The sequence below is a fragment of the Petromyzon marinus genome, unplaced genomic scaffold (genome assembly GCF_048934315.1).
Source record: "Petromyzon marinus isolate PM22_M1 ecotype Great Lakes invasive population unplaced genomic scaffold, UKy_Petmar_22M1.pri1.0 PM_G_Scaffold_4, whole genome shotgun sequence".
Taxonomy (NCBI): domain Eukaryota; kingdom Metazoa; phylum Chordata; class Hyperoartia; order Petromyzontiformes; family Petromyzontidae; genus Petromyzon; species Petromyzon marinus.
In genome coordinates, this window is record NW_027422983.1 from 879969 (window position 1) to 1002844 (window position 122876).

Below are 122876 nucleotides of genomic sequence, written 5' to 3' on the forward strand. Positions count from 1 at the left end.
GCGTTAACCACTGCACCACCACTCCCCACACACACACAGTGCGTTAACCACTGCACCACCACTCCCCACACACAGTGCGCTAACCACTGCACCACCACTCCCCACACACTCACAGTGCGCTAACCACTGCACCACCACTCCCCACTCACACACAGTGCGCTAACCACTGCACCACCACTCCCCACACACTCACACACAGTGCGCTAACCACTGCACCACCACTCCCCACTCACACACACACAGTGCGCTATCCACTGCACCACCACTCCCCACACACTCACACACAGTGCGCTAACCACTGCACCACCACTCCACACTCACACAGTGCGCTAACCACTGTACCACCACTCCCCACTCACACTTACACAGTGCGCTAACCACTGCACCACCACTCTCCACACAATCACAACCTGGCACCCGATTTATCGACCACCTCGGGCTCTGCTCACCTTGGCTGCTGCACGTGACAAGGTGGTGGAGGAGGAGGAGAGGCAGGATGAAGGGGAAGAGTAGGCCAAGTTTGTAGAGTTTCGACATCGCCATTAACTCCACACGCAGCCACGCGCCCGCCTCACCCAAGTCACGTGCTGAGGAAATCGATTCAAGGTTAAATTAAAAACTCGGATCGATTCCTATGGGGATAACAAATGCGAATCGATAGTGGTCAAAAATGTAGCCGATAGCATCGATCCCTATTGGGACTGCATTGGAATTGACGTTGGTCGTGAGTGTAAAATGGAATCGAATACATTTTCGATAACATGGGAATTGATTATGGCGATTTGTTCTAATAACATAGGAATCGATCTAGCTAGTGATTTGAAGCGCATAGAATCGAATCCCATTGGGATACCTACAATGAGAATCGATTGTTAGAAAAGGAGAACGTTTAGAATCGATTCCTATTGAGAATGAATCAGAATCAGAAAGGGTATTCGCTATGAAAGTTCACACCGACACGGAAGTTACTTTGGCAGGATGGTGCATACATTCAACATATAGGAATCTAAAATCTTAAATAAGTTTTAAACAAGTCTTACTATAATAATAAGGATTAAAAGTCTAACTAACACCAAGGGGCTGAAGTATATAAAATTGAATAAATATCGAATATAAAATAGCTTTAAGATATAATTTTAAAAAAATACAAATAGGTTAACATAGTTAATATCGGCAAGGTTTCATTATGTAGATAAAATGTTAACAGGCCAGCAGCAGATGGGAAGAAACTGTCTTTATGGCGTGAGGTTTTGGTCCTGATGGACCGAAGCCTTCTGCCGGAGGGGAGTAGCTGAAACAGAGAGTGTGTCCAGGGTGGGAGGAATCGGCCACAAATCTTCCTCGCTCGCCTCATGGTCCTTGTCGTGTGCAGGTCCTCGAGGGTTGGTAGATTGCAGGCAATCACCTTCTCAGCAGTGTGGATGATACACTGCAGTCTGCTCTCGTCCTTGGCAGTGGCAGCAGCGTACCAGATGGTTATGGAGGAGGTGAGGATGGATTCAATGATCGCTGTATAGAATTGCACCATCATTGTCTTTGGCAGGTTGAATTTCTTCAGCTGCCGTAGAAAGTACATCCTCTGTTGAGCTCTCTTGGTGAGGGAGCTGATGTTCAGTTCCCACTTGAGGTCCCGGGAGAGAATAGTGCCCAGGAAGCGGAAGGACTCTACAATTTTGACTGGGGAGTCTAACAGGGTGATGGGGGTGAGGGGGGCTGTATTCTTCCTGAAGTCCACAACCATCTCAACTGTCTTTAGAGCATTTAGCTCTAAGTTGTTCTGGCTACACCAGGTCACCAGGTTGTCAGCTTCCCACCTATAGTCAGACTCATCCCCACCAGAGATCAGCCCAATGAGGGTGGTGTCGTCCGCAAACTTCAAGAGTTTGACGGACAGATGATTGGAGGTGCAGCTGTTGGTATACAGGGAGAAGAGCAGAGGGGAAAGGACGCAGCCCTGAGGAGTTCCGGTGCTGAAGGACTTGGAGTCGGAGATTTGTGTTCCCAGCTTAACGCACTGCTTCCTGTCAGACAGGAAGTGTGATCCATTTACAGGTGGTGTAGGGCACGTTCAGCTGGAAGAGCTTGTCCTGAAGCAGGGCAGGGATGATGGTGTTAAAGGCAGAGCTGAAGTCCACAAACAGGATCCTGGCGTAGGATGCTGGGGCGTCCAGATGCTGTAGGGTGAAGTGGAGGGCCATGTTAACTGCGTCGTCCACAGACCTGTTGGCTTTGTAGGCAAACTGAAGGGGGTCCAGGAGAGGGTCTGTGATGGCTTTGAGGTGTGCCAGGACCAGGCGCTCAAAAGACTTCATTACCACAGATGTAAGGGCGACCGGTCTGTAATCATTTAGTCCTGTTGGCCTTAGCTTTTTGGGCAAAGGGATGATGGTGGAGGACTTGAGACAGGCTGGTACATGGCATGTCTCCAGGGAGGTGTTAAAGATGTTGGTGAACACCGGAGACAGCTGGTCAGCGCAGTGCCTGAGGGTGGCTGGAGAGACAGAGACCGGCCCGGCTGCTTTGCGTGGATTCTGCCTCTTGAAAAGTCTATTAACTTCTCCCTCCTGAAAGGAGATAGTCGTCTCTGTAGTATTGGTGGGGGATGGGGCCTCTTGGGTTGGAAGGGGTGGTTCAGGACAGTCCAATTGTCTTTCAAATCTACAGTAGAACTCGTTCAGGTCGTTGGCTAGGCGGGAGTCGTTAGTGGTGTGGGGGGCTCTGGGTTTGTAGTTGGTGATCTGCCTGAGCCCTCTCCAGACAGAAGCAGCGTCGTTTGTAGAGAACTGGTGTTTTAGTCTCTCTGAGTACAGTCGTTTAGCCTCTCTCACCGCTTTGCTAAACCTGTTCTTCGACTCCTTGAATCTGTCTCTATCTCCACTCCTAAACGCTTCCTCCTTCTCCAACCTCAACCTTCTGAGCTTTGCTGAGAACCAGGGCTTATTGTTGTTAAAGTTCACCCTGGTACGTGTTGGGATACAGCAGTCCTCACAGAAGCTGATGTAGGACGTCACAGCCGCTGTGAGTTCATCTAGACCAGTGGTTCTTAACCTTGTTGGAGGTACCGAACCCCACCAGTTTCATATGCGCATTCACCGAACCCCTCTTTAGTGAAAAATAAAATGTGATTTTTTTCAAATTCAAGACGTAGATATGTTTTTTACTGGTACACAAAATGAGCCGTGCATGAACATTACCTTGTTCAAAGAATAAAACCAACACAATGCATAAACTCACAACAAATTACATACCTGGAAATCAATGTGACTTCTGCTGTTGCCTTTGAGAGATCAGTTCAGATATGCGTGGCTTCACCTTGGCAAGTGCCACTCTCATGTCATTTTCACAGCAAAGTCTGTTCCTTTTCTTCGTTTTTATGTCCAGCATCCTCGAAAAGGATTGCTCACAAAGATATGTTGTAACAAATGGTATAACAAAAATCCAGGGCTTTCTTAGCAATAACTGGATACTTGTTCATTTGTCGACACCAAAACGTTGAGAGCGTTGTTGTTCTGAAGAGTTGCTGTTGAACCTGGCTCTGCTGAATTTCAATGATTTCGTCGAGGAATTCATCATTGACATCTGCTGTTTCAACAGCAAACGTGAACGGCTGTCTCACCCATGCTGGATATGACTCTCTTGTAGGGAAATATCTGTCGAGAGACTTTGCAAGCTCATCTAAGTGCGTGGCAATTGTTTGCTTCAGTTCCGTGGATACAGAAATATCTCCGATTCCAGACACATCTTCGATCTTACTTGCACAGTCGTCCAGAAGCGGGAAGTTTGCGAAGTTATTGTTCTCTGTTCGTCGTTTCCATAACGGTAGCTTTTTTTGAAAAGCCTCCAGGTGTTCTTCCGCTTCCATGATATTGACTCCACCACCCTGCATCTGCTGATTGAGATGATTGAGAGCTGCGAATATATCAGCCATGTACGCTAAAATGAGAATGAACTCAGGGTTTTTGAAGCAATCTGTATGGCAGTGTTGGTGCTCTTGCAAAAACAGGGCTAATTCCACACGCATGGCAAAAACACGATTCAGCACCTGTCCCCGGGATAACCACCGAATATTAGAATGGAGCAGAAGTACCTCAAATTCAGAGCCCATTACTTTACACAGCTCACTGAAGATGCGGTGCCTCAGAGCACTTTTTCGCACATAGTTCACACATTCCACCACAGTTTTTAATACTTCTGCCATTTTTGGAGGTAAGGTTTTTGTTGCCAACGCATGCCTGTGCAGAATACAATGCGTCACAATGATGTGTGGTGCATCGGCCTTTACTAGCGCACCAAAACCAGACTTTCTTCCCAGCATGACTGGAGCTCCATCCGTACAAACTGCAGAAACCATATCCCATGAAAGATTGTTGTCTCTGAAGAAGTCATCCACAAGCTTCTTCACATCGGCTGCCTTCGTTGTTGTTGTAAGAGGCTTACAAAATAAAAACTCTTCTTTTATCATGTCGTCTTTCACATAGCGTACAAAAACAGCAAGCTGGCTTAGATCAGAAACGTCTGTGGTTTCGTCGAGTTGAAGGCTGAATTTTGCCGGGCTTGAAATCAGATCCGCGACTACTTGAGCCAAGATGTCTTTACTCATGTCTTCTATTCTGTCACTGACGGTGTCATTTGAAAGGGGAATTTGGGATAATTTACCTTCGGCCGCTGTTCCGAGTATCAGATTCGCCATCTTTAATGCAGCTGGTTTCACAAGTGTTTCACCAATGGTGTGTGGCTTGCCCTGCTTTGCGATCAGGTAAGCAACTTCGTACGATGCTGTCAGGATCGGTTTGTTAACAGGTACAAATCCAAGAGCAGGCAGAGTGGCCCTTTCATCGAATCTGGCTCTCTTCACCCTGAATTCAGCAAGTGTTGTGTTCTTGTATTCCCCGTCTCCATGCAGCTTCAAGAAGTGTTCCTTTAGTTTTGCCGGTGCAAGACTAGAGTTGCTCAACTTGGCGTTGCAAATCATGCAGATAGGACGCTCACTCCCATCACGTTCCGTGATACATGAGAATCCATGTTGTACATATTCGTCCGACCACTTTCTTCTTTTGCCCGACATAGTTAGTATGGATAAAATATTAAAGAAATCACACGACGTACGACAACAGTCACACGTTGACTACTGAGTACGCACTAAATTCCCCGCAGCGCTGATTGGCCAAGCAGTGTAGCATGATCATCTGCAGCCAGTGATGGCCAAGCGCGCCGTGTGTGTCATCACAAATTTACACAATAATTCAAGTGTGTCCGGACCTCCGTGGCGGGGGCTCTGCCGAACCCCTGAGATCGACTCACCGAACCCCTGGGGTTCGATCGAACCCAGGTTAAGAACCACTGATCTAGACTATTGGTAGCAGTCGTGAACATATCCCAGTCAGTACAGTCTAAGCACGCCCGCAAATCTTCCACAGCCTCACTGGTCCACTGTTTAGATGTCCTCACAGCAGGTTTACAGAGTTTTAGTTTCTGCCTGTATGCAGGAATCAGGTGGACTATGGCATGGTCAGAGTGTCCTAGTGCTGCTCGGGGGACGGCGTGGTAGGCTCTACTGACTGTAGTGTAGCAGTGATCCAGAGTGTTCCCTTCTTTGGTTGGGCATTTAATGAATTGTATGTATTTGGGGAGTTCGTGGCTGAGATTACCTTTGTTAAAGTCGCCAAGTACGATAACCAACGAATCTGGATTTGCTCGCTCCACACTCAGAATCTGATCGGCGAGCATGCGTTGGGCCTCTTTAACCTGAGGACAAGGCGGCAAATAAACTCCGACCAAAATGAGCGACGCGAACTCGCGAGGCGAGTAAAACGGTTTACAGGTTATAAAAATTGATTCAAGGAGTGGAGAACAATGTTGCAGAATCACTGTGACATCTACACACCAGCCACTATTAATGTAAAAACAAATACCACCGCCTTTCGTCTTGCCGGAGAGTGCTATGTCACGATCCGATCTTACAAGATGGAATCCTGCTAGTTGTAGCGAAGTGTCCGGAATCAAATCACACAGCCATGTTTCCGTGAAGCACAAAGCAGAAGTTGAAAGAAAGTCTTTGTTTTTTACCATCAGTAGCTGAAGTTCATCCATTTTGTTGTACAGTGAACGTACGTTGGAGAGGGAAAAGCTCGGAAGCACTGTTCGGATCCCGCGTCTGCGTAGCCGTACTAGAGCCCCCGACCGTTTACCCCTTGGGCGGCGTTTCGCTGCTTGAGCAAAGCCTAGCGCGGCATTGACTAGAATGCCTACTAATTCTGCCGCTGGAAGCAGAAAAGTAGGAATTAAATCCACAGGAGTTGTTTCCCTGATATTTAAAAGTTCGTCTCTTGTTAAAGAACTCCGAAAATCTTGGCAAAACACTGAATTGACAGACAAAACAAGACAAAACAGGGCGCACCGACCGGCTGAGGCTACTATCATCGGCGCCATCTTCGCACCAGCACGGGTGTGCTGAACAGCAGGACTCTCTCACCAGCACTGGTGTGTTGAACAGTAGGCCCCTCTCACCAGCATGGGAGTGGTGAACAGCAGGCCCCTCTCACCAACACGGGTGTGATGAACAGTAGGCCTCTCTCACCAGCATGGGAGTGAACAGCAGGCCCCTCTCACCAACACGGGTGTGATGAACAGCACGCCCCTCTCACCAGCACGGATGTGATGAATAGTAGGCCTCTCTCACCAGCACGGGTGTATTGAACAGCAGGCCCCTCTCACCAGCACGGGTGTGCTGAACAGTAGGCCCCTCTCACCAGCACGGGTGTGCTGAACAGCAGGCCCCTCTCACCAGCACGGGTGTGTTTAAACAGCAGGCCCCACTCACCAGCACGGGTGTGTTAAACAGCAGGCCCCTCTCACCAGCACGGGTGTGTTGAACAGCAGGCCCGTCTCACCAGCACGGGTGTGCTGAACAGTAGGCCCCTCTCACCAGCACGGGTGTGTTGAACAGCAGGCCCCTCTCACCAGCACGGGTGTACTGAACAGTAGGCCCCTCAACACGGGTGTGCTGAACAGCAGGCCTCTCTCACCAGCACGGGTGTGCTGAACAGCAGGCCCCTCAACAGCAGGCCCCTCTCACCAGCACGGGTGTGCTGAACAGCAGACCCCTCAACACGGGTGTGCTGAACAGCAGGCCTCTCTCACCAGCACGGGTGTGCTGAACAGCAGGCCCCTCTCACCAACACGGATGTGATGAACAGCAGGCCCCTCTCACCAGCACGGGTGTGCTGAACAGCAGGCCCCTCAACAGCAGGCCTCTCTCACCAGCGCAGGTGTGCTGAACAGCAGGCCTCTCAACAGCAGGCCTCTCTCACCAGCAAGGGTGTGCTGAACAGCAGGCCCCTCAACACGGGTGTACTGAACAGCAGGCCTCTCTCACCAGCACGGGTGTGATGAACAGCAGGCCTCTCAACAGCAGGCCTCTCTCACCAGCACGGGTGTGATGAACAGCAGGCCTCTCTCACCAGCACGAGTGTGTTGAACAGCAAGCCCCTCTCAAGACAAAACTGGACAAAACAGGGCGCACCAACCGGCCGAGGCTGCCATCATCGGGGCCATGAACTGTCCTAGTGGTCTTCCCCCCATGTGTACTGTCGCCTGCTGACGTATGTACTGCCGTACACTGTATTTATAACTTTCAGTCGGCAGACGGCGCTATTACGCTACATTTGGAATGTGCTAACCCAGCGGCCCCCACCCTTTTTGGCACCAGGGACCGGTTTCGTGGAAGACAATTTTTTTCACGGACCGGAGGAGGGGGGGGGGTTCATCATTGGGTCTTTCCCCCTTTTCAAAGAAGCTCTCCAGCGACGTTTGTTTATTACACATTGTGGCTACTAGGGGGTTAGAGCTTGTGGGCTTTATACCAACACTGTGACTGAGACAAGTGCGCAGTGCGGGAAAGAGGCGCGGACGGAAGTGGTAAATAATAAAATAATGGGGGCGGGCCACACGCGGACTCACCGCTCACCTCCTGCTGCTGTGCGGCCCGGTTCCTAACAGGGGGTTGGGGACCCCTGTGCTAACCCACCAAGCAGGGTAGGTAAGCATTCTCATTCGTGAGATTCGATATTTCAGAGTCTGTATTTGTGGCGTCCATTGCATTAAGACGGGCAAAGTGCGTGTAATTTGGAGACGGACAAAGGCATCTCGGGGATCACAGATAGCTTGGTGGTGATGGCTATGCTGTATGTAGCCTCTAATCCAGCACCGCAGAGGCAGTGAGGGTGGCTGGACCGCACACGTTTTGCGAAAATCCCTTCCCATGGACGTCGAGGAGGTGCCACTCCCCGGCACGCCGGAAGAAGGCAGTACAGCAAAGTGCAGACTAAATATTGTAGATCCCTTCTGTATGCGTGTATGTTGAACTTCTTTTGCACGGTACGGAGCCAATTGTGCAAATTGGAGGGATCAACACTCATTAACTTAATTTGCAGAGGACTGCAGAGCTTGGCTAATTGTTGGTGTTGGCTCACAGCCTGTATGCCTGAGGTTCCTCAGCGATGGTGAGATGCAATTTGCAATGAATGATGACGCGATATGAAACTAAACATGAGTATTATCAATAGGTGATGTTTTAGTGCGTTAAACGGTGGCTGGATCACACACATTCAGAGGTTCTGATTTGTAATCATCTTGAAAAGCGTGTTACTAAATTTCTGCCAGTAGATGAAGGCGCTATTTTAGTTAGTATTGGCGATGTAATGCGGGTTAAAGCTTGCGCACAAATTGGAGGCTTTGGAAGATAAGCCTATAGAGGTGTTTCACGATAACATGCCATGTCACTTTCATGCAGTAGAGAAGCAGCAGCTCGCCTGCGTTTAAGTGACTCGGTACAATGGTGAGCACAATGCTTGATAAGTAGGGACGTGCTCACCCAGCCATGGATAGAACTAAATAATGAAGCAATTCTGCTGGAGCTTTTCTTTTGTTGGCGGCAGGCTACCTATCTGTAATACCCAATTCTGACGTGGCATTGTGCTTGCCACTCACCCCTTCATGTGCCATGCCGGCCTGTTAAGGCTATATGGGGGATCTTTGTGTTTGTGGAGAGAGTGAAGAGTTTTCCATACCTGGGCAGTGTGCTCATGACCAGCTCCGGTTTGACAACAGAGGTCTCATTCCGAATCAGTCAAGCGGCATTAACTTTCCATCAGTTGCGTAAAGCTACCTGGTCTGTCACTCCCTATGAAGCTTCGGATCTTCTCGGCCAGTCATGCCCTCCCTTCTCTACGCTTGCAAAATGTAAACCCCCCTAAAGGAAAATCTTCCCTGGTTAGAAACATTTAGGCTGGCCTGCCTACGATCCATCCTGGGTTTAACCAGGCTGGATTGTGTGAGGAGCTCACAGATCTTTAAAAGATCTGGACAAAATCCCATCGGTGAGCTCCTCTGGCAGGCAAGGTTGCATTAGTTGGGTCATGTAGCCCACATGCCTAAACAGCTTTTGTTCAGCCAGATAGAGGGGGCTAAACGAGAAGAGATGGAGTGATGTGGTACAAGAGGATGTGGAGCTGAGTGGACTGGTACCAGTGGTGTCTAGATCGGCCTAATTGGAGGAGGCTCGTGAATGCTGCTGCTGGGCAGTTGGGTGGCTGAAGCACAGCAAGTTGGCACAGTACGGGGCACAGGTGGTGCATCGGCCATTCATTTCAGTCAGTGGACCCCTGGCACCTGGGTCTGCCCCATAACCTCCTACCAGTGGGCCTTCGGCACTTCACGTGGCCTCAACATGCACATAGCCTGGCACAAGCGATGTGGTGAGGTCACCGCCACTTAGTGGCGAATGGCGGTTGTTGTGTCGACCTGTATGGGTGGTCTGTGTAATGTAAAGGAAGTGTTTTTGGCGGCCGCAAAGTCCTAAACTTTTTAATGAAAAACAAATGGAACAGGTTCCCTCTTGTGAACAGCAACACAACATTGAGAAACAACGCGCACCACGGTAACTCCCGGGTCGGCCGCAGCGAGATTCTAAACGGCAAACCCCTCTGTGCCGTCACGAGCGCCGCCACCACCGGCCTGTCCCCCCTCCCCCGAACGCCAACGACGACACCTGGTAACCTACCCGCTGGAAAAAATTAACGGTGCTCAAGCGGTAAATGTCATGGGTTTACTCTCCAGCACGCAAATCGGCGGGGTCGAAAGCGGGAGCTCATCGGCCACGGTTTATAGCAGCAGCTGTCAGAGTCGGGATCGAACCCACGACCTCCTGTAGACCGGGCGAGGTAGTTAACATCTCATAGCCACTGTGGTGATGATGATGATGATGAGAGAGTGAGAGAGACGCAAGCTCCAAATATACGGCAGCAGCTGTCAGAATTGGGATCGCACCTACAACCTCCTGTAGGGCTGCACGGATTCCTCCAGTATAGACAAAAGTTTCTGATGGATGTGAAAGTGACGTAACCCTATGAGCCCCACCTGGCACGGCCAATGGGAGACGTTTGTCACGTGAACGGAGTGCGGTCGTTCAGTTACTGCCGCTGGTGGTGATCACCAAGCGGGACGTCAAACTCCACTGTCAACGTTGTGGGTTTGCTCTCCCAGAACACAATTGGTGTGCGTTAAAGTAGTAACGAATTGAAACTATTAAACTCAACAAATTTATTTTTCATTTTACCAGGCCGAGGACCCACCGACCCACGCAGCTATTTTCATAAGCGACCTGGCCATCACAAACGATAGCTCAATGACGCGGCGTTATCGTCGTCGTCGTGCGTGAGAATCTCCAGCGAGCGGCTCTCCGAACACAACTGACGGGGGCGACGAGGCGCGCGCTCGCACGCGTGGACCCCGTGACGCTTGTGCACGACGTGGTTTTTTGTATTTGTTTGTCGCTGTAACGTTTTTACCCCGGGGCCCCCGACCAGAAGTCTGTGGGAAAAGAGCTTCACAGCTTGTCGGATTCCTACCTCCAGCGTAAATAAATATTTCCGATTCGGATTCCGTTTGCGCTCAGAGGAGGCAATCGACTGGCGGTGACGACGAGAGGCTCCTGCCAAGCGCCACAGGGTAGTAGGCAGATGACCTGCGGGCAGCGTTAAGACCACAGGAATCTGATGAGTGGTGAGGCCAGTGGGCAAGGTCCTTTTTGCGTCGTTTTTTTTCCCCACGAGTTTTTTTTTTGGGGAACCCCTTGCGACCGCATTGGAGGGCGAGGAGGCGGGCGCGAAGGGAAGGACTCTCGCGTTGTTACCGGGGGGAGGTCACTTCCTGGCTCCGGTCACCGCGGCTTTGGCGGGGAAGGGGAAGCGGAGGAAGCCGTCGGATTGCGGCGACCTGCCCGGGGGGCTGCCGTCGAAAAACAACGGCCTCGGCGCAAACTCCGTCCCCTCAGGGCGGCAGCACGGAGGCGTCTTCATCATCCAGCTCCACGCGTTTCCCTCCGCGCCTTGCGATGTTCGCGGGGTCGACGTCTCTGCTACAGGGGGGGGGGGGGGGTGGGGGAAAAAATTACATTACGTACAAAACGTCACCGTATGAACCTATCCCCATTTTCCCTGCTTGGTCGGTTCCTAACAAAGTTCAAACATATCATTACCAGAGTTGTTTATTTTCGTTTGCATTTTTGACTGCTTGTGTTGTGGTTATTGCAAACATGATTCCTTGTATAAAGGTGTCAGTTTTTGTTGTGCCAGCCAAAAGGGTAAAAACCTATTCCTATATCTTGTTACTGGCAAAGGAGGTCTCATAATGTAAAGGTTTACCCCGAGCCCTCAATACTCCCTGATGGTGCGCTGTTTTTGAGTTGTACGCCTTTTGGCGTCTTCTGGTCCAACATCAGTGGAGACTAGGCTCTAAGAAAAGCCGTCTCGGGTGTGGACCAATCAAATTCAAGGACAGTGCATATTATTATCAGAGTTGTCTCTTTTGTTTGCATTTTGACTGCTTGTGTTGTGGTTATTGCAAACATGATGCCTTGAATAAAGGTGTCAGTTTTTGTGCCAGCTAAAAGGGTAAAAACCTATTACTAAAGTTCAAACGGCCCTACCGAATCTCACTATGAATGGCGAGGACGCCGCGCCGTTCAGAGCCTCCTCCTCCTCAGCGCGTCTCCCCTCGTCGATAGCGGAGAATCGCAGGCGGAGGCGATCGTAGGAGACCTGCAGTTTCTTCTGCTCCCGGTCCCTCTCCAGCAGTTTCTCGGCAGCCTCGTTGTACCTCTTCTTGAACTTGGCCAGCTCGCTCTTGGCAAGCGAGAACTGCCGCTTCAGAGTGGCGACCTCCGTGACCTTGTTCTGGATCTCCTGCTTGAAGCGGTCCTCAGACTGCACCCTGAGCCTCTTTGATTTCACGGCCAAGTGTTCCTGATACAGTCTCTCCTGGTGCACCTGCGAGATGGAAAATTTGATTAAATGTATTTTTTATCGGTTAAAGAGCCGTACGCGCAAGGGGACTTACGTGTAGAAGAATAACTCGGTTAGCGAAGCCTCTGGGAATGACGAAGCTCCAAAAAAAAATCGAAAGAATGAAAAACAAATATTCATAATTTTCAATTTAAAGCTTTCGTGACTGCAGGGATTCATCTTCTGGGTTCTTTCGGTAAAGTCACCACGTAGAATTGAGATAAAAAAATAAAACAGAATTTATTCTGTAATAAAAATTAAAATAATAATAACATAATAAATTCTGTTATTATTTTTATTATTTTATCTCCATTCTACGTGACTTTACCGAAAGAACCCAGCAGGGGAAAAATATTCATAAATCACGCAAATTAATTCAAGAGTGACATCTTAAACGCTGTACATGTTCTAAGTAGTGCCACCGATAATAGACGGACTAAATATTAACTGCGTCATTCCAATGGTGCTCGCTAAATAAAGAAATGCCTCCAAGTCTTTTTGTCTCCGAGTTAGTCACTACTTATGTTTGGAGTTTGCACGTTCTCCCAGTGGCCGTGTGGATTTTCTCCAGGTCCTCTGATTTTTCCCTCCCAATGTTTAGAAACGACATCTAACGCGTTTTAGAGTATTTGACTGCTGTAAATTTCCACGTGATGATAACAGCCGCTTGGGTTGGGCTATCATTCGTGATGGCCAGGTCGCTTCTGCAAAAAAAAGAGGTTACGTAGCTCAGTGGGACTTTATCCGCTAAAATATAAAACATTTCAGTTTGTTACTTTTTAAAAATAAATTTTATTTTTATTTTTAAAAAGTCACCGATCCGTCGCCGATACCTGAAAGATCCAGAATGAAAGCGCCCGCGAACATATCTCCTGGATGACGTCCGGCCCTAGGCCCGCCAGCACCATGGACTTGTGCTCCTCGGGGGGGTTCAAGCAGACCCGCACCACGTCCAGGCTGCCGCGCGGCAAGGCGCCGCACGCCGGGCAGGCGGCCGCCCCCGTCTTGAACTCGCGTTCGCCGTCCTCGTCGCAAAAGAGATGCGAGCAGGAGGTGACCCAGGCGAAGTCGCCGACAATGCGCCGGCACTTCCTCAAGTTGCACACCAGAATTTGTTCGTGCGCCGACATTTCCTCCCCGCCTGACCACTGGCCCCGGGGGGTCGCCAGTTCTCCTGTTCCCAGTCGCCGCCGTTCTGGTTGAGGGAAACGAATCGCGGGTGAAACACGTTTTCGCATGGAGTGCGCGAAATGCGTTCGCGTTTTTTTTTTGCGAGCTCCTTCCGTTTATTGACTGGCTCAGAGCTCCAGAGAGAGCACCGGGGTGCGGTCTCGTTCGTTAAGGGCGGCGAGAGATCTTGGTCAGCGTAATGACGGAAGCAAGTGAGGTACAGTACGATGGCGAAGCAAACAGAAATCAGTTGGGAGAGCGACGGTTTTAGAGGATAAATTGCTGAGCAGGGGGAGTGTTCTGACCTGCGGTTTGGTGAGTGGGTGGATGAGTTTGTGGGTGAGTGAGCGAACTTGTAAGTGGCTGATGGGCTGGGTGTATGCACGTTGAACTTATTTCACACCGTACAGAGCGAACCTTGCTAATCGGAGGTACGGGTAGAGGACAAGAAACAAAACACAAAGACCAGTGCAAAAGAAATTAGTCTTCAATCTAGATGATTTTAAAATGCACAGTTTCAGTGGATTCCTAATAGCGGAAGGAAAATGGTTCCAGACGGACGCAGAAGCGCATCTGAAAGTGCGCAACGCTTGCCCAAAAACCTCTGCGAGGGTGAGTGTGTTGTGACCTGCAGGGTGGTGGGGTGAGTGGATGGGTTTCTGGGTGAGTGAACTTGTCAGTGGCTGACTGGTTCAGTGAGTGTCTTGTTGTGCCTGCAGTTTGGTGAGTGGGTGGGTGAGTTAGTGGGTGAGTGAGCCTGTGAGTGGCCGACTGGCTTTAGTGTGCTGTCGTGACCTGCAATGTGGTGAGTGGGTAAGTGGATGCGTGCGTGGGTGAGTGAGTGAACTAGTCAGTGGCTGGTTGGCTCAGTGAGTGTCTTGTTGTGCTTGCAGTTTGGTGAGTGGGTGCAAGTGAATTAGTGGGTGAGTGAGCCTGTCAGTGGCTGGCTGGCTTAGCGTGCTGTCGTAACCTTCAATGTGATGAGTGGGTGGTTGGATGAGTGAGTTAGTGGGTGAGGGAGCTTGTCAGTGGCTGACTAGCTGCGCGAATGTGCTGCTGTGACCTGCAGTGTGGTGGGTGAGTGAGTTAATGGGTGAGTGAGCTTGTCAGTGGCTGACTGGCTGTGTTGAGTCCTCACCACTTGAGATTGGGACGAATTGGGGAGGCCTTCGTTCCAGAAGTCGATTGACAATGGCAGAGGATAATGACTGCATGCCACACTCAATGTGCCGTCTGTATTCATCCGTATTGTTAATGTATGAATACGCCTGTTGCTCAGGAAAGCCCCACTGAGTCTCAACTCTTCTTCAGGAGGGGTCCTGCCAAGTTTGCACAAGAGGGGGCGATGTTGCTGTGATCCCTCCCACAGCCATTTCCAGGTAATCTTTTAGCTTTGGGATGTGGTTCTGGCAAGTACCAGTTCCACTGTGTTTGTGGGTTTAGCTATGGGAGGTAAACTCGGAGGAAACCAATGGAGATGACACACATGCCACTCTGTAGTACAGAGAATGATCACACAAACCATTGCCGGACAGCTGGGATCACTCCGTGTAGAGTGCTGTACAGTATCTAAATGTGTAGGGGCCATCCCTTTCGTGCGTACGCAAAAATCTGTCAAAACCTGACCCCGTACGCACGCGGACTTTTTACACACCCCCCCCCCCCCACCTGCCTACGTACGTTGGCCTGACGCATCACCCCCCCCCCCCACCCCCTAGAATCCTGTAGAACGGCCGATATGTAATCCACGCAGAAATGATCAATTATTAATATTAACGTGTTTAAGCAAACAGATAGTCCACCGCCGGCTGCATTATTATCGAGGCTTTAACCCCCCCCCCCCCATTTCCTATGCGTACATTGTGAGTAGACCCCCCCATATGCAAGCGTACGCATTTTGGGTATCCCCCTCCATGACAACGAACTAAATGGATGGCCCCGTATCGGGAAAAATCGGAGGACCCTGAGACAAATCCACGCAATCAACATGGGGAGAGAGACGCAGACTCCAAATATACAGCAGCAGGAGCAAGCGTGGTCAGGGCCTGGGCGCGAACCGACGATCTCCTGTAGGCCAGGCGAGGATGTTAACATCTAGTCACCGTGATGATAACAGGCGAGGTAGTTAACATCTCCTAGTCACCGTGATGATAACAGGCGAGGTAGTTAACATCTCCTAGTCACCTTGATGACAACAGGCGAGGTAGTTAACATCTCCTAGTCACCGTGATGATAACAGGCGAGGTAGTTAACATCTCCTAGTCACCGTGATGATAACAGGCGAGGTAGTTAACATCTCCTAGTCACCTTGATGACAACAGGCGAGGTAGTTAACATCTCCTAGTCACGGTGATGATGACAGGCGAGGTAGTTAACATCTCCTAGTCACCGTGATGATAACAGGCGAGGTAGTTAACATCTCCTAGTCACCGTGATGATAACAGGCGAGGTAGTTAACATCTCCTAGTCACCGTGATGACGACAGGCGAGGTAGTTAACATCTCCTAGTCACCGTGATTATGACAGGCGAGGTAGTTAACATCTCCTAGTCACCGTGATGATAACAGGCGAGGTAGTTAACATCTCCTAGTCACCGTGGTGATAACAGGCGAGGTAGTTAACATCTCCTAGTCACCGTGATGATAACAGGCGAGGTAGTTAACATCTCCTAGTCACCGTGATGATAACAGGCGAGGTAGTTAACATCTCCTAGTCACCGTGATGACGACAGGCGTGGTAGTTAACATCTCCTAGTCACCGTGATGATGACAGGCGAGGTAGTTAACATCTCCTAGTCACCGTGATGATAACAGGCGAGGTAGTTAACATCTCCTAGTCACCGTGGTGATAACAGGCGAGGTAGTTAACATCTCCTAGTCACCGTGATGATAACAGGCGAGGTAGTTAACATCTCCTAGTCACCGTGATGATGACAGGCGAGGTAGTTAACATCTCCTAGTCACCGTGATGATGACAGGCGAGGTAGTTAACATCTCCTAGTCACCGTGATGATGACAGGCGAGGTAGTTAACATCTCCTAGTCACCGTGATGACAGGCGAGGTAGTTAACATCTCCTAGTCACGGTGATGATGACAGGCGAGGTAGTTAACATCTCCTAGTCACCGTGATGATGACAGGCGAGGTAGTTAACATCTCCTAGTCACCGTGATGATGACAGGCGAGGTAGTTAACATCTCCTAGTCACCGTGATAACAGGCGAGGTAGTTAACATCTCCTAGTCACCGTGATGACGACAGGCGAGGTAGTTAACATCTCCTAGTCACCGTGATGATAACAGGCGAGATAGTTAACATCTCCTAGTCACCTTGTAGATGACAGACGAGGTAGTTAACATCTCCTAGTCACCGTGATGACAACAGGCGAGGTAGTTAACACCTCCTAGTCACCGTGATAACAGGCGAGGTAGTTAACATCTCCTAGTCACCGTGATGATAATAGGCGAGGTAGTTAACATCTCCTAGTCACCGTGATGACAACAGGCGAGGTAGTTAACATCTCCTAGTCACCGTGATGATAACAGGGGAGGTAGTTAACATCTCCTAGCACATTCCAAACACTGCACAGCAATCGAATCGCTGGGGATGGGAGGGGGTGGTGTAAAACGTCGTATTTCCAATCAAAGTAAAATGTTGTGGACCCCATGAGGCTGATGAAAGTTTCGCCCTCACGAAAGCGACGCTGGGTCGTGGCTCACGGCGCGATACCAAAATAAAAAATAAAATAAATGAAATAAATCCATCACCTCACAACTTTTTGAGGGTTTCCCGCTCTTTTTTATTGTGTGTATTTAGTGAGACCCTCAGACGTGGTGTCTCATCACTACTATGAGGCGACTTTTAACACCCCCCCCCAGCGTGTAATATTGTTTTTGTTATTTATAAACACTCGGATTCCCGCACTTTTTATTGCTTGTTTCGTGACCTTCAAGGGGTGAGAAAAAAATTAAGGAAAAAAAACGCCTCAGACTCCGAAGTCTTAAAAAAACAGACGTGTAAAATTGTATTTATAAATAAACTACTCGGCAACGTAAAATAACAGCCGCCCCACGTTCTCTACTTGATATAAACCCCGAAGTGTTTAATGTGATTTATAGGAAAATATAGTTTTGTATTGTTTTTACCTCACAGCAATCCACACACACACTGCAGCTGCGCTCGTGACGTCACGGTGGGGGGGGGGTTGAGGCGTGCGTGACGTCACGGTGTGGGGGTGGTTGCAGGCGTTCGTGACGTCACGATGCAGGAGAGTGGTTGCGGGCGACCGTGTGACGTCACGGACCCCCACCCCCCGTCCAAGGACGGGCAAAAAAATATTCAATAGAAAAAATTTTCAGCTCATGATTATTAATCGTGAGGGGGGGGGGTTGCCCCATGTGGAGTGACGTCACCCGCTCATGAATATTCATGAGGGGAGGGGTTCGGTACGTGGAGTGCCGCGACCTTCTTGTGCGTCGGTGTAAATTTCCACGCGTGCGTGAATATTAATGAAGGGGGAGGGGCTCATGTGGAGTGACGTCACGCGGGGGGGTGGGCCTCATGTGGGGTGACGTCACGCACGTGACGGACAGACACTTCTGGGTGATTATAGTAGGTAATTAATGTATTATATTAAGCTCCTAAAGTTGGTTACTGCTGATCAAACTATATATTTTACTAGGTAAAGCCAGAAGCTACCCCGTGGGTAGTTTCTGGCTTTACGTGGGTTGAAAAACTATGTAGAGAAAACCCGGAATTGTAAGAGGCACAACAGTGCAAATTGAACTCGCTGCTGCTGCAGTTCTCAGATGTTTTCAGTAAAGGGAAATTTGACATTGGATGTACTTCCCTGTTGCATTACCACGTTGATAACGGGGGACGCCACCCTTATTCGCCAAAATTCGTATCGTGCGAGTCCAGCTGAGAAGGAGCACGTGAAATGGGCGGTGGACGAGGTGTTAGTCGCGGAGACAGTTTCACCGTCATACAAGTCCTCGGGGTGCTCCTGTCGTGCTTGTGAAACAAACTGGACGGTAGCCCGAGGTTCTGCATCGATTTCGGAAAGTTTTACGAGGTATCAGTGGCTGATGCGTACCCGCTCCCGCGCATGGATGTGATTTGTTCTGTGGTTCTTTCGGTAAAGTCACGTAGAATGAGAATAAAACAATAAAACAAAACAATGAAATTCTCACAACGTTTCGGCGGGTGCTGGTTTTTGTTTTTTACGTAAGAATTAATGTCGGGATTTTGGCAACTGCCCTTGGATGAATTGTCAAAACCAAAAACTGCATTTCGTATGCCTCACGGGTTTTAACAGTTCAATTGTGTCCCGATGGGTTTACAGTATTCAGTGCTTGCCACGTTTCAGAGAGTCATGAAGCTGGTTCTTGCGGGATTATAACATTTTTGACATGCGTTTTTCTGGATTTTTAATTGTTGTTATTCTGTCTCTCACTGTTCAAATAAACCTACCATTAAAATTATAGACTGATTATTTCTTTGTCAGTGGGCAAACGTACAAAATCAGCTGGGGATCAAATACTTTTTCCCCTCACTGTATTCGTCTTCCCAAGAGATGCCTCGGTTTTCTTTCCTTTCGGAGGTGGCGGCCGTGTGCTCAACAAAAAGCTCGGCCCATTGCGTTCAAAGTTCGTAGGCCAAATCAAAAAAGTTTAAGCGGAAAACAAACCTTGGGTGCAGATTCTACAAATGTATCGCCTCTGGACCAAGTCCTAAATCACCCTTGCTTTCCATCAGCTGCGTTGACATGAATCTCGATGGACTCTCACCTGGTCTTTATTAGGGGCAGGATGTTAATCAATATGGTGCCTGCTCTATGACAAGGCAAAGATCTGTTAATGGAAGTTACACACGTCATGACGCAATGTATACACGCACAGTAGAGTACAGTATATTCACGAGCTTCAGCTTGTGCATTTTGTATGGGCAGGATACGTCGCTGCAAGGGATGATAGCTGGAGGTCGCAACTAATACAGGAGTGGCAGCCCAAGGCGTGAACACCGCCCGACATTGTGACCCGCCCCTAGTGGATATCTGTTAAGAAAAAAAAAAGCTTAATCGGGTTACTCGCGAAATCTAAATAAATATCTTTAAATGGAATCAGCTTTGCGGGGCAGGTGGTTCAGACGGATCGTTACGTTACACCGCAGGGCCGTGACGGGGGGGGGGGGGAGGTTCATCCAGCAATGGATTGAATATGGCCCGTTGACGGAAACACGCGCAGACGCGCACGCGCACCAAGGAATCCTCATCTCCGCTCGAGCGCTGACAGCCGACAGAGGTGACGGACGCGGCGGTTCGCGCAGTGCCAGGGCTCCCAGGGCGTCCTGGCTGCAACCGCGCGTTGACGATCTTCGTTCGGAACCGAATGGGCGCGCGTCAAGGAGCTGCTCCCCCCCCCCCTGCCGCTCGCGACACGTAGAGCGAGGCCGTCGGACGCCGTGCCCGGGGGCGACGCGCGGCACCGACCGAAAGCCGCAGCGGAGAGAGCTGCAGTTACGACGCGCTTTTGGAGCGGTGGTGTTAAGTAACAACGCCGATTGTAAAACACAAGAAAAAACGGCGGAGCTGAACGAAGTTGAAATGGTCACGTTAGGAACAACAACAAAACACTGCGTTGGAAACCAGAACACAACGGACTGACGTTTTGGGTAATGGCCCTAATTCAGATCGGGCCCTTCCCCCTCGGCATTTTCACCGGAGACATTGATCGCCACGTGTTAGAACGTCACCGCAAGACCCAAGGAGTTGAGAAGTTAACATGAGAGTTCTAGATTTGAAGCTTTCGTGACTGCAATGATTCATACTCTTTGTTTTTTTTCGGTAAAGTCACGTAGGTAAAAAAATCAATGAAATAAAAATAAAAGAAATAAAAAGAATTTAGTTGTTTTCATATATTTTTATTTTATTGACAGTGTAAACTTCGCGGTCCACGACAGAGGACACAGGACACTCCGCGTCATACGGTGGACCGCATGACCCACAGTGCAGTGCGTCATGTAACCTGCCACCAATGAATGCCCTTTGACACAGGCTGGCTGTTATGTGTTTACGGGTCACAAGGTCGACTGACGAGACCGAGAGAAGTCAAAACCAGTCCAGGGCGTTTTGCTACTGGAAAGCAATGTATCAGAGGGCCTAATAGGCTTAGACATAGAAAGATGATTTTTTGTCTTTGGTATATATATTTTATCTCAAAAATCCCCGCTGATTGTGCAATGAGCTTCATGTCCTGAGATGAAACATACATTTGGATTTTTCGCAGAGCAATCCATTGCCTTGTGTTAGAGAACAGCCCACTGAAGCGGATATCACAGAGCAACCTCCGAGGTCACTTGATATTACCTACACACGTGCCCTACTTAGTAGGGGGCAGCACTATCCCACTCGCCTTGCCACAAAAGGTGTTCTCCACGTGGAAACACAACAAAATTTAAGATCCTGTCTGCTCACCATTGAGAACTCTATGTAACCACAGGCAGCATTTGCCTGGATTCGACCCCAGAATCTCAACGATGCCAGCAGAGCGCTCTGAACGCCGAGCAACCCAATCTCTTTGGGATTCATTTAGTTGTGAAACGGACTTGGCAATTTACCTTTGTGACCCAAAATGCTCCACAACAACCCATAATTAATGAATTAATGGTGTACATTCTCAAGATCGCTTGGTCGTACGAGTGTTGCATCGACATTTGAGAACTGTGGTAATAAAAAAAAAAACAGATAAGCGGAACAAACCTGACTTTATGTTCACGACTCTTGTTAACGTAAAATGTCATGTCACGGTTGTTAATGATAAAGAGATTCTGGCATGTGTGGGAGTACGCCTCACCGATACTAATCACGCCACGGCCCCTGCAACAACTTTAAAATAATCTCGCTCAGGTTCATGAATTGGGCACCTTAGCAAGACTCTGCCCGGATTCCCGCGGCAGCGTTACCGGGCAAATTCCGCTGACGGAGTCGTGCGGACCCACTTTTGCTGCTATAAATTGTCCACGCGATAAGCCACTTTGTTGAGCTATCATTTGCGGCAAGGTTGCGTCTGAAAAAACAGGTCCCTGCAGGGTGGGCTGGTAGGACAAGTCTCTGCGCTGTCTATTGCTGATTTTACACCCAACAGCACGAGATTTCACTTCGTTAAAGTATTGAAAGGGGACGGACGGACGGACGGACACATTAATCTATTGCAGGCTGGTACACTCAGTTTACAACTTCGTTCCTACCAGTATAAGTGAATACCTCAGTTGGACTTTGCCGGTTAAGATGGGTGTGGTTTAGTTTTATTTGCATGTTTATGGGTGATTGTTTGCCTTTTTTGTACTTTGCACCGGTATCGTGTTTTTATTCTTTGGTTCTTTCGGTAAAGTCACCACCACGTAGAATGAGAATAAAATAATAAATTGATCAAATAAAATAACGCAATAATATTCTCACGACGTTTCTCATTCTACGTGGTGACTTTACCGAAAGAACCAAAGAAGATGAATCCTTGCAGTCACGAAAGCTTTAAATCGAAATTTTTATCGTGTTTTTGTTGTACTGTTTGTTGTAACGTTCTTACCCGCTCCCTACTGGACATCTGTAAAAAAGAGCTTTATAGCTCATCGGATTCCTCCAGTATATATATTCTGATTCTCATTCTGAACTGTAAACTGGTTCTGCTGTAACTTTGTTATGGAACATTACGACAAAAAACTAAAGATTGTTTTACTGACGGAATCGGTCGCCGATTCTGGATTTGAATCCAGACCTCAGCCACCCATTGTTTTAGAGTATTTGGCTGCTATAAACGTCCACATTGATAATCCACTTCGTTGAGCTAACATTTGTGGCCAGTTCACTTCTGAAAAGGCGCTACATAGCTCAGTGGGCCTTACCTGGTAAAATATTAAGTTACAAATTTAACCGGGTCCTCAAGTGCATTGAGTTGACGGTCTAAGCACATTCACCAATGACTGCACGAAAAAATAACAATTGAAATATATTTGCTTTTCACAAAATGTGGATGAATTCAGCTCTTGATAGTTAACTTCAGTTTGACGCAAGGGACATTTTTTGTATGGCATTAGCGTGGGGTGAAGTGGCGTATTGAAAGTGTGCTCAGTCAGAGTTGCGTGACACCTTACGGGGGATGTTCTCCGAGACAACTGCAGAGTTCCGAATGGAAATGTATTGATCTTGATGCCTATTGCACTTCATTGGGGACAAAAGCATAACAAACTACCGATGCCGCCTGAAGCAGAGCCACGCGGACACTCACCGATCAACTCTCTTGGTCCCGTGGACTCCTTGTCATAGTCCTCTACTGCTACCACCACGGACGTTGGTGCCATGAACTCACCCCTCGATTCTTCCGCCCATGCCAGGGACTTTCTAAACTCCTACAAACTTGCTCGATTCCATGAAATGTTCTATTTCAAGGGTCATGATTAAATTAAGAATGTCGTTTTTAACGCTCCTGTCCTATTATTAGTGCCCTCCGCTGCTGGTTTTCGGAGCTCCCTCGCATCATCTCTCCCCCCCACCCCCCCCCCCCCCCAGTTACTTCGTGCCAAGCTACTACGTGTCAATTCACTGCTGGATGAAGGCCATTTCCCACGCCATGGCACTCGAGGGGGGTTATGATGACCTCACCTCACTGGGCTGGTTCGCGTGAGATCCTAGAAGCTCGATTCCAGAGACACGCTGGTCCTTATCCGTGAGCGGCCCTTTCGCCTCGAAAGAGTGACCCAGGTTACGCTCGAAAAAGAGACTTGTCTTGGTCTCTTAAAGTACTTTAACCAGTTTCAACAACATCTATTGTAAACTCTGCCACTCACCGTTTGGCACTTGGATATTTGACCTTTGCTCAGACGGCGAGATTTGCTGGTTTATCCAGGATGCTTCTGTTGCGCGTCGTCGCTTTAAGAAATTATTTGTTCATATTATGTTTGTTGCGGTTGCACCCGACTCAAGAGCCGCATGGCTCACAGGGCTACACCTAATAAATGAAACTTGAACTGACGTTTCAGGCAACAGTCCTCAAGGTGAGATGTGCTCCCCGTTGGGGTGCGTACGCACGCGTGCGCGTGTGTGTGTGCGCCCATCAGACGAGACAAACGTGCGTCCATCGATAGATGTCTTTATATGCGAACGGATCTGTTTGGCATATACAAGTGAAAGCGGTAACGGTAACTTCTACATGCACGGTTACGTTGGCGGTATATACACGGCATCTCTCGGTGTGTTAGCACCGCACAGAGAGGACATGACAGAGGCGGAAGTTAAGAAGAAACAAAAAGTAAATTAAAAAATCACCGTTATTTCATTTTTATAACCCAACGGGAATTTGTCATTTTTCCGATTTCGTGTTATTTTTTTGTTACCGAACAGAAAAACCCCCTCGGTGTACGTACAGCACACGATCCGGCCTCCCCCGCTCTAGAATATACATTTTCTTAAATTTTATTACAAGTGCAACACATTAAAAAAAAATATTCTTAAGAGTGACTGAATCTCTATAAATGTACAATTTCTGTTGTCTGTATTACGACTACCATCATCATTATCATCATCATACAGGCGCTCAAGAACAAATCGCCGACTATTTACATTAGAATATATCGTGTCTTTATTTACTTGTTTTAACTCGCCACCACGTAAGGTAGGTCTAACATTTAGACTAGACACGAGCACACACGCACAGCAGCAGCACAGTCAAACATCATCATCATCATCCCCTCCAGAGGAGCAGCTTAGAGCCTCTGGCAGATGCGTCACGGTATTGCAGGGTCACACACACGTGTGCACATACGTGCACACGTGCATGCACACACGCATGTGCACGCGCACACGTACACACACGCACACACACAAAGACACACGCACAAAGACTCACGTGCGCACAGGCACGCGAACCCTGCCAAGCAGACAGAAGCAAACGAATACAAATAACAACCAGAACGAAGACAAAATCAAGACTCTTGGAGAGAGAGAGAGAATCAACATAAACCCACGTATGCGTGTCTGCATGTGTGTGTGTAAATATTTATATCGACACCACTGGGACGATTAGTGATCGCAGCATCGAACGATGGTGGGGGGCGGCGGCGTTGCGCAATGATGGCACTGCCCCCCCCGCAGCTGTCAACGAGAAAGCAACGGCGGCAGCAGCCGACGCCAAACACAGCCGGCGTGCCAGCCGTGCGCGCGTCTCACGCACGTGGCGTCGCATAGTCACCGCGCGCACTCTACGGCGAGGGGAAGCCGGGCCAGAGGAGAAAAGAAACAACACTATATATTCTTAGCTCTTTCGGTAAAGTCACCACGTTGAAGGGAAACAATAAAATAATAAAATATATTTAAAACAATAAAAAATTCTCACGACGTTTCGACCATAACACAAACGGTCGTCATCAGGTGTGTCGGTTTGCATTAATTTATTTATTTTAAAACGGTGTATTTATTTATAAAAAAACGTTAGCACCACGGGCAGCGATTTGGCAGTTTATTTAGAAGGACTAGTCCATCTATGTTCTGAAAAGAGGAGGGGGGAGACGAAAAATTAATGTATGCTGTCTGAAAGCCACTGTAAGCGTGAACAATCAATTAAGACCTGAAATGGTTTATCAAATCAAATCTTTCCAATGATTGCTAAGCCAGAATCCATCTTCTCGGTTGAAATTGTCTCTGTGCTTGTATATGTGGATAGCCTCATGAACGAATCTCTCATGGTAGCCAGATGGCTTACAAAGAATCTCTGTCTTGGAAAAGTCAATGTCATGTGAGCCTACTGAATTATAACAATGATCTGTTTTATATATATTTTATTGTTTCCCTTCAACGTGACTTTACCGAAAGAGCTAAGAATATAAATGTAATTTAAATAAAATATATTTATTAAAAAATTCAATTTAATTTAACGTAGGTATGAAATAAAATAAATTTAAATAAAATTTAGTTTATTACAAATCTAAATTAAATTTAACGTAGGTATAACATAAAATACATTTAATTTAAATTATAAAAAATATTTATCCATAAAAAAATACGTAGGTATAAAATAAGTTTTAATTAAGTTAAAATTTTAAATTAAATTTAACGTAGGTATAAAACAAAATGTAATAAATTAAATAATAAATACATTTTTTTTCTACCTCCGTGACTTCACCGAAAGAAGCAAAGAGTGTGGACCCACGTGACATCAAGGCTGTCCTAATCTAGGCAAGGCCTCAGGGTGTACCGGGCCTTTCACAACAACAACCGCAGCTGCAGCAACAACGGTTCTCTTGAGAAAACGATTCAAAAATAAAGTCAACGTAGCTTACCTTGACACTAGCGAACTTTAAAGATTAAAATAATTAAAACAAAACTAAACACTCACACGCACATGGGCGCGCGGCGTTCAGCATGTAGGGCATTAAAAATGATAGCGTCCTCCCGCGATCTGATTGGTCGCCGCGTGCCAAAGTGGGGAGGGGGGGGAGGGCCAGCGATCCGATTGGTCGAGAGGCAAACCTGGGCGCGTCTCCGGCGATGGTGCGCAGCGATTGGTCAACGGTTGTCCTATGCTAATTTTGGTATGCTAATTTATTTTAATCTGTATGCTAATGTAGTTTATTTATCCATACTCATTAAGTTTAATGTTTATCCTAAATTAGTTCAAAATGTATGCTCGTTTAGTTAACATTCTATGATAGTATCGTTATATTTTTTTATGCTATAACAGCAGTGCAAACTGACTGTGGTGGTACCTGCTATGATTACAGCAGGCATACTGACTGTGGTGGTACCTGCTATGATAACAGCAGGCATACTGACTAGTGGTACCTGCTATAATTACATCAGTGCATACTGTGGTGGTACCTGCTTTCACTACAGCAGTGCATACTGACTGTGGTGGGACCTGCTAAGGTTACAGCAGTGCATACTGCTTATATGCTTTATCACGTGTCATGAATGTGATAGTTTCATCCCAGAAATGGTGTCCTTGACCGGCCCAGAGCAGACATTTCACTTTGCCTTAGAACCTGAGGTGGCACAGCATTAGCAATTCCAAGTTCTTTATGTGACCAATAGCAACAAATTACGTGGCAAGCATTTGAAATGAGTGGGTTATGACGTACTGTACTTCACTCTTATCGACCATTAACATAAGTCTGTGTTACTGGCGTTGTGCTGCCTCGGCTGGTACCAACTTCTTCTTTGACCACGTGGACCACGCGGATGAATGGTCTACGCGAGTCGAGCGACCGATGGAGAAGACCCATGGGGGCACGCGGCGGGAGACTTTCAGGCGAAATCGTGGAAGTCGCGTGACAGAAGCCACGCGTGGAGGATAGATGCATGCTGGCGAGACGTCGTCTTCAGTTTAATTTAAGTTTCATGTGTCAGGTGTAGAGCCCTGTGAGCCGTGCGGCCCTTGACTCGGGTGCAACCGCAACAAACAAAAACGTGAACAAGAAACATCTTAAAGTGACTACGCGCAAACAGAAAAATCCGGGAAAAAAACAGCAGAGTCTTCCAGAAAAAAACAACCGTATTTGAACGCTGCGTGCAGAAATCCCAGTGGGATGCAAGTCAAACAATAACCATAAGACAATTTAAATTAAAGTTATCAGGCTAACTCTTTACTACAACAAACGTTTTCAAAATCACCAAAACAAAGCTACAAAAAACAATGTAACAGTGATCGACATAGGCGAGGCCATAACCGATTCAGACAATCGTCACTGGTCTTTGCCGTGAGCGGGGAATCCAACTGGTTGGCCGACTTCGTGGCGAAGCGTGTTCATCACGACACTACCGCTTCCCACATTTACACACTCACGCAAAGACACAGATCCCACAGCACCTGCCCCGAGCACCTTAACAGACTGTTGGGGCAGGTGCTGTTAGCGAGCACCTGCCCCGAGCACTTTAACAGACTGTTGGGGCAGGTGCTGTTAGCGAGCACCTGCCCCGAGCACCTTAACAGACTGTTGGGGCAGGTGCTGTTAGCGAGCACCTGTGCAGGCCAGCACGACTTGGTGAATGAGCTATTGTGTGTGTGTGAGAGCTTGAGAGGGTGGGTAGGTGGTTTTGTGAGTGATTGATTGGTATAAATATTCTGATGAATTTGCAATTTGCTATCTGAATTCAATATTTGGACGGCAGAACGTGTATTTACATTCGTATTCATGCGTGTCATGTATGAAGTGTATTTGTTGGGGTGTGTGTGTGTGCACCTTCTACCAACAGTCTGTTCATAAGGGTGCGCGAGGCGCGTGCTAGTGGTTCGTGTGCTGGGCTCCTCTCTGATTCGTGCGCCATGGAGCACGTGACGTGCCGTGCCGTCAGCCAAATAGCCGCGTTCTTGCGGCGCTCAAGATTCCCGAAGAATGACCTCGTACGAGAAGATTGCACAGAAAGACATTGACATGGCGAGTGGAGCGAGTGTCGCTGTGTGTGTGTAGATGCCCATGTGGGGAGCCGGCAGGGCTGTTGCATCGCTAGAGGATTAGCGCGAATTTATATTCCAGTTGTTGAGTTTTTAAAAAAAAAGTCATGGGCCTCCTCTACATCCACTCAGACTCAAAACGATTACCGCGACTGATTCAACGTGTTAAAACATTACCAATGTGGAGACCTCCCCTTGAATCAGCGTAGGGGAGACAAAGGTGGCCAGGCGTGGTGTGCCGTGCTGCTCTTCAGCACGGCTCTGGCCCAAGGCTACCAGGGGGGGATCTTCGTCTCTGTAGCTGTACGTGAGGAGCGTGCTTAGTGGCACGCTTCACAATTTTTATTTCCTCCGCCCCCGGTTCCCTCCCTTTTGACTCCGGATTCTGAGAAGCCTGCGAGGTCCTCATCCACAGCCGCTTGGGCCGAAGCGGTCGCGGTCTACGAGGCGAACCAAGGGTAGTGAACATCTGTGAGAACGAGCTTTACAGTTCATCGTATTCCTCCAGTGTGAATATTGAGATTCTGATTCTGACCAAAGGCAAGGACAGAAATCCCCCGCCCCCCCCCCCCCCCCCCCCCGTGTAGCCGTAACAGATTTGGGGCAGGTGCTCATCGCGAGTAACCAATCAACACCCACCACTCACTTGCTTCAGTGGGAAACAACTTTGACGTGCCCGCCCTTGCTCGACACTAAACAATGATTTAATAGCGACGACGAGGACATTCATACGTAGAGTGACGCACCTTGAATGACGACATTCAAGGTGCGTCACTCTTCGGCCTGTGGCCGCACCTCTCAGCAATTTACCTCTTTGGTTTTTCCTCTTAAACACCTGGCGAGTTGCTATCTCTTAAACAAGTAATTTGGCAAGGATAGTCTCAGTAACAATAAGTAAGTAAATCAATGGTAAACGAGCGCTAATTTAACGGCGGCTTTCAGACAGCATGCATTAATTTTTCGTCTCCCACCTCCTCTTTTCCGAACATACATGGACTCGTCCATCTGAACCAGGGGTGTCCAAACTACGGCCAACGGGCCAACTGCGGCCCGCGGTCCAGTTTTTATTGGCCCGCAGCAAATTCTGAAAATATAATAGAATATGGCCCGCACAAAAAGCTTGAGCTCAACTCTGTTGCACTTCTCAGTTTCAACACTAGATGGAGCCAGCCACGGAAAACCGTGCTTCTCCACTAAACAAAATTAAGCAAAGAAAAACTTTTACCGCGAGTCACCAGAAATGGCAGCACCGAAGAAACGCAAAATAGCAAGTGAGTGTAGAAGATTTCAAACACGGTGGGAAAATGAATATTTTTTCAAAGAAATCAACGGAAAGTGTGTCTGTTTGATTTGCAATGAAGATGTTGCTGTGATGAAAGAGTATAATGTCCGTCGGCACTATGAAACCAAACATCAGAGCTACACATCGTACACCGGTGCCGAACGAACACAGCAAGTTAAGCAAATGGTGGCTAGCCTGCAAGCTCAATAACAATTTTTTTCGTGCTAACAAAATACAGGAAAACGCCACTACAGCAAGCTATGAAGTCACTAAACTTATTGCCCAGCACGGCAAACCGTTCTCAGACGGTGATTTCATAAAGCAGTGCCTCATCAAAGTCACAGAAATAATGTGCCCGGAAAAAGTGCAGGATTTCAACAGCGTGAGCTTATCCAGAAATACAGTGGTGCGGAGAATCGAGGACTTGTCAGCTAACTTGAAACTTCAGCTGAGAGACAAAGCTTGTGCTTTTGATTTTTACTCGATAGCATGCGACGAGGGCACAGATGCCACAGACACCGCGCAGCTGTTAATTTTTTTGCGGGGAGTAGATGATAATTTTTGCTGTACGGAGGAACTGCTTGATATGATGAGCCTAAAAGGCACGACGGGTAGAGATATTTTTGAAGCTGTGTCAGAGGCAGTTGAAAAGATGGGGCTTAAATGGGACAAGCTCTGTGGAGTAACAACGGATGGAGCTCCGGCCATGACGGGCGAGCGCAAAGGAATGGCATCGATGGTGTGCGCCAAGGTAAAAGAGAGCGTAGGTGAGGCTGTTAGGATGCACTGTATAATCCACCAAGAAGCACTGTGTGCCAAGACTGTCCAGCTGGGCGATGTGATGAACACCGTTGTAAAAACTGTCAACATAATTCGAGCTAGAGGACTGTACCACAGAGAATTTCAAGCTTTCCTATCTGATGTGGATGCTGAATACGGGGATGTACTCTACCACTCTGATGTGCGCTGGCTCAGCAGCGGCTCTGTGCTGCAGCGGTTTTATTCGCTGAGATCAGAAATCGACCAGTTTTTGAAAGAGAAGGGCCGACCTCTTCATGAACTGAGTGACCCTCTGTGGCTGGCAGACCTGGCATTTTTAGTTGATCTTACTCATGATCTGAATACACTGAACAAGAACCTACAAGGTAAAGAACAGCTGGTGCCACACCTGTATGCGCACATGAAAGCCTTCTGTGCAAAGCTCCGCCTGTTTGAGACACAACTACGAAGCTTTAATGCTGCACACTTCCCTGCGCTGTCTGAAATCAAGTATGCTTTTCCAAAGGCCGACCTTTCTGCTAAACAGGAGAAATATGTGTCTGTGATTGTATCTCTCGTGACAGAATTCAACCAGCGTTTCCAAGATTTTTCTGTCATTGAAAAACAAATCAAGCTGTTCTCGACTCCCTTCCTGGTGGATGCAGAAGTGGAAGAGAGTCTGCAGTTAGAACTGATTGAAATGCAATGTGATGATTCTCTGAAGAGTCAACATCAGCTTCTCTCCCTCCCTGACTTCTATCAGAGTTTGGATAATGCCAAGTTTCCTCTGATGAGACGCCACGCAAAAAGAATGATGAGCCTGTTCGGCTCAACATACATATGTGAACAAACATTTTCTCTGTTAAATCAGAACAAAAGCAGACTGAGAACCAGAATGACTGACAGCCATCTCTGTGAAGTCCTTCGTGTCTCAACCACCAAACTTTCTCGTGACATGTCAGCCATCCTTCAATCCAAAGGACAGCATCACTGCTCCCACTGAGTGCAATGTTCTTCACATTATAGGTGAGTTAGAAATACACACAGTATTCATGTGTTAATGTCACCTCAAGTGTGTGGCCCGGCCTTTTGTTTATTTTTCTGTATTTGGCCCTCACTAAAAAAAACTTTTGACACCCCTGGTGTAGTGTATAGTAGTGTAGTGTATAGTGGAGTGTATAGTGTAGTGTATAGTGTAGTGTATAGTTTAGTATACTAGTTATCACGTGACTAGTGTAGCCAACCAGGTGGTGACCACACTCGTGCGTGCATCTCCACTCGTCCTTGTCTGAAAGTAAGCGCTCGTGTGTGTATGTGCACCCACGTGTTTGTTCGTGTCTGTATGTACGCACACTGTTGCACATGGTTCGCTCGTGTGGGTGTGTAGTGGAACGCACTGCTCATGAAAACGTTGCCTCGTTACGCGGTAAATGCTGCGGCACAACAGGAGGGAAATGCAGGGATGAGGCTCTCCACTCTTGGTGCTGTGAATTAAAACAGCGCCAGGGTGGAGAATCCCGTCCCTACAGCTCGTAGCTGTGACGAAGCGAGAGTGATCAGCGGACAGCCACCATGGTTGCCAGGTAAGGGGAGACTTCACCCGGAACTCTCCTCCACACGTGTTCCCCTTGAACATTGTCGCAATAAACGTACGATCAGGAATCTTTAAAATATCCGACCTTTGTTGTTCCGCAAGAATATTAACACTCAAACTCATATCGAACTCTTCATGAATTCACTTGGTCAAACAGTTCAGGTACTCGGCAAAGCATTTCACCACCCGGTATGCAACAGTTAAACAATCTACTCCAAATCAACACCGAAATGTCAAATTATCATCCACCATTGACTTCCACATCGATGGAAGCCGTTTTCCATGACGTCCAAGCCATTAAACACCGGAACGAGCGTGCCATTCAAGTACATCTTGAAACCCATTATCTGAAGTAGTTGGTATTAAACAATAACTAAATAATAGAAACACATTTACAATATTGAGCGAAGTTATAGTCACGGACTTTTTTCAACTTTAGCTCAACAGGACCACAAAAGCTCAGATATGTGGTTCATAATAAATGAATCAATCTGATTGAAATCATCAACTGGCCAAACACTTTCCGATTTCAACATCATCTTATAAAAGAATAACATTTTAAATATAAGCGCACAACTTTATCTGTGATGAGCACTGCACTTTCCGTTGTTTTCATGCAGGGGGCGCTGCAAACCTACGCACCCCCTGCATGGACGACGGAGGCGCAGGGACAGACGTTCGATTACGTTGGAATCGATCTGCAGACGGCGGTCTTCTCGCACGGCCAGCTCCGTGTCGCCTTATCACGATCCCGCAATTCCAAACAGGTGAAAGTCTGCATTGAACAGAACCCCCGGCAAGGCCATCTACTTAATTACGAGAGAAAATTCACATGAAATGTCCTTTTCAATTAAGTCTTCCACATGTAAATTGATACAAGCTTTTAATGAAGAAATAACATCATCTAATTCAAAACACAAGACAATTCAAAGATGTTTCATTTTAAAACTTCAAAACGGAGCATGGGGTACTTGCGTGAATGCGTCCTTCGTGTGCAAATGTTGTGACTTTCCTGGCCTGAAGGCCGTCAATGTGTTGGACCCTTATTGGTGCACAGCGTCTCAACAACAGCAGTGGGGTTTGCTTCAACCGATAGGTACGAACATCCAGACGTGAATCACCAAGGAGCATTTATAGTCCTAGCTAGACAAAATCTACGTCAACACGTAAGACAAAACTACTATTCGTGTTGTAGAGAATGTACCTCTTCCTATACGTGTAACTTTCAAGTGGTATGCCTTGTAACTGATGATTGATCCGAGTGTGCTACCTATTTCAAAGACAATGCGTTGCTCCAGATGCTTCGTGGAACACAAAAACACCATTTGACCTGTATCACAAGAACAACGGGTCTCACCTGAGTTCTCTGTACAGGTTACTTTCAAACACACACACACACTGTCCTAACATCACTTATTCAATGTTTGAACCTTAAAGATCAAATGTTACAAGTATGCACAAAACCAGGCAAGTATACATTCTAAATTATTGACAGGCATATTAACCATTACTGCAGTGAAATATACTGCATCACGTTACATCGTATTAACAAGAAGCTTTTAAAAAAGTTGCACAGTCTGCTTCAAAGTGTATGTTAAACATACTATTGTGTCATTCAAAACGAGTAGGCCATTGCATGCTGGCGTCTGAGTGAAATTGTAGCAAATTCTAAACATTACCTTCACTTCTTCGCTCATCACTTCTTCACATTTCACCATCACCTCTTCATATTTCACCTCGATACCTTTAAAAGTGTCCAAGCTGGGATTTTCTTCCGGTTCGTGTTTCATGAGGGATGGGCTCATTGCGGCACTTTGACTTTCACAAGCTGATTTCAGACTCCGACTCCGCTCCTTGTGATGCTTTTGTGTTCTCTGGTGTACTTGAAGATTTGATGAATCTGCAAACGACTTCCCGCACAGAGTACACTTGAAGGGCTTCTCTCCTGTGTGTGTTCTCTGGTGTTTTACAAGAGCAGATGAACGTGCAAATGCCTTCACGCACACACTGCACTTGAAGGGTTTCTCTCCCGTGTGTGTTTTCTGGTGTACTTGAAGATGTGGTGACTGTGTAAACACCATCCCGCACACAGTGCACATGAAGGGTTTCTCTCCCGTGTGTGTTCTCTGGTGTGTTACAAGATTACATGACTGTGTAAACGCCATCCCGCACATCGTGCACCTGAAGGGTTTCTCTCCTGTGTGTGTTCTCTGGTGTTTTTTAAGAGTAGATAAATCTGAAAATGCCTTCCCACACACACTGCACCTGAAGGGTTTCTCTCCCGTGTGTGTTCTCTGGTGGGTCTGAAGAACTGATGGCCATGCAAATGCCTTGTTACACACAGTACATTTGAAGGGTTTCTCTCCTGTGTGACTTCTCTGGTGCCGTGTCAAATTTCCAGTCCGGTCCGTGCTGTATGCACGCTGGTCGCATTCTTGACTTGTCGTACCGAGCTGCGCTGAGTGCCTTTGCTCCATCAGACCAATTCTGCAGAGGAAGCGTCAGCTGCAGACAGAAAAAAAGAATATCCACACCATCTACACATCAGGCACAGAGGAATGCACACGTGACTTACACGTCTATACTTATTAATATATTCATGATGTAGTGAAAAAGTTTCCCAAATTCATCAGATTTGATGGAGCCAGGAAGTGACCTCCCCCCGATAACAACGCGAGAGTCCTTCCCTTCGCGCCCGCCTCCCCGCCCTCCAATGCGGTCGCAAGGGGTTCCCCAAAAAAAAAACTCGTGGGGAAAAAAAACGACGCAGAAAGGACCTCGCCCACTGGCCTCACCGCGCATCAGATTCCTGTGGTCTTAACGCTGCCCGCAGGTCATCTGCCTACTCCCTGTGGCGCTTGGCAGGAGCCTCTCGTCGTTACCGCCAGTCGATTGCCTCCTCTGAGCGCAAACGGAATCCGAATCGGAAATATTTATTTACGCTGGAGGTAGGAATCCGACAAGCTGTGAAGCTCTTTTCCACAGACTTGTGGTCGGGGGCACCGGGGTAAAAACGTTACAGCGACAAACAAATGCAAAAAAAACGCGTCGTGCACAAGCGTCACGGGGTCCACGCGTGCGAGCGCGTGGCTCATCGCCCCCATCAGTTGTGTTCGGAGAGCCGCTCGCTGGAGATTTTCACGCACGACGACAACGCCGCGTCATTGAGCCATCGTTTGTGACGGCCGGTTCGCTTGTGAAAATAGCTGCGTAGGTCGGTGGGTCCTCGCCTGGTAAAATGAAAAATAAATTTGTTGAGTTTAATAGTTTCAATTCGTTACTACTTTAGCACACACCAATTGTGTTCTGGGAGAGCAAACCCACAACGTTGACAGTGGAGTTTGACGTCCCGCTTGGTGATCACCACCAGCGGCAGTAACTAAACGACCGCACTCCGTTCAAGTGACAAACGTCTCCCATTGGCCGTGCCGGGTGGGGCTCACAGGGTTACGTCACTTTCACATCCATCAGAAACTTTTGTCTGTACTGGAGGAATCCGTGCAGCCCTACAGGAGGTTGTAGGTGCGATCCCAATTCTGACAGCTGCTGCCGTATATTTGGAGCTTGCGTCTCTCTCACTCTCTCATCATCATCATCACCACAGTGGCTATGAGATGTTAACTACCTCGCCTGGTCTACAGGAGGTCGTGGGTTCGATCCTGACTCTGACAGCTGCTGCTATAAACCGTGGCCGATGAGCGACCGCTTTCGACCCCGCCGCTTTGCGTGCTGGAGAGTAAACCCACGACATTTACCGCTTGAGCACCGTGAATTTTTTTCCGGCGGGTAGGTTGCCGGGTGTCGTCGTTGGCGTTCGGGGGAGGGGGGACAGGCCAGTGGTGGCGGCGCTCGTGATGGCACAGAGGGGTTTGCCGTTTAGAATCTCGCTGCGGCCGACCCGGGAGGTACCGTGGTGCGTGTTTTTTCTCGATGCTGTGTTGGAGTAAGTGCTGTTCACAAGAGGGAACCTGTTCCATTTGTTTTTCATTAAAAAGTTTAGGACTTTGCGGCCGCCAACAACCCTTCCTTTACATTACACAGACCACCCATACAGGTCGACACAATAACCGCCATTCGCCACTAAGTGGCAGTGACCTCACCACGTCGCTTGTGCCAGGCTATGTGCATGTTGAGGCCACGTGAAGTGTCGAAGGCCCGCTGGTAGGAGGTTATGGGGCAGACCCAGGTGCCAGTGGTCCACTGACTGAAATGAATGGCCGATGCACCACCTGTGCCCCGTACTGTGCCAAATTGCTGTGCTTCAGCCACCCAACTGCCCAGCAGCAGCATTCACGAGCCTCCTCCAATTAGGCCGATCTAGACACCACTGGTACCAGTCCACTCAGCTCCACATCCTCTTGTACCACATCACTCCATCTCTTCTCTAGCTCGTGCCGTGCTCGTTTAGCCCCCTCTATCTGGCCGAACAAAAGCTGTTTAGGCATGTGGGCTACATGACCCAACTAATGCAACCTTGCCTGCCAGAGGAGCTCACCGATGGGATTTTGTCCAGATCTTTCAAAGATCTGTGAGCTCCTCACACAATCCAGCCTGGTTAAACCCAGGATGGATCTTAGGCAGGCCAGCCTAAATGTTTCTAACCAGGGAAGATTTACCATTCGGGGGGTTTACATTTTGCAAGCGTAGAGAAGGGAGGGCATGACTGTGGCCGAGAAGACCCGAAGCTTCATGTGGAGTGACAGACCAGGTAGCTTTACGCAACTGATGAAAAGTTAATGCCGCTTGACTGATTCGGAATGAGACCTCTGTTGTCAAACCGGAGCTGGTCATGAGCACACTGCCCAGGTATGGAAAACTCTTCACTCTCTCCACAAACACAAAGATCCCCATATAGCCTTAACAGGCCGGCATGGCACATGAAGGGGTGAGTGGCATACACAATGCCACGTCAGAATTGGGTATTACAGATAGATAGCCTGCCGCCAACAAAAGAATAGCTCCAGCAGAATTGCTTCATTATTTAGTTCTATCCATGGCTGGGTGAGCACGTCCCTACTTATCAAGCATTGTGCTCACCATTGTACCGAGTCACTTAAACGCAGGCGAGCTGCTGCTTCTCTACTGCATGAAAGTAACATGGCATGTTATCTTGAAACACCTCTATAGGCTTATCTTCCAAAGCCTCCAATTGGTGTGGAAGCTTTAACCCGCATCACATCGCCAATACTGACTAAAATAGCGCCTTCATCTACTAGCAGAAATTTAGTAACACGCTTTTCAACATGATTACAAATCAGAACCTCTGAGTGTGTGTGATCCATCCACCGTTTAACGCACTAAAACATCACCTATTGATCATACTCATGTTTAGTTTCATATCGCGTCATCATTCATTGCAAATTGCATCTCACCATCACTGAGGAACCTCAGGCATACAGGCTGTGAGCCAACACCAACAATTAGCCAAGCTCTGCAGTCCTCTGCAAATTAAGTTAATGAGTGTTGATACCTACAATTAGCACAATTGGCTCCGTACCGTGCAAAAGAAGTTCAACATTCACGCATACAGAAGGGACCTACAATATTTAGTCTGCACTTTGCTGTACTGCCTTCTTCCGGCGTGCCGGGGAGTGGCACCTCCTCGACGTCCATGGGAAGGGATTTTCGCAAAACGTGTGCGGGTCCAGCCACCCTCACTGCCTCTGCGGTGCTGGATTAGAGGCTACGTACAGCATAGCCATCACCACCACGCTATCTGTGATCCCCGAGATGCCTTTGTCCGTCTCCGAATTACACGCACTTTGCCCGTCTGTTGTATATATAGGTGTTATGAAAATTGAGGAAAATAATGAAAATTAAATGAAATTTGCATAATTTATCCGAAATTATGTTAATCAGTGTAATTATGCCCATAAATTATGCTGATTCGAGAGATAATCGTATTAATTTATGCGAGTGGGCGTGGTTATGATAATGCAGGTCGTTATGGATTATCAGGTCGAGCCTCGGTGACGAGGATTGTGTTATGAATTGGAATGACGCAATTAATCGTATGCAGTGACGCAGGCGTTGTGAGCGTGAATGAGAGAGAGTCGATTCGACTCTGCTCTTTAATTCCGTATTATCGATAAGGATACGATTACTCTCGATTGAACATTATGAATTATGTGTGTTATGGATTATGTGTGGTGATAGTGTGCTTATGATAGGTCCCCAGGATTCAGATCTCATACGCAGAACAATATTATGCAGAATTTCAGGAAGAATCACACACAAACCTTCTGCTTTGATCAATTTTATTTTCTAGCTAACTTTAATTTTTGGATAATATGAAAACTCAATCTCGGGATGTTGGAATTTCAACACAGCGTTAACATACCATCACGATTGCGTTGTTTCACCCCGATAGCGGCACCTGTGGTTAATCCCCGACGCGTAACGCAATCGATCGGTTGTTGAGAGAGGGATTAAAAACAAGCGAACTATTCTATCAAAACCTTAACCTTATAATATGCAAACTCGTATTCTTGAATGATTACACAACACGGCACTCGGTCTTTGATTCGTATCCAATCCTTAACACATTCTGATATGCGAAATTATTATGCTTGAAATCGTCAGCACAGTACCACGGCGATGTTCGTTCATTGATTCATCAACGATTATGCAATTAAAGCGTTCGACTGAAATAATTCTGATTGCCTCATCAACGTAACTCAATGGGTGGCGATGTTTTCGTTATCAGCTAATAGTTGACGCAGTTATCATGAGTCTTGTATGTTTAATGGGAGGGTTGTTGATTTCTTGCGTTGAGCAAAAGCCTAGGTTGATTTCATTGTCAAAAAAAATGTTTGTTCGTTGTGTAGCGGTGGGGGAGTGAGGAGGGAGTGTGGGGGAGGGGCATACGAACGACTGCCAGTTTCTGTCCACTGCTGGCTGGAAGAGTCAGCACGACGCTCGCCGTCGTCGCGCCGATGGGTGTTGAGTGCGGGGCCGCTTCCCTCTCAGCCCTGGTGACGCGAAGTTGTGCGCTGTAGCACGCTGGTGGCACGCTGTTGGCATGCGCTGGTGCTGGTGGCACGCTGGTGGTGCGCTGTTGGCACGCGCTGGTGCTGATGCTGGTGCTGATGGCACGCTGGTGGCGCGCGCTCCCTCTCCTTGAAGATGCGCGAACGCGCCCGTGCTGGTTCGCTGATAGCAGTTTCTCTCTACTGCTGGCTGAGCTGCTGCACGCTCTTGCTTGGCGTTGCTGGCCACGCTCTTTCTCCTTGAAGATGCGCGAACGCGCCCGTGCTGGTTCGCTGACAGCAGGTTTCCTCCACTGCTGTATGACTCACTTTTGTTGATACATCACGACTCGGCGATCCTCGCTACTCAGCGAGGCTCGGAGCCAGCCGCTCCATGCGACTGCTCGTCCTGTGGACGTCTTGACTCGCTGATCTGTCTTGACTCGCTGCTTCACTTCACTGACTTTTGAAAATGCGGCTGACCGTTATATTCAAAGACAATTCTCTCTGCGCAGTGGAAAAGGGGGGGGGGGCAGGGTCTGTGTGTGTGAGTTCGTGTGTGTACAGATGGCTCCTGCGATAACGATCTGTTTGCCCTGGCGTGAAATTCCTCTCTCGCGCTCTTCGGGAGAGACAAAGGTGGTCGGGAGTACCTATCTCTTTATACTTTCGACTTTATATTTCTCAAATACAATTTGGTCCCATGTTCGCCAAGACTCGTGTTTGTAACTACGTCCTCCCGACACCCCTCTCGGGTTACCGAGGTTCGCATTGATATGATGGAGTTATTAGAAAGAAAAATAATTTTCATCCTGAGTTTAAGAGGTCCGTTTCCAGATTGTTGGAATCCATATCCCTTGGTTCTGTAAGGTTCTATAATGGAATATCGTTTAAGGTTAACACGTTATTATTAATGTTATATTGCAATTTTCTTTAAAACTTTGTTTGCCTGGTTGCCGTGTGTGGGGTGGGATGTGTCTCCTCATCAAACCCGGCTGGCTTTTCCAGATGGCCCCTTGTGATAAGGTGTAATTCCTGCTTCTCCGCGCTGTGAGAGAGACAAAGGTGGTCGGGGTTGCTTGGGATATTGTTTAAACTCTTTCGTAAGTTTGCCTGTTCGCCTCATTCCTTCTCGATAACCTTTGATGTGACTCGGTATTTTGTCTCCAAGCTTTGTTTTAACAGTAAAAGTATTAAAGGTGAAAATCATTTGATAGCGAATTAATTTCGATTTAAAGCTTTCGTGACTGCAATGATTCATCTTCTTTGGTTCTTTCGGTAAAGTCATGTAGAATGAGAATAAAATAATAAATTGATAAAATAAAATAACACAATAATATTCTCACGACGTTTCGGCCACAACACAAGCGGCCTTCATCAGGTGAAGGGACGAGACTGTCTGGTAGGACAGCGCTGGAGTGAAAGAGCCACGTTCAGATCACGGCCTTTAAACTGTGTGAGAGGAACAAAGCGCCTTGACAAAGGAATTAGCATATAATTTAGCATTGAAATGGCTGAATGATTAGCTTGTGACTGGTCACAGAAATAGCTATGTTAAAAGTTAAAGCATACACATCCGCAGAGGCACCCCTTGTTAAAGGAATTAGCATAGAATTTAGCATTGAAATAGCTAAGTTAAAGCATACACATCCGCAGAGGCACCCCTTGACAATGGAATTAGCATAGAATTTAGCATTGAAATATCTGAGTGATTAGCTTGTAACTGCTCACAGAAATAGCTACGTTAAAGTCAGAGCATACACATTCACCGAGGCACTTAGTACAAATCAAACAGGAGAATTTAGCATTGAAATAACTAGGCGAATTTAGCATTGAAATAACTGAGTGATTAGCTAGTGACTGGTCACAGAAATGACTATGTTGAAGTCAAGGCCTACACATCTGAGCTATTCACAGTACTATATAGTGAACCAATAAAAAACTAATATATAAATTACCTTAATGTTATCAATAAACTCTATATTCTCCAATCAGCTAAGCTACCAACAATAAGTCGTTATATATCACAATGCTATATGGCGAAAAAATGGGTGGATTCTTACCCTCAACTTTAGCACCACGGATAGCTACGGGCCCCGTTCAGACGGACGAGTTCGTCCATGGTCGGAACAGAGGAGAGGGAGAGAGACAGCTTAGAGTCGCGGCATCTCTTCAGAAAGGTAAGAGACTCGATTAGTTGAGCCTTCTTATCCCGGAGTCTGTTGAATGATCTTAAGGATGTGTGGAATCCCTCCCCGTAGAGGCGGTTAAATTTCGATTTAAAGCTTTCATGACTTCAATGATTCATCTTCTTTGGTTCTTTCGGTAAAGTCACGTAGAATGAGAATAAAATAATAAATTGATAAAATAAAATAACACAAGCTAATCATTCAGCCATTTCAATGCTAAATTATATGCTAATTCCTTTGTCAAGGCGCTTTGTTCCTCTCACACAGCTTAAAGGCTGTGATCTGAACGTGGCTCTTTCACTCCAGCGCTGTCCTACCAGACAGTCTCGTCCCTTCACCTGATGAAGGCCGCTTGTGTTGTGGCCGAAACGTCGTGAGAATATTATTGTGTTATTTTATTTTATCAATTTATTATTTTATTCTCATTCTACGTGACTTTACCGAAAGAACCAAAGAAAGCGAATTAATTATTGGATAATAATTCACTGATGTATCTGGTGGCCTGGTCTTGATTGGAGTGAGCGCGAGGACCGCTAACTTTAGCTTATTCTTGTTATTGCATTTTAAATTTGAACCGTTGTTTTAATGACAAAGGAAAAAATATATATGGTTTAACCCGTGGGCGTCCTCGTTTCTGGCTTGCGGAGGGCTTCCCTCTGCGTGACCTCCCTTAGGGCACATCAAACTCTTGTTCATCTGGAGATCTTCGCAGATAGCTGCTAACATCCTCGCCTCGAGAGTTTTATTATTTCTTTATTTTTTAATGGTCTGTTTATGATCGACATCTGGTTTTTCGTGTGCCTGGCTTACGAGTTTTATTGATTATTTTTTTTGTTTGTTAAAAAAAATATTATATATAACGCAAATATTATTTTTTGATTTAAAGCTTTCGTGACTGCAGTAATTCATATTCTTAGTTTTTTCGGTAAAGTCACGTTGAAGAGAAACAACAAAATAATAAAATATATAAAACAATAAAAAATTATCACGACGTTTCGACCATAACTCAAACGGTCATCTTCAGGTGTGTTGGTTTGCAACTAAGAATATGCAAATATTATTGTTAATATCAATTTTTGAAAAGGCTCAACACCAGGCAGCGCTCACAAGCAATGCAAAGTTACATTGTTTCCTCATAGGTTCATGTCATAAAGTTTATAATAAAAACAACAATGATAATTATTACATAATGCATTGGATTGATCCTAACTCTTAACAGAGTTAGTCTGTTGGCAGCAGTCAGTGTCCAGTGTAGTCCTGGCATCTGCTGCTCAGTTTCCTTCCCCGGCTGCGGTCCCAGTGGCACCTCCATCACCCCAACTGTGCGGTCGACCGGCCGCAACCAAACAGCATCATGCTGCGGAAGAGCGCGCGGATCGCGTTCGCCACACGAGCCAGGCCCTTTCGTTCCTGCACTACCACCGCCTCCTGCCACTCTGTCTCCTCCTCTGTCTCATCCTCTGTCTCCTTCCCCGTCGCCTCCTCTGTCTCCTCCGTCTTCTCTTTCTCCGTCTTTTCGACCTCCTGCATCACCATCTCTTCCACCAACACCACCACCATCTTCTCCTTTTCCTCCTCCACAGCCATCTTCTCCTCCATCTCCTTGTCGTCCTCTTCGTCCTCCACCGCTATCTCCTCATGTCTTCTCCAACTCCCTCTCCACCTTCTCCATTTCCTCTTTCACCTCCTCCTTCACTTCCTCTTTCATCTTCTTCTCCACAACCTCTCTCTCCTCTTCAACGGCCTGCGAGGATTGCTGCGCTGGCTCCGCTCTGTGAAGAGACGCGCATGACACCGTTCAACCTTCCTGCTACGGCAGACATCGCAGTCGTCTCCTTACAATCTGTAGGTGGACTGTGTGGCGGATTAATTCGAATTTAATAACCACACAAAACATCACAATCAGTGAGTACGCTTGGCATTGCAGCTGTCATTCTCTCAATGCAAGGCTAGCACGAAGAAAGGTGCTGCTGAATCTAACACAGACTGTTGTAGTTTCACAGTAGTGGCTGGCATTGCTGTGTAAATCCAATCGAATAACTTGCAGTGACATTTGTATATGTGTATTATAATTGATCCCTGGCACACAATGGCATACTCATTTCCAATGACATCAGGGGAGATTTTTAACGTCTGCTACGAAGGAGAGGGTGTGCGTGTCTTTGTGGTTTACGCAGCAGCAGTAATACCCAGGGCAGGACACCAGAGCTGAACTGTAAGCAGTGAGTGATGAACCCGCTATCGCTGGCCCGCTTCACGCATGCACGATTGTGGAAAAAATATCTATGGTGATTCGTGGTCGACTAAGTTGCCCCCTTTGACTTTGATGTCATCTCAGAGCGCTTTACACGTGATGAGCCACTCACATCTTGCATTTCTCGTCTCAATGCATTTGAAAGGGGGCACTCCCCTCCTCCCAATGGCAGCTATCCTTGTGCAGTAAAAATACACTTGGTAGTTGGCCAGGAAGCGGGCATTAGTCTGGCAACAATATAGTGGATGTAGGGTTACATGGTGAATGTATGACCGCATTGTTACGTGGTCTCACCCAGAAACCAATTATGGAGAACATTTCTATCGCCGAATGTACATGTGGGGTTTGCATTGTCTGTGTGTTTGTGCGGGTGGCAGAGCTGGAACATCTTTGCCTCGTAACTAGAGGGATCTGGGTTCGATTCCCAACTTGGGCCACTTTCTCTGTGCGGAGTTTGTTCTCTCCCCCTAGTTCTGGGTGGGCTCTGCAGCTTTCTCCCCATAACTGAACCCACATAAGCAATGCAAATCACTCAATTGGGATCGCAAACAACAGTCATTTTTATATTCTTAGTCCTTTCAGTAAAGTCACGTTGAAGGGAAACAACAACAAAATAATAAAATATATATAAAACAATAAAAATTCTCACGACGTTTCGACCATAACACAAACGGTCGTCTTCAGGTGTGTTGGTTTGCATAAATGTATTTTTAAACGGTGCATTTATTTATTTATAAAAAAAACGTTAGCGCCACGCGCAGCAATTTGGCAGTTTATTTAGGACTAGTCCATCTATGTTCTGAAAAGAGGAGGGGGGAGACGATTTTTTTATTGTTTTATATATATTTTATTATTTTTTGTTGTTTCCCTTCAACGTGACTTTACCGAAAGAACTAAGAATATGAATTACTGCAGTCACGAAAGCTTTAAATCAAAACAGTCATTTTGTTCCCGATTACTAACAAAACTTGGCAGGACCCTGCTGAAAAAAGGTCTTGAGACTCAGTGATGCTTATCCTGCGTAAACAATAATAATAAAAATAAATACACACAGGACACACGCAGCTGGTGGTGGTGCTGGTGGTGGTGCTGGCGGTGGTGCTGGCGGTGGTGCTGGTGGTGGTGCTGGCGGTGGTGCTGGCGGTGGTGCTGGTGGTGGTGCTGGCGGTGGTGCTGGCGGTGGTGCTGGTGGCGGTGCTGGTGGTGGTGCTGGTGGCGGTGCTGGTGGTGGTGCTGGTGGTGGTGCTGGTGGCCGTGGTCCAGAGGCAGTGGTGCTTCAATTTGGTGATGCGCTTCTCCTCCTCGAGACGTTTCACTTCCATGAAATGCTTTAACTGATCGAGGCGCTTCTCCATGAGGTGGTTCACATCTTTGAGGCGCTTTTCCACTAAGCGCTTCACTTCCTCGAGCCGCTCCTCTGCAAGCCGCTTCTCCTCTGCAAGGTGCTTCTCCTCTGCAAGGTGCTTCTCCTCTGCAAGGTGCTTCTCCTCTGCAAGGTGCTTCTCCTCTGCAAGGTGCTTCTCCTCTGCAAGGTGCTTCTCCTCTGCAAGGTGCTTCTCCTCTGCAAGGTGCTTCTCCTCTGCAAGGTGCTTCTCCTCTGCAAGGTGCTTCTCTTCCTCGAGACGCTTCACCTCGCCGAGGTTATTCACCTCCCGAATGCTCCTCTGGTTCTTGGGGCGCCTACACTTGAGCTGCTTCTATTCGTACATATGCGCAACGATAAGCACAGGAACATTCAGACATGCACACACATGCACAAAATCATACTCACACGCACGCAAACATGCATTTCCACCCATACACAAATGCATACTCACACACCTATGCATGGACGCAAACATGCATATTGACTCATGCAAATATGCTGAGCACACACATACATATACACAATCACCCGATGTTAAAACAAACCTTTACCAATCAGTACTTTTGAACACAGAATTAATGTAGCCCTAACCCCTAATTCACCTAAACCCTACAAACTAATGATACATGTTACACCCTCATATATTCCCACAGACACCTATCGACCCCACAGACCTCATGAACCCCATTGAGGCCTTGATCAACTGCGATAATTTAATGGCGATTGTTATCAACATTCATCACGGGCAATAGGTGCCAGAGAATGTTCCATTGTAAGGATCTAGCTGCCCATAAGCTAGAAAAATCTAAAAGCAGCGCTCATAGTGGGCAACTGGAATAGCACCTTCCAATGAGCTCACAGACTGAGGTCACGTCACTGCCTGAAAAAAAGGCCAATTTATGTGCATGCACAAGTGGAATATGGCATGACATGGTGGCAAGATGGGGTGATGTCAGGAGATGATGTGGTGGTATTTAGATGTGATGTGTTGGAATGTTATGGAGAGATGGTGTCATGTGATGGTGAAGATACATGGTGAGGTTCTATGATGGGTTATTGACTAGATGTTGGGGTGGTATGATGGGAAAGGTGGTGTGGAGAAATGGCTTGATGTGATGTGTAGTCATGTTGTAGTTTGATCGTGTGGTGGCATGGTGTGCTATCATGTAGAGACGGTGTCTTTGACCCTCACCGATCACATACACACCTTTTGGTCGCCATTGTTGTCACCTTGGTTTGGGAAAGGGTCAACTCTGTCCATAATGTCCCCCCACGTAGTCGTTTGGAGCTGCGACTTCCGGGCTACGGAGCACAGACATTTCATTCAAAGGATGAGTAATGGATTAGAGAACGAAGCACATGGAGATTTCACAGAACTCATTCTGAGATCCCTCTAGTTACCTCTTATCACACTACAGGCCCTGCTATTGAGAAATATTCATCACATGGCATTAACACTTTACATGTCATATTGTTGTGAGCATGTTGAGATCATTCATTCCATAAACTTGAGACCCTAGTATAATTATAGGTTGCTGAAACCCAGAGCTTAATCAACATTCTCTGCCATGCTGGATCAGTGTCTAATCCCTTACCCACCAAGCCAGTTCTACTGAATGTCATTATTAGGGAGTTCTCCTCTGCATTTCGTAGTAATTTGTGAAAAGTAAGTTTATAGCTCATCAGAATCCTCCAGAATATATAAATATTCTGATTCTAACTATTTTATGTAGGTATATGTAACTTACTCTCATAGTGCTCCAAGATATCAGCCCACTTAAGTTGTCTGTCCATGGTGTCGGTGTTGTGTCTGTTTGATGGTGGTGGGCTGGAGGGGTTGGAACAAGGATCAAATTTATCAACTCAACGAATCACTCATCCTCTCAATGATTACCATTTCCCACTCACAGTACCAGTTCACTCGCTCTTGTGCATGTTGATTTACAAGCCCCTTCATTTACTTGCTTACTGCCAACTCACTCACTTGTGCACCCGCTCACTCACTCATTCACTGACCCACTCACACATGTTTATTCCAATCCACTATTCCATTGAACATAATCGTCAGACTTAACCATGTTCATGTAGAACCCATTTGTATTAATCCACTGGCTGATAAAGGCCTCTCAATGCCTCATGGATGATGAGGGTTATGTAACCATACTTTAAAACGCTGGTCAGTGTGGGTTGGTGAAGGTCGGGGAGACTGCAAAAGAAAATATATTTCTACACTGCCCTCCAATGCTCACAATGGCTATTACACCATTTATAGCACGTGGTGGCCACCCAATGCTAGGACATCCAATCACTCCCCAAGCTAGACCCTGCTTAGCTTCTGAGACCTGATGAAATCAGGAGCATAACGGGTACTCTATTCATAGGTCAACCAATCATAGTTCATAGTTTATAGTTCATTTATTTGGTATAGCCCTGTGAGCCATTCGGCTCTTGAATCGGGTGCAACCGCAACAAACAAAAAACATGAACAAGAAAACATCTTAAAGTGATTATGTGACTGTGCAAACAGAAAATACAGGAAAAAATATCAAAATATTCCTGAAATAGCACCGTACACCAACGCTGTGTGCAATCGAATAACCTGAGCAATATCCCTCGCCCAAACATCAAAATACTATTACTCAAGCATAACCCGAACACCTGATAGGCAACCCTAACCCGTCATACCGAACACTAACCCTTAATACACAAACCCTAATACACAACCGTAACTCTAACTCCTAAACCGTAACTGTATCACACTTGCCCGTATGGCAAACTCCAACCTCTAATTATAACTGTGAACTCTAACCCTTCACTCTATAAAGAAGACCTGTACCACCGCCGTCGCCTTGCTCTGCAGATGCACATGGACACAACGCACACACACATACATGGGGAAAGGTGATGCAAAAGTATACTGCACTGCAAGCAAGAACTAAAATTATTCGTATATTTGGTATTTTTTACCATTTGTTAGAAAGTAATGCTATCACCAAGGTGCACAAGACACGTGAAGGGATGGCAGCCAATGGTCAAGGATTGGAAAGCATCCTAGAGATGTTCAGAGATGGAGTGATTAAATCAGCTCGCGTACAGGTGCTCGGTGGATTTGTACGTTACGGGACCACGAGCGAGTTACGGGACCATGAGCGATTGCAATAGTTTGGCGAGGCCCTCAGCAGTGTGTTTGTATTAAATCTTTGCATATCCACAATTAGTCACAATGCAGCAATAAATTGGCCAAACAAAATCGTTTGGATGATTGTCTCAATTCTTGGCAACCGGAAACAGCAAACATTGTATAAAGGTGCCAGGTTTTTTGTGCCAGCTAAAAGGGTAAAAACCTATTATTATGTCATGTTACTGGCAAAGGAGGTCTCATGATGTAAAGGCTTACCCCGAGCTCTCAATACTCTGATGGTGCGCTGTTTTTGAGTTGTACGCCTTATGGTGTCATCTGGTCCAACACCAGTAGAGACTAGGCTCTAAGAAAAGCCGTCTCGGCTGTGGACCAATCAAATTCAAGGACAGTGCCAATATTATTATCAGAGTTGTCTATTTTTTGTTTGCATTTTGACTGCTTGTGTTGTGGTCATTGCAAACATGATGCCTTGAATAAAGGTGTCACTTTTTGTGCCAGCCATAAGGGTAAAAACCTATTACTATATCTTGTTACTGGCAAAGGTCTCATGATGTAAAGGCTTACCCCGAGTTCTCAATACTCCCTGATGGTGCGCTGTTTTTGAGTTGTACGCCTTATGGTGTCATCTGGTCCAACACCAGTGGAGACTAGGCTATAAGAAAAGCCGTCTCGGCTGTGGACCAATCAAATTCAAGGACAGTGCCAATATCATTATCAGAGTTGTTTCTTTTTGTTTGCATTTTTGACTGCTTGTGTTGTGGTTATTGCAAACATGATCCCTTGTATAAAGGTGTCAGATTTTTTGTGCCAGCTAAAAGGGTAAAAACCTATTACTATTGGTAAGTTAACTTATTATCGGACAAAAAGCAATATTTGACAATAAGTGAATGGGGGTTCAAAGCAAGTTGCTCAATGGTGAAAGTGTATGCAACTAAGAGAGGCCGCTCTCTCTACTTAGTGTTCACTCAAGTGGTACTCGTGTGATTGTTTCATTGATCCCAGGGGGATGACAAACTAAGTCTAGCGTCAACTGGAAAATTAAGTCACGACTTTTCATTTTGAATTGAGTGACCTATCACACAGTACCCTCCTCCCTGGCTGGATGCTCCATTATTAGGTATCGTTATTACTGAACACCCATGCCTGTTCTTATTTGGAAAAGGTCAATTGCAGCTCTAATGCTAAATTATAAACATGATGATAGCAGCAAGGCTTTGATATGCCAAGTAGGAAGGATTGCCGCCTGGTACTGTTGTTCATCTTGGATTGAACCTGTTCATGTTTTAATTTAAAACTGCTACAGTTTAAAATCATTGTAATTCCAATTTAAAGCCCCTGATAATCCTCATGCCTTTCTTACATGTAAGGGTCTCCAAGACAAAATAAATATCAATTGGACGTTCTAACTTCTGATGCTATTTCATTGAAAAGTTACGTTAACTTATAATACGTTTTAAATATAAAAAGTTACCACTATTGAAATACAGCAATGTATGCCAAAATCCAACATGGTGGATAATTCAATCATCATCATATGTGAGACACCCAGCTGAACTTAAAACCCAGTGTACACCCAGTATTTTGTTTACTTTTATGTATGGGTATTTAAGTGTTACCTGCTGGTATAGGCAAAGTTTATCCCTGTACTCAGATTTCTTCTCACAAACAAACCTACAAGATGAGGAAATGGCCAAACATAAAATGTCTTCTTGAGATCTTGAGACTCGGTGAGACTTGTTTAGATAAATGAAGTGTTATACTGGTAGGAACGAAGTTGTAAACTGAGTGTACCAGCCTGCAATAGATTAATGTGTCCGTCCGTCCCCTTTCAATACTTTAACGAAGTGAAATCTCGTGCTGTTGGGTGTAAAAAAAATTCCAATGTTCCTACCAGCCCACCCTGCAAGGACCTGTTTGTTATAACTTGAATAATATACTTTTGAGTGTATTAGGGTACATGTATTATCATTGTCGTTACTATATAATGCACCTAAACTGACTTAACAATGTATTTGCATGAGATTTTGCAAAGGAGCAAAACATTTCTACACCATATATTTATTTTATTACAGGCGTAGTAACATCACGGATGTCACTGTGTGGTGCCGGCCCTAGCGAGGCACGGCGTGCGATGCATCGTCATCGCGAACACCCCGTAGGTGGGTGTAGTACCAGCCCTAGGGGGGCACGGCGTGCGATGCATCGTCATCGCGAACACCCCGTAGGTGGGTGTAGTACCAGCCCTAGGGGGGCTAGGTGAGCGCTGGAATAGCGCAGTAGCACCACACGTGGCGCGCAGTGCTGACTCCTACAGGAGGGAGTGTGGGAGTGTCAGCCATGGGATGAGGTTACCCTCGGCCATGGCACTCTGGTTGACCCCGGAAGGCACGTGGCGGGTAAGATCTACACAGGGGCCTCAGGAGGGGGCTTGGGGGTGGTCACGTGTCAGGGTAAGCTCCTAGGGAAGGGCCGAGAAACAACAAGAGGTTTCTCGAAGGTGGTCTTGGCCAGCCGCGACCCAGCAGCATATAAACTGGGTCCGCACAGGGACCGAGGTTCAGCGTTGCTACCGTCATCTGAAGATCTACGTCCAAGAAGAAGTCACCAACACGTGGACGAGGACCCCAGCTAGGGAGGGTCCTGTCCGTTGTAGCTACTCCCGGTAACTAGCGTAGTTAGCCTGGTGGTCCACCACCATAGGTTATCTGGTAAAGGGACAGTAACCCCTTGTGTTATGTGTTGGTGTTAATAAATATGTTGCCTCCACGAAGAATATCTGCGACTCAGTTGAATCCACTACACAGGTATTACAAACTGAAAAGGCTCGGTAATAACTAAAAAACGCAATACATTGTATACACTCGAATGTAGCTGTATAATGCTCAGGGAAAGGCTGGTAGAATGGTGCTCGAGAAATTATGTAAAATTAAAGCCGTACAAACAATTGCTATTAGGTTAACTGTCTAGAGTATCGGTCATTTTGTAATGACATTAATGTTTTTTTTGTTACAGGCAGCGTAGAGAATTATGAAAATCTGGTTGCATGCAGGAGTCCTTGATGTGAATGACAATAACTTAGAGAGAAAGTATCACAATAGTCAACCCCCCTCACATGTTGTTATAGGCTGCAGTAACGACGACAGGGTGGGCAGCAGTTAGCAGTTTTGGCAAAAACCCAATGTTGTAATGTCTATGCTCTTCCATCTTTGCTCCATGCTTCCACCAGCCGACACTGAGCAGCAAGGTGCAAGGTTAAACAAAAACTCGGTGACCCGCAGTGTCAGAAGGCCCTCGTCCAGCAGTGTATTAAATTAGGGCTGTACACGTTTATCCTATCATTACATAACAGCCTTTACCTGTCCCACCGTATTTTCATCTTGACATTTAATCGTAAGAATGCGACTTGCTTACATTATCACAATACTATAGAAAAAAATATATATGTATTGCTGTGTTTAAAAGTTCATCCAGTTCCTTCTGACACATGCATTATATGGTGCCTCTAGGCGAGTTTAATTTCAAGCATAAAGTGTTATTTTAGTTACTGTTCAGGCATACGGCTCATCTGATCAACAACAAATGAGTCAACACCGATATAAACAAACCTGTTCACTGTATATTGGAATAAAGATTATGTGGCTGGTATTTTACAACAACTTTGTAGCGTGGTTATTTGCATGCAAAGCAACTATGCCTCACATTTAAATATTGACAGTCTCAAGCTAAGCAAAGTTACATCAGGAATTAAAAAAAAACTACATAGTATCTTTGACAACAAGCATGACAATGTTGCAGTACCAAAAACAGACTTATCACAGAGAAAATGTATAGTTAGACCAGTGGTTCTTAACCTTGTTGGAGGTACCGAACCCCACCAGTTTCATATGCGCATTCACCGAACCCCTCTTTAGTGAAAAATAAAATGTGATTTTTTTCAAATTCAAGACGTAGATATGTTTTTTACTGGTACACAAAATGAGCCGTGCATGAACATTACCTTGTTCAAAGAATAAAACCAACACAATGCATAAACTCACAACAAATTACATACCTGGAAATCAATGTGACTTCTGCTGTTGCCTTTGAGAGATCAGTTCAGATATGCGTGGCTTCACCTTGGCAAGTGCCACTCTCATGTCATTTTCACAGCAAAGTCTGTTCCTTTTCTTCGTTTTTATGTCCAGCATCCTCGAAAAGGATTGCTCACAAAGATATGTTGTAACAAATGGTATAACAAAAATCCAGGGCTTTCTTAGCAATAACTGGATACTTGTTCATTTGTCGACACCAAAACGTTGAGAGCGTTGTTGTTCTGAAGAGTTGCTGTTGAACCTGGCTCTGCTGAATTTCAATGATTTCGTCGAGGAATTCATCATTGACATCTGCTGTTTCAACAGCAAACGTGAACGGCTGTCTCACCCATGCTGGATATGACTCTCTTGTAGGGAAATATCTGTCGAGAGACTTTGCAAGCTCATCTAAGTGCGTGGCAATTGTTTGCTTCAGTTCCGTGGATACAGAAATATCTCCGATTCCAGACACATCTTCGATCTTACTTGCACAGTCGTCCAGAAGCGGGAAGTTTGCGAAGTTATTGTTCTCTGTTCGTCGTTTCCATAACGGTAGCTTTTTTTGAAAAGCCTCCAGGTGTTCTTCCGCTTCCATGATATTGACTCCACCACCCTGCATCTGCTGATTGAGATGATTGAGAGCTGCGAATATATCAGCCATGTACGCTAAAATGAGAATGAACTCAGGGTTTTTGAAGCAATCTGTATGGCAGTGTTGGTGCTCTTGCAAAAACAGGGCTAATTCCACACGCATGGCAAAAACACGATTCAGCACCTGTCCCCGGGATAACCACCGAATATTAGAATGGAGCAGAAGTACCTCAAATTCAGAGCCCATTACTTTACACAGCTCACTGAAGATGCGGTGCCTCAGAGCACTTTTTCGCACATAGTTCACACATTCCACCACAGTTTTTAATACTTCTGCCATTTTTGGAGGTAAGGTTTTTGTTGCCAACGCATGCCTGTGCAGAATACAATGCGTCACAATGATGTGTGGTGCATCGGCCTTTACTAGCGCACCAAAACCAGACTTTCTTCCCAGCATGACTGGAGCTCCATCCGTACAAACTGCAGAAACCATATCCCATGAAAGATTGTTGTCTCTGAAGAAGTCATCCACAAGCTTCTTCACATCGGCTGCCTTCGTTGTTGTTGTAAGAGGCTTACAAAATAAAAACTCTTCTTTTATCATGTCGTCTTTCACATAGCGTACAAAAACAGCAAGCTGGCTTAGATCAGAAACGTCTGTGGTTTCGTCGAGTTGAAGGCTGAATTTTGCCGGGCTTGAAATCAGATCCGCGACTACTTGAGCCAAGATGTCTTTACTCATGTCTTCTATTCTGTCACTGACGGTGTCATTTGAAAGGGGAATTTGGGATAATTTACCTTCGGCCGCTGTTCCGAGTATCAGATTCGCCATCTTTAATGCAGCTGGTTTCACAAGTGTTTCACCAATGGTGTGTGGCTTGCCCTGCTTTGCGATCAGGTAAGCAACTTCGTACGATGCTGTCAGGATCGGTTTGTTAACAGGTACAAATCCAAGAGCAGGCAGAGTGGCCCTTTCATCGAATCTGGCTCTCTTCACCCTGAATTCAGCAAGTGTTGTGTTCTTGTATTCCCCGTCTCCATGCAGCTTCAAGAAGTGTTCCTTTAGTTTTGCCGGTGCAAGACTAGAGTTGCTCAACTTGGCGTTGCAAATCATGCAGATAGGACGCTCACTCCCATCACGTTCCGTGATACATGAGAATCCATGTTGTACATATTCGTCCGACCACTTTCTTCTTTTGCCCGACATAGTTAGTATGGATAAAATATTAAAGAAATCACACGACGTACGACAACAGTCACACGTTGACTACTGAGTACGCACTAAATTCCCCGCAGCGCTGATTGGCCAAGCAGTGTAGCATGATCATCTGCAGCCAGTGATGGCCAAGCGCGCCGTGTGTGTCATCACAAATTTACACAATAATTCAAGTGTGTCCGGACCTCCGTGGCGGGGGCTCTGCCGAACCCCTGAGATCGACTCACCGAACCCCTGGGGTTCGATCGAACCCAGGTTAAGAACCACTGAGTTAGACAATTAGTATTCACATTTGATATATACTTAGCAAAGAGAACCAGTGGACGTTTTTAATGACACACAACCAACGCTGAATGTAAAGAATAACAATTACTAAATACACAAGCCCCCTTTCAGTTAAAATCGTTCAAATCAAACCACGCTACATCAAAGCACGGACCGGCGCTGCCCCCGGCCGGGGCTCGTCCCAGGGCGGCCGGCCGGCAGGGGCTAGGAAAGAGGGGTAAAGCCTCCGGCCTAATCACCAACTCACCGGACACCTGCGGCCCAGCACGTTGAAGATGATCTCATTCTCGCGCGGGGTGAGCACGGCCGGAGCCGGCACACGGCTGCTGCCGCTTTTGCTGCCTTCCCGGCTGCGTAGGCATCGTCGTCAAGAGCGTGGGCCCGCGTCGGCCGTGCGGGCACGCGGCCTCTCGGCGGAGTCTGAAGCCGCCTCGGGAGCCGCGTCCCAGCGCCGTCACCGCCGGGCAAAACTTCAATGACGTCACACACCCAGGGGGAGGAGGGGGGGAGGGGTCAGACACTTGTGTGACGATTTGAATTCGAAAGGGCAATATTTAACAATTTTAAATTAAACAGCGTGGTGTTTACACCATTGGAAACCTCATTTGCCAGTAACAAAATATGATAGTTGTTTTTTTTTACCCTTTAATCTGGCAACAAAACATTGATATATCGGTGTGGTGTTTCTCTGTCGTGTTGCATTTCTCTCAATTAGTTCATTTAGAATTGTGACAATGTTGATTTCTGTATACTACACTGCTTTGAGTAGAGCTGTGGCTACGACTCCAGAGGACATGAGCTCGATTCCCAGCGACGGCTTAACGTCAGTGGCGAGTGACATCTGAACCGATACAGGCTCCTCTCTATCAACCCGCAATGTGCCTGTGTGTACCAGTGTAACTTCCAATTAAATGCTCCTATAAAATGACAAATTCCCCAGTACAAACAGAAAATCACAAGAAACAAGTTGTTGACAGTAGAACTCTGAAGCCCATACAAATGAAAAGAAAAAAATAATTGCCAAAAAAAATAAACCGAAAAAGTTATCTATGTTGTGTTAAATAATTGGCAGAGTAAGAAGGCACTACGTTATATTGTCTGTACAAGATCTGTCTGTCCTACGGGCAGACTTGTTCACACAATGTGAATGTTGAATTTCCATCACGAGCTCAGGGCTGGTGACAGAGATGGGCACTGATCAACATTTTTTTGAGAAGTGAGGCCAATTGAAATGTATGTTAACAATGCGGCTATAAATTTTGATTTAAAGCTTTCGTGACTGCAGTAATTCATATTCTTAGTTTTTTCGGTAAAGTCACGTTGAAGAGAAACAACAAAATAACAAAATATATATAAAACAATAAAAAATTCTCACGACGTTTCGACCATAACTCAAACGGTCATCATCAGGTGTGTCGGTTTGCATAAATTTATTTTGAAAACGGCATGTTTATTTATTTATATATATAAAAATAACGTTTGCGTCACGCGCAACGATTGGCTGTTTGCCAGGACTAGTCCATCTATTTTTTGATCAGAGGAGGGGGGAGACGAAATTTGTTTTTATGTATGCTGTCTGAAAGGCACTGTAAGCGTGAACAATCAATCAAGAACTGAAATGATTTATCAAATCTTTCCAATGATTGCTAAGATAGAATCCATCTTCTCGGTTGAAATTGTCTCTGTGTTTGTATATGTGGATAGCCTCATGAACGAATCTCTCATGGAAGCCAGATTACCCTACATTGCTGGGATCACAAAAAAGATCTCCAAAATCTTGAATAAACACAAGATCCAGGTCCGTTTCAACACATTACATAAAATCCGTGATCTGGTTCCGTCTGTAAAAGATGTGATTCCGGACATACAATACCCTGGTGTCTACAAACTAAGTTGCCTCTGTGGTAGTAGTTACATTGGAGAAACCAAACGCCATATCTCGGACCGCATTCGTGAACATAAAGCAGACCTTAAACACGGTAGGACCAACACCTCGGCCGTAGCAGATCATTGTTCTAATTCAGTAGGCTCACATGCCATTGACTTTTCCAAGACGGAGGTTCTTTGTAAGCCATCTGGCTTCCATGAGAGATTCGTTCATGAGGCTATCCACATATACAAACACAGAGACAATTTCAACCGAGAAGATGGATTCTATCTTAGCAATCATTGGAAAGATTTGATAAATCATTTCAGTTCTTGATTGATTGTTCACGCTTACAGTGCCTTTCAGACAGCATACATAAAAACAAATTTCGTCTCCCCCCTCCTCTTTTCAAAAAATAGATGGACTAGTCCTGGCAAACAGCCAATCGTTGCGCGTGACGCAAACGTTATTTATATATATAAATAAATAAACATGCCGTTTTCAAAATAAATTTATGCAAACCGACACACCTGATGATGACCGTTTGAGTTATGGTCGAAACGTCGTGAGAATTTTTTATTGTTTTATATATATTTTGTTATTTTGTTGTTTCTCTTCAACGTGACTTTACCGAAAAAACTAAGAATATGAATGCGGCTATAGCTAAGGGCATTTTCTCCAACATCCCTATAAGGCTGTACAGGGGGGGGATCTTTATTTTGACGAGTGTGACTTGCATCCCACTGGGATTTTTGCACACAGCGTTGGTGTACGGTGTTTTTTCAAGGAAAATTTTGATGTTTTTTTTTCCTGGATTTTCTGTTTGCACAGTCACACAAAGTCACTTTAAGATGTTTTTCTCGTTCGTGTTTTTGTTTTTTTAGTTTGTTGCGGTTGCACCCGATTCAAGAGCCGAATGGCTCACAGGGGGCTATACACCAAATTAATGGAACTGAAACTGAACGAGGGAATCCCGACGCAGGGCTACGTGGCTGCCGCCTCGTGGACGGCCTGAGTATCGCGCGTGAATTCCCTCGCACCGGCAGTCCCCGGCGGCAGCTTCCCCAACAGCCACGAGCCGCGTGCTGAGGTCACTCTGAGCAGAGCAGCGCTCAAGCTGCATTCTGGGCGATGTTGTCGGAGCCCTCAACGCAGCCGGGCAATTTACCTGCAGAACAGAACAGTCCGTTGCAATTATATACACAGAATGTAAACCTTTGACTAGAAACTTTTGTGACCGCAGAAACATTCACATTCTTTTGTTTCTTTCGGTAAAGTCACGTAGATAGAAACTATTAAAGTTTTTTTTTCTTCACTTTATTTTTTTTTCTATCTACGTGACTTTACCGAAAGAACCAAATAATAAGAATGTAAATTTTGATTTAAAGCTTTCGTGACTGCAGTAATTCATATTCTTAGTTTTTTCGGTAAAGTCACGTTGAAGAGAAACAACAAAATAACAAAATATATATAAAACAATAAAAAATTCTCACGACGTTTCGACCATAACTCAAACGGTCATCATCAGGTGTGATGATGACACCTGATGATGACCGTTTGAGTTATGGTCGAAACGTCGTGAGAATTTTTTATTGTTTTATATATATTTTGTTATTTTGTTGTTTCTCTTCAACGTGACTTTACCGAAAAAACTAAGAATAATAAGAATGTAGTTGAATTAACGCTTAGGAGGCTTTCACGACCAATATCATCCACAACAGAGGTGTTTTTGGGGGTTAGAACGCGTAAATATACAAATGTGTCGTTAAACCCGCCACCACCCGACACAGCCAACCAGTAAGGGTGGTCACGTAAACAGAACGTGGCCAATTCGTGTATAGTACAGCACTAGTGTGTAGTAGTGTATAGTGTAGTGTATAGTGTAGTGTATATTGTAGTGTATAGTAGTGTATAGTGTAGTGTATAGTAGTGTATAGTGTAGTGTATAGTGTAGTGTATAGTAGTGTATAGAATAGTGTAGTGTATAGTGTAGTGTATAGTGTAGTGTATAGTAGTGTATAGTGTAGTGTATAGTGTAGTGTCTAGTGTAGTGTATAGTGTATTGCATAGTAGTGTATAATGTAATGCATAGTAGTATAGTGCATAGTGTAGTGTATAGTAGTGTATAATGTAGTGTATAGTGTAGTGTATAGTGCAGTGTATAGTGTAGTGTATAGTGTAGTATACTAGTACAGCACACCGGTGTGTTGGAGAGCCAAGCCACAACATTTACAGTCTGAGTACCGTGACGTTTCGCCAGTAATTACAATTAGCTTCATCAGGCGACATCCAGATTTGGTGAAATATGCCAATTTTATTTTTGAGTCCACACACCAAGGCTATTTATTCAGTCAACAGAGGAGCTGCGCAGTGAGCTGCTGCCAAAAGCATTCAGGTTCATCAGACCATTGCCTTGACACCAGTGTTGACTTGGTCGCTGTCAATAAGTATGATGGCAAGTCTTAATATGACTGCTGCTTGCACTGAAAAAAGTTTAACTTCTTAGTTTTCAAAACATAGGCGATGTGTGCGTCTTTTTTTGTCACCGTAAATCTAATATTGCATCTGTTCTCCCACAACAGAATTGTCTGGGCAAACGATTAGCAGCATGTGCCATTACCGGCAAATTGGACAGAGATTGATTCATCTGTCATCGCCTTTCCGAAAATGTCCATCGAGCAACGTGCAACGCAGCTATGGTCAGCACTCCACGCTATTTGTGGTTCCCCACCACTTATGTCATCCACCCGTGGTGCACTGTGTCTACCACGGGGTCAAACCGAGTGCTGGTCAGTCATCATTCGCCTCCTGCGGTCACGATGTTCACACGAATCCTCATCAGAGCACATCGTAAGGTCCAGCAGCTGCTGTAGTTAAAGTAGCTCTGACCATCGTGCTCATCTCTGACCTCTTGTGCAGTTCATTACGAATGTATCAACTAAGGTAATACCGATCGCATTTAGACTCGCATCTGCCGCTGTCACTTCTCGTAAGCTAGCCTATCGCTAATATCAGAGAGGATAAGACTGCTCCGTTTTGAACTTGATAATTTAGACAAATGTCTCTTACAATCACACTTAGCATTAACAGATAAAATGTCCACATCTGATTGGGACCTTGTAGATAACATGACTGTTTTTTTTTCTGCCGCGACAATGTCAACCAAATGTAAAGTTAACCTGATTGCTAAAGACAATGCACTATCAAAATAATGAGTGCATTGTCTTTGAGCTGTACGCCTTTTGGCATCATCTGGTCGAGCACCAATTGGGTCCAGGCTCAAAAGAAAGCCGTCCCTTGGTGTGGACCAATCAGTTTCAAGGACAATGCATATATTATCATAGTAGGTTTTTTGTTTGCATTTTGACTGCAGGTATTGCGGTTAATGCAGACATGAATCCTCGTAAAAAGGTTTCAGTTTTGTTGCCAGAAAAAAGGGGAAAAACCCTATCATTACATTTTGGTACTGGCAAAGGAGGTCTAATGATGAATAATAGCTTTCAAACACTGCACAAAATTAATGCAGAACTCCAGGTTATCCACTGTTGGCATAGCCAACACCTTAAACGCCTTTTGTTTTGTCAATATAAATCGGAGCAGGCTATCACGGGCAAAATAACGACGTGCCCGCTAAACTCGGGCCCTCTTGTCCACTGATGAGTGAGGAAGTTTAACAAAAAATGACAACAGAAACTCACGCAAATTAAGAAGTAAGCTAAAGTAACAAAAATATTTGGGTTTCTTTAATCAAAACACACCTCCATATTGATTACAAACCCTCACGCAAACATTCCCCCCAACTCGTGCGTTTATACGTTGGCCGAATGCGAAAGCCACGATGTCACACAAAACGCGTTCTAAGGAGATTTGAACTCTAAATGCTCTGGGTTACAAACCCAGCGCCGTATCACCCGAGCCACGAGGCTGGGTGCTGGCGTGCCCCCCGTGCCGTCGCGAGCGCGTTAGCGGGGTGCCCGCGCTCTGCCGCTCGAATCTTAAAAGCGCAAACGGTCGCCTCCGATTGAATCTTGACGGAAGAATGTCAAGAAAACCTCCAAAGTCGAGACGATCAAAACGGCGGCGGGGCATTGGGGGGCCGAGTAAATGGAACGTGGGATGGCAAAAAGCGATTTGAGCGATAACCTACGCCCGAGAGTAAAACTATCCCGCTAAATCAAGACGTGCAGGTCGTGGGGCGCGTCCACGCCGTGGGAGGCGCCGCCAGCGGCCTGCTCGGGGGGCTCCTGGTGGGCCCTCGGCGTCGCCCCCAGCTCCGTCTGAAGCTCCTTCACCTCGTCACGGAGCTGCCACAATTCCGATGGTGACGTCGCTCTGGGACCCGCCGTGGACTCCGGCTCGACAGCATCTGCCACCCTAGAAACGAGTCGAATTTCAATAAGAGTATTTTCATTAACAAAAAATATATATACACTCTCCATGATAGAGGGTTTTTTGGTTATATCGCATGTATAGTGCAGTGTATAGTGTAGTATAAAGTGCAGTGTATAGTGTAATGTATAGTAGTATAAAGTGCAGTGTATAGTGTAGTGTATAGTAGTGTATAGTGTAGTGTATAGTGTAGTGTATAGCGTAGTGTATAGTAGTGTATAGTGCAGTGTATAGTGTATAGTGTAGTGTGTAGTGCAGTGTATAGTGTAGTGTATAGTGTAGTGTATAGTGCAGTGCATAATGTAGTGTATAATGCAGTGTATAGTGTAGTGTATAGCGTAGTGTATAGTAGTGTATAGTGCAGTGTATAGTGTATAGTGTAGTGTATAGTGCAGTGTATAGTGTAGTGTATAGTGTAGTGTATAGTGCAGTGCATAATGTAGTGTATAGTGCAGTGGATAGTAGTGTATAGTGTAGTGTATAGTGTACTGTAGTGTGTAGTGTAGTGTATAGTGTAGTGTATAGTGTAGTGTATACTGTAGTGTCTGGTGCAGTGCATAGTGTAGTGTATAGTGCAGTGGATAGTAGTGTATAGTGTAGTTTATAGTGTACTGTAGTGTGTAGTGTATAGTGTAGTGTATAGTGTAGTGTATAGCGCAGTGTATAGTGCAGTGTATAGTGTATAGTGTAGTGAATAGTGCAGTGTATAGTGTAGTGTATAGTGCAGTGTATAGTGTAGTGTATAGTGCAGTGCATAGTGCAGTGGATAGTGCAGTGTATAGTGCAGTGTATTGTAGTGTATAGTGTAGTGTATAGTGCAGTGTATAGTGCAGTGTATAGTGTAGTGTATAGTGCAGTGTATAGTGCAGTGTATAGTGCACACAACATCTATATACATATTCTTAGCTCTTTCGGTAAAGTCACGTTGAAGGGAAACAATAAAATAATAATATATATAAAACAATAAAACCGGATTCCCACCACCATCCATCACAGAAGAATTCTCTCATCAAGACTCTGTACCATAGAGCCCAATGCATATCCGACCAGGAACACATAGTCAGTGAACTCAAGCACGTACACCAAGTTCTTAAGGCTAATGGTTACTCCGACTATACAATCCGCAAAGCTATCACTGAAACCATGAAGGACCCTCTTGAGGAGCCTTTCAAAACCATCACTTTACCCTACATTGCGGCGATCACAAAAAAGATCTCTAAAATCTTGAATAAACACAAGATCCAGGTCCGTTTCAACACATTACATAAAATCCGTGATCTGGTTCCGTCTGTAAAAGAAGTGATTCCGGACATACAGTACCCTGGTGTCTACAAACTAAGTTGCCTCTGTGGTAGTAGTTACATTGGAGAAACCAAACGCCACGTCTCGGACCGCATCCGTGAACACAAAGCAGACCTTAAACACCGTAGGACCAACACCTCGGCCGTGGCAGATCATTGTTATAATTCAGTAGGCTCACATGACATTGACTTTTCCAAGACAGAGGTTCTTTGTAAGCCATCTGGCTACCATGAGAGATTCGTTCATGAGGCTATCCACATATACAAGCACAGAGACAATTCCAACCGAGAAGATGGATTCTGGCTTAGCAATCATTGGAAAGATTTGATTAACCATTTCAGGTCTTAATTGATTGTTCACGCTTACAGTGGCTTTCAGACAGCATACATTAATTTTTCGTCTCCCCCCTCCTCTTTTCAGAACATAGATGGACTCGTCCTTCTAAATAAACTGCCAAATTGCTGCGTGTGGCGCTGACGTTTTTCTTAAAATAAATAAAGACACTGTAAAAAAATAAAAAAATTTATGCAAACCGACACACCTGATGACGACCGTTTGTGTTATGGTCGAAACGTCGTGAGAATTTTTATTGTTATATATATTTTATTATTTTATTGTTTTCCTTCAACGTGACTTTACCGAAAGAGCTAAGAATATGAATTACTGCAGTCACAAAAGCTTTAAATCAAAATCTATATACATAGCTATCAACACATACACTACACTATACACTACACACACAACATCGATATACATTGCTATCAACACATATACTACACTATAAAATATACACAACATATATATATAGCTATCAACACGTACACTACACTATACACTACAAACACAACATCTATATCCATAGCTATCAACACATAAACTACATTGTACACTACACTATAAACTACACACAACATCTATATACATAGCTATCAACACATACACTACACTATACAGTATACACTACACACACAACAGCTATATACATAGCTATCAACACATACACTACACTACACACACATCTATATACATAGCTATCAACACATACACTACACTACACACAACATCTATATATATAGCTATCAACACATACACTACATTATACACTACACTATAAACTATACACAACATCTATATACATAGCTATCAACACATACACTACACTATACACTACACACAACATCTATACATAGCTATCAACACATACACTACACTATACACTACACTATAAACTACAAACATCTATATACATAGCTATCAACACATACACTACACTATAAACTACACACATCTATATACATCGCTATCAACACATACACTGCACTATACATTACAAACACAACATCTATATCCATAGCTATCAACACATACACTACATTGTACACTACACTATAAACTACACACAACATCTATATACATAGCTATCAACACATACACTACACTATACAGTATACACTACACACACAACAGCTATATACATAGCTATCAACACATACACTACACTACACACACATCTATATACATAGCTATCAACACATACACTACACTATACACTACACACAACATCTATATATATATAGCTATCAACACATACACTACATTATACACTACACTATAAACTATACACAACATCTATATACATAGCTATCAACACATACACTACACTATACACTACACACAACATCTATACATAGCTATCAACACATACACTACACTATACACTACACTATAAACTACAAACATCTATATACATAGCTATCAACACATACACTACACTATAAACTACACACATCTATATACATCGCTATCAACACATACACTACACTATACACTACAAACACAACATCTATATACATAGCTATAAACACATACACTACATTGTAGTATACACTACACACACAACATCTATATACATAGCTATCAACACATACACTATACACTACACACAGCATATATATAGCTATCAACACATACACTACATTATACACTACACTATAAACTACACACACAACATCTATATACATAGCTATCAACACATACACTACATTATACACTACACTATAAACTATACACAACATCTATATACATAGATATCAACACATACACTACATTATACACTACACTATAAACTATACACAACATCTATATATAGCGGTTGGGAAGCTGACGGAACCGTTATTATTTCCCTTCCACGTGACTTTACCGAAAGAACCAAGAATAAGAGACAGCTTTGTTTAGAGCCTAGTCTCAAACAGTGTTAGATGAGAGGACAATGCCACTACGAAGACATTGACAGCTCGGGGTGAGACACACGAGGCTCTAAAGAAAGCTGTCTCTGGTGTGGAACAATCAGTTTCAAAGACAATGCATCATCATCATCTCGTAGACTACCAGAGCATGTTTTTTTTCTGTTTGCATGTTCATTACAAGTACCGTGTGCGTGGCCAATGCAGTGAGATGATTCCTTGCAAGAGGTTTACGTTTGGTGTTATCATGTTCACACAGCTGTTTTATTACTAGAAAGGGTAAAACCAATTCTTATATTTTGTTACTGGCAAGGGAGGTCCCATGATGTTTTTTTGCTGTTGTCATCATCGGCGAAACGTCACGGAAACTCGAATTGTCGGCGTAGTTGGGGGTCGCTCTCTGACACACAGCCGGCGAGTGTCGAGCCGGTAGCGGCCCGGCACGTTTAGTTTACGTGACGCAATGCCAACCGCGCCGGCGAGGCCCCCCACCTGCTCCGTGGCCGGTGCCTCCCGCTCAGCGAGTCGTGGATGGTGCCCAGCCCCAGGTAGGCAATCTCGGACAGTTCGAGCAGGAGGCTGAGACCGGCGACTGCGTACATGACCAGAAGGAAGACGGTCTTCTCTGTGGGGCGCGACACAAAGCAGTCGACGCTATTCGGGCAGGGGTCACGGACGCACTTGAAGCGCGGGGCCACCTCCACGCCGTACATCAGGTACTGCCCCACCAGGAAGCCAACCTCGGCCAGCGTGCGGGCCAGCAGCTGGAGGGTGTAGGCCACCATCAGGCCGTCCGTCTTGATCCTCCACCGCTCGTTGTGCTGCTTCCCCTCGCCGTCTTCTTCACCCTCCACCTCCTCTTCCACCTCCACCTCCTCCTCTTTCTCCGTGCATTCAATCACGCGGTCGGGGCCGCCGGTTCGCTTGGCTCGCTTGGTTTGTTCGTCTCGCTTGTACTCGATCCTACCACGACAGAGAGCGGCGGCGGCGTCGAAGTTTCACCCCTCGCTACGAGCGAGCCACCGTCGGGACTCGAGGTAAGTGAAAATATTTACCTTCCTTTAAAATTTGACGCTTTATTTACTACTAAGCGGGAAGCACCCGGCGTTGCCCGGGGGAAAACATATATTGAAACACTTCTCAAAACTTAAAAACATAACATATACAAGTGGAAAAAAAAACTTTGATCATTGCCTCATTCGTAAAAACTAAAATGAAACCCAACACGCGGCGTAAAAAAACGTACGCTCGCGCGCCAAGATTCGACTCTTTAGATCGCGCAAAGGAATCGAAGGTTGTAGATTTCTTTAGAATCGGCCTATTCCCGTTTAATCGATACCACAAAGCTCACCAGATATCGATTCTCGCCACACTTCATCGTCATTTCCCCACCCCCCCCCCAAAAAAAATAAGTGTATTTTTATGTTTGCATGGTGTACAGTATGGAAAGTACCCACATGGCAAATTTCAAGTTTGTTGCATGTCGGGAAGTACGCTAAACATTTTGAACAGACACATACTCACAACTTTGCCTTTTATACATGTGCAATTATAATATCGCATGCAAATGTATTATATTTCTTATTGTTGAAGAGTTTAACAATGCTTCCTTTTTGCTGTTGAATCGCAGAATATTTTACGACGCTGACCGTGTGCGTGTTTAAACACAGCGCACATTCGCCCTTCCCGAACTGAACTAGCCGTTCGGACGTACCGACGGGGGGGCTCGGGAACGGAACTCCATTCCTAAGTCAAGAGGAAACCTTGCCGGCCCTTTCACCGTTCAAACTCGTGACCAAAACGACGGCGCAACCTAATTAAAAAACAAATTAAAACATTTCCAACTGCGGGCAGCCATTCAAATTTCCACCGTAGCCTCCCCCCCCCCCACCCCCCACTGTCAAAACTCCCTCCGAGAACCTCGGTACCTGGTGATGCGATGCACTGCGAAGCCGAGGTACAGGATGGTGGGCGTGGCGACCGCGATGATCTGGAACACCCAGAAGCGGACGTGGGAGAGCGGGGCGAAGCTGTCGTAGCAGACGTTCTCGCAACCGGGCTGCGCCGTGTTGCACGAGAAGCGGCCCTGCTCGTCGTAGTAGATGGACTCGCCGGCGACCGTCGTGAGAATGACGCGAAAGATGACGAAGGTGGTGATCCACAGCTTGCTCAGGAAGGTGGAGTGCCGATGAACCTCCTCCAGCAGATGCGTGAGGTAGCCCCAGCTCATCGTGGCCGCCGGTCTAATTCAGCGACGCCGCTGCGGGGAAACGTTCACCCGTGTTTGTACAGGCACTACTCTACTTACAAACATTCAACTTCAGGACTTTTAGAGATAATAAAAAAAACCTATCCCGTTTGTCCAGTTGCCCGTTTGGAATGAGAGTCGTAAGTTCAACCTCCACGCACAATAAATGGCAGTGGTGGCATCTACATTGGCAGAATGTGAAGAACCAGTGGCATCTACATCTGCAGAACATGAAGAACCGGTGGCATCTACATCTGCAGAACGTGAAGAACCAGTGGCATCTACATCTGCAGAATGTGAAGAACCAGTGGCATCTACATCTGTAGAACGTGAAGAACCAGTGGCATCTACATCTGCAGAACGTGAAGAACCAGTGGCATCTACATCTACAGAACGTGAAGAACCAGTGGCATCTACATCTGCAGAACGTGAAGAACCAGTGGCATCTACATCGACAGAACATGAAGAACCAGTGGCATCTACATCTGCAGAACGTGAAGAACCAGTGGCATCTACATCGACAGAACGTGAAGAACCAATGGCATCTACATCTGCAGAACGTGAAGAACCAGTGGCATCTACATCTACAGAAAGTGAAGAACCAGTGGCATCTACATCGACAGAACGTGAAGAACCAGTGGCATCTACATCTACAGAACGTGAAGAACGAGTGGCATCTACGTCTACAGAACGTGAAGAACCAATGGCATCTACATCTCCAGAACGTGAAGAACCAGTGGCATCTACATCTACAGAAAGTGAAGAACCTGTGGCATCTACATCGACAGAACGTGAAGAACCAGTGGCATCTACATCTACAGAACGTGAAGAACCAGTGGCATCTACGTCTACAGAACGTGAAGAACCAATGGCATCTGCAGAACGTGAAGAACCAGTGGCATCTACATCTACAGCGCTGGTAGCGGCCATCGGCAAGTCCAATCAAGTTTCAAGTTTCATTTATTAGGTGTATAGCCCTGTGAGTCATGCGGCTCTTGAGTTCGGGTGCAACCGCAACAAACAAAATATGAACAGAGAAACATCTTAAAGCGACGACGGAAACATCCTGTGATAAAACAGCAAATCTTCCAGAAAAGAAAAAAACTTATTACAACTCTGTGTGCAAAAATCTCACAAACCCCTTCTTGAATAAGAGCCTTGAGACTCGGCGAGGAATTCCCCCCCCGGGTGAACTGAATCACATCGTTATTATCACTACTGCCCTCTGTTCGAACAGCGTTCATCTATTTTCGTTGTAAAATGTCAATCGGTCACTTGTTCGGAGGTCATGTCCATGAGGACGCATTTCCTAAGAAGGCCACGGCAGTTGCGTTGGTTCCTCGCGCGCTGCCGAGAGACGAGTTCTCGGTGGCACTCGAGAAAAAACAAACGCGCATCCGTCCCGTGCCCTCCTGGATAGCATCATCAATTGCGGTGTATAAGGGAGCAAAGATGCCGCCCGAGAAGACGATTCGTAATTTGTTTTTTTTGGGGTCAAGATCTCTTGTGGACGCGCGCGTGTGTGTGCGTTCGGGCCCTCCTCCACCCGACACAGCCAATCAATAAAATGTTGACTCCCTCGCCTGGTATACAGGAGGTCGTGGATTCGATCCCGAACCTGACGCCTGCTGTGTACTCCATCTCTTCTCTAGCTGTTTAGGCATCCGCTTGCACACAACAACAACCACCATTCGCCACTAAGTGGCGGTGATGTCACCACGACGCTTGTACCAGGCTATGTGCACCCTGAGGCCACGTGAAGTGTCGAACGCCCGCTAGCAGGAGGTCACGGGGCAGACCCAGGTGCCACGGGTCGACTGACTGAGATGACTGGCTGATGCACCACCTGTGCCCCCTACTGTGCCAACCTGCTGTGCTTTAGCCACCCGGCGCTCCGCTCGTTGTTGTGAGCGTCGCTCCTCCGCCCTCCGTTGTTGTTGGAGGGCGACTGCCTCCAACTGCCCAGTAGCGTCCTTCACGAGCCTCCTCCACAGAGGCCGATCTTGACACCGCTGGTACCAGTCATCGGCAAGTCCACTCAGCTCCACGTCCTCCTGTACCACATCACTCCATCTCCTCTCTAGCCCGTGCCGTGCCCGTTTAGCCCCCTCGATCCGGCCGAACAAAAGCTGTTTCGGCATGCGGTGGCTGGGCATGCGGGCTACATGACCCAGCCAACGCAGCCTTGCCTGCCGGAGGAGCTCACCGATGGGACCTTGCCCAGATCTTTCAAGGATTTGTGAGCTCCTCACACAATCCAGCCTGGTTAAACCCAGGATGGATCGTAGGCAGGCCAGTCTAAATGTTTCTAACCGGTGAAGATGTTCCATTAGGGGGGTCCATGTTTCGCAAGCGTAGAGAAGTGAGGGAATGACTGTGGTCGAGAAGACCTGAAGCTTAGTGCGGAGCCACAGACCAGGTAGCTTCCACACAGCGTTACGCAACCGATGAAAAGATATTGCCGCTCGACTGATTCGGAGTGAGACCTCTGCTGTTAAACTGGAGCTGGTCAAAAGCACACTGCCCAGGCATGGGAAACTCTCCACTCGCTCCACAACTGCCCCATCACCGATTGGGAGTTGTGGGGGTGTAGTGTCCGATGGTACAAAATACCCAGACAGGTGCTTAGTTTTGGTGGGGCTGATGGTAAGGCCCCACCTCTTAGTGGCACGCTCCAGTCTCAGCAGCAGCGTCGACAACTCCTCCTCTGAATGAGCAGCTATTACCAAATCATCAGCATACATAACGTGGTTGAGCAATAGGGAGCCATCCCTTGACCGCACCCGGGCATCGATCAGCCTCCCATTATATCTGTACCATATGGAGATTCCCCCGGTACAGCTATTGAAGGCTTCACGAACTACGTGGTCAAAATAGATGTTAAATAATGTGGGAGCCAGAGGACATCCCTGTCGCACCCCAAGGTGTACAGGGAATGGCTCTGACTCCCGACCACATAGTTTTACCTGGGCCCGCTCACCATCATGAAGGTCCTTAATGATCGTGAGCAGAGGGTCAGGTACTCCAAAAGCACGAAGAACAACCCAGAGCCCTGGCCTATTGATGGTATCATATGCCTTGACCAGGTCAATAAAGCAGAGATGTAGGTCTTGTTGGAATTCCCTACACCTCTGCTGTAGCAGACGGACAGAAAATATGGCATCTGTGCAGGACCGCCCTTTCCTGAAACCGCATTGGGGCTCCGCAAGCCTCTCCTCAGCGTGCCTGGCAATCCTTGCCAGGACCTTTCCCGGCACACTGAGGAGTGAGATGCCCCTGTAGTTGTTACAGTCTGTGCGGTCCCCCTTCATAAAAAGGGGGACCACCAGGGCATCCTTCCAATCCTGCGGAACCCGTCCAGTGGTCCAGACTGTTGTTATGATGTCATATAGGGCAGTCTGTGCACAAACGCCACCCTCCCTCAGCATTTCGCTTGGGAGATCATCTCTGCCCGCTGCCTTTCCTGGTCTCAAACTCCGGATCACCTTCAGTACTTCCTCAACAGATGGCACCTCAGCCAGCCACTCACAGGGGGTGACTTCTTCCAATATTTGAGGCACCGCAGCCTCAGCAGGGTCATCCTCACTTTGTGCCACGATGTTTTCCTGGCTGAGGGATTTTCCCTCCCCCAGGACCTCACAGAAATGCTCAGCAAATCTGCAAACCTGTTCCTGGGGGTCGGAGATTGGATCACCGTTTTTTCCCCTAATGATTGTAATAGGTGTGGCGCTGCAGGTTACTTTTTGATGGAGTTAAATAGAGATTTGTGATCACGGGCCACTGAGGCAGCATCTATCTCCTCAGCAACCCGCGACCACCACCCATCCTTGCAGCGCCTCACGGCCCTCCGAACCTCCGAGCGAAGGCTGCGGTAAGCCTCCTCATTCTCTGACGTGGGATTCTGTAGCCGATGACAGTGGGCCTGTCGCTTTTTCTCAACCATCCTGAACACCTCCTCTGTCAGCCAGGGTCTCTGGGGAGGTCTGGACCGCATACCCAAAGCAGCCATTGCAGCTGCATGAGTCACAGTCCTAAACCTCGCCCATTTACCCTCAACATCAGGAGGAGTCGGGGACGATGCCAATCCCAGCCGCAAGCGATGATGAAATTCTCGCTTGCAACTTTCATCAGATAACTGAGACCAGGAAACTTTAGGTTGGAATGGGGTCCTGGGTGTACACCCACCACCGGAGTGGAAGAATGGCAGGCGCATCTTACAGATGACAAGTCGCTGGTCAGAGGGCAGATCAGCTCCACGGTAGGTCCTGGTGTCAAGGACATGGGCTCGCATCCGCTGGTCTGTCACTATGTAGTCCAGCAGATGTTCTTGCGTGGACCCGGCATGCATCCATGATGTTGTGTGGATGTGCCGATGCCAGAACAGCGTGTTGGTAATTACAAGCCCATGGGCTGCACAAAATCTAGCAGCCTCCTACCGTTGTTATTGAGCTGATCTGGCCCATGCCCTCCAATCACTCCAGACCAGGTGCCAGCATCATGACCAACTCGGGCATTGAAGTCACCCAACATGATGACTCTTTTCCGAGGGGCCAATTTAGCCAGCACCTGTGACAGGAGGTCATAGAAGGCATCTGACTCATCGGCTTTGCCTGCATCCCTCCATGGATGTTCATCTTCGGTGGGGGCATAAGTAACCACGACCACCATTCCTCGCCTCCGGTTGATGGGAAGGCGAGCCCAAAGTAGCCTGGGGCTTACAGCTTCCCACACCTCACCGCCACGCTCCCACGCCCCCTTCATTCTTTTGTTCAAAAGAAGAGCCACACCCTGTTGTTTGGCAGTCTGCTGCCCCGAGTAGAGGACTGTCCACCCCTCATGGTGGCAGGAGCCAGAACCCGTCCACCGGACACACACACAGACACACACACAGACACACACACAGACACACACAGACACACACACACAGACACACACAGACACACACAGAGACAGACACACACACACAGACACACACAGACACACACACAGACACACACACTGACACAAACACACACACAGACACACACAGACACAAACACACAGACACACACACACACAGACAACAACAACCGCCATTCGCCACTAAGTGGCGGTGACGTCACCACGACGCTTGTGCCAGGCTATGTGCACCGTGAGGCCACGTGAAGTGTCGAACGCCCGCTGGCAGGAGGTCACTGGGCAGACCCAGGTGCCACGGGTCGACTGACTGAGATGACTGGCTGATGCACCACCTGTGCCCCCTACTGTGCCAACCTGCTGTGCTTTAGCCACCCGGCGTTCCGCTCGTTGTTGTGAGCGTCGCTCCTCCGCCCTCCGTTGTTGTTGGAGGGCGACTGCCTCCAACTGCCCAGTAGCATCCTTCACGAGCCTCCTCCACAGAGGCCGATCTTGACATCGCTGGTACCAGTCATCGGCAAGTCCACTCAGCTCCACGTCCTCCTGTACCACATCACTCCATCTCTTCTCTAGCCTGTGCCGCGCCCGCTTAGCCCCCTAAATCCGGCCAAACAAAAGCTGTTTCGGCATGCGGTGGCTGGGCATGCGGGCTACATGACCCAGCCATCGCAGCGTTGCCTGCCGGAGGAGCTCACCGATGGGACCCTGCCCAGATCTTTCAAGGATTTGTGAGCTCCTCACACAATCCAGTCTGGTTAAACCCAGGATGGATCGTAGGCAGGCCAGCCTAAATGTTTCTAACCGGCGAAGATGTTTCACCAGGGGGGTCCACGTTTCGCAAGCGTAGAGAAGGGAGGGAATGACCGTGGCCGAGAAGACATGAAGCTTAGTGCGGAGCGACAGACCAGGTAGCTTCCACACAGCGTTACGCAACCGATGAAAAGATATTGCCGCTCGACTGATTCGGAGTGAGACCTCTGCTGTTAAACTGGAGCCAGTCATAAGCACACTGCCCAGGTATGGGAAACTCTCCACTCTCTCCACAACTGCCCCATCACCGATTGGGAGTTGTGGGGGTGGAGTGTCCGATGGTACAAAATACCCAGGCAGGTGCTTAGTTTTGGTGGGGCTGATGGTAAGGCCCCACCTCTTAGTGGCACGCTCCAGTCTCAGCAGCAGCGTCTCCAACTCCTCCTCTGACTGAGCAGCTATTACCAAATCATCAGCATACATAACGTGGTTGAGCAATAGGGAGCCATCCCTTGACCGCACCCGGGCATCGATTAGCCTCCCATTATATCTGTACCATATGGAGATTCCCCCGGTACAGCTATTGAAGGCTTCACGAACTACGTGGTCAAAATAGATGTTAAATAATGTGGGAGCCAGAGGACATCCCTGTCGCACCCCAAGGTGTACAGGGAATGGCTCTGACTCCCGGCCACGTAGTTTTACCCGGGCCCGCTCACCATCATGAAGGTCCTTAATGATCGTGAGCAGAGGGTCAGGTACTCCAAAAGCACGAAGAACGACCCATAGCCCAGGCCTACTGATGGTATCATAGGCCTTGACCAGGTCAATAAAGCAGAGATGTAGGTCTTGTTGGAATTCCCTACACCTCTGCTGTAGCAGACGGACAGAAAATATGGCATCTGTGCAGGACCGCCCTTTCCTGAAACCGCATTGGGGCTCCGCAAGCCTCTCCTCAGCGTGCCTGGCAAGGCGATGCTGAATAATCCTTGCCAGGACCTTTCTCGGCACACTGAGGAGTGAGATGCCCCTGTAGTTGTTACAGTCTGTGCGGTCCCCCTTCTTAAAAAGGGGGACCACCAGGGCATCCTTCCAATCCTGCGGAACCCGTCCAGTGGTCCAGACTGTTGTTATGATGTCATATAGGGCAGTCTGTGCACAAACGCCACCCTCCCTCAGCATTTCGCTTGGGAGATCATCTCTGCCCGCTGCCTTTTCTGGTCTCAGACTCCTGATCGCCTTCAATACTTCCTCAGCAGATGGTACCTCAGCCAGCCACTCACAGGGGGTGACTTCTTCCAATATTTGAGGCACCGCAGCCTCAGCAGGGTCATCCTCATTTTGTGCCACGATGTTTTCCTGGCTGAGGGATTTTCCCTCCCCCAGGACCTCACAGAAATGCTCAGCAAATCTGCAAACCTGTTCCTGGGGGTCGGAGATTGGATCACCGTTTTTTCCCCTAATGATTGTAATAGGTGTGGCGCTGCAGGTTACTTTTTGATGGAGTTAAATAGAGATTTGTGATCATGGGCCACTGAGGCAGCATCTATCTCCTCAGCAACCCGCGACCACCACCCATCCTTGCAGCGCCTCACGGCCCTCCGAACCTCCGAGCGAAGGCTGCGGTAAGCCTCCTCATTCTCTGACGTGGGATTCTGTAGCCGATGACAGTGGGCCTGTCGCTTTTTCTCAACCATCCTGAACACCTCCTCTGTCAGCCAGGGTCTCTGGGGAGGTCTGGACCGCATACCCAAAGCAGCCATTGCAGCTGCATGAGTCACAGTCCTAAACCTCGCCCATTTACCCTCGACATCAGGAGTCGGGGACGATGCCAATCCCAGCCGCAAGCGATGATGAAATTCTCGCTTGCAACTTTCATCAGATAACTGAGACCAGGAAACTTTAGGTTGGAATGGGGTCCTGGGTGTACACCCACCACCGGACCTCCTGAATGCCGCATAGATCCAGCCGGTACCGGTCCAGCTCCCGACAGAGGAGTGGCAGCCTCTCCTCTGCAGTGAGCGTTCGAACATTCCACGTGGCCACCCGTAGTGGCTTTTCGTTGCTTCTGGAGTAGCCCCGACGGTAGGTATTCAATCTCCTGGCTCCGCCAAATGGGGTTTGGCCAGGAGACGTCATAGACGCCTGGCCCCCCGGGGCCTCCGGCACAAGCTTATTAGTTACATATTTCAGTTTAATTCGTGGTTTCGTGGTAATTAATTGAAGATGGAGGGGTTACCAGCCCCTCGCACCCGTCCAGAGCCCCCGTTTAGCCCCTGTGGTGGACACATATGCCATGAGGGGAGGAGCCAATCAAAATTGGATCTCCCCCCACAGCACTGTCCACGACAGAGTTGCCCGTCCGGCCCCGCGAGGAGGTAGGGGGTTGTTTTGACAGACACACACACACAGACACACACACACACAGACACACACAGACACACAAACACACACACACAGACACACACACAGACACACACACAGACACACACACAGACACACATACAGACACACACACACACACAGACACACACACAGACACACACACACACACAGACACACACACTGACAAACACAGACACACACACAGACACACACACACACACACAGACACACACATACACACAGACCCACACACAGACACACACACACAGAGACAGACACACACACACACAGACACACACACACAGACACACACAGACACACACACAGACACACACACACAGACACAGACAGACACAGACACACACACTGACACAAACACACACACAGACACAAACACACAGACACACACAGACACACACAGACACACACACAGACACGCACACACTGACACAAACACACACACAGACACACACACAGACACAAACACACAGACACACACACAGACACACACACTGACACAAACACACACAGACACACACACAGACACACACAGACAGACACACACAGACACACACACACAGACACACACACACAGACACACACACAGACACACACACTGACACAAACACACAGACACACACAGACAGACACACACAGACACACACACAGACACACACAGACACACAGACACACACACTGACACAAACACAGACACACACACAGACACACACACAGACACAGATACACACACAGACACACACACAGACACACACAGACAGACACACACAGACACACACACAGACACACACAGACACACAGACACACACACTGACACAAACACAGACACACACACAGACACACACACACAGACACACACACACAGATACACACACAGACACACACACACACAGACACACACAGACACACACACAGACACATACAGACACACAGACACACACACTGACACAAACACAGACACACACACAGACACACACACAGACACACACACACAGATACACACACAGACACACACACACAGACACACACAGACAGACACACAGACACACACACAGACACACAGACACACACACTGACACAAACACAGACACACACACAGACAAAAACAAAGATCCCCCATATAGCCTTAACAGACTGTAGGGGCAAGTGCTGTTAGCGAGCACCTATGAAGGCCGGAACGGTACACGAGGGGGTGGGTGGCCAGCACCACGCCCGACCGCCTTTGTCTCCCTAGTGGCAATGTTTACACACCGCACCAGGTACTCATTTGAGGCTGAGTCGACCTAGGGGAGGCCCGGGATCGGTTCAGATAATCGTCACTGGTGTTGGCCGTGAGCGGGAATCGAACCCGGGTCGCCAGGTTCATAGCGCAGCGCGCTAACCGCTACACACACACACAGACACACACACAGACAGACACAGACACACACACAAACACAGACACACACACAGACACACACTGACACAGATCTCGGGGCCGTGGCCACAGCAGCAAGGGGAGACAAAGACGGCAGCGGCTGCGTGGGAGACAGCGCAGAGAGAGAGGGAAGGAGGAGGAGGAGGGTGGTGGAGTGGTGGAGTCAGACCTCTGTTGGAGCGCCCGGGAGCCCAGGAGACGTCCCGAGCAGCTGGGAGATGACGCAGAGAGATGAGAGACAGGGACAGCACCTAGCTAGGACGCCACCTTCCAGCCCCTCCCCCTCACTTCCAGCCCTTCCCCCTCACTTCACCCCCTCCACATCCGCCCCTCCCCCACATCCGGCCCCCCTCCACATCCGCCCATCCCCCACATCCGGCCCCCCTCCACATCCGGCCCCTCTTTCGTCCTCTCTTTGGACCCTCCCCCCGGGCCCTCCCCTCACTTATGCCCCTCCCCCCTCGCTTCCGCCCTTCCCACCCTCCCCCCCTCGCTTCCGGCCCTCCTCTCCCCCGTCACCTCCCTCACCTCCGCCCCCCCCTCGCCCCTCACTTCAGACCCCGCCCCCCCTCACTTCCGGCTCCTCCCTTCTCATTCCCCTCCCTTCCCCCCCTGTTGTGGGCGAGGGGTTCGCACCATGAGCTGGAGAACCAAACAACCCGCAGACTGCCTGCTGCTGGATCTCCTCTCTGTTTCAAAGAACACATTTGAACAAATTTTGACCTCGGGTCTTTGCTCATCTACCGGCTTCACATTCCCTATTGCCCGTACAAAAACCCGGAGGAAGGGCCTTTGCTATTGATGCCCCCAGGGTCTGGAATGCTATTGCCAATAAACTGCAACTTGAATCGCTACCTATGAGATATTGACTCAAAACTGCTCTAGAGGAGTTGTACACCCCTAGCTTGCCACTGCAATTCAGTGGCCTAAAATAAAATAAAATGTTTCGCTCCGGATGACCGCTGCAAAGTATTATCTGTTTTGTGATTTAGCGTGCTGATCTTAAAGGTGCATTGAAAAATTTGATACTCCGACCGATGCTCCTGTTGTTTGTGGAGTAACTCATGCAGCCAGCTGTGGCTCTAGGGTTTGGTGTTACATGGTTGTTTATGTAGTTTATTGTTAAAAATTCGGTCACAGTTCCTATGATCACTGTTACATTGCATTTATGGCTTTATTTTGGTGATTTCTAAAAGTTTTTTGGTTTGACCATGTTTTTGTTTATTGTAGTACGGAGTTAGACTGATGGCCTTAATCTTAGTTTTCTTGTTGTTTGACTTGCATCCCAATGGGATTTTTGCACACAGCGTTGGTGTACGGTGCTATTTCAGGAATATTTTGATGCTTTTTTCCTGGATTTTCTGTTTGCACATGCACAAAGTCACTTTAAGATGTTTTCTTGTTCATGTTTTTTTGTTTGTTTGCGTTGCACCCGATTCAAGAGCCGAATGGCTCACAGGGCTATACCAAATAAATGAAACTATGAAACTATGAGAAGGGATGGACTGATGCGGCACAGGAGTATTTGGAGCTGAGTGGACTTGCCGACCAGCGGTGCCAAGCTTGGGCTCTGTGGAGGAGTTTCCTGAAGAACGCTACTGGGCAGTAGAGGCAGTCGCCCTCCCAACAACAGCAGTGGTTGGAGAAGCGACGCTCACAACAACGAGCGTTGCACTGGGCGGATAAAATACAGCGAGTTGGCACAATGGGGAGCACAGGTGGTGAAACAGCCAGTCATCTCGGTTAGTCTGTCCCGTGACCGGCTCGCAGAGAGCCTTCGATACTTCACGTGGCCTCAAAGTGTGCACTTTAAGTGCACCTAACCTGGCACAAGCGCTGTGGTCACGTCACCGCCACTTTATGGCAGTTCTGCATGGGTGCTAAAGAATCAACTAATGTCACCTGCTGGGTCTGTCCCGTGACCTCCTGCACCTAGTCTGGCACAGTGGTGCATCTGCCAGTCATCTCGGTGAGTCAACTAATGTCACCTGCTGGGTCTATCCCGTGACCTCCTGCACCTAGCCTGGCACAGTGGTGCATCTGCCAGTCATCTCGGTCAGTCAACTTATGCCACCTGCTGGGCCTGTCCCGTGACCTCCTGCACCTAGCCTGGCACAGTGGTGCATCTGCCAGTCATCTTGGTGAGTCAACTAATGTGACTTGCTGGCCCTGTCCCGTGACCTCCTGCACCTAGCCTGGCACAGTGGTGCATCTGCCAGTCATCTCGGTGAGTCAACTAATGTCACCTGCTGGGTCTGTCCCGTGACCTCCTGCACCTAGCCTGGCACAGGTTCCAACGCGTTCTACCCTCCCGTCAATCCCCGCAGCTGCTACCGCTGCTGCTGCTGTACAACAGCGATCTCTCTCAGATCTGCGTCACAGTCTCCCACCATGTGGCCTCGTCTCCTCTTCCCCTAGGTCGCTGGAGAAACTCTCCATCCCATACAGGAGCTGTGTCCACAGTCCCCCCTCCCCGCCGCCTCCGCTATCACAGAAGGATTTTCTTTGTCCTTCCGCTGGCTAAAAACCTTTCAGAGGCGTCGTTCGGCGCTCAAAAGTATTTTGAAACTTTGACTTTATTTTCACAACTGTGGAACATTACATCTCTTGACCATTTACTGAAACTGGTAATACGATCAGAGGATTAGATATGCAACACCAACCGTGAAATGTTTTTATTAGATAAACTACATTATAAAAAAAAACATTAACTTATACAAGTTGTGTTGCAGGCAAGGAAATTGCTGTTATGATGAAGACCATCCGTAAAGAATATAAGTGACGCAATTTTGCTAGAACACCTCGGTCAGACGTTTCAAAATCAATTTACCAACTCAGAAAATCCCTCTAAATATTTTCCGAAAGTTCTTCATAGCATCCTCAGCGTCCTCCGTTTGTTGTTACGCTAAAATGTCGAACAACAACGACCAGCATTACAATTAGTGCGTCAATTTTAAAAAAACCCTCACAGTAGGCCATATTATTCACCATATAGACTATAGTCACTATACTTATTAACCCAGGAAAACATCGGTCAAAAAATACATCACTCCAATAGGGGGCGCCAATTGCTATGAATACAGTAGAAAGGTTTTTGTTTGGGTTAGATCGCATAAATGCGTCGTTATCCCACCACCACCCAACACAGCCAATTAGTAAGGTTTGTCACGTAAACAAGACGTGCCAATTAGTTCATACTTAAGCCCACCGGTGTGTTGCAGAGTAAATGCACAGATCTGGCCGTCCGCCTGATGATGCTGGTTGTAATCACTGGCGAAACGTCGTGCTCAGATTAAAAATGTTGTGGATTTGCTCTCCGTTACATCAACGTGCTGTACTAGTAAGGTTTTTTTGGAGGGGGGGTTATATCGCGCAAATATAAATGTGTGGTTAAACCCGCCACCACCCGACATAGCTGTGGCTCTAGGGTTTGGTGTTACATGTTATTTATGTAGTTTATTGTTAAAAATTCGGTCACAGTTCCTATGATCACTGTTACATTGCATTTATGGCTTTATTTTGGTGATTTCTAAAAGTTTTTGGGTTTGGTAATGTTTTTGTTTATTGTAGTACGGAGTTAGACTGATGCCCTAATCTAAGTTTTCTTGTTTTTGTTTGACTTGCATCCCACTGAGATTTTTGCACACAGCGTTGGTGTGCAGTGCTATTTCAGGAATATTTTGATGTTTTTTCCTGGATTTTCTGTTTGCACATGCACAAAATCACTTCAAGATGTTTTCTTGTTCATGTTTTTTGTTTGTTGCGGTTGCACCTGATTCAAGAGCCGAATGGCTCACAGGGCTATACCAAATAATGAAATTATGAAACTATGAAAACTATGACATCTGAACAGAACATGCCAACTCGTTACCTGCACAGCACACCGGGTGTGTCGTGGAGTAAACCCACAACATTTACAAACTGAGTACGACGTTTCGCCAGTAATTACAACCAGCATCATCAGGCGATAGCCAGATTTGTGGAGACAGGAGGACAGAACAAATCTGGCTGTCGCCTGATGATGCTGGTCGCGAACACTGGCGAAACGTCGTACTCAGATTGTTAATGTTGTGAATTTGCTCTGCAACACACCGGCGTGCTGTACTAGTAACGAATTGGCACGTTCTGTTTACGTGACAAACCTTACTAGTTGGCTGTGTCGGGTGGTGGCGGGTTTAACGACACATTTACATTTTTGCGATCTAACCTAAGAAACCCACACCATTGATAAATGCACAACATTTACAAATTGCGTACTGTGATGCTTCGCTGGTAATTACACCCAGCTTCATGACTGGACTTGTGAGGGTTGCTCATGTTTAATATGGGAGGGTGGGTTGTTCTGATTCATTTTCTCTCACGTGCAATTCCCTCAATATTTTTTTTATAGGGCACCAACGCGGACGGATTCTTTAAACATGCTTCACGACGACAGACAGAAGGACGGTAACCCAATCTAGAATACAATAAATCCTAACATTTGGAATGTATAAACAATGCCTTGATTCCCTTCCTCACTATTGACACATTGCACAAGGTCACGAACCGACTGTGGCGGATGGCAATTTCTTGACAACCGAGTACAATCACTGTCTGAAGATTCAATGAACTCCCTGTTACACACTCGTAACAACAGCACCGTCACTAAGCGTTTCACTTCTTACCCCCACGAGAAATTCAACCTTTCAATATACGGCGTACAATAGTGCAGGACTGTCATTTGCAAATTTGACTCCGGCACGCAATGGCCAACTCATCTTAAAACAATGCTACGGGCTCTTTTTTGCATCCTCTTCGAAGCAGACGGCGTGTCGTACTTAGCAGTTCATTGCCTGGCAGTAATATCCAGGACAGTCTGCTAGATTCTAACCCCGGGACCTTTACAACAAGCGGGGGAAAAAACCCACTACCGCTGGGGCAGGCACTGTATAAGAACGTTAAATACGATAATACTGCACCGGTGTTTGGGCCCGTTGTTTAAAGCACTGGTTTGTCTCACCTAGTGGAGCTTGGAGAAAAAAACATGCGACTTTTGGAATCACCGTAGGATTTCTCACCGCATGCCACCTGAGATGTCAAAAAAGAGTAAGCACTTAAACATCGCCCTCCAATCACAATCGTGTCAAAACACAAGATGTCATTGTGGCGACAGCCGTTGATACCACCAGACTTCTCCAAGCGAAGGAAGAAGAAAGAAGCAAAGAGGGAGTTGTTGTGGTTAGCGCATGCAGAGCGTGGATGAGATGAAACAGTCCGGTAAACCGAGTGCTCAACATGTGTGTAGAGCATCTACATTCTTAGACCTCCTTTGCCAGTACCAAAATGTAATAATAGGGTTTTCCCCTTTTTTTCTGGCAACAAAACTGAAACCCTTTTACAAGGATTCATGTCTGCATTAACCACAACACCTGCAGTCAAAATGCAAACAAAAAACATACTATGATAATATATGCATTGTCCTTGAAACTGATTGGTCCACACCAAGGGACGGCTTTCTTTTGAGCCTTTTGATGTCATCTGGTCGAGCACCAATTGGGTCGAGGCTCAAAAGAAAGCCGTCCCTTGGTGTGGACCAATCAGTTTCAAGGACAATGCATCATATTATCATAGTATGTGTTTTGTTTGCATTTTGACTGCAAGTATTGTGGTTAATGCAGACATGAATCCTTGTAAAAAGGTTTCAGTTTTGTTGACAGAAAAAAGGGGGGAAACCCTATTATTATATGTGTAGAGTTCAATGGGTGAGGTTCAAGCGAAGAGTAGTCACAGTAGATAAAGAACAGTGATAAGGAGGTAACTGTTGTTAAATTCTATGAATAATCATAATTGCAATGCTTTCTTTGGAACTAAACCTTAAACCGCGCGTGCGATCGTGGTTTATCATATTCTTACCAAACGTGCATATTAAATGTAGTATTTACATTTTCATGTTCTGTCTGTGATGCAATTTTACCTGCTCAGGATGTGTTGGCAAAGGTTGATTGGCTTGTGTGACACACGGGGGAACAGCTTGATCACGCTGCTCCTGGCGACTCCACTGCCCATCCAGTCCTGAGCATCTGTCATAAGGTCTCTTCCTATGGTTGCCATGCCTCTTGTCGACTCTGCACAACCAGAATGTGGCCTATTTAGTAGTATTGGCAATCTACCTTTGTACTATTAACTATCACCAATTAATTTGTTTATATAACACGAATGATGTTATATTAATATCCAAATGGCCCTTGGCAGAAAAAAGGTTCCCCACCCCTGCCGTAGACCATGATACCAGCTGGCCAATAATGCCATTGAAATGTACTCCATAGGCATCGGCATCTCTGTGATCGTCAAGGAGGCTAAAATTCAACATTTCATTTGCGATTCCACCAGGCCGGCCACACCCAATGGGCCCTCCCATCTTGCCTGAATTCCACACTGTAATCAGGATGAAGTCAGGCTAATTCTGTGAACTGTTTAAATAGGTATTCTAGTCCATACCTGTCAACTGGTATCGACTTGATACTAGTAAACCAGTATCAACCGGAATATTCTGATTGGCTGTTGCTTATTTCGACCCATAACTTGCATCACTCTCTTAAAGATCAAGCTATTTAATTTTCCAAGAAAACCTCACTGACTCCTAAGACTGTGTTTCCAGAAGATCTTGGTTTGGGATGTTTGGCCATTTCCATTCATGAGAAAGTTAGCATGTTGTAGAAAACTGGAAAACTCGGAGACAACCCAGATCATAGTCCAAGCTATCAACATCTGGCAAGTCCCGATGACCACCCATTGAATGCTGAACCAGACTTAAACCTGATTAGCTTTGGACTAGTAAGACCTGGTGCATTTTGGATGATTTCGCTGAATAACGTTTGCATGTTAAATGTGTGTTGTGTGAAAGGTGATCTGAAAGACAGACCCACTGTCGTCTTGATTTCGAAATGCTGGAACTGGAACATCAGTGACGCTCACGGGAGATCGGAGTTTGGCCACTCCACTTGGTGACTCTGTTGACCCCGACGTGCGATCCACACTCTTGTCACCAGCAAACACAGCTGCACACACCACGTTTCATAGAGAGCGGTATTACAAAGCTTCTTGATGTATATTGTGCCATGTTAAATGTTTATCCTTATCCAGAGTGCATAAATATACAGTAGCAGCCCAAAAGTAAGGGCACAAAGAGTTATTATACTTATTTTTTTACAAACCACATCGGGTTATTTGATTTATTTTAACAAACGTTCAAACTGACTCCCATTGACATTAATGGGTGCTTGAAGTCTCTTTTGAAATTAATTAAGGACTCTTTTGACTGCAGGTGTAATCTTTGAACATTCATCAATTATTTTGTCTCAATTAATTTCGGGTTCTTTGTCGAGGTGACCCCAGGGGCAGAAGAAAATAGGTATTAATAATAATAGATAAAATATTACCTTAAAGAATAAACACATTTTTTTAATGCCAGTGTTACATTAAATGAAATTACTCTAACTTTTGGGCTACCCCGTATGTCGGAAACAGCTTTATATGCTTGGCCTTGTACTTTTGACATTTTTTATCTGCAAAAGAAATCAAGAAATTCCATTTTAATTGATTTTATCATCTATTATAATACATTCCCAAGCGAATTATGTTGAGCTCTTTTTAGAGTCTATGGCCGCATTTTAAAGCTATCCGACATTGTGGCTCAGCACGAGATGGAATGCTTGCAAATTGGAAGATTACAAATTTAAATCCTCATTTAGGATTGACTCTGCCCATCAATCCTGCGTGGTCTGTAAGTACCAGTGTGTGTGAGAACAATTCATCGGTTGTTGTTCTATGCATAGGGTCTCCCCCTGCCGTCGGAAAGGTGAAATCCCACCGCTGGATCAGGGCTATAAACAGCAGTGTGCAACAATGCTCATTTGAGCAAGACAATTATTCTGACTTTTTTGACGACGGCATTTTAAGCCTCCATCTTTTCTTATCTCCTTTAATTTGCTTCCAGGTTTGCACAATTAAAATGTAGGGTTATAAACATATAAATACAACAGTGCCTTATTATTGTTCTGTATCGCAAGGTGAAAAAAGATGCCATGATTACAAGAAAATCAGGGTGGCCTTTGAAACTCCAAGATTTTACACTTTGGAAGCGGAAGGGACAGAGAGATAGATAAATCATGCAGGGCATGATGAAGCATGTCTCGTGGGACAGACACTCGACCAAAGGGCCTAGAAAGAGATGGGCAAAGAGACACATAGTCTCTCCTGCATCGCTTATTTTAACAATAAAACGTTGCAGTTAATTGTAGTCATTGGATTAGGAGGTTAAGAGCTCAGACGACACAGAGTTATCAAAATGACAAGTGTAGCATTTTAAGTTGAGCATATAGCTATTATATACAGACATAACCAAATTACCCAACTGGCCTTGTGGGGACAGGAGCTCAGAAGGGCCACTGCATCTGCAATAAGACAAACACGTTTAAAATATCAAGCTTTGCCATGGCTATACAAGTACAACACACCTTAACACTGTATGACTCAGCATAATTAATGTATTAATCACCATATTCTTGGTTCTTTCGGTAAAGTCACCACGTAGAAGGGGAACAATTAAATAATAAAAATATAAAACAATAAAATTCTCACGACGTTTCGACTGCAACACAAGCAATCATCATCAGGTGTGAAAACCACAAATCTGTGTTTTTCACACCTGATGATGATTGCTGTGGCTTTCACACCTGATGATGATTGCTTGTGTTGCAGTCGAAACGTCGTGAAACAATAGGGAAGCAATAAAATAATAAAAATATAAAACAATCAAATGACTTTACCGAAATAACCAAAAATATGAATCCCTGCAGTCACGAAAGCTTTAAATCAAAAGTATTCATCACTGTTGCATTTTTAATTTTCAGCACACTTAATTTACCGTCAAACGTACCTGTCATCATGCAGTCCACACTGAGGCTTAGGGACGTGAGCAAACTTGGATAAATTCACTGCGATTCCCCCCTTTACAGAGCAAACCTATGATGAATGTACTCAACACAAGACACGACAGGATGCTCACAACATGCTTAAGGTATATCGAGGGTTGACAATTATCGTGCTGAACGCAAATACAATCTGAAACGTTTTGTTTTGTATAACATGACAATTATTATAACAATGACAGGTTACTAATGAAAACAAGTCAATAATGCCACGTTTAATCCTGATGCACTTTTAAATCTAAATTGAAAACTAATTATTTTTTAAACTGATTTTCGTGTTTAGTTTGTTGTCCTTCCCCGCACCTCCGATATGGCACGGTTGGCTACGTACAGTGAGGGAAAAAAGTATTTGATCCCCTGCTGATTTTGTACGTTTGCCCACTAACAAAGAATTGATCAGTCTATAATTTTAATGGTAGGTTTGCTTGAACAGTGAGAGAAAGAATAACAACAAGAAAAATCCAGAAAAACGCATGTCAAAAATGTTATAAATTGATTTGCATTTTAATGAGGGAAATAAGAATTTGACCCCCTCTCAATCAGAAAGATTTCTGGCTCCCAGGTGTCTTTTATACAGGTAACGAGCTGAGATTAGGAGCACACCTGTCCATAGAAGCAATCAATCAATCAGATTCCAAACTCTCCACCATGGCCAAGACCAAAGAGCTCTCCAAGGATGTCAGGGACAAGATTGTAGACCTACACAAGGCTGGAATGGGCTACAAGACCATTGCCAAGCAGCTTGGTGAGAAGGTGACAACAGTTGGTGCGATTATTCGCAAATGGAAGAAACACAAAAGAACTGTCAAACTCCCTCGGCCTGGGGCTCCATGCAAGATCTCACCTCGTGGAGTTGCAATGATCATGAGAACGGGAGGGGTCAGCCCAGAACTACACGGGAGGATCTTGTCAATGATCTCAAGGCAGCTGGGACCATAGTCACGAAAAAAAACACTTGGTAACACACTACGCCGTGAAGGACTGAAATCCTGCAGCGCCCGCAAGGTCCCCCTGCTCAAGAAAGCACATATACATGCCCGTCTGAAGTTTGCCAATGAACATCTGAATGATTCAGAGGACAACTGGGTGAAAGTGTTGTGGTCAGATGAGACCAAAATGGAGCTCTTTGGCATCAACTCAACTCGCCGTGTTTTGAGGAGGAATGCTGCCTATGACCCCAAGAACACCATCCCCACCGTCAAACATGGAGGTGGAAACATTATTCTTTGGGGGTGTTTTTCTGATAAGGGGACCGGACAACTTCACCGCATCAAAGGGACGATGGACGGGGCCATGTACCGTCAAATCTTGGGTGAGAACCTCCTTCCCTCAGCCAGGGCATTGAAAATGGGTCGTTGATGGGTATTCCAGCATGACAATGACCCAAAACACACGGCCAAGGCAACAAAGGAGTGGCTCAAGAAGAAGCACATTAAGGTCCTGGAGTGGCATAGCCAGTCTCCAGGCCTTAATCCCATAGAAAATCTGTGGAAGGAGCTGAAGGTTCGAGTTGCCAAACGTCAGCCTCGAAACCTTAATGACTTGGAGAAGATCTGCAAAAAGGAGTGGGACAAAATCCCTCCTGAGATGTGTGCAAACCTGGTGGCCAACTACAAGAAACGTCTGACCTCTGTGATTGCCAACAAGGGTTTTGCCACCAAGTACTAAGTCATGTTTTGCAGAGGGGTCAAATACTTATTTCCCTCATTAAAATGCAAATCAATTAATAAAATTTTGACATGCGTTTTTCGGGATTCTGTTGTTGTTATTCTATCTCTCACTGTTCAAATAAACCTACCATTAAAATTATAGACTGATCATTTCTTTGTCAGTGGGCAAACGTACAAAATCAGCAGGGGATCAAATACTTTTTTTTTCCCTCGCTGTACGGTGTGAAAGAACCTCTACATAATACATACATACAAATGCATCTCAGAATATTTCACAAAGCATGGGTGCTTATTGATACATGGGTGCTTATATTTTTAAAAATGTAGCAAAGGCTACAAAGAAACGCATTCAGACAAGGGGCTGTGGTAATCCGTCACCATCCCTGGAGAGAAAACCGCAACGGGCACAAAGTTTCAGTTTAATTTATGAGGATTGACCCTGTGAGCCAATCGGCTATTGGTTTGGGTGCAACCGCCGCAACAAACAATGAAATTACAAGCTACACCTAAAATTAATTGTACACATATATAAACATCACCACGTACATAATCAATAAAATCCTCCAGAAAAAGCACCACCCGTTCATGCTCCGTACAAAAAGTGCAAAAAAATTCCGTTTCGATGCTTGATCCCAATAACAATCATTATACAATACAGATCAAAACAAATTTAAGTATAAATCGATACTAAATAAAAAAAATCGGGCCAAACCAAGCCCCTCTAAAACTTACTGAAACAATGCTACCTAAACAACGTAACAGTTCTCCCAACAAATGTGATTAAAAGGTTACAATAGCGACACACACACAACACACACAACACGCATCACTAAACCTAGCGTCCTTCGCTAGCTGCGTAAGTCATAACAGCCGGATTAACAATAGCAGTAGCAGCGCACTATAATCAACATACATAATCAGTTCATACGTCGGTCATCTAAAGCTACATTTTTGAATTCAGGCCACAGGGGAGCAGTGGCAGCTTTGGTTGTGCGACTCCTCTAGAGCACTCTCGCTCCCAGAGCCACTTCAACATGAGACAATGTACACAACTCTTACAGCATCTCGGGTGCAGTCCACACAATGGAGCGGTGTGCACCACTGCATTGTGTATTCATTTGTACGTTAACAGGGTGCGGTACTCATTGTACAACACTCTATCCGTTCTAAATGTTTGCGTGCGTGTTCGCTACGCGCGTGCCAATTTACACAAAACAAAACGAGGTACATTATAAACACAGGTGCAGTGACAGATATGAGGGCTGTCAAAATGTGCGATGTTTAACCGTGACATTTTCACTCATACCTTGAGCCTTTTGTGACTCGGAAAGCCTGTTACACTTACGGTCTTGCTTTTTAGTTCACTCAGGAAGCTACGCACGTCAGCGCTCGGGGTGCTGGGTGTTAGCGGCGTTGACCTGGCCATATTCCCTTTGCCTACAAGTTAAAACAACAACGCAGGCGCTTAGACCTGAGTGACAACACTGCATTCATCAGGTGCTTTCGCCTTGCGGGTTCAGATCCTAGTGGGGGGGTTGGCTCAGCCTACATTCTCCAGGGTCAGTAAAATTTGTATCATATTGTGGGGAAGACAACAGAATCAAACTCCTGTGATTCACTCACCCCACCACAGGAATGCAGAATTACACCACTGGACTATGGCTGTCATCAGGAAATGAATATCGCCAAATGCTCATTTGAGCGGCAAAACAAAGACTATACGAGTTATTTATTTAGCAGGCCTATGATGCGTGCAACCAATTGTGCATGAGAATCATCGATGACTGATGAAAATTATATGCAAATGTATCATTTTGGCTAACGTTCAAAATGAGACCGCACAAGACAGAATCTACGAGGCAGACCATACGAATGAGACAGAAGAAGCTTGATAACAAAAAATAATGCAGTCTTGAATGGAATCGTGTCAAATCACATTATTTTACACATTCCATTACCAGCCTACAAACAAAATAAATACGTGCACAGCACGCATTCCACGTCTGTCCCTCCACATGAACATTAAAGTAATTGTATACATCCCATCTGTCAAACCTCCATTCTGGGAGTGCATAATTGCAGCAAAATGTGTTTAATACAATAAAACGCCGCACCCGTTTTGGTATTCAGTGTCTCATCAGCAATGTCAGATTTGCTTGGATCAACGCTGGTGAATGGCCAGAAGTGTATCGGTCTTCGTTTGATGAAATACGATATGATATCCAACCCAAAATAATCACAATTGCTCGTAGTAATAACTTTGTAAATACGTTGAATCACGATGAAGGTACTCACAGCACTCGTGTCCACACATTTGTTTATTTTTACAGTTGTGAAGACAGCTTCTCTTGGAATCTTCCAAGCCAGCAGAGTAACCTTCAGAAACAAACGAGAGCTCTGTGGAGAAGTCTTTTTCACTGTAAACGTGTTTTATAACGACACATCACACATCACGTGACGAATACAATCAAACGCTGAATGTTTATGAACATTACTTTCAGCATATTGTAGGTCGAGCGAAGAGTCGAGATGTGTAAGCCACTCTAGTGTGCAGAAGCATGTCTTAAAACGTTCCAAGGAGGATGGGGGGGACAGTCCTGAAGATTTAATTAGATCCCTAAAGTCGTGATTTAAAGCTTTCGTGACTGCAGTGATTCATATTCTTGGTGCTTTCGGTAAAGTCACGTTGAAGGGAAACTATAAAATAATAAGATAAATATAAAACAATAAAATTCTCACGACGTTTCGACTGCAAGACAAGCAGCCATCATCAGGTGTGGTGACTGCTTTGTGTTGCAGTCGAAACGTCGTGAGAATTTTATTGTTTTTATATATATTATTATTATTTTATTGTTTCAGGTGTGATGACTGCTTGTGTTGCAGTCGAAACGTCGTGAGAATTTTATTGTTTTATATATTTTATTTTATTGTTTCCCTTCAACGTGACTTTACCGCAAGAACCAAGAATATATATCCCTAAAGTCGTATAAAATATATATTATTTATGTATTTTCTCTGAGAATAAAATATTAATTTTCGGGGTCTCAAGGAAGAGGGGAGGGGGGGGTTGGTCGATCACCCCTGTGTCAGTTTGGAACTCTTGAGCACAAGAGAGATGACCTTTGCAGTAAAGTTGTATATGTACAGGTCAACTTCACAACAAAATATAATGCACCACACCTAACGTCCCCTATGTATATTGCCGCATACTTGTCACAGCATGGGTTGGTGGGAACAATTTCACAATGTAAGGATTATATCAGTGTTGTAGATATGAAGATGCTGCATTCTAAATTGCTTCCATGGGATCAAATGCATACAGTCTAAATAAACCAATTTATCTAAAATGCATGTAGAAATGAGGCGACACAAACCATTGCCGGCTGCTTGTGCCGCTGCTGAGGCAAACGCCTTTGGTTTCTCACAGGTAGTAGCATGCAGGGATTGGGCCTGCTGATGCCTCCCATTCCCGTAGAGCCCAGAGGTGCGAGGGCTAGAGTAGAATGGTGTGAAGTTCTGATGGATGTCCATACCAACTGGGGAAAGCATTAAAACCACATTTTTACCACGATAGCTTTAATCATCTTCACCACATTTTTTTTCTGTCACATACGCAGAGAGTGTGAGAAACCTTTCAGTTGTAATTGATCTTGAGCACGAGTTGTCTCTCTACTGTCAACTCTGGAGGACCTCATACCTCCACCTGCACATTTCCCACGTCCACCATTTCCTTACCCCAGCTGCCATCCACACCTTCACATCTACTCACATCCTCAAACTCCAGATGATCCAAGATGCCCCTGACAGGCTTCTCGTCCACATCCGTAAAGAAAACATCACCATAATACTCAGATCTCTCCACTGGCTCTCAATGTAATCCCAGATCAATTTAAAAATAGCACTCACCGTCCTAAAGATACTCCATTGACTCGCCCATGCCTAAATCTCTCCTCTCATCTCACTCTACTCCCCTCCAAATATTCTTCACTCCAGCAACCAAGGTTTTCTGTCAAATTCCCCCTGTAAACCTCGGTTCACTGGGAAGTTGCTAACTCTCGTTTGCTGCCCCCATAATCTGGACCTCCCTCCTCCCAGTCATAAGTTCTGTCGACGCCTTTCTCCTTGTATAAATGCAGCATCAAGAGCTTCCTTTTTCCTCTGCCTATGACCGACTGCCTTTCTAAAAATATTTTTTTGAAAATATGCCTTCTGATTCAAAGCTTTCGTGACTGCAGGGATTCATATTCTTGGTTCTATTCGGTAAAGTCACGTAGAAGGGAAACAATAAATTAATAAAAATATAAAACAATAAAATTCTCACGACGTTTCGACTGCAACACAAGCAATCATCATCTTGCTGTGGGTCGGCAACCAAAATAACAATAAGAGCCTTTTTTTCGAATTCGGTACAAAACTTGATATTTCAACAGCTGCCATACTTGTGAATACTGTACGTTCATGCATTACGTCATGAAGCAGTCTGTATAAAGCTGAACGCGGCTCCGAAGCTGACTCCTGACCAAGGCTGACTGAGAAATATGTCCTGGTGTAGTCTGTGGACAAGGTGGCAAGCCTGAGACTTACCATATGTAGAGCTGAGGAGGTAAACGTTGAGCTCGTCACTCTTTTCCGGCCGAACAACTTCAACTTTCTTCATGAAACTCCCTGTTTTCAGCAGCATGTAATCTCTGTGAAGGTCATATCGGTTATATATGAAGTTTCCACAACTTACTATTACTGCAGGTGTCTTAATAATGAAATATGTGCGCTATGTTGCACTGACGTTAAAGATTTCTGACATTCAAAACGAGTAGACCAGTTCAACTCGTTGACAAATACGAATACAGAAATACGTAAAAAATTACTAAATTGGAATTACACACAGCAACCATCGCCCCCTACTGGCAACCTCATGCCCAATTGCAGGCCAGGTGCTAAATCTCCTTGTGTCCACAGGGACAGTTGTCACTGGGGGTGCCCATTTAAATGTGTCTGAGACGTGGTGTAAGTCGCTTATTGCGCGTCAAGCGCTCATAGACACCCCAGAGTAAAAGGCCCTATCAATGACAGGTGATTATTATAATTTTTTTGCCAGTAACAAGTGCATTTAAAATGTTGTTACATTTGTTTTTAGGAACAATGTTGTTTACATATAGGAAGGAGGCGTAATGTCTGCTTATTTATTTTGTTACATTTACTTCTATATGATGCTGATTGTCATGCTCTATTCCTTTATATTGCTGTATGTTCAGGGGCTGAATGGCAATGTCGAGATCTGATAAACCACGAGAGCTTCAGGAGCGAGTTTGTGTCGTTTTTGTACTGCTCCGTTGAAGGAGAGCAGAGACCACAGTGGTTTACTCTCTGGTCCATAGTTTGGGTTGCATAGCCACGGATCGCACAGCAGGAGACGTGCACATTGGCCTGTTTGATGTTGTGATGTGGTCGATGGTTCACCGGTGTCTTTGAGGAATGTCAAAGCAAGGAGGTGCGATGTTTGGGTCTCTAATTATCAGGCAAAACGATTATTTTGTTCGATTCAACATAAAAAAAACACGTGGCCTTGTCACAATTACTGCGGTGTGGAATTCAAGCGCACGTGATGATTTGCCGATGGACGAGGTTGTTGTCGGCGTTGCCCAGTAGTAGCGTGCAGCAGTGGTTGCTTGGAGCTGTGCGGTGAGACTGTAGGTCTGCACAGTTCTTTAATATCACTGTAATTATCACCTCAGCCACACCTTTGTAGTACCGGTTACCCTGGAAAAAAAAGCAACCAGTGCCATTCTGAATTGATGGTATGCAAAGTTTACCAAGCCATTAAATTAAATTGAATATTACTAAGGTGAAGATAAACGTTAATTAGTCTATTCCTTCATTTAAAACCTAGTGAAAAAACATTTAACAAATGACAGCAACGGCCACTTGCCCCACTGTAGTCACCACGTCTGTACCAAGATACTGGGTGGCATTACAAGTACTCAGAGTGATTTCTTTCTCAAATGAGCATTGAGGTGGTGACCATCTCCCATTTACAACCCCTGAGACAGTGGTGGAAACAATGCGTCTCTATATAACCCATCAAACAATCGCTGTTGACTTCCCCACAAATCGGTGCCTATTTTATCTACCACGGAGGGATGATGGAGTGAGTCAACTCCCAGCTACGACTTGAACTCGCAAACATTCTGATGGCGGGTCGCTCACTCTCCTGCTGAGCCACATGGATAGTTTCACAGGTGCAGTATTATCAAAAGACTAATTAATGTTTGTCTTCAGACTCATGATGTTTCGAGTTCCGTATTTTCCCGCATATAACCCGCGGGTTATACCACTTTTTACAAAACAAAACAAGACCCTGTGGGGTATATGCAGGTGCAGGCTATCCCTAAAATATTTTACACGTGTGACATGTCATAACTCGTTTAATTTTTTCACTGCGCAACACTTCCAGTACCTTTGACTAAAGCACTGCTGAATAAATCACTCGCACTAAAATTGCACGCATTAACACGTTTGAAATGACTCGAATTGCTTGCACAATGAAACGACAATGTTTCAAGTGGGCGCACTTTGTTTAACCGGAGTACATGCGTCTGCGGGTTATATGCGTATGCGGGCTATATGCGGGGAAATTGAGCCACATGGATGGATGGTTTGACAGGTATTTAGCAAAGTCCTAATTGACGTTTGCCTTTGAAAGCCTGCTGCTTTGAGCACATTGAAAGTAGCAACGCACTGAAAGGGAAAATGATTTGCACCCGAGCCTTGTGACTGTGCATTAGTTCTAGATTTGAAGTTTTCGCGACTGCAAGGATCCATACTCTTTGGTTCTATTCGGTAAAGTCACGTAGGTAAAAAAATAAAACAGCAAAAATCACGACGTTTCGGCCACAACACAAGCGGCCTTCATCAGGTGAAGGGACCAGCCTGTCTCGAAGACTGCGCTGGAGTGAAGAAAAAAAAAGGCCGCTTGTGTTGTGGCCGAAACGTCGTGATTTTTGTTGTTTTATTTTTTACCTACGTGACTTTACCGAATAGAACCAAAGAGCATGTGCATTAGTTGTTTTTAGCAATGTGAAATATTTGATTGGAGTCGGGGTTCCGTCTCATGCACCTGCTCCACTCTGACTTGGTACTTGGGCAGATGCTGCACGGCTTCTTTGATCTGGTTCCCAAACGGAGGGTGTCTGTTCACTATCTGCACAACGCAGGAATGCACCGCCAGCAAAACGTCATTCGGTTTTGTTGCAATGTTGTTTACAAACAAGAAATACGCTCATCATTGGTGGGTGTTACTATTATTAAGGAAGGGTGACGATTGTAATGTGTTTCCCATTGAGTAATTTGCAAGTTACTTTTTACATTTTGCTAATTTGGACAATCACGCCGGTACACAACGGTCTTCTTGGCATGACATCATGGGGGTCTGTGACGTCCATTTTGAAGAAGATGGCGTCGAGCATTTTACGGTGAATAAATCCGCAGTATAATTAACCAGAGCGGTCTGCCAGATTCGAACTGCGGCTTCTGGAACAAGCGCTGCCACTGGGCCAATGGCATTAATGGTGTAGCTACCGTATAATTGTACTGGGAAGTGCGCTAAACACCAGCACAAACATAGATACATGTTGTGGAGATTAACACTACACCCATTATCTCACCAACTCAATTTCCCGTCCATGAGTGTTTGCAATTTTCTCAAAAGATGTCAATCCAGCGTTGACCAGTGCGCTGGACATTGAGAAGCCTACAGCAGAAACACTGAGGTTAAGTAATGTTTAATTGAAGGGTCTTCTGAAAAGAATGCGTGGTTGTAAATAATTTCTATGTGTTGCTCTTATTCGTAAAAGGGATTATAATTACCGATTTTTTCAAGTTGTTTCAAAACGAAAGGTGAATTTTCCCAAAGCTTTGCACGAAAACATTTAGCGAGGTGGACAGCATTCAGCACAGCCTGGAAATTATTCTGCTTATCCTTTTGCTGCAAAAATTCGGCAAGACCTACAACCACAAAACGGAGATATAACGGATGTAAATACTGTCATGCGTTTAAACGTTAACTTCAGAAACAATGTACATTCGTTTAAATAGTGCAGTTTAAACTTACATTTTGTAAGTCGGATTCCAGTCCTGAAGATTTTGGCAGTGTCCTGCATCAATGCAAAATCTTGCACCAGTACACATCCCAGCTGAGCTTGAATGAGACTACAAACAACGTGTCATTTCAATTATAATCTTAGCTCTTTCGGTAAAGTCACGTTGAAGGGAAACAATAAAATAATAATATATATAAAACAATGTTTATATTCTTAGCTCTTTCGGTAAAGTCACGTTGAAGGGGAACAATAAAATAATTATAATATATATATAAAACAATGTTTTATATTCTTAGCTCTTTCGGTAAAGTCACGTTGAAGGGGAACAATAAAATAATAATATATATAAAACAATGTTTTATATTCTTCGCTCTTTCGGTAAAGTCACGTTGAAGGGGAACAATAAAATAATAATATATATAAAACAATGTTTTATAATCTTAGCTCTTTCGGTAAAGTCACGTTGAAGGGGAACAATTAAATGATAATATATAAAGCATTGTTTTATATTCTTAGCTCTTTCGGTAAAGTCACGTTGAAGGGGAACAATAAAATAATATATATAAAACAATTTTTATATTCTTAGCTCTTTGGTAAAGTCACGTTGAAGGGAAACAATAAAACAATAAAATACATATAAAACAATAAAAATTCTCACGACGTTTCGACCATAACACAAACGGTCGTCATCAGGTGTGTCGGTTTGCAAATGAGTGTCAATACAAACCGACACACCTGATGACGACCGTTTGTGTTATGGTCGAAACGTCGTGAGAATTTGTATTGTTTTATATACATTTTATTATTTTATTGTTTCCCTTCAACGTGACTTTACCTAAAGAGCTAAGAATATGAATTACTGCAGTCACGAAAGCTTTAAATCAAAATCATTTCAATTGTGTAGCAAAAGCTTAATTCTCCACTTGAACAAACTGTTTTTGCAATATAGATGCAGTTTCGAGTGTTAAAATAAGTGTCAATACATCTTGAAGGCTCTCCAATTGGAAGGTGTGATCTGTATGGTGATATCAAATGGATAATAATCTGCAAATGTGTAGAATATTAAAACCCTAAACACGAAGTTGCGTTGCTAAGTATAAAGAAAGTTCATAACCAACTCCAAATGTACGTATATGTTATCTTAACAGGAGCATTGAAATCATAGCTGTACTTACCAGTTTATTTTCATTTCACTGGTTTTTATTTTACCGGACATTGGAAATCTGAAATGACAGAAGCATTCAGATTCACTCATAATGGTTTGTCCAAATAACTAATACACACTGAATATACAATATACACTTAAAATGTGCGAATACAGACTTAAACCCCATTCGCTTATCCATACAATATTTTGAAATACGTAATACATTCACAACTACTATTGTCTCAAATATGTAAATGTTTTCACACTTGATGTTTCACTATCCGAGAAACCTTTTAAATTAAACAATTAGAAAAAAAAATTTAGACCGATAAAACATTTGATTTCGATTTAAAGCTTTCGTGACTGCAATGATTAATCTTCTTTGGTTCTTTCGGTAAAGTCACGTAGAATGATAATAAAATAATAAATTGATAAAATAAAATAACACAATATTCTCACGACGTTTCGGCCACAACACAAGCAGCCTTCATCAGGTGAAGGGGGCGAGACTGTCTGGTAGGACAGCGCTGGAGTGAAAGAGCCACGTTCAGATACGGCCTTTAAGCTATGTGAGAGGAACAAAGCGCCTTGACAAAGGAATTAGCATATAATTTAGCATTGAAATGGCTGAATGATTAGCTTGTGACTGGTCACAGAAATAGCTATGTTAAAAGTTAAAGCATACACACCCGCAGAGGCACCCATTGTTAAAGGGATTAGCATAGAATTTAGCATTGAAATAGCTAAGTTAAGGCATACACATCTTGACAATGGAATTAGCATAGAATTTAGCATTGAGATAGCTGAGTGGTTAGCTTGTACCTGCTGCAGAAATAGAGCTTGTACCTGCTGCAGAAATAGCTACGTTAAAGTCAGAGCATACACATTCACCGAGGCCCTTAGTACAAATCAAACAGGAGAATTTAGCATTGAAATAACTAGGCGAATCCAGCATTGAAACAACTGAGTGATTAGCTAGTGACTGGTCACAGTACTATATAGTGAACCAATAAAAACTAAAATATAAATTACCTTCATGTTATCAATAAACTCTATATTCTCCAATCAGCTAAGCTACCAACAATAAGTCGTTATATATCACAATGCTATATGGCGAAAAAATGGGTGGATTCTTACCCTCAAATTTCAGCACCACGGATAGCTACGGGTCCCGTTCAGACGGACGAGTTCGTCCATGGTCGGAACAGAGGAGGGGGAGAGAGACAGCTGCGAGGCCCTAGTATGCTCCATATTGTAAAACTATACTAGACCGCAGCTATTTCGCCAGCATTGCCTCTTAATACCTCTCACACCACGGTTAATGGTATAGTTTTACAATATGGAGCATACTAGGGCCTCGCAGCTGTCTCTCTCCCCCTCCTCTGTTCCGACCATGGACGAACTCGTCCGTCTGAACGGGACCCGTAGCTATCCGTGGTGCTGACATTTGAGGGTAAGAATCCACCCATTTTTCCGCCATATAGCATTGTGATATATAACGACTTATTGTTGGTAGCTTAGCTGATTGGAGAATATAGAGTTTATTGATAACATGAAGGTAATTTATATTTTAGTTTTTATTGGTTCACTATATAGTACTGTGAATAGCTCAGATGTGTAGTCATTTCTGTGACCAGTCACTAGCTAATCACTCAGTTGTTTCAATGCTGGATTCGCCTAGTTATTTCAATGCTAAATTCTCCTGTTTGATTTGTACTAAGGGCCTCGGTGAATGTGTATGCTCTGACTTTAACGTAGCTATTTCTGCAGCAGGTACAAGCTCTATTTCTGCAGCAGGTACAAGCTAACCACTCAGCTATCTCAATGCTAAATTCTATGCTAATTCCATTGTCAAGATGTGTATGCCTTAACTTAGCTATTTCAATGCTAAATTCTATGCTAATCCCTTTAATAATGGGTGCCTCTGCGGGTGTGTATGCTTTAACTTTTAACATAGCTATTTCTGTGACCAGTCACAAGCTAATCATTCAGCCATTTCAATGCTAAATTATATGCTAATTCCTTTGTCAAGGCGCTTTGTTCCTCTCACACAGCTTAAAGGCCGTATCTGAACGTGGCTCTTTCACTCCAGCGCTGTCCTACCAGACAGTCTCGCCGCCTTCACCTGATGAAGGCCGCTTGTGTTGTGGCCGAAACGTCGTGAGAATATTATTGTGTTATTTTATTTTATCAATTTATTATTTTATTATAATTCTACGTGACTTTACCGAAAGAACCAAAGAAGAAAAAACATTTGATATGAAACTTTCAAGATTATTCCAGTGTAGGTTCTGGATTTTTATTCCAAAAAATGTAATGACATTAACACAGGATCTTAAAACAAATACCTAACATTCTTCAAACTGGCCAAATATACCATATAAAAATTGCAATTTATTGTAATGTAACTTTACCAATACACAGTATGCATAATTGTATATTTACATATGGCAATTCACCTACATTGGTTTAAACAAAAGTGACTTCTGATGAGATACGGAATGACAAAACCAGTCCAGAGTTTGGTTGTGTGATACCAAGTCTGCTGAAATTATGCACTCCCATAATTCCACGTGGTTGATAGGATGTGTAAAATATATGTATTATTTTATGTGGATGGACAGATATGTGAAGGAGGCATATTGTACGCTTATTATTTTTTTCTTCTTCCATTCTTTACGACGATGCTAATGGTTATTTGGTGACGTGTCACTGATTGTTACCGTATCGTGTGCTTTTTGGCCAAGTTCAATGTGTTCAGGGTTTTCTTCTCATTAACACGGAGCGTGATGTCTTTATACTCTCGACAGCTTGAGATAAGAGTCACCTGTAAAGAAGGTCAAAGATCAAGATGTCATCATCATGGCCAAAATCATTGATGCTACTACTACACAGAATTGAAAAAGAATTCCACCCTCCGTCAGAATCCCGCAGCTGCTGCACAATAGACACACGGTGAGCTCCCAAATCTGCCCTGACACTAAACCCACATCCATTACGGGAACAAATCGGTATTTAACGGCAATTACAAACCTCCAAAACATTTACAATACAAGGTGTCCTGAACCGAAAATGTGTCCAAAGAGATCAGGAGCAAAATGTATCAATTCAGCTAATTGCTAATCGCAAAAATACTCTCTTGTAAAATACACGCGGGAGTTATGACCTGGTGGCTCAACTAGTGTAAGTGAGTGGCTCACAGACGGCAGGCTCCAAGTTCAAATACTGCTGATGAGTTGACTCAACCCACCTTCCCTCCGAGTTTGATAACATGAGCAGCACTCTGTTAGTAAGTCAACGGTGGTTGCGCTGCAGAGAGACCCCTGTCATAGGATTGTGGATTCTCCACGATAGCCTCAGGGCTGTCAACGGTAGATGGATAACCTCAGTGCTCATTTGAGCAGGAAATCACTTTGACTTGGTTCTGAATGCCGCTGTACGATGCATTGATTATGTCTTAAAACGTAGGTGTTAGTTGAACCTTGTGCCAGACGCACACCGATTGATAGAATTGTCAGCAACGATGTATGCAGTAATAAACTAAAAGTCTGTCTTTGTAAGTAAAACTAAAATGAGACGGTATCCTTACTCCAATAAGGTGCACTGTATAGATACAAACGATGATGATCGCCAAACATGGCTAAAAACTGCTCAATTATCTGCACAATTGTAAGTCCGCTTATTAATTTGTTTCTTACAAAATAATTCACGGCCTATTGTCAAACATCCAAAATGATCATTTACAGCCGCTTGTCAAATCCACTGCTGTGAGTCGTTGTGGTTGTTTGCTATGTGTCACATACACACACATATCCTTGTCTGTTAACATCATTACAGTCACCACCTGCAATGCGTTGTCACGAACCCTTTCAGGGGTCTCGATCGTCTGCTAAGTAAGGGGACATTGCCGCAGCAAGCCTTGTTAACGTAAGTCGATGGTGATGTGGAACAATGAGAAACCAACCCTGTGACCTCACTTACCAGGTCTTGCACGGCTTCCGAGCCCTGTATTGTGCCAAACAGCTTGATGGTATCAAATGCCACGTAGTAGTAAGCCATCAATCTACCAACATCTGGACAATATCAAACCATGTTTTGTTAAAATAGCAAAACACATGAAAACAAAGGCAAAGGAGGTCCCATGATATGTTAAAATAAACTGTAATTAAATGCCAGGGTGCTGGTGGCGGCTATACATCGTGCCTGTAATGCAGGGTTGTTGGATCAAACACAAATTGGTAAAACTCCCTTCCCAAGGTCGCCAAGATCGCCATATCCTTGGCTTGCCAGGGGTATGGCGGGAGAGCAAATTCATTATATCCATACGCACAGATATTGAGTTACCACCCCTTGCACACGTGGGGTTTTTCCATGCACAGACACTCATCAATTAATGGAGTTGGCGACACATCCCAACATAAGCAGCACCAGGGCTCGGGCAATAGTTGGCGAAGGTTCTCACTGCCCCCCATTCTTGTCTGGGGGTCCCCCCCTCCCCGTGCCTCCGTTAGGAACCTGTGCACGTGACAAATTCTACAGCACGTTCTGAGATGCCGATTTGCATTGACGACTGGACGCTATACACAACATGAAAATGTGAAATGACGTGTTTTTTCGTCACAAATAAAGCGAACAAACACGTCATGATATGCTGTTTCAGCAGAAGGATTATTTACCTGTTGGCTTAATATCCCCATTCTGCATACAAATTAGCTTGTAAGCTGCCAGCGAGTTCAAACTCTCTAAGCATAGTTCTGAAATAAATAATGTAAACGAAACATTAACGTCGTTGTGGACAAGACAACAAATTAACTAAGCAGGTATTATGCCTTCCCATATTTGTCTCTCCACTAAAATCTAAAATCTGCTTAAAACATTCATAGCTAACAGAGTAGATAATTGCCTATTCATGTCTGGCAGGTCACAAGTATTGCTTCAAACAAGCCTGACTGCTTATACATTGAATGTCGAAACCGGTCCAGATTGTTTGTTGCTGCTGAAAATATTCAATCCCAGAAGGCCGTGTGGCTGATTGGATATGTTAAAAACAATGATTCTACTTTTTATGCGGAGAGACATATATGGGAAGAAGGCATATTGTCAGCTTAATTATTTTGACATAACGATCGTTAAATAAATACAATTAAAGAAAAATCAATGCGTCTCATACTCATTGGTTCTTTCGGTGAAGTCACGTAGGTAGAAAAATTTAATTAAACTGACAAATAATAAATCACGAAGTTTCGATCGCAACACAACAAGCGGTCGCCCTCAGGCGGAAAAAAATCCTCCATCAGTGAAACAGCTGAACCAGCGAGAGAGCTGCGAGAGAGCTCATCTGCTTGGTTCTTTCGGCAAAGTCACCACGTAGAATGGAAATACAATAACAAAAATAAAACATAATACAATAAAATTCTCGCGACGTTTCGGCCACAACACAAGTAGCCTTCCTGAGTCACGAAAGCTCTCTCGCTGGTTCAGCTGTTCACACTGCTGAATTATTATTTTTTCCGCCCGAGGACGACCGCTTGTTGTGTTGCGATCGAAACGTCGTGATATTTATGATGTTTTGTTTTATTTTATTTTGTCTACTGAGTCTGGATTCCTGCAGTCACGAAAGCTTCAAATCAACGTTCAATTTGTCTCAATTTTAAATCATTGAAAATCATGCTGCTTGTAGTGGAAACACAAGGAACAACTTGAATTGACCAACTGGCTCTTTCAGAGGCTGCGTATATGGGTTTTATTCTCAGTGTTTCATCTTCTAACAAGTAGACAGGTTTCTTGAATTGAGCAAGGTTGTAAGAGCTTGAGAAGTGAGACCGTGGGAGGGAATTCACAAGGACTGTAAAGCATCAGTACCAGGGGAAGAATCAAAGACAGAAGTGTCTTGACCTGTCGCGTGGTGGCTGAAGACAGTAACGTACGAAAAACACAAGCAAGCAGTTGTATTTCTCTCAGTTTCAAATTGTCTATTATTCCAGTAAAATTACAGTTTGATGTTCGATTATGTTAATATCACTATACCTTGCAGAAGTTGCTTCTCAATGTCCTCTTTGTTCAGACCAGCGTCAAATTCTGTATCAGTGATTCGTACAGAGTACATTTATTTTTCAGTATGCTGCCTTTTTATGCATTGCTTGAGATGTACTTAAAATGGCTTTAACAGTTGAATATCTTGTCATAGTCAAAGTCAAAACTATGTAAACATTTGATGTCAATGAACGAACTCTAAATTGTCAGAATGTTTAACATTCACTCCTTACAAACATACCGTAATTGTGTCCTTTGTACTTAAGAACATTCAAACGTGTTATTTCCTCCAGTCAGCTCATAATATTTTTGAAAGCCCCAAACGTGAAATGTAATTACAGCTAAAATTACTGTTTTATATTACAATAGCTGATCTATGCAAAGGCATAATGGCTCAAAATACCCAAAGATGGTTTCACACAATGTTTTAGTGCATTGGTTCAACACAAGCAAAACTGTGGACCGGTTTTGCAATTCAGTGTCAAGTCAGGATTGTGTGAGCCAATGCAGGTGAACTGCCAGATCCATAATATAGTTTTTTTGGGTGAGATCGCGTAAATATAGAAATGTGTGTCGTTAAAACCCGCCACCACCCGATACAGCCAACTAATAAGGGTTGCCACGTAAACAGAACGTGCCAATTCATCACTAGTACAGCACTAGTGTGTAGTGTATAGTGTAGTGTATAGTAGTGTATAGTGTAGTGTATAGTGTAGTGTATAGTGTAGTGTATAATGTAGTGTATAGTGTAGTGTACTAGTACAGCACACCGATGTGTTGCAGAGCCACAACATTTACAAACTGAGTACGACTTTTCGCCAGTAATTACAGCTAGCTTCATCAGGGTGGTGGTGGGTTTATCGACACATTTATATACAGTATTAAAAAAACTATTATGGATTATATTGGTCCCGAAAGCCTACGTGTTAAACGAACTGCCAGGTGTTTACAGGCAAGGGCCCTCTCTGTTTTATATTGGTCTTCGCTCTACACAAACCTGCATAATATACATCATGTTATTTTGTGTTTCATTCGAATAAGTGTCGTTCACTCAAATACATTTTGAAAATTAATAGGATACACATGTATATACATCCTTCCAAAATACCTATACTACTCAAGAACACATGTATGTTCTTGATAATTTTCTGAAATAAATGCACGAATAGGTAACTCAACCTTTTCCAATACACCTACTCATGTTTATTGTTATTCTTTTTATATACATAATTGGAACCTGGTGATTATACTATCGCACACATTGCGATAGTATAATCACGCGAATATTGTATGTTTTAATTTTGAATTGTAAATGCATTTCTTACTGTAATACTTTGGGTTTTTGAGTGCCCGAATGTACAGGAATGTGGATCGGATCCAATCCAATGCCACGTTGACATCTGTGATCGTGTGCAGTACAATCTCCGCATTGAGGTGCTCTGTTAAATTCATGTGCAAACTGCAGGAGACCGAAGGTGTTTACAAATTCACGGTAGCTACTTTATAGCAATGGGAACATGGAAGTTGCAGAGGGGAAGCTGATTGATGGAAATTCACAAAATGTGGGAAAAAAAACACATCATTCTGAACGTATCTTGAAATCAATTGAGAAAGTTTTCATTACAGCGTGAAAATGTGAAGATCCTGAACAAGACAGTATAATACAAAATAAATGTTTATTTTGATGTGGTACTTCTCCTCAAAAGAACCAAAGTGCTGTTACATGTGAAAATGTCAACATTTAATACTTTGCACTAAGTAATTGGTCTAGTGTTCCAAAGAAATAGTATGGGCGTCAGTTTTCAATCGTGACTTAATAACATCGACAATGCCCAAAATCACAAATATGGCTGGGGGGGGGGGGGGCATTCCACAGATGGGGAACCATACAGCAGAAGGCCCAATCGCCCTTGGAGTGCTGTCTCATCTTTGGGATGCAGAGAGGACTGGAATCCATGAAATGTAGATTGTGAGATAGAATACTGGGATTCAAAAAGTCCCAAAGGTAGGTGGGTGCTTTATAGGCCAGTAACACGATCTCAGAGTCGACTCTGAGATTCACCAAGAGCCAAAGTAGAGATTCCAGAACATGTGTGATATATTCGGATGAAGCGGTTAGAGGCAGGAGTCAGGCAAGCTGCGTTGTGGAAACATTTCAGCCGATTATACTCTTTGGTTCTATTCGGTAAAAGTCACGTAGGTAAAAAATAAAACAACAAAAAAATCACGACGTTTCGGCCACAACACAAGCGTCCTTCATCAGGTGAAGGGATCAGGCTGTCTCGAGGACAGCGCTGGAGTGAAACACAGCCACGCTCAGACCGCGACCTTTAAGCGTGGCTGTGTTCCACTTCAGCGCTGTCCTCGAGACAGCCTGATCCCTTCACCTGATGAAGGCCGCTTGTGTTGTGGCCGAAACGTCGTGATTTTTGTTGTTTTATTTTTTACCTACGTGACTTTACCGAATAGAACCAAAGAGTATGGATCCTTGCAATCACGAAAGCTTCAAATCTAGAATTTTAGCCTATTGAGAACTCTTGCAGGAGGCATGCCGACGAACAAGGTGGCATGGCAATAATCGACAAGAGAGAAGAGACGCATTATCCAAATTATCTGCATAATAGTTTGACAAGCATGATGTCGTGCTGACAATACTTTGAAGGTGAAAAAAATCACTTCTGAATTTCACTTTTCACTTTTCAAATAGGTCTCAAACTTCGGAGCAAGGTCACAGAAGCCACCAACGTTGTGTCTGTTACTGTGGGTGATGAGCTGAAGTTGAGTGCACGGAGCCGAGAAGCATAACCTCTGTTTTGTCACAGCATTTTTATGCATCAAAGACTTAAGGCGGAGGAGTCACTGGAGCCAAGATATCGGGGTAATGAGAGGGGAGGGAAGAGAGGGAGAAAGCATGAACAAGAAGAAGCAGCGTCTGTTTTTGATGACATACCAGACATGCAAGTTAGAGGCATCAAAGCTATGAAGAAAAATAAGTAAGCTTGGGCAGGACATGTCACAAGTAGGAATGATGGCCAGTGCTCAAAACTAACGATGGAGTGGTAGCCAAGGTAATGGAACACGTGGATTGTTGTATCACTGGACTGTGAAGGATGTTTACGGCTAAGAAGGCCTTCAGCGGGCAGTGTATGCCGATGCTGACTTTATACATAACGTTCACAAATATGTACATGTTCATGTCCAATATATACATATAATAACAAAACTGCCGTTATTGTCCTACCTGCTTTCTAGTTTCTGGGTCCCACTTAGCATTTGTTCATATTTTTCTTTCAATTCATTTCTTGTCAATATCACCGCAGTGGCTGAAACATCAAACTGTAAACGATATCACGTATGTTACTTCACATCAAAAATAGATAAATAGCCATACTAATAATGAGCTAAATGCAGGAAAATCTTTAATGAGTCTCAGGAAATGCAGATGGATCCTGCATTGAAATATTTGCCTGATTTATTTGGATATGTTTTGTGTTTAGGAGGAAACGAAACTTCCTGGGGGAAACACGCAGGTTCACACATATGGGTTCATAACCAACTTTCTGTACTGCCATCTCTAGTGGGTATGACACACAAATATGCACAATCCACAAACCTTTCGGTAAAGTCACGTTGAAAGGAAACAATATATATTGTTTCCCTTCAACGTGACTTTACAATATATATTGTCTCCCTTCAACGTGACTTTACCGAAAGAGCTAAGAATATGAATTACTGCAGTCACGAAAGCTTTAAATAAAAAAATAAAATCCACAAACCCTTGCTACCACAGGTATATACTACTACAACATACAAAGATCCCCCATAGAGCCTTAACTGGCTGTTGGGGCGAGTGCCGTTAGCGAACACCTATGAAGGCAAGCACAGCACACGAGGGGGTGGGTGGCCAGCACCAGGTCCGGTTAAGATAATCGTCACTCGGGCTTTATAACGCAGCGCGCTCACCGCTACACTACCGCTCCCCACTTCCAGCATGGCGACACGCGTCTATGATCTATTACTTGTGCTTGTTAGCCTATTGGAATTGACGCTTTGCTATTTTGCTAAATAAAAGCACATGTATATGTTTTAACAAATGGTGAACATGCTATGACACATTCATAATTGAGCAAGAATAGTGCAACAGTTCACTTCATCCTGCAGCAGCAGCAGCAGCCAGGTGGCTCAGAGGTAGAGCGGCCATCTTGCAATGGGAAGGTTGTGAGCGGCCATCTTGCAATCGGAAGGCCGCTCTACCTCTGCAGCAACAGCAGCAGCCAGGTGGCTCAGAGGTAGAGCGGCCATCTTGCAATGGGAAGGTTGTGAGTTCAACTCACGGTTAGAGGTCGGCTCAGCCCATCATCCCTCTTTTGGTCGATAAAATAAATATCACTTTGTGAAAAAGTCAACATTGGTTGTCCTTTGGAAAGACTCTCCCATTCCATTGAAATTAAGGAGGTCCACCCCTGGCTTAGGGCTGTATATAGTAGATGGGCACCAACATCAATGCACAAATAAGCAAGAAATCTTTACCTCTTCAAAATAAATGCTATATTGTCCACATGATGGGTTTCAAGAGATGGGATCCAATAAACTAGAATACATTTGTGCACAATGCATTTAAGTTTTGAAAACGGATATTTAGTTCCGAAAAGTAAGGATATATGAACCAATATAGTCAGAATATGTGCATCTACCTGTGGTCTTCCTGCCCTGCCAATCATCTGTAGAATATCTGTTTCCCCATATTCCTGCACCATGCCTCCCCCAGTGTAGTGCATGGTAGATTTGACGATGACCAGGTGTGCAGGAAGGTTTACACCCATAGCCAGTGTACTTGTAGAGACTGCAGACAAATCAAATAAAAACATTCGGTATTTGCACCATTCTTTTATCACAAGGCAATCACGAAAAAAGGCGCTGTGTGTGCACATATTCTGCAGAAGTTTCGCAGTAGGGGCAATGTTGCTATATGCTCCATAATATACGTTTTTGGGTTAGATATATATAAATGTGTCGTTAAAACCCGCCACCATCCACCACAGCCAACTTGTAAGGGTTGTCACGTAAACAGAACGTGGCCAATTCGTCACTAGTACAGCACTAGTGTAACGTGTAGTGTAGTGTGTAGTGTAGTGTATAGTAGTGTATAATGTAGTGTAGTGTATAGTAGTGTAGTGTATAATGTAGTGTATAGTGTAGTGTATAGTAGTGTAGTGTATAATGTAGTGTATAGTGTAGTGTACTAGTACAGCACACCGGTTGTGTGTTGGAGAGCCAAGCCACAGCATTTACAAACTGAGTACGACGTTTCACCAGTAATCACAACCAGTTTCATCAGGCGACAGCCATATTGCTATATGCTTCCTGATTGGATATTTTGTGGGAACATTTACAAATCTGGACCTCGACACCAGCACACAACAGCCTACTCTCTTCAAATCATGCCACGGGATAATTAATGTCCACTCTTAAGCAGATGGCACAAAGTATGCTATGATTCATATACTTGCAGTATTAACCATAACGGATTGCCATATTCCAAATGCGAACCTGTGTAACCTCTGTAACGAGCGTCAAGCGCGCTGCCGCCCCAATGCACAAAACATAGCGTAAGTAACTCGGTGAAGTTAATAAGTCATCATAAAAATATTGAACTCTACAAAATACTGTCATCATGTATCTGGCAGCAAATGTATGACATGCGGTTGGTCACAAGGCAGTTGTTAGTTACCACAATTTCAGCGGCATTGGTGTAACACACAAGCAGAACTCTGGATCAGTTTCAACGTTCCGTGTCTCAGCACCAGTCAGGTTTGCTTGAACCATTGATGGTGAACTGCCAGATGCTTACAGGCAAGGATACTCTGTTAGATATCAGTATGGGTTTGTAATCTTGAAATATGCACACATAACAGCCCCTACTAATTTCACAAAGCCACATGCAAACCTGATGCATGGACACATATATCAATTTACAATCTCTCCATGAATAAATAATATGCTCATATTTTACGTACACAGTACTGGCAGTTCTCCTTGCAAGAAAGCATCTTCAATGTTTCCTCTATCAGACGTTTCCATCCCTGCATGATGGTATGCAATTCCTTTCATCAGCAAATCTACAACAATAATAAAACAAATTACGCGAATGTGAATTTGATATTTTGATGCAATTATTTTAAATCATCGTTAAAAACAGTGAGGGCTTTACAAGCTTACCTCTCAACTTGATATCCTTTAGGCAAGAAGCATGCTTCTGCAGTCTGAAATTACAATAAATGACCAGTATATATGGTGTAGTGGTGAGCACGCTAGACTTGTAATCAATTCCACCTTCGAGCACGATCTTTTAAACCCCCCCCCACACTGCCCCTGTCCACCGAGCAGTGTATAAATACATAAATTGGTAGGTCGCGCGTAGTGGGGTAAAGTGTAGGTACGCCTGCCTCTTCCAACACGTCTGGTCAATGTGAAAGAGTAGACCAATATCCCTCTAGAGTAGTGCTTCTCAGCATTTTTATTCCACGGCACAAATCTTCACAGCACACTGAACAAAAAATATCAGTTGGCATTTCATCCAGCAGAGGATTGATCATGGCTGATGATGATGTGTCTGCACGCTCATCTCTCTCTCAAGTGATATATTACTATGGACGGACTTGGTGCCATAGTGTAAGTGTGGAATTTTCACAATCACATGTGTCAATCTCCCCTTGATCACCTTGTTCCCTGGGCCTTAGATGCATTATGATCAGGCCCAGATTAAACTTATGAGGGGCCTCGGTACGTATTTCATATTGCAAAATAAATTATGAAGTCAGTTTAACACGTAGGCTTTCGCGACCAACATCATCGTGGATATTGGAGTCATTCAACATATTTTTTTCTCTCAAGCGGAGGTTAACACCAGCAGTGGCTCGAACAAGGAACTTGAGGACAGCACCTTGACCGTTACTTTTACACCAATATCTTAATCACAGAACATTTGCGAAACACGAATATGTGTAGAGCCCAATTCCCACGCCTACCTCTGCCTGTGCTGGAAATCAATCATGAATTTAGCATCTTTAGCCAGTGTGGCTGCAGCCAGCTGAACACTTCTTCTCGTCGCACAGAACTGTAAAAGAATAACCACAAGGTGCCTTCAATGCACGCTATTAAAAAGTATGCCTGCTTCCAAAGGAATACACGTGAAATATCTAAGGCCTAAACCATTTTAATATTTATATATGTGCGCTTGACTAGGTGTGATATTCATTGTATAAATGCATACTTTTATAACGTTTTGTGTGCGCAAACGTATATGTGTATGGCCTCTACAGGTGTTCGCTAAATGCTTCTTGCCCAGACAGCGCGAGGCCGTCACCGCCACGGACGTGGTCTACGCCCTCAAGCGCCAGGGCCGCACTCTCTACGGCTTCATCTCTCGCGCACTCAACCAACCCAAAGGCTCTCTTCAGAGCCACCCACCTCTTCTAAACGGCTTGCGCGCCAGCGTTACCAAACCGTCCACGAAAGAAACACTTTCTAAATGGAGCACACAATTCTGGCTTAGTAATCATTGGAAGGATTTTATAAACCATTTCAGGTCTTAATTGATTGTTCACGCTTACGGTGGCTTTCAGACAGCATACATTAATTTTTCGTCTCCCCCCTCCTCTTTTCAGAACATAGATGGACTCGTCCTTCTAAATAAACTGCCAAATCGCTGCACGTGGCGCTGACGTTTTTTTATAAATAAAAACACCGTTCAAAAATAAATTAATTAATGCGAACCGACACTTCTTTCAAATGTTTCTTGCCGTTGCTTTTCACACCTGATGACGACCGTTTATGTTATGGTCGAAACGTCGTGAGAATTTTTTATTGTTTTTTATATATTTTATTATTTTATTGTTTCCCTTCAACGTGACTTTACCGAAAGAGCTAAGAATAATCATGTTTTTCTTGTTCATGTTTTTGTTTGTTGCGGTTGCACCCGATTCAAGAGCTGGATGGCTCACAGGGCTCTACACCAAATGAATGAAACTGAGAAAACTGAAACTGAGTCTTGTAAAGACTAAACAGGGGATATTGCCGTTGTGTGATTGTATATGCATGGTTATAGATATGCAAGTGGGGAGTGGTGGTTAGTGAACCGTGCTACAAACCCTGTTACCCGAGTTCGATTCCCGCTCATGATCAAAAGCGACGGTGAATATTTCAACCAATTCTGGGGCTTCCTTAGGTCTACTCAGCCTCAAATGAGTACCTGCTGTGATACTGAAACATCAGCATTGGGGAAACAAAGGCGGTCCGGCGTGGTGCTGCCCACCCACCCCCTCGTGTGCTCATGATGGTCTTCATAAGTGCTCGCTTACCAGCACTTCCACCAGCACTTCCCCCAAAAGTCTGTTAAGGCTACACATGAGATTTTTGTCCACATGGCATTTCCTGTTTGCTATGTATGTGTCAATGGAGGCCATATACACCTTGACATATTCCATATTTAAGGGCTATGCATGCAAAATATTTAAATTTAAAAAAATATGCAATTAAACTAATCATGCCATTTTGACTTGGAACAACAAATAGGACATGTACTCACAATGAGCGTTGGCTTTTGCTCTGAATATGTTTGTATAATTTTTGCGAGCTTGTAGTTGAGTATCAAGTCAAATTTAAAGGCAGTCTGTAGACGATAGAAAGGAAATCCCAACACGATTTTGCGGAGTTTCACAGGCCGATGCTTTTCATCCAATTTTACGAAGATTGCCGTTCCATCCATATCAGACAACCACTCGGCAACCTAGAAAGAGAAAGGTGGATGCCTCAGCAATATTTGTAGAGGATATACAAATATTAATTTAAATGCATTGAGAGGTATTCATACCTCTCCATATTTTATGTATATAAGTCAAAAAGAATGTCTGGGCATTTGCCCACGTGCAACTTGATTAAGATGACACAAATTCCTTTTAACAGTGGATGTTACAAATTAAATGCAACTAGTTTATAGTAGACATGAAGGTTATTTTTATACTCAAATGAGCATTGAGGCGGTGCTCATATCCTGTTTACAGCCCTGAGCCAGCGGTGGACATTCTACATTCTTATAACGGGGGAGAATCTATCCGTAGAACCAATATTGACTCCCCCACAAAGTGATACTGATTTTAATGACCCCCGAATGACCATGGAACGAGTTAGCACCCCCAACGAGGACTTTAACTCGCAGCCTTCTGATTGCGAGCCGCTCGCTCTACCACTGAGCCACCTGGCTATTAATCAATGTTATAGCAATATATACTCTTTGGTTATTTCGCTCAAGTCACGTAGGTATAAAATAAATACAAATTATATATACGTGACTTCACCGAAAGAACCCAAGTGTATGGATTTCTGCAGTCACGAAAGCTTCAAATCAAGATTGTAGCGATACAGTATATGTTTAAACAATGTTTAATAAGTATGCCAACTCACATCTTCTATATTGGGAATGGTGGCTGACAGGGCGATGATCCGTACTCCCGCACAGGTATGCAGCGGTTGAAGCGCATCCTTTGTGGAGGTTGGAGGGACAAGGTTATAAAGCGTCTTCATTCTGCTGACCACAGCCTCCAAGGTGGCACCACGTGACTCATCCCCTACCGTGTGTACCTACACCGTGACCCACAGCATAACACGACGCAACTTTCATGATTTTTTTTAATCGAAGTATCCCACGATCTTGCCTCAGCGGTCTTTTCCTTGAGTTGTCCAAACTCGTGGAGACCATTACAATGCCTGTATCGGCAATCGGCCCTTCCCCATCCTGCACGCATGAACCACCCTGAAGTACTGAGCTGTCGTGTACTCTTCCAGACTTCTGCATTACTTACAGTGTTCTGTCTTGCCATGAAATTCCCAACATCTCAGACACCTGGGCACAAATGCCAACAACTTCTTTATAAGTTGTTTGAATGGGTCCAACTTTATGATCGAAAAATTAACACATGGTACTCCCACCTCAATTCGATGACCAAATATTCAAATTAGGTACTGTAACCGTATGCATGCAATCCTCGGTTTACCTGCTTTTGTGGTACGTCATTTTGGAATAACGCGCGCGTTGTATTTAGACTTTATATTGACATACGCTAGGCAATTTTCGGAATATCGTCATCCGCAACTCGAGATGCGCTACCCTAGCCTGGCACCGCGACCCAACGGCGTTGCCAGCAGCCAGTGCGGTACGATAACTCGTGTGCTATACTTGTACAGCATTCATTAACTCTAAGTCTGTCTCCCTCCTCGCCTCCATCCATCCCCTCCGCAACTCCGGCGTCTTAACAAGCAATACCGTATTTCTTTATTTTATAGGAAGTAAATGAGAGTTTACGTGATTTTCTTTTTAATGTAAAGTATTATATTGTGGGTACATGTATTGTATTGATATAGGCTAGGATAATAAAAGCGATTACGTCCGCGAGTGCGAGTGAAATCCCCGAACCACCTCCTGTACCATTATTTCTTCTGGGAAAATTGCTATTGAACATACGCGATTTTGAGATACGCGCACCTTTCCAGGCACACGTCTATCTCATAAGTCAAGGAGTCCCTGTATAACTATGTCACTTTATTGGATTGCAAATCCAGAGCGCGCTAACCATCACACCACTGTGGCCGCTTCCTATAAATTCAATACTGTGCGCAGGAATAACCCGTATTCTTAGCTCTTTCGGTAAACTCACGTTGAAGGGGAACAATAAAATAATAAAATATATATAAAACAATAAAAATTCTCACGACGTTTCGACCATGGTCGACCATATATATTTTATTATTTTATTGTTTCCCTTCAACGTGGTGACTTTTACCGAAAGAGCTAAGAATATGAATTACTGCAGTCACGAAAGCTTTAAATCAAAAAGGAATAACCCGGTTTACGTCGTGGCGGATGCGTTCCTGAAAGGTGCGACAACGAATATCCAAACGACGTCAATCGAAGCAATTTACGCTGTATTTACAAAAGTATGCCGAGGAAAACCAAGAACAATACAGTTATGTACTCTACCTCATCAATCAGAAACAGCCTCACGACCTGCACGAGAGACCTGTCGTGCCACTGTCTTGTTGTGCTATCCCATTTTTCCTGCAAACAAATTAGGTCAGTGAGCCCAGTAGAGATACAAACATTACAATGTACAAACAAGAGATCCCCGTCACCCCAGGTTCATACTCTGGGAGCGTGCCACACCCGAGTATGGAATTATCGGTGGATATGAGAGATCCCGGTGGAGTGTACGGCTGAATCAACTTTGCGGAGCGTACGGTTGAATAATTTCCTGGATGTGAGGTGCAGCAAGCCCATTAAAGGCCTCGAACACGAGTAGGAGAACGTTAAACTCAATGCGGGTGTGAACAGGGAGCCAATGAGAAACCTGAGCACAGGTGAGACATTACGTTGTGTTCCGTATTATGTAGGTTAGCATCAAACTAGGACCCATATCTAACAGAGCGGGTCCTCACCTATACACATCGAGCAATTCAGAAAAATACGCTTAAGAAAGCCTGACTCTGCTGATGAGACAGTGATAAGCAAAACCAGTCCAGAGTATTGCTTGTGTTGAACCAATACTGCTGAAATTATTATGATCCCAGAAGGTCGTGTGGTGGCTGATGGGATGTCTAAAAAATATACCCTTAATTTTAATGTGGAAGGACAGCTACGTGAAGGAGGCGTATTGTCACCTTATTTATTTTTTCAACACTTACCGGTGTTGTCAATATTATTTGGGCATCTTGTGTCTCAAAATAGTCATCGACGTCCGTGTCTCCTGTAAGCTCTTTGCACTGAATGCCGAGTGCTCCAAACTTGTTCTGCCAGTCTTCGAATTTCTCCCGACACAGTGCCTTGATGGGGGCCACTAGGGGGTGCGCGTCACATTCATGCTCACACAGGTCTACATCAAGCGTGCTTGCTGTTGTACGAATACAATACCGTGTGGGCAATTGCAACAATGTATAATGCAACAATTAAGAGACGTACTTACTATAAATAACTTTTGCATTGTAGGAGGGCCCTTGGCATTCCATTAAGAGTCGAATTATGGCCAGCTCAAAAATAACAGTCTTCCCAGAACCAGTCGGAGCACAAACCACTACAGGTCTGTTTGTGTACAGAATCTTAATTTTAAAAAAATGTAAGACAAAGTTTGTTAAACATCGTGTAAAGTCATCTCCAGCATTCATATGAGGTACTGTCATTGCCTCTTGGAAGTTGTGCAAGTGTTATCAATTCGGCAGAGTTAGTCACAATTAAGCATTGAGGCGGTGTTAAGTTGGGGATGAGTCTGTCTCTCCATTGGGTAATCACTGCTGACTCATCCACAAAGTGGTACCAATTATATCAACCCTGATAGGATGATGGGGTGAGTTAACCCCCAACCTAGATTTGAAATCACACATTTCAGATTGTGAGCCGCTCACTCTGCTGTTCAGTCACCTCATCGTAGCATGCATATGCTTGCATGATATGCATGTATTCATAATAAAGGTTTTTGGGTTAGATCGCGTTATTTATAAATGTGTCGTAACCCTCCACCACCTGACACGGCCAATCAGCAAAAAAGTGTCACGTTGACAAAAGACAAATAGTTCACTACTATAGCCCACCGGTGTGTTGAAGAGTGAATCCACAACATTTACAGTTTGAGTACGACGTTTCGCTGGAAATTACATCCAGCATCATCGGGCAATTCGCCAGAATGGTGAATAATATTGGTCGCGAAAGCCTACGTGTTAAATATGCCTGTATGATTACCTCTAGAAATCTTAAACGTTGTAACCTTATGATTGTTTCACTTAGTAATGACCATTAATATCAACCCTCTTGGTACATTCCACAGACATAGTTACCATCAGTAATGAAGATGTATAGTACCGAGCAAAACAAAACTGGTATCACTGCATAGAAATCAAACCGTAAGTTACACGTTTGTTTAAGTGTGAAATGCCATATACTTACGTCATCCATGACGCGAGACTGAACTGAGTTAAAAAAAGGAAACTCCTTGAAAATATGTCTGTAAGGCAACGCTGAAGGTAAGTTTAGGATAACATATGTTTAGGATTATGAATTCCCATGGAGAATAACTGAAAAAGGAGACTTTTGTTACTTTATTCAAAGACAAACATGTGCTAACATTTATTATGAGGAAATTGTACATTCGCATTGTTTGGGGTTATTGTCGTTGTTACGCTTATTTATCAATGAGAGTCTCACTGAGTCTCAACACCTTTTTCAGAAAGCATAACTACATTTTTGCTCATAAAAACACACAATGTCACACAATCCAGCAAGTATTTTAATTATTGTGGTTTCATTGACGTTATTGTTTCTTATTTATATTCTGAAGGGTGCTCCAGATGTTTTGTGACCTCCAATTAATTGACTCGTAACATTTTCCCCCTTTGTGTATTCATTTCTGTTTTGAAGAAACTTTTTTTTAAAAATATGAAGATTTTGTGAATTAAATGGGGGGGGGGGTCACAAAACATCTGGACCACTCTGAATATATAGATGACACAATGATAGAGCACCAGACTAAGACAGAGGAAGGTTACTTGTGTTGTGGCCGAAACGTCGTGAGAATTTAATATTATTGTTTTATTTTATTATTTCCCTTTTACGTGGGTGACTTTACCGAAAGAACCCAGAAGACAGACTAAGACACTTCTAAGGTAAACAAGGTAAACAAAAAAGTCGGTGATTTCCTGCTCAAATGAGCACTGAGGCGGTGCTAAACTCCTGTTTACAGCCCTGAACCAGTGGTGGAAATTCCACATTCTTATAGGACAACCAGTTGACTTCCCCAACAAAGTGGTAATAATTTTATATTAACCCCAGAGGGAAAATGGGCTGAGTCAACCTCCAATCAGGATTTGAATTTCACAACCTTGAGATTGTGAGCTGATCCCTCTACCGCTGAAACCTACCTGGTTGGTTCTTACTTCGTTTCAAGAGCAACACAGCTGAAGGAAGTCCACTCATTAATTTCATATACATTTTGTTGAATGTTCACAAATGAACATAGTAAAAATAGCACAAAAATTTCAACCATGCAATACTCCTCTGTCACATATCTGTCCCTGCACATAATATAAAAAAAATAAGGCGATGTATTACACATCCGAGCGGCCACACGTCTTTCTCGGAGTGAATAATTTCAGCAGCGTTGATGCAACAACAAAAAAGCAAAGTCTAGTCCGGTTGAAGCTCAATTCTGGTGAGTGAAATACCAATCTTACAGGCAAGGGCCCTCACTTGATATGATCGATTATTTTTTTTGTTTTAAAGAGGCAATCTCAAAAAGGATACGAATTTCAGAAACTGATCGCATTTCACTGATACTAAAGTCTTCTGAGTTTTCTGGGGAAAAAAAGAGATATGTTTTCAGTTTCAAGGACAATGCATATATTATCATAGTATGTTTTTTGTTTGCATTTTGACTGTAATTATTGTGGTTAATGCAGTAACGTGAATCCTTGTTAAAAAGGTTTCAGTTTTGTTGCCAGAAAAAAGGGGAAAACCCCTATTATTACATAATTATACAATTAAAGAGAAATCTGAAAAGTCCCTTCGGAATATTAGGAAGAAGGTTGCAATGTACAGTTAACACAAACGTATAATGAGCACGATTGTGGAGAATACTATAGGTAACTACATAAATAAGCAGCTATGACCCCTTCCCATATATGCGCCTCCACGTAAAAAAATATAAAAGTATTATTTGCACATCCCATCAGCAGCATTGGTACAACACAGGCAAGCTCTGTATTGGTTTCGACAATGAGTATCTTCAAGCTTGCTTGCACCAATGCTGGTGAAGCGACTGATGCTTTACTCAACGATAAAACGAAACCATTTGAGACTACCCATCACATGTACTCATACACCAAGTCTCATTATCTCACCTCCAACGTTCTCTTTGGCTTCTCTACTTTCTGAGGAATTGCCGCATTTGAGATTTCCTTGAAAGTCATTGGTATACGTACCAGAATACTGGCCAAAGCCATCCATCGACTCCACGCCTTTGTGAACACTGTAACGACAACAACAAACATCACATTATTCTCGCATTATTCTTGCAAAACAAGAATTCCGTTTCTGTGTTAGGGAACTCATACATATAGCAACGCGCATGTTGTAAACTCTTCTTATCCACACCGATATGCGGGGTGTTGTTGGTGGATCCAAATATCAATGCTTATCTCCGTCCACTTATCCTCGTGTAGAAGTGTGGACACACACGTACGCGTGTTCCGCGCCGTACGTAGCCAACCGTGCTAATTGGAGGTGCAGGTATTACGGTGTGTTTGATACTGGCAACATTGTATATCGAATGTGGAGATGTGGCTCCACGTGAATATGATGTTTAACTTCAAATAGAGCATCGTGTGAAAGGGTCTGGGCCACCTCACCATGCAACACACCAGCGATTCGTTTTCTGCGTATAGATGAGGGTACTACAGTGGATCGTCATCAGCCATGGTCGATCCACTGCTGGATAAAGGCCTCCGCAATAAGCCGCCGCTTTCTCTCATGGCCCTGCAAGCTAGCAGACCATCATTGCTACCACAATACGTATGTTGCAACAAATGTTTGTTGTCATGGCAATGGGAAATACGATAAAAAATGTACTCTAGTCAACCTTCATGAAGTACATTATTGTAGTAGCCATCATTACTACTGCTATGTATTTTGTACATATTCATATTACGCAACTGTGTTTTTCATTAATAATTAAATGTAAAACGTAGATTAATAATATAGAGTAAACATGCCCACCGCGTTGTTTGAGATGAGGTGCTATAAATAAGCCACATTAATCCAAATGCATTGCATAGAGCACCCAACTCCACAACTATGGGACAATGACGTTCAAGGGCTACAATCCATCTTCAAATCGGGTGCTAAAATGTAAAAAACATGTTTTGACCTATCAAAGGGCAAATGTTGTCCTCGAAATGTAGTACACTTAAGGCGTGCCATGCAAATATAAAAATGCTAACACTGTACGCAGTCATTTGCACATAGCGACGCGTGATTTCACTTTGTTTTTTTGTCGTATTTAGATGTTTTTATACAGTGAAATACATGATACAAACATTAGCTGAAGGCATATGTCGATAGTTGTGAAAGATTATAAATGTATTCATATTGCACACACACTGTAACAAATGATCTGAGCGTCAGCTTCATTTTAGCCTAAGGGACCCCCTCATGACAGCTTGTCCTTGTGCAGCACAAGGTAAACACAACCTTGAGCTAATGGAAATTCCACGTGCCTATGACAGAGGCGAGTTCATCCATAGAACAACCTAAACAGCTATCTGCCGGCAGGGGGCGATGTTGCCTTTGGTTATAGGACCCATATCTGATAGGGTCCTTGCCTGTGTTCTATGGTTCTTTCAGTAAAATCTAGATTTAAAGCTTTCGTGACTGCAGGAATCCATACTCTATATAAAATGTATACCTACGTGACTTTACCGAAAGAACCAAAGAGTATCTTTTAATTAAGCCACGTAGATCGAAAAAAAAGTTATTAAAAACATCACGACGTTTCGATACGCAAACACAAAGCGGTCCGTCATACGCTTGTGTTGCAACCGAAAGGTCGTGATATTTTTAATCGCTTTATTTGGATTATTATTTTTTTCTATGTACGTTAACTTTGTTTTACCGAAAGAACCGTTAGAATACGGACCGCTGCAGTCACGAAAGTTTAAATAAAAATGTCCTTCACCTGTAATGATCCATCTTGCAGTTCACCAGCATTGGTTGAAGCGAGCCAGACTGGTGAATGTTGAACGTGTGCAGAATGTTGCTTTGTGTTAAACCATTGCTGTTTATTTACTTTGAAATAACTGTTACTAAGTTATCCCTGACTAGGTGAATCTCTAACAAGGTTAATCTCTAACGAGGTTAATCTCTAAGTTAATCTCTTACTAAGTTAATCTCTTACTAAGTTAATATCTTAATAAGTTAATATCTAAGTCAATATCTTACTAAGTTAATATCTAAGTTAATATCTTACTAAGTTAATATCTTACTAAGTTAATATCTTACTAAGTTAATATCTAACTAAGTTAATATCTTACTAAGTTAATAACTAAGTTAATCTCTTACTAAGTTAATATATTACTAAGTTTATCTCTAACTAAGTTAATCTCTTACTAAGTTAATCTCTTACTAAGTTAATATCTAACTAAGTTAATATCTTACTAAGTTAATAGCTTACTAAGTTAATCTCTTACTAAGTTAATATCTAACTAAGTTAATATCTTACTAAGTTAATCTCTTACTAAGTTAATATCTTACTAAGTTAATAGCTTACTAAGTTAATCTCTTACTAAGTTAATATCTAACTAAGTTAATATCTTACTAAGTTAATATCTTACTAAGTTAATATCTTACTAAGTTAATCTCTAAGTTAATATCTTACTAAGTTAATCTCTTACTAAGTTAATATCTTACAAAGTTAATATCTTACTAAGTTAATATCTTACAAAGTTAATATCTTACTAAGTTAATCTCTAACTAAGTTAATATCTAACTAAGTTAATCTCATACTAAGTTAATCTCTTACTAAGTTAATATTTAACTAAGTTAATATCTTACTAAGTTAATATCTAACTAAGTTAATCTCTTACTAAGTTAATCTCTTACTAAGTTAATCTATAACTAAGTTAATCTCTTACTAAGATCATCTCTTACTAAGTTAATCTCTTACTAAGTTAATATCTAACTAAGTTAATCTCTAACTAAGTTAATCTCTTACTAAGTTAATATCTTACTAAGTTAATATCTTACTAAGTTAATATCTAACTAAGTTAATATCTTACTAAGTTAATATCTTACTAAGTTAATATCTTACTAAGTTAATATCTAACTAAGTTAATATCTTACTAAGTTAATAACTAAGTTAATCTCTTACTAAGTTAATATCTTACTAAGTTAATCTCTAACTAAGTTAATATTTAACTAAGTTAATCTCTTACTAAGTTAATATCTTACTAAGTTAATATCTAACTAAGTTAATCTCTTACTAAGTTAATCTCTTACTAAGTTAATCTATAACTAAGTTAATCTCTTACTAAGATCATCTCTTACTAAGTTAATATTTACTAAGTTAATCTCTTACTAAGTTAACATTTTACTAAGTTATTCTCTAACTAAGTTAATATCTTACTAAGTTAATATCTTACTAAGTTAATCTCTAACTAAGTTGGTCTCTAACTAAGTTAATATCTTACTAAGTTAATCTCTTACTAAGTTAATAACTAAGTTAATATCTTACTAAGTTAATATCTTACTAAGTTAATAACTAAGTTAATATCTTACTAAGTTAATCTCTTACTAAGTTAATATCTTACTAAGTTAATCTCTTACTAAGTTATTATCTTACTAAGTTAATATCTAACTAAGTTAATATCTTACTAAGTTAATATCTAACTAAGTTAATCTCTTACTAAGTTAATCTCTTACTGAGTTAAAATCTAACTAAGTTAATATCTTACTAAGTTAATCTCTAACTAAGTTAATCTCTTACTAAGTTAATATCTTAATAAGTTAATCTCTAACTAAGTTAATATCTTACTAAGTTAATCTCTAACTAAGTTAATCTCTTACTAAGTTAATATCTTAATAAGTTAATCTCTAACTAAGTTAATATCTTACTAAGTTAATCTCTAAGTTAATATCTTACTAAGTTAATATCTAACTAAGTTAATCTCTTACTAAGTTAATCTCTTACTAAGTTAATCTATAACTAAGTTAATCTCTTACTAAGATCATCTCTTACTAAGTTAATCTCTTACTAAGTTAATATCTAACTAAGTTAATCTCTAACTAAGTTAATCTCTTACAAAGTTAATATCTTACTAAGTTAATCTCTTACTAAGTTAATATCTTACTAAGTTAATATCTAACTAAGTTAATCTCTTACTAAGTTAATCTCTTACTAAGTTAATCTATAACTAAGTTAATCTCTTACTAAGATCATCTCTTACTAAGTTAATCTCTTACTAAGTTAATATCTAACTAAGTTAATCTCTAACTAAGTTAATCTCTTACAAAGTTAATATCTTACTAAGTTAATCTCTAACTAAGTTAATATCTTACTAAGTTAATATTTACTAAGTTAATCTCTTACTAAGTTAACATTTTACTAAGTTATTCTCTAACTAGGTTAATATCTTACTAAGTTAATATCTTACTAAGTTAATCTCTAACTAAGTTGGTCTCTAACTAAGTTAATATCTTACTAAGTTAATCTCTTACTAAGTTAATAACTAAGTTAATATCTTACTAAGTTAATATCTTACTAAGTTAATAACTAAGTTAATATCTTACTAAGTTAATCTCTTACTAAGTTAATATCTTACTAAGTTAATCTCTTACTAAGTTATTATCTTACTAAGTTAATATCTAACTAAGTTAATATCTTACTAAGTTAATATCTAACTAAGTTAATATCTAACTAAGTTAATCTCTTACTAAGTTAATCTCTTACTGAGTTAATATCTAACTAAGTTAATATCTTACTAAGTTAATCTCTAACTAAGTTAATCTCTTACTAAGTTAATATCTTAATAAGTTAATCTCTAACTAAGTTAATATCTTACTAAGTTAATCTCTAACTAAGTTAATCTCTTACTAAGTTAATATCTTAATAAGTTAATCTCTAACTAAGTTAATATCTTACTAAGTTAATCTCTAAGTTAATATCTTACTAAGTTAATATCTTACTAAGTTAATATCTAACTAAGTTAATCTCTTACTAAGTTAATCTCTTACTAAGTTAATCTATAACTAAGTTAATCTCTTACTAAGATCATCTCTTACTAAGTTAATCTCTTACTAAGTTAATATCTAACTAAGTTAATCTCTAACTAAGTTAATCTCTTACAAAGTTAATATCTTACTAAGTTAATCTCTTACTAAGTTAATATCTTACTAAGTTAATATCTAACTAAGTTAATCTCTTACTAAGTTAATCTCTTACTAAGTTAATCTATAACTAAGTTAATCTCTTACTAAGATCATCTCTTACTAAGTTAATCTCTTACTAAGTTAATATCTAACTAAGTTAATCTCTAACTAAGTTAATCTCTTACAAAGTTAATATCTTACTAAGTTAATCTCTAACTAAGTTAATATCTTACTAAGTTAATATTTACTAAGTTAATCTCTTACTAAGTTAACATTTTACTAAGTTATTCTCTAACTAAGTTAATATCTTACTAAGTTAATATCTTACTAAGTTAATCTCTAACTAAGTTGGTCTCTAACTAAGTTAATATCTTACTAAGTTAATCTCTTACTAAGTTAATAACTAAGTTAATATCTTACTAAGTTAATATCTTACTAAGTTAATAACTAAGTTAATATCTTACTAAGTTAATCTCTTACTAAGTTAATATCTTACTAAGTTAATCTCTTACTAAGTTATTATCTTACTAAGTTAATATCTAACTAAGTTAATATCTTACTAAGTTAATATATAACTAAGTTAATATCTAACTAAGTTAATCTCTTACTAAGTTAATCTCTTACTGAGTTAATATCTAACTAAGTTAATATCTTACTAAGTTAATCTCTAACTAAGTTAATCTCTTACTAAGTTAATATCTTAATAAGTTAATCTCTAACTAAGTTAATATCTTACTAAGTTAATCTCTAACTAAGTTAATCTCTTACTAAGTTAATATCTTAATAAGTTAATCTCTAACTAAGTTAATATCTTACTAAGTTAATCTCTAAGTTAATATCTTACTAAGTTAATCTCTAACTAAGTTAATATCTTACTAAGTTAATCTCTAAGTTAATATCTTACTAAGTTAATATCTTACTAAGTTAATATCTAACTAAGTTAATCTCTTACTAAGTTAATCTCTTACTAAGTTAATCTATAACTAAGTTAATCTCTTACTAAGATCATCTCTTACTAAGTTAATTTCTTACTAAGTTAATATCTAACTAAGTTAATCTCTAACTAAGTTAATCTCTTACAAAGTTAATATCTTACTAAGTTCATCTCTAACTAAGTTAATATCTTACTAAGTTAATCTCTAAGTTAATATCTTACTAAGTTAATATTTACTAAGTTAATCTCTTACTAAGTTAACATTTTACTAAGTTATTCTCTAACTAAGTTAATATCTTACTAAGTTAATATCTTACTAAGTTAATCTCTAACTAAGTTGGTCTCTAACTAAGTTAATATCTTACTAAGTTAATCTCTTACTAAGTTAATAACTAAGTTAATATCTTACTAAGTTAATATCTTACTAAGTTAATAACTAAGTTAATATCTTACTAAGTTAATCTCTTACTAAGTTAATATCTTACTAAGTTAATCTCTTACTAAGTTATTATCTTACTAAGTTAATATCTAACTAAGTTAATATCTTACTAAGTTAATATCTAACTAAGTTAATATCTAACTAAGTTAATCTCTTACTAAGTTAATCTCTTACTGAGTTAATATCTAACTAAGTTAATATCTTACTAAGTTAATCTCTAACTAAGTTAATCTCTTACTAAGTTAATATCTTAATAAGTTAATCTCTAACTAAGTTAATATCTTACTAAGTTAATCTCTAACTAAGTTAATCTCTTACTAAGTTAATATCTTAATAAGTTAATCTCTAACTAAGTTAATATCTTACTAAGTTAATCTCTAAGTTAATATCTTACTAAGTTAATCTCTAACTAAGTTAATATCTTACTAAGTTAATCTCTAAGTTAATATCT

At 44.1% G+C, this 122876-nt stretch overlaps 4 protein-coding genes across 10 annotated transcripts in view; all 4 read right to left on the minus strand.

The window, feature by feature from the left end:
- LOC142916579 (uncharacterized) overlaps positions 1-593 on the minus strand; it is a 12196-nt gene extending 11603 nt beyond the window's left edge. For all 3 annotated transcript variants that reach the window (XM_076061709.1, XM_076061708.1, XM_076061707.1), the window contains exon 1: positions 450-593. In XM_076061709.1, the coding sequence (XP_075917824.1) occupies positions 450-543 (94 nt within the window). In that variant the 5' untranslated portion in view covers positions 544-593. The remainder of the gene's footprint in view (positions 1-449) is intronic.
- A 9255-nt stretch (positions 594-9848) lies between these two features.
- On the minus strand, positions 9849-17711 carry LOC142916580 (E3 ubiquitin-protein ligase CCNB1IP1-like). 3 transcript variants are annotated; one of them, XM_076061711.1, is made up of 4 exons: positions 17654-17711; positions 13175-13536; positions 11987-12326; positions 9849-11416 (listed from the first exon to the last, which is right to left on the minus strand). In XM_076061711.1, the coding sequence occupies exons 2-4, from the start codon at positions 13469-13471 to the stop codon at positions 11202-11204; spliced, it is 852 nt and encodes a 283-aa protein (XP_075917826.1). In that variant the 5' UTR covers positions 13472-13536; positions 17654-17711; the 3' UTR covers positions 9849-11201. The 3 variants fall into 3 exon arrangements, with proteins under 3 accessions (XP_075917826.1, XP_075917825.1, XP_075917827.1); XM_076061710.1 differs by lacking the exon at positions 17654-17711 and adding an exon at positions 14650-14812; XM_076061712.1 differs by lacking the exon at positions 17654-17711 and adding an exon at positions 14650-14816 and having other exon boundaries at positions 11263-11416; positions 11997-12326.
- A 41537-nt stretch (positions 17712-59248) lies between these two features.
- On the minus strand, positions 59249-75458 carry LOC142916581 (gap junction gamma-1 protein-like). Its single transcript, XM_076061713.1, has 4 exons — positions 75350-75458; positions 65395-65726; positions 63959-64429; positions 59249-59906 (listed from the first exon to the last, which is right to left on the minus strand). The coding sequence occupies exons 2-4, from the start codon at positions 65694-65696 to the stop codon at positions 59702-59704; spliced, it is 978 nt and encodes a 325-aa protein (XP_075917828.1). The 5' UTR covers positions 65697-65726; positions 75350-75458; the 3' UTR covers positions 59249-59701.
- A 2280-nt stretch (positions 75459-77738) lies between these two features.
- Positions 77739-118116, minus strand: LOC142916582 (putative ATP-dependent DNA helicase HFM1). Of its 3 annotated transcripts, XM_076061714.1 has the most exons (35): positions 117865-118115; positions 116033-116160; positions 115437-115487; positions 114084-114154; positions 113110-113242; positions 112832-112983; positions 112131-112208; positions 110558-110734; positions 109683-109883; positions 108124-108212; positions 107315-107358; positions 107113-107214; positions 105790-105938; positions 104337-104431; positions 102421-102554; positions 101090-101140; positions 99739-99816; positions 99044-99135; positions 97786-97889; positions 95091-95138; positions 93927-94024; positions 93683-93820; positions 93481-93566; positions 92934-93017; positions 91419-91576; positions 90404-90507; positions 89194-89355; positions 88115-88195; positions 87126-87256; positions 84098-84183; positions 83569-83612; positions 82082-82217; positions 81134-81284; positions 80180-80247; positions 77739-78085 (listed from the first exon to the last, which is right to left on the minus strand). In XM_076061714.1, exons 1-35 carry the CDS (start codon positions 117894-117896, stop codon positions 78061-78063), a joined length of 3561 nt encoding a protein of 1186 aa, XP_075917829.1. In that variant the 5' UTR covers positions 117897-118115; the 3' UTR covers positions 77739-78060. The 3 variants fall into 3 exon arrangements, with proteins under 3 accessions (XP_075917829.1, XP_075917831.1, XP_075917830.1); XM_076061716.1 differs by lacking the exon at positions 107113-107214 and having other exon boundaries at positions 117865-118116; XM_076061715.1 differs by lacking the exon at positions 99739-99816 and having other exon boundaries at positions 117865-118116.
- Between the last annotated feature and the right edge of the window lie 4760 nt (positions 118117-122876).

Coding starts and splice junctions, on each gene's coding strand:
- LOC142916582 (XM_076061714.1), bottom strand. CDS start 117,896: ATGCTGGTGAACTGCAAGATGGATCATTACAG. Junction 99,136..99,738: donor TGGGGATATTAAGCCAACAG/GTAAATAATCCT, acceptor GATATTGTCCAG/ATGTTGGTAGATTGATGGCT. Junction 80,248..81,133: donor TGCCAACACATCCTGAGCAG/GTAAAATTGCAT, acceptor TTGACATCTCAG/GTGGCATGCGGTGAGAAATC.
- LOC142916580 (XM_076061710.1), bottom strand. CDS start 14,725: ATGCAGTCATTATCCTCTGCCATTGTCAATCGACTTCTGGAACGAAGG. Junction 13,537..14,649: donor ATTCGTCCCAATCTCAAGTG/GTGAGGACTCAA, acceptor TCCCTCAACCAG/AACGGCGGCGACTGGGAACA. Junction 11,417..11,986: donor GCCATTCATAGTGAGATTCG/GTAGGGCCGTTT, acceptor CCCCCCCTGTAG/CAGAGACGTCGACCCCGCGA.
- LOC142916581 (XM_076061713.1), bottom strand. CDS start 65,696: ATGAGCTGGGGCTACCTCACGCATCTGCTGGAGGAGGTTCATCGGCAC. Junction 64,430..65,394: donor GCAGTGCATCGCATCACCAG/GTACCGAGGTTC, acceptor CTGTCGTGGTAG/GATCGAGTACAAGCGAGACG. Junction 59,907..63,958: donor AGGCACCGGCCACGGAGCAG/GTGGGGGGCCTC, acceptor ACTCGTTTCTAG/GGTGGCAGATGCTGTCGAGC.